The 144,179-nt window shown below is 43.3% G+C and overlaps 2 protein-coding genes and 3 pseudogenes across 3 annotated transcripts; 4 read left to right on the top strand and 1 right to left on the bottom strand.

The window, feature by feature from the left end:
- Positions 1-41,133: 41,133 nt before the first annotated feature.
- PGRMC1 (progesterone receptor membrane component 1) lies at positions 41,134-50,590 on the top strand. Its single transcript, XM_075538198.1, has 3 exons — positions 41,134-41,557; positions 46,369-46,524; positions 49,309-50,590. Exons 1-3 carry the CDS (start codon positions 41,230-41,232, stop codon positions 49,410-49,412), a joined length of 588 nt encoding a protein of 195 aa, XP_075394313.1. The 5' UTR covers positions 41,134-41,229; the 3' UTR covers positions 49,413-50,590.
- A 2,265-nt stretch (positions 50,591-52,855) lies between these two features.
- Positions 52,856-98,513, bottom strand: LOC142434193 (A-kinase anchor protein 17B-like). 2 transcript variants are annotated; one of them, XM_075538892.1, is made up of 7 exons: positions 98,198-98,512; positions 97,591-97,625; positions 67,471-68,239; positions 63,513-63,643; positions 61,292-61,511; positions 57,064-58,526; positions 52,856-56,145 (listed from the first exon to the last, which is right to left on the bottom strand). In XM_075538892.1, exons 3-7 carry the CDS (start codon positions 68,221-68,223, stop codon positions 56,091-56,093), a joined length of 2,622 nt encoding a protein of 873 aa, XP_075395007.1. In that variant the 5' UTR covers positions 68,224-68,239; positions 97,591-97,625; positions 98,198-98,512; the 3' UTR covers positions 52,856-56,090. The 2 variants fall into 2 exon arrangements, with proteins under 2 accessions (XP_075395007.1, XP_075395006.1); XM_075538891.1 differs by having other exon boundaries at positions 52,856-58,526; positions 98,198-98,513.
- On the top strand, positions 69,112-73,373 carry LOC142433709 (iron-sulfur cluster assembly 1 homolog, mitochondrial pseudogene; annotated as a pseudogene).
- A 717-nt stretch (positions 98,514-99,230) lies between the features above and the next one.
- On the top strand, positions 99,231-134,702 carry LOC142433708 (heterogeneous nuclear ribonucleoprotein A1 pseudogene; annotated as a pseudogene).
- Positions 134,703-139,737: 5,035 nt separating this feature from the next.
- Positions 139,738-140,676, top strand: LOC142433707 (developmental pluripotency-associated protein 4 pseudogene; annotated as a pseudogene).
- The last annotated feature ends 3,503 nt before the right edge of the window (positions 140,677-144,179 follow it).

Genomic DNA, 144,179 nt, shown 5'->3' with positions numbered 1-144,179 from the left:
AAAGACTTGAATTCTGGCTTAGGAAAGGTGTTGCCTGTATCTTTACTGTTACCAATCCAAATTTGTGGTAACCTATTAACTATGAATTGTCTTTGTTAATAGTTGTCTCCATGGCAGAGATTTTGGTTTGGGGTTTTTATTAATTTCTCTAATTGCTGCTGTCATTGTAGTTGTTGCTGGGTGCCAGCAAGTGGGTTCCAACTCAGAGTGACTTGACGTACAACAGAAAGAATCGCTGCCCCATCCTGTGCCAACCCATCACTGCAGCCACGGTGTCAATCTATCCCATTGAAGGCCTTCCTCATGTTTGCTGCCCCTCATGTTTGCTGCATGATGTCCTTCTCCAGGGACTGGGCTCTCGTGACAATATGTACAAAGTATGCAAGATGAAGTCTCACACACAAAAAAATTCTTACCGTTCTTGCCTCTCAGGAGCATTCTGGCTATACTGCTTCCCAGACAGATTTGTCGGTTCTTTCGGCGGTCCACAGTCCTTCCAAGATTCTACACCGGCACCATCACTCAAGTGCACAGATTCTTCCTTAGTCTTCTTTATTTGCTTTCCAACTTTCACATGCATAGGATGCAAATTGAAAATGTCATGGTTTGGGTCAGGTGCATCTTCATCTTCAGTGTAACCTCTCTGCTTTTTAACACTCCAAAGAGGTGCTGTGCAGAAGATTGACCCAATGCAGAGTATCATTTGATGTTTTGACAGCTACTCCCATGAGCATTGATAGTGTGTCCAAGCAAGATGAAATCCTTGATAACTTCACCCTTTTCCCCATTTATCATGGTATTTCCTATTGGTCCAGTTATAAGGATTCTGGTCTTCTTTGCATTAGCTGCAATCCCTGCTGAAGGCTGTAATCCTTGATCTTCATCAGCAAGTGCTTCAAGTCTTCCTCATTTTCAGCAAACATTGTTGTTCCATCTGCATATCACAGATTGTTAATAATTCTGACCTAGCAGAATGCTCAAATTATAGCACAATATCATTGATATCGCATGAAGTAAAATATTGATGGAAACCACCCACCAATGGTTGCAGCAGTACATCAAAACAAGGAGCTGCCAGAGTTTAAGGCCAGAGTCAGAAGAGGACATGAAATAAGGAATGTCATTGGTGATGTCAGATGGATCATGGCACAAAGCAGAGAAGACCAGAATTGGTTTGTGTTTCATTGACGATGCCAAGGCATTCCCTATGTGTATCATAACAAACTATACGTACATTGCAGAGAATGGGAATTCCAGAGCACCTCACTGCACTCATGAGGAACCTGGACATGGATCAAGAGGCAAATATGCAAACAGAACAAGAGAATGCTATATGGTTTAAAAACCAAAAAAGGTATGTGTCCGAATGAAATCATCTCCCTGTACTTACTCAATCTGTCATGTGGAGCAAATCCTCAGAGACGCTGGTCTATGTGAAGAAGAATGTGACATCATTATTGGAGGAAGGCTTATCAACAGCTTCCCTAATGTCATTGTTAGGCTCCATTGAGTCAGCACCAACCCATAATGGCCCTGTGCATAGTAGAATGAAACACTGCACAGTCCGGCACCATTCTCACCATTGTTCCTTTATACACCCCCGTAATTGTCAGTAGTGTCTGTGAAGGCTGTATGGCCATTGCAATGCGTTATTGAACCCAGCAAGGAAGGAGAGTATGGTGGGAGGAAGGTTGGTGTCAGAGTAGCTAAGGAAGGGTCCAGCATGAAGCATGGCAGAACCCCCCTCACAGCAATGGGGAAGCCAAAGGAGGTAAGATATGGCCTCCCATGCAAGTTACTGCAGGGTTTACCAAATGTATTTGAAGATGTCTAACTTTGGCCGAAGAGTTTGATATCCATATCAAAGGCTACAAGCCTCGGTTGTCAGATTTCTAGCAAGGAATTCACAAGTTAACTAGTAGAACATGCTGACTGGAAAGAACACAGACTCTTCCTTTTTCCCTGGCCCACAGACAGGAAGTGATCTATCTCTGTGCCTCTTCAAAAGGAAAGGAACACAGCAGAATGTGGAAAATACTGAACAAAGTCATTCCCATCCCATGCAAGTGAAATGTTGCAGAGGATAATTTTTAAAATGGTTTCAGTAGTACATCAACAGGGAGTTTCCAAAACTTCAAACTAATTTCAGAAAAGAACGTGGAACATGCTGGTGTCAGATGTATCTTGACTGAAAGCAAAGAAGGCAAGAAAGGTGTTTATTCATGTTTCTTTGACTATACAAAGGCATATGACTGTGTGGATCCTAACCGATATTTTGTAAAATGGAATTTACAGAACACTTATTTGTTCTTATGTGGAGCCTGTCCATAGGCCAAGACGTGCCTTCCAGAAATGTAGTAGTAATAATGCTATGGATGGCAGTGAAGACTGCGCTTTGTATGAAAATGACAGCAGTGATGGTGATGACGGTGATCTCAGTGAGGACAGCGTCTATGATGACCTCCCACCAGCTGAAGCTCTGCAGTGGAATACGGATGATGATGAAGAATCCAGTTTTGAAGGACTTTAACTCTTTACCTTTTAGCTTGGTTGCTGATTGAGCTCAGGGAATAGTACTCTTAAGGTATCATTGTTGATACCTTATTGTTTTTGTTGAACCTATTTTCCACTTACTGTGCTGGTTTACTAAAGTTAAATGACTTCTTGTCCTTTTATTTATGTTTTTTATTTAAAATAAATATTTAAATACAGTACCCCACTGATGTCTCAATTTTTAGTAATTTTATTTTCATTTGTTTTGATTATTGAAACTCGCCAATAGCTTCTGCATTTTCCACCCTAGGCTTATACTCGAGTCAATCAGTTTTTCTGGTTTCCCAGGTAATAATTAGGTTCCTCAGCTTATACTCAGGTCGGTTTATATTCGAGTATATACGGTATGTTTATCTCTCGGTATGTGAGTGACTATATACTGGCTATTGCATGCGTGTCAAACAAAATAAAAAATAGGGAAACTGTTCACATTCCAATTGAGTACATCTACCATGACTAAACAAGTGAATCAATCTCTCTCTCTCTCTCTCTCTCTCTCTCTCTCTCTCTCTCTCTCTCTCTCTCTCTCCACCCCTCCCTTGGTTTGTCAAAAGCAAATCTTTACAACTGAAGATTCAACTCAATAATATTAAAGATATTTTCATGCCAAAACTCACAGAGGGAAGTTTGATCCCTACCCCTACTAGAATTTTCAGGGTGCCACCATGTCATCTCCCAATATTTACTGGTTAGTTCTGTGTTAAAATTTAATGAGGCTTTTAGATAAAACTTCCTACTTGCTAGAAATACTACAAATAAGTCCAGGAGGTGGAATGGGAGTTATCGACCCTCATTTCTTAAAAAAATTAATCAGTGTCATAAAGGTAAAAAAAGAGGAGGGGAGAGAACTAGTCTAGATTAAAAGAGAATTAAGAGATGTAACAGCCAAATGCTGTGTAGTATCCTTGATTGGATGGACACTGATTTCAAAATATATAAAAATCCTAGGAGGAGAAGGCCACTTGGGAAATTTAAATAGGGTCCGAATTTAAACTATTAGATGTTTTAGGAACTGTCATAAGGATGCTGTCATTTACTGGAGAATGTTTTAATTTATATGTGTTTGAGAGTAATGTGCCATAGTGTTTCAAATATATGTTAAGTAGTTCTGTAAACTGTATTGAGTATGTATGTTTATGCATAGAGCATATTTACTGAGTATGTAGGCATTCACTGTACCGTATATTTTCCTATTTTATGTATATCTGGAAGTGCTTAATAAAAATATTTACTACTTTTATAATGGTTTTGAAATTGAATGGTAGTGTTTTATAAAATGTATTTCATTTTCTATTAAAGTTTTATAGAGTCAAACCTTTGAAAGTCTGAATTCAACTAGATGCCCTTGATTTTGCAAATCATAAAAGGTGTTGACCTTTGACAGGGTACTGTCTTACCACTTTTCTACCTGTTGTTTTAGCGAAATGCTGAATTTGAGTTTCTCTGACAAAGACTGTGTTGGAGTTTCTTATCCAAAGTTCAAAGGTTTTGCTGTAAGGGTTTTTTGTTGTTGTTGTTATATTTTGTTTTTTTTTTTTTAACAATTTATTGGGGCTGATACAATTCTTTACACAGTTCATACATATACATACATCAATTGTATAAAGCACATCTGTACAGTCTTTGCCCTAATCATTTTTTTCTCTTTTCTTCTTTTACATTTTATTAGGGACTCCAACAACTCTTACCACAATCCATACATATACGTACATCAATTGTATAAAGCACATCCATACATTCCCTGCCCCAATCATTCTCAAGGCATTTGCTCTCCACTTAAGCCCCTTGCATCAGGTCCTCTTTTCCCCCCCGCCCCTCCCTCCCCTTTCCCCCCTCCCTCATATGCCCTTGGTAATTCATACCTCGTTATTTTGTCATATATTGCCCTATTCAGGGTCTCCCTTCCCCCCTTCTCTGCTGTCCCTCTCCCAGGGAAGAGGTCACATGTGGATCCTTGTAATCAGTTCCCCCTTTCCAACCCACTCACCCTCCACTCTCTGAGCATCGTCCCTCACACCCTTGGTCCTGAAGGTATCATCCACCCTGGATTCCCTGTACCTCCAACCCTCATATGTACCAGTGTACAGCCTCTGTCCTATCCAGCCCTGCAAGGTAGAATTCGGATCATGGTAGTTGGGGGGAGGAAGTATCCAGGATCTGGGGGAAAGCTGTGTTCTTCATCAATACTACCTCACACCCTAGTTAACCCATCTCCTCTCCTAAGCCCCTCTATGAGGGGATCTCCATTGGCCGACACTTGGGCCTTGGGTCTCCACTCTGCACTTCCCCCTTCATTTAATATAATATATATATACACATACATATATACATATACACATATATACACATACATACACACACATAACTTTTTTTTTTTTTGCATGATGCCTTATATCTGGTCCCTTGGGCACCTCGTGATCGCACTGGCCGGTGTGCTTCTTCCATGTGGGCTTATTTGTTTCTGAGCGAGATGGCCGCTTGTTCACCTTCAAGCCTTTAAGACCCCAGACACTATCTCTTTTGATAGCCGGGCACCATCAGCTTTCTTCACCACATTTGCTTGTGCACCCATTTGTCTTCAGCGATCCTATCATGGAGGTGTGCAGTCAATGATATGATTTTTTGTTCTTTGATGCCTGGTAACTGATCCCTTTGGGACCACTCGATCACACAGGCTGGTGTGTTCTTCCATGTGGTCTTTGTTGTGTTGTTATATTTTGTTTCATTTTTGTTTTGTTTTCTTTATTTTTAAGCTAGAAAGACCTTATAGCACCATCTAGTGCTCTCTTGGGGGAAATTCCAAGTGGTGGTTCAGTGGCAGAATTCTCGCTTTCCATGCCCATATGCATAAGGTCTCTAGGTGAGGCAGCTAGTTTCTATTTCACTACTAGGTCAAAGGTTGGCAGTTCGAACCCACCCAAAGGCAGTTCAGAAGATCTGCTTGGCCATCTGCTTCTGAAAGGTCACAACCTCAAAAACTATGGAGCGGTTCTATTATGCACACAGGGTTTCCATGAGTCAAAAATGGATTTGATGGCAACTTACAATACTATGCATGAAGTTGGACAATGAGTAAGGAAGATGGAAGTAGAGGTGATGTATTTGAATTATGGTGGAGGCGAACACTGTTGGAAGTACTGTGAACTGCCCAAAGAGCAAACAAATCTGCCTTGAAAGTATAGCCAGAATGTTCTTTAGCATCAAGGATCTCGAAACTTTGTTTCATGTGCTTTAGACATGCTATCAGGTGAGACCGAACCCTGGAGAATAACATCGTGCTTGGTAAACTGGCGAGGCAGTGAAGAAGAAGACCCTCAAAGAGCTGGATGGACACAGAGGCTGCAACAATGGGCTCCAACATAACAGTAATCTGAGGATGGCGCAGGGTTGGGCAGCGTTTTATTCTGTTGTACAATGAGTCAGAACCAAGTAGATGGCACCTGACAGAAACAACAAAAATTGCAGCAAAGAGCCCTGGTGGCAATCTTGGGTAAGTGACAGACTGCTGACTACGAAGTCGGCAGTTGATCTGATCCTGTAAAACTGTACAGCCTCAGAAGCCCTCTAGAAGGTCACTGTGAGTCGGAATCAACTAAATGGCAGTGGGTTTGGGTTGGTAACAACAACAACATATAGAAAATTCAGGTTCGACTCCCAGCTGGGCCACCATCTGTGAGTGGAGACTTCTGTGTTGCTATGATCCTGAATCGGTTTCAGCAGAGCTGTCAGACTAAGATAGAGTAGGGGAAAAGGACTGGCAAGCTACATCCAAAAAATCAGTCAACGCAAATCCTATGTATCACAACAGCTCAGACTCCATTCTGCCTGATTCCCCTGCGTTGATTTCTATCCTCTCAGCAACGAACAGCAGCATGTCTCAGACCAGAATCATTTTATGTATGTGATTGTCTTTTTTATAATGACCAATTTTCAGAATATGAAATTCCTGGTTGGGAAGGGGAATATGTTGTCATTTCCCCTTTTCCCTTGTCTATCTGAGCTTGTATCTATAAGCATCAGTGTTCTGGGTTCCAAATAATAGAGACTTACTTTGTTTAGCTTATCATTTCACAGAATCAACAGGCAGGCAAATGAACTGGGCCAGGGAAATGGGCAGGAAGCAAGGTCCGCTGAGCAGTCCAGGTCATGTCACAGAGCCTGCCACGGTTGATATTATCACAAGCCTCTGCTGTGACTGGACTCCATTGATCTGACATTGGTTGCTGGGGACTCTGCCAGGCTCACTTTTTATAAATACATCCAAACCTGGCACATTTTATGTAAACAGCTGAAGATTCCATCTTCACGGAGAATCTAGGCCCTCTACTGTTGTCCTAACCATTCAGGACAGGTGCAGAGGCATTGTGTGGATCCCTTGATTTCTATGGCAGGAAGTGAGGCCTTGCCTTCCAGACGCCACCAAAGGGTACTGGTCGTATCAGTTGCCCTTGTCCATATTCCAGCACTGAGTCACCCCATGGGTGTCAGCATAGAACTGTTTTCCTCAAGGTTTTTTCTTTTCCTTTTTAATCATTTTATTGGGGGCTCATATAGCTCTTATCACAACCCATCCATCCATCCACTGTGTCAAGCACATTTGTACCTTTGTTGCCATCATCATTTTCTTTAAAAAAATCATTTTATTGGGAGCTCTTACAGATATTATAACACTCCATAATCTAATTAGATCAAGCAAAATTGTACAATTGCTGCAACCATCAGTTTCAAAATGTTTTCTTTCTTGTTGACCTCTGATATCAGCTCCCCTTTAGCCCCTCCCTCACCCACCCTATCCCCAGGAACCCTTATTATATTATTATTATTTGCCATATCTTACACCATCCAATATATCCGTTCACCTAAAAATCTAGTATTCATTCCCATCAAGTTGGGTAATACAATCATCATTGCTAACGGTATTGCACAATCATTTTCAATTGGGCTGCTGATTGAAAGGTCAGTGGTTTGAATCCACTAGCTGTCCCATTGGAGAATGATGAGGCAGTCTGCTTCCATAGAGATTTACAGCTTCAGAAATCCAATGGATCAGTAGTTCTATTCTGCACTATAGGGTCAGGCACTATGAGTGGGAACTGACTGGTTTGGTTAGGTTTGGGATCTTATAATATATAGAATATTTATTTAATATCTGTCTCCTAAAAGACAAGAACTTCATTTATTGATTTCATTCATTAACTCTCTATTTCATTCTATTAACATCCAAACTCTCATAAGATTCTCAAAGTTTTGGTATTGCATTTCTTCATACTTTGTGATAGTTAATACTATAGATCAACTTGGCTGAGCCTAAATTGCCAGCCAAAGACACATTGAAATATTATTGCAAACTTTTAAAAAAAATCTTATTTTTTGATCATTTCACTGGGGACTCATACAGTTCTTATCACAATCCATACAAACATTTGAGAATGATGAGGGCATTGAATGTACAAATGTGCTTTACACAATTGATGCATGTATGGATTGTGATAAGAGTTGTATGGGCCCCTAATAAAATGAGTTTTTAAAAAAAGGATGAAAGAAACTCAGAGGGGCTGGGCTATTATATAGGGTTGCTATGAGTCAGAATCGACTCAATGGCAGTTTCATTTTTATTTTTTACCAATTTACTGAGTGTAAATCTCATATTGTTTTTTGTTTGTGCTGCCTCACGGTGACAATCCATCTGCTGGTGAATACTTCTTGTGGGAATATTGTTAGAGGTTACCAGTCAATGCAAACTATGTAGAGTTGTACGTTTTATAAGATGCTAGTCTAAGTTAAGACAAGATGCATTATAAGTGTGGAGTGATAAAGTCAGAATAAGATGCAGAATATACAGTATAAGCATTTAATGCAGCGAGAATAGTATACCTAGAAGAAAATGCACCAATATATTAACATTCCCTTTTAAATCTTTATTTCCTTTAAATTTTCTTAAATTTTAATTTTCATGAATGGATGTATTTTATTCCTATGATAGTATTAAAGTTTAATATATAAAAAGCCATACATAAATCTATTGTGTCAAGCACATTTGTGCATATGTTACCCTCATCAGTTTCAAAACATTTTCTTTCACCTTGAGCCCTTGGTATCAACTCATTTTCCTCCCTCATGAACCATTCATAATTTATATATTTTTTCATGTCTTATACTGACCAATGTCTCCCTTCACCCACTTTTCTGTTGTCTGTCCCCCAGGGAGGGGGTTATATGTAGATCATTGTGATCAGTTCCCCTTTTCTCCCCCCTACATTCCCCTTCCCTTCCTGGTATCACTATTCTCACTATTGATTTTGATGGGTTTATCTGTCCTTTATTCCCTGTGTTTCCAGTATACATGTTCTGATCTAGTCAAATTCGTAAGGTAGAATTGGAGGTATGATAGTGGGGAGGAGGAAGCATTAAAGAGCTAGAGGAAAGTTGTATGTTTCATCAGTGCTATACTGCACCCTGGCTGACTCTTCTCTTCCTTGTGACCCTTCTGTAAGGGGATGTCCAGTTGTCTATAGATAGACTTTGAGTCTATACTCCACATTCCCCCTAATTCCCATCAATATGATTTTTTCTTCTGGGTCTTTGATGCCTGATCCTTAATCCCATTGACATCTCATTATTGCACAGGCCAGTGTGCTTCTTCCATATGGTCTTTGTTGCCTCCCTGCTAGATGGCCACTTGTTTAACTTCAAGCCTTTAAGACCCCAGATGCTATGTCTTGTAGTAGCCGGGCACCATGAGCTTTCTTCAGCACGTTAGATTACGCACCCATTTTGTCTTCAGCAACCGTGTCGGGAAGGTAAGCATCACAGAATGCCAGGTTATTAGAACACAGTGTTCTTGAGTTGAAGAAGTACTTGAGTCAAGGCCCAATGTCCATCTGCTACCTTAATACTTAACACATAAATATAGGTACATAGATCTATTTCCCTATCATTATATATAAATATGTTTACATATGTATATGCCTGCAGTTAGAGTTCTATAAATGTCCTTTGCCTCCCAGATTTTTCCTCTATTTCCTTTTACTGTGGCCTCTTGTCCCACTATCGTGTTCGGCCCTCATTCGGGTTTCAGTCATTCCTCTCGGCTACATTGCCCTTGATCAAGCAGGGATCCTGTACCCACCTCACCGTTGATTTTAAATCACTTGCTGTTGCCTTATCCCTGGGTTTGTTGACACCTCCCTTCTTTTCCCCACCTCCCCCTCACTCATGTCCCCCCCCCACAGAACCATAGGTCCCATTGTTTTCTTCTCCGAATTGTTTATCCCACCTGTCTTATCTAGCTAGACATGCAGAGACAATAATAAGCACAGAATCAAGACAGAGCAAAACAAAGCAACAAAAGAAAAAAAAAACAATGACAAAAAAAGAAAAGCCTGTAAATAGTTCCAGGTCTGTTTTTTGTTTTGTTTTGTTTTTTTTACCTTTGGAAGTGTTTTTTTGGTCCAGTCTGATGGGGTGCCAGCCCTGGCCCCAAAGTCTTCCCCGGGAACTTCCTTGCTGTGCTCCCTTTGCTGCTCTGTTGCATTCCCTTATTGTTTCACCCTGGTGTGATGGGGTCAGATCAGGCACAATTCCCGCACCGACTCCAGTGTTGTCCCCCATAGTGCAACTCCGTAAGGTTTTCAATGGCTGAATTATCAGAAGTAAATCATCAGGCCTATCTTCTGAGGTATCTCTGAGGAGACTTGAATCACCAACCTTTCAGTTAACAGACAAGTGTGTGAACGATTTGTATCACTCAAGGACTTCCACACAATGGGTTGTTGTCCAATGCCCTCCAGGTGGTCCAGCGCATGCACTAAGCACAACAGAACGGAACTCTGCCTGCATCACCCTCATACTTATTATGTTTGAACCCCTTTGTGCAGCCACCTGATCAACCCATCTTCCAAAGGGCCTTCCTCTTTTTCACTGACCCTCTCTACTTTGCCAAGTACAATGTCCTTTTCCATGCCCAAAGCAAGTGAGACAAAATCTCACCATCTGCAATTCTAAGGAGTGTTAAAAAGCCAAGGTTGTCTGTGTTCACTTGGGTAGACTAGAGAAACAAATCCAGGGAGATTCGTGTGTATAGGAAAGAGCTGTGTATCAAAGAGCAATTGTACATTAAGAAAACATCCCAGCCCAGTCCAGATCAAGTCCAACCGATATTAGCCCACATGTCCAATACTAGTCCATAAATTCCTCTTCAGATTCACGCAGCACATGCAATGATGCTGAACGCAGGAAGCGGTGGATCCAGTGGCGATAGAAACATCTTAAACCTGGTGCATGTCTCCATGTGGCTCCTCCAGCTCCAGGACTCTGGCTGCCAACAGTGTGGCTCCATGTGACTTGTCAACAGGAATGTGTAGCAGAGAGAATGCCTCCTACCTCCAGGGTGGAAGAGATGAAATTTCCAAAATCCTCATGAGAAGACCACACCCACACAGAGGCATCATTGGCTATGACTGGTTGACAGACTAGACTCCACACCTTCACTCGTAATACCCTCAAGGTGACACGAGATTATGTAACTACCACAGTGTCACTGGAAGAGAAAGGTGCACCTGATCCAAGCGATGGTATTTCCAATCACCTCATATGCTTATGGAAGCTGGACAATGAGAAAGGTACACCACAGCATGGATGCATTTGAATGAAGGTGTTGGCAAACAATATTGAATATGTCATGGACTGATAGAAGAATGAATAAAAATGAAGAAGTACAGCCAGAATGCTCCATAGAAATGAGGATGGTATAAGGCCCAGCAATTACTGGGCATAGACCCCCAAAAATAAGAAACAGATCAGGAACAGACATATGCTCCTCCATGTTCATTGCAGCACAGTTCACAATAGCAGGAAGTTGGAAACATCCTAACTTCCCATCAGTAGAAGATTGGATTAAAAAAAATTTAGTATATATGCACAATGAAATACGGCACATCCTTAAAAAAACAGCAAAGAAACCACAGAACACCTCATGACATGGAGGGATCTGAAAGACATTATGCTGAGTGACGTTAGTCAATCACCAAAGGACAACTACTGTGTGAGTCCCCTGTGGTCAGAACAAGCAGCAGGATTGGCATGTAGGGCTCATGCATGTAGGGCCTCCAGAATGCTAGCCAGTGGGGGTAAGGGGCTGACAGTCTGGCAGAGATACTAATTGTTCTTAAATTGGAGCCAGGATTTAGTATGAGCCCAAAACTCATTCCTGGATTTACCTTTTTAATCTGCTTTTTGGCTCCCTTTAGAGACTTCCTTGTTAACTTATGGTAGAGGGTCTTACCGCTCATCTCCCTGGAGCATGAAGATCTTCCATTAATGTTGTTATTGACTATCCTCTGGTAATGATTTTTAAAAACGCTGTTGATAGAGTGATATTGGACCAATGTAGGCTAACTAGGTAAGTATCTTGAAGGTCCTCATGTCAGCTAGCATCAAATTGTCAAGAGGGGGAGGGGATGTTGATTACTGAGTGGTTGCCAGGCAAAATTAGGATGAGATCCCCCTGGACAGGTAGCCACCGGATCAGAGGGATGAGGGATACTGATGGGAAAGGCCAGTCAGGAGAGAAAGTCAGGAAAGGGAGCAGACATGTCTGGGAGAAGGCAAGTGCATGGCTGTTGGTAGATTGGGTGGGGGGCGCCCTGTAAGTGGGAGGGGGATGACTAAAAATACTTTCAAAGATCCTAAGGGGGGGTGTGTATCCTTGGTAATATGCATCAAATAAACCACATTGACCCAAGTTTCTGGGCACATCCTGGGAACCCAGGCTAAGTGACACAGGATAATTGAGCATTGAATCCTGGCTCTGGAGGGCACACAACATGCTCCAAAGGCTGCACCTGAGATCTCCTACGATGAAGCTTCACTAGGTAAACCGGACTCTACCTTAAACACACCTGTAACCTGAAGACTTCAGACTAAAAATGCATGCTGTTTGAAGAAGCAGAAGGCAAGCTATACCAAGATTACTGAAGTGTGAGCAATCACTGACTTACTACATCAATGCCCTATATGTTGTATTAAGATACATATTATTCCAGCAAACCTGTGACTGACATTCTTAGTGGATATTATTGTAAAGTTATCCTAACAATTAACTCCCATTGTTTGTGTAAATACCGTCCAGCCACAAAGGGATTTACTCTGTACAAGGTATTTGGATATTGAGTTAGCCTACATTGGTCCAATATCCCTCTGCCAACAGTGGTTTTTTTTTTTAAAAATCATTACCAGAGGATAATCAATAGCAACATTAATGGAAGATCTTCATGTTCTAGGGAGATTAGCGATAAGACTCTCTACCATAAGTTAACAAGGAAGTCTCTAAAGGGAGCCAAAAAGCAGATTTAAAAAAATAAATCCAGGACTGAGTTTGGGGCTCACACTAAATCCTGGCTCCAATTTAAGAACAATTAGTTCTTATATCATGGCCCTGCTCAATACTCACCCTCAGGAAGGAAACAGAAGATATGGGTGCTATGGCAACATGTGGTGAAGAAATTAGATGGTTCCCGACTGTCAGATAAAATGGCATCTGGGGTCTTAAAGGTTTGTTTCCAAACAAGCAGCCATCTAAGTGAGATGTCAACTGAGTCCACATGGAAGAAGCACACCAACATCAGTGACTGAAAGATTGTGAATCATCATCTGAAGCTGAAGGAGGGAATAGTCTCAGAACCTAAATTGTGGGAATCTGGTTTGCAGAAGGCTATGGACGACAGTGGAAGCCCAAGATACATTTGTGAGATCTACTCAGGGAATCAGCCTCCAGTGATTTCCCTCACCCATAACAGAGCGATGGGAAGATACTGGTTACTAAAAAGAGTGCACTGGAGAGATGACTATAGGAGATCCAAATGATAAAGCTGACTAGAATGGTTAAAGCCTTGTCAGCTGATTCCCACCCAACCATGCACATTGAACTTGATAGGGTTTCTAACAGATTCTGTCTTTCTTGGTTTTGTGGTGGTTTAGAGAGTTGGTGTTTTCATAATGTTTGGTGGTTTAGAAAGTTGTTGTTTTCATAATGGGGTTTATCTCTGATGTATTTTGTCATGGTGGGCGTCACCCTGTTGAATTTTTGTTACATGCTTTTCTGTTTATCAGTATATAGAAACCAGGATTGATGAGCCTGTAGAATTGATGTGCTGATGATTGTACAATTCTCCTTGATATGATTGAATGACTCAACTATTGAATTGTGTGAGATGTAAATTGTGTGCCAATACAACAGCTAATAAATAAATTTTAAAAATCAAAGGTGGGCAAAAAGTGATTTTTTTAAAAGAGTCAAAAGGATTTGTCACATTTTACCTTTCTGCTGCTAGAGAGCTAGTGAAGGACAGCACCTACGTATTGTAGCTAGGAAAAAACAACAGTATCACTTGGCCACTGGTTCACAGTATCTATGGTATCCTGTGAGTCCGACCTAGGGCATTATGTTCCCATTAGAAGGCTAAAACATGGATTTAACGTTTTTAAAAGAATCATTGATGTTGACCTGATTTTCTGCTGAGCTCTTTGGATTTGCATCTACAATGTAACTTGAGCAACTTCTCCCTGGGCAGGGGTGGTAAAAAAATTTTTGTTCTGAATTCTAATAAAAGGATTTTTATTGTGGAAAAAAAAGATGTATAGTCTTGGAATCCTTCTACAGGAGCGCTGTGAGTCAGAATCACCTAGATGGCAGTGAGTTTTGTTTGGATCTCTTGCAACTTTGCACTTCTGGTCTACAGGCTTTTGTCTCCAAGAGAGGATTGCTTCCACCAGAGGGCACAATAATGATTCCACTGAACTGAAAGTGGAAACCGCCACCTGGCCACTGTGAGTTCCCTTTGCCACTGACTGACACAAAACAAGGGTGGGAGGAGAATTTCTTGCTTATTAACAGAAAGTAGGGTCACTGTTTACACAATGGGGGCAAAGAGGAGTATGTCTGGCCTCATGGGCTCCTTGGAAAGATGCCTGGGGCTGCTGTTATACAGTGGTGAAAGACACACACACACACACACACCACTACTGCATGGCCAGATATCAGACCCTCTCTTCAAGCAAACACCTCAACAACAAAAGAAAACAAAAAAATAGAGAGAAGAAAATTCAAACACTGAATTTCTAAATCTTGGGGAGTACAGAAATCTGAACCAGACACAATATGGCAATTCAGAAGAAGCAAACTCACAGAGGACACATCCCAAAAGACTGGATTCTTGGCTGCCTGACAAGAGGCTGCGGAACTATCCCTCCCGCAGTGCTCCAGAGAGTGGCATGGGAAGAAAGAAAAGGGGGGTGGTCTCTTTGTCCTTCACACCCATCTGGGCCTCAGGACAGAATCTAACACCACCAAGGACAGTGACCCTTCTCCAACCAGCATACATGGAGGACTGAGTCCATTTTGCAGGAGAGGGAGCTTGATTGAAGCCTCTCTGGGCGAAGGCAAATCTGATTAAACTTGGGGCGGTGGCTGGGGGAGTCACATAAGAGACTGAAGTTCATTAATCTCCCACAGTTCTGGGCCTTGAAAACGGATGGAGGTCATATATAGGATCCCCGTCAGATAGGGATGATTTAAACTGAACTCGGGTCCTGGCTGCTCGGCCCGTCACCCTCCCACAAAGATGCGCTTGTGCAGGCAGGCAGGGTTTCTTGGATGTTGCCTTTTGTCTTCCCTTCTGGACAGCTATTTTGGTCATTGGCCCACACCTCTTGGCAACCACAAAGACGGGGACCTTGACAGGAAATAGTAACAAAATTGTGTCTGTCCCCCATCCCTGGATGGCATAGGCTACTGCAACACAGCCCAACCACCTTCAAAATGACAACAGCTACATCTAGTGCGCATTCTGATACCGCCTACATGCAGCCTGAACCTCGGGCAGCTCTCTGGCAGTGGACTGTTGCAACTGTTGTTCAATGAGCTTCAGCAATGTGTTACTGGCATGTGAGATCAATGACAGTATTCTATAACTTGAGCATTCTTTTGGGCCACCTTTCTTTGGACTGGGCACAAAGGTGAGTCTCCTTTAGTTTGTTGGCCAAGTAGCTGTCTTCCAAATGTCCTGGTATAGACAAGTGAGCGCTTCCAGTGCCTCGTCAGCTTGTTGAAGCATTTCAATACGTATTTCATCACTTTCTGGAGCCTTGTTCTTGCCTAATGCTTTCAGTGAAGCGTGGATTTCTTTTTTCTGTTTCATTCGTTCTTGCTCATGTGCTCCATCTTGAAATGATTGAATATCAACTAGTTCTTTGTGGTACTGTGCCTTTATATTCTTTCCATCTTCTTTGGATACTTCCTGCACCATTCAATATTTTGCTCATAGAATATCCTATAATATTGTACCTTGAGGCTTTATTTTATTTTAGTTAGTTCTTTCAGTTTCAAATATGCTTTCTAACTCTAGGTCTTTGAATAGTTCACTATAATATTTGCTTTGATATCTTGAGCTACCCTTTAAAATGTTCTGTTCAGCAGTTCTTTGACTTCATCATTTCTTCCATTTGCCTTAGCTACTGCCATCCCCTTTGATCTTTTCTGTCTTTCCTGCCTTTTAATGACCTTTGGCTTTCTGCACATATGATGTCATCTCACGCTTCACCAGGTCTCCTGTCATAAGTGTTCAATGAGTCAAATATGTTCTTATTCTCAAAATTCAGGTTTTATTTAGGCTCTTATGGGCTTGCTTTCATTTTCTTCAGCTTCAGTCTGAACTTACATATGAGCAATTGATGGTCTGTTTCACAGTTGGCCCCTGGCCTGACTTTAGCTGCTGATATCGAACTTCTCCATCATTTGTTTTTCACAGATGTAGTGCATTTGATTTCTCTGTATTTCATCTGGAGAAGTTCAAATGCAAAGTCACCTGTTGTGTTGTTGGGGAAAGGAGTATCTTCAATGAGCAAGTTGTTGGTCTTGCAAAACTCTTTCAGCTTCATTTCTATCCCCGAGACTGAATTTTCCAGCAACCATTCCTTCCTCTTTGTTTCCAACGGTTGAATTCCAATCACCAATAATTATCAATGCATCTTTGGACATTTGATCCATTCCAGACTGAAGATGTTGGTAGACTTCTTCAGTTGCTTCATCACTAGTTTTAGTAGGTAGTACATAAATTTGAATAATACTTTGATTGACTGAATTTCCTTGTGTGTGGATAGATATCATCCTAGTACAGACTCTAACATTGTACTTCAAGATCTCTCTTGACCCTGTCATTCCCAGCATAGTCAACAATAGGAGTTTCTGATTTAAAATGGCCCAAGCCAGTCCATTTCAACTCACTAAGGTACAGACTATTGATCTTTATGTGCTCCATTTCACTTTTGACAGTTTCCAATTTTTCCAAAACTCCAATGATTAATTTATATTTGCACCTAAAGGTCCCATCGGCTTTTTACTCCTGAAGTTTTTAGTCCATCCATATCATTATTGTCAAGTGTACTTTGAGACAACTTTCGTCTCAGTCATATTTTGAGTGCCTTCCAACCCGAGGGCCTCGGCTGGGCAGTATCTCTGACAATTTCCTGCTGCTATTCATCAGCTCTTCAGTAGCTGACAGTGTTATGAGGCTCACCGTCAGGTTTCCAATAGCTAATTCCTCTGATGTGGACAGCCTGATCCTTCTTCGGAGCCTGCTCTTAAGCTGGAAGCTCTACTGAAACCTATTAATTTCAGGTGACCCTGCTTGTATTTGAAATACCAGTGACAATTTTCAGGACACCAGCCACCACAATATGACAAACTGAGAGACAAGTGGTGTATAAATACCCTATGACCCTGCAGACTCTCTACTTGTTATGCACCCTTATGAAATAAGAATAAAGCATGCCACGAACAATTGTATGCACACCCAGGCTTATCGTAATAATTTTCATAACAGAAAAAAGATAGAAATAACCAAAAACCCTATCTATGGAGGAATGGATAAACAGTTACATTCCTAAAATGGCATATTATTCACCTTTTAGAAACAATAAAAAGTCTGTCACACACTTTATGACATAGACAACATTGGAATACATTGTGCTCAGTGAATTCTGTCAATCTCGTAAAGGTAAATATCTCATGGCACCATTACCATCAAGGGCAAACCCAAGAAAAATTATTTTCACACTAAAAGAATCAAGGCTATGACAAGGCCATGGGGAATGGGGGGAGTAGGTGGGGCTAGGGAAAGAGAGAAGGTGGGAGAGAAAAAGAAAAGAAGCAAGAGCCACCTACTGGGGGTTGACTGGGACACTGTCGCTGCTCCAACGTGATCGGCGGTACAACACTTCAGAGCATTGTTTTCTTTACATGCCTAGTCTCCACGCATCTAAGGGAAGAGATAATAAAATAGCATTCATATGTAAACAGTGAGATTGAGCACAACCTTGAAAAACCTCTAGTTCCCTTACCCATTCGATGTAAACTTGGAGTGGTTTTAAATCTGAGTAGTTTTAAAAGGAGGAAAAGTAAACATTAAAACTCACTTCTCCTCCCCCCACTATCATGATCCCAATTCTACCTTACAAATCTGGCAAGACCAGAGGATGTGCCCTGGTACAAATAAGAACTGGAAACACAGGGGATCCAGGACAGATGATCCCTTCAGGACTAGTGGTGAAGGTGGAGGGAGGGTGGGGTAGAGAAGGGGAATCGATTACAAGGATCTATATATAACCTCCTTCCTGGGGAATGGACAACAGAAAAGTGGGTGATGGGAGATGCTGGACAGTGTAAAATATGACAAAATAATAATAAATGTAAAATTGTCAAGGGTTCATGAGGAAGAGGGAAGCAAGGAGGGAGGGGGAAATGAGGAGCTGATATTAAGGGTTCAAGTGGAAAGCGAATGTTTCTTGAGAGTTATGATGGCGACAAATGTACAAATATGCTTGACACAATGGATGGATGGATGGATTGTGATAAGAATTGTATGAGTCCTCAATAAAATGATTTTTAAATGTTAAAAAGAAAGAACCTCACCTCAATGCTTTTGCGGCACATGAGTTACTTTCAAGAAACTGAGAGTGGCAGGGCAGCAGGGGGAGATTCATATTAGAGAGTAAAAATAATCAATATAAAATGTTGCTACTCAAAAATTATCAAGGGTTCATGAGGGAGGGGCAGCAGAAAGGGAGGGGAAAATAAGAAGCTGATACCACGGGCTCAAGTAGAAAGCCAGTGTATTGAGAATGATGATGCCAACAAATGTACAAATGTGTATGGATTGTGATAAGATTTGTACGAGCCCCCAATAAAATGATTAAAACAAAAAAAACAACAAAAATGTTGCTACTCCTAAAAAATAAAAATCAACAAAAGAACATTTTGCAAGCCGTATGACAACCCAATGCAAAAGAGACCACTCAGATCTCAGACCCTTCGGAAATTACACCCTGGGTTCTTTTGCAGGGGAGTGGGGACTGACGACTGGAAGGAAGTTGCAAATATCAGACCCGACCTCGTGACCAATTAAGGATGTGAGAAACACAGTAGCTCCTCATAGTTGCTGCTTAGTATATTAGACAGATGCAGTATTTATTGATGAATCAATTAAGAGGGTTCCCCTCTTCTCCTAATAGTTTATCTAAGGCATGTTCTTCGTTCCTCAGGGCTGCTTTGACCACAATACCACAAGCCAACAGCTTAACCACACAGTTTACGAGGCTGGATGCCCAAATTCAGAGTGACAGTTATAGAGGAAGATTTTCCCTCCGTGTCAACTCTGGGAAAAGGTCCTGGCTTCCCGTCACCGTCTGCACAGATCCGCGTCCAAAGGACAGGCTCTACTCCTAGCTCTCCCTTTCCTGGATGTCCCTATTTTCTCTGTTTGGTTGGATTATTTCTTTTCTGTCTCCAAAGGAATCTCAGGAGACAGGCTAATCCTGTGGATTGCATCCTGGAGTTATTAGCCTAACTGCCTCTGATCCTGTCTCATGGACTTGAGAGAGATTAGGATTTTCAACACCTAAGAGAGCATGTCTGATCACAGAGGGAGGAGAATTATATAACACTGAGAAGCATGCCCTAGCTAACACATATTTGGAGCAGGGTTGAGGAACACAATTTTTTAAATTGCGTCTTTGTGTAATAATAATATCGCAAGGCAATATTGAGACCAAACACCACCCAGAGGTGAGTACAGTGACAGAAGTGATGGGTGGGGAGGAGAAGGGGGAACATCTCTGTCTGTGCATGGGTTTGTTGTGCTGGGTTACTTGGGTGTGTGCTGATTTTGCTGTCGTCACTGGAAAGCGTGGCTCTCTTTGTTTCATAGGACTGTGACAAGGGTGGCTTTAAAGAACAATGCATTATTTTGTTGCACACATGGTGACCCTACAGGACAGGGTAGATCTTCCCCTGTGGGTTTTCTGAGACTGCAACACTTCATGGGTGTAGAAAACCTTATCTTTCTCCCAAGATGCAGCTGGTGGTTTCGAACTGCTGGCTTTTTAGTTAGCAGCCCAATGCGTAACCACTATGCCACCAGGTTCAGGGTGTCATCAGGGCCACACTCTTTTTGTCTACTTCTTGTCTCTCCTGGTTTCTGGCACATCTGATCATCCCTTCCTTGGCTTCTGCAGGACTTTCAGATGCATCTTCACGTGGTGTAAGGAACCCTAGTTGTTCAGTGGGTTTAATTGTTAAGCACAAGGTCATGAGTTCAAACCCACCAACTGCTCTGTAGGAGAAAGATGAGCCTGTCTGCTTCCATGACAATGTACAGTCTAGGAACCCTTATGGAGCATCCTATAGGGTTTCTCGCTATAAATCACAATGGACTCACTGGTAGTGGACTTGAATTAGTTTTCACGTAGTATTTGTCTTTCCCTTGAATAGACTCTGTCTTCTTTTCTGTTCTCCTCTTTTATAAGATGACACGTAGACAGGATTAAGAACCACCCTGTTCTAGTGGGATCTCATTTTAATCTAACCAATAATATCTTAAAAACAAACAAGCCTACATACAAGCAAGCTCACGTTGATAGGAACAGGGGTTAGGACTCCATAATATCTTTAGGAGGAACACAATTCAATCTATCAGACTGGATCAAGGGGTACAGGGGAATGGGTTCAGAACCAAAGGAGCATGTGCTGTGGTGGATAGGGAAAATTAGCCTTCTCATCGATGAGAATGGTTTTGAAAGAGTGGTAAGGGCAAAAGCCCGATGGGTTGGGTGGAGGAGAGAATGGGAAGCAAAGATAAGTGTAAGCAATCCTTTTGAGAAGTTTGGTTTTATAAAGAAGCTGTAAAATGAGGCACTAGCTAGAAGGACGTTCTGGAATCAAGGGACAGAGTTTCAAAGACAAGAAATAATAGCGCGTGTTTACTTGCACAGAGGTGTGATGAAGGGGAGTCTCTACGGACTGCAAACAGTTCATGTGCTCAGCTACTACACTAGAGACTGGAAGTTCAAATCCACTCAAAGTCACCTCAGGAAAAAAAGACCTAATAATCTACTTCCAAAAAGTTGTTGTTGTTAGGTGCCATCCAGTCACTTCTGATCCACTGCAGCCCTCTGCACAGCAGGATGAGACTGGGTCTGGCCCTGCACCAGCCTCACGACTCTTGTGCTTGAACTCAGCGTTAGGCCACTGTGTCCGCCCCTCTCCTTAGAGCCATTTCCCCTGCTGCCCCTCTGCTTTACCAATTATGCTGTCTCTCTCTTGGACCTAATCTCTCTTCACAACATGACCAATGTACGTAAGACAAAGTCCCACCTCTCTGGCCAGACTTCTTTCAGCAGTCCATGGTACTTTCAGAATTCTTCCCCGGCACCACAATTCAGAGGCATGGATTCTTCTTCCATCTCCCTTATTCAATGTCTGACTTTCGCATGCATGTGATGCCATGGGAAACACCATGGCTTGAGTCCTCAAAAAACAGTCCTCCAAGTAGCATCCTGGCTATCAATGCTCTAAAGAGGTCTTATGGGGCAGATTGACCAATGCCAAATGTAGTCACTGAAGTGTCTATGGAGTGCTGGGGCCATGATGTCTGGATGAACCCCTGTAACTGTTATCCCGAGATAATCTTTCCACCTTAAACCAAAAGCGACCCTTGAAGTCTTCTTAAAACCAAACCACAGTTTAGCTTAACTAGTAAAGACTATGGCCTTGAACATCGTGCTCTTTTAAGATCTGTCAATAGAAGATCAAATAAACAACAGTGACGTGAACGCTTAGAGAGGAACTCTAGGGCAATGAATGTACAGATGTGCTTGACACAATTGATGTATGTATGGATTGTGATAAGAGTTGTATAAACCCCTAATAAAACATTAGAGAGAGAGAGAGAGAGAGAGAGAGAGAGAGAGAGAGAGAGAGAGAGAGAGAGAGAGAGAGAGAGAGAGAGAGAGAGAGAGAAACTCCAGGGGGCAGTAATTCGATGTGAATGGGCAAAGAATGACTCAGAAATGGAAGATGACAGTAGGCGTAGGATTCAACGTCATCAGTGCCACTGAATTGTACATGCTGAAACTGTTGGATGAGGAGCTGTCTTCCTGTGCGTTTTCTCAACAACAACAATATAACATTTAAAAAAGCAAAACTGCCTGGTGCAGCTGACTTTCATCATCAGGTCTCCCTGAGTCAGAATCCACCTAAGAACAAGTGCTCTTTCCTTTTCACTTCTGATCAAGTGGGAAGAGTGAGAGGAATCTACAGAAGATAAGGGGGGTATAGTAGGAGCCATGGTCTTGAGAATATGTGAGGCAATGTCCAAGGGGAGGGAGTGGCCTTTGCTAGGAGAAGGGACTCTCCCTGCACTGGACCGTCACAATCATTGCAATGACAGTAGGGTTGGGTTCAGGGGAGCTGGACTTGGCCTGCATCTCCCGCTCCAGACCTCCCACCATCTCTGAGTCCTCAAGAACTTAAATTTGGGCAGTGGGGAACAAAGATCTCTTTCCTCTCCTCCTGGGGCAAGTAAAGACTAGAACTCTCTCTCACAGTGCCCTGAGAATCTTGGTGGCAAGATTGAGGGAGGGGGAAAAACGAGTCAATTTAATTGAATGAGGCAACAAGTGCACAGGAAAGAGCACGCAGCTAATTCACTTCGGTTATCTCGCTGTACAGGAAAAACTAGAACCCCAGCAAATGAAATGTCCCTCGATGTGCCTGACTGGTGGAATAGTGAAGTCCCAGCTCCACACATGCAGGGCGATTTGCACGTCGGCATGAACGTGCCTGCGCATGTGTCCATGAGCTCACCACAAGCACAGTAGGGGACACTTGTCTTGCCTGTCACTCATTGGCTGGTCCCTCCATTTTCTGAAGGTCCCCTGTCCCTGGGCTGGACAGAGTGCTCACTGGGAACCCCTCCCACCCCTAACTTGCCAGCTCTCTTTTGGGTGACAGCGGAGATGAATGAGTTAACCAAGATAAAAGCAAATCTACTCTTGCCTTAGCAAGCCACTGTTTCCTAGGCAACCTAATGCTTGCTTTCTCCAGTTTCTAAAAGCCCCTATGGAGGGAGTGGTGAAAATATTAACCTTGGCCAACGCTCAAGCCCCTGTCCTCCCCCTTCTCCCTCCCCTTCTCACTGTGCTCCTGCAGGAGTTGACCTTGCCTCCAATCTCACAGAAGCCATCGGGTGCACACTCCGTGACCTTGCCGGCTCCCCTGCTCTCTCCTCCTCCACTCCAAGGAGCTGATAGAACCCCTCTGCCTGGTCTTTTGATTTTGCTGTTTATTTGTTGGTTCCATTGGGAGCTGAGATGTCAATAAAGAATCCAAAGCCACTGCAGTTTTGTTTTGTTTTTTTGCCTCCATTTTGCATCAGAGGGAAATGGATCTGAAGGGCTTTGGAAGCTGTACCCTTTCACTCATTTTTGTTTTTTTTATTTTGTTTTAACCTTGTTTGCTTATTTCTCTTGGTTTTTAAAGAAACCCCTCTGTGTCCTCCGCCTGTTCTTTGGATCTTAGCCTGCCCTCTCTCCTTTCATGCCTCAGGGTCAGATAATCGCACCTCGTCCCTAGCTTATCCACCCACTGGCCATGCTGCTGCTTTCAGAGAAACAAAAACCCAAACCGAGGAATCCAACCCCCTCCTTTGTGAGCTCCTCCCTTTTCAGCCAATCTTCTCAAAGCCCTTGTTTAATCAGTAGGTTTCCCTGATCTTTGCCTCTCCCTCCCTCCTTGCGGGGAAGGGGGGGAGGCGTCAAGGCCTCCAACATAAAGCATTCCCTACCGGACATGGGGTTTCCAGGGCAGTCAGTCTCACAGGGGCAGATATTTCTCCCACGGGGCAGCTGATGGGTTTGTGCTAGCATTCAGCTGCTTTCACCATCGTGCCACAGGTTTACTTGTCCTCGGTCCCCAGGTCGCTGGAAACAGGCTTCAGTGGTAGCACTCACCATTCGGAATCTCCCTCCGGTCCCTCTCTTCCCTTTGCCTCTGTCAGGCCACACTCCGGATCGTCCTCCTGTTGCCTGCTGTTCTCTTTCTTTTTCTCCATATCCTTCGTGGTTCGTCTGCCTAACCTGACAACGGACCTAACTTGGACCTCTGTTTTTCTCCTCAACTGGCCACCAGCCTATAGATTCAAACAAACAAATTCACTGCCATCAAGTCATCTCCTCGTAGCGACCCTGGAGGACAGAGTACAACTGGTCCTATGGGTTTCCGAGTCTGTAACTCTCTACAGGAGTAGAAAGTCTCATCTTTCTTCCACGGAGCAGCTGGTGGTTCGAAACTGCTGATCTTGCTGTAGGTAGCCCAACTCCTGACCCCTACCACCCCCAGGGTTCCAGGTAACCCATGGGTGTCAGGGAAGCTACAGGGAGGAGGAATGCAAGTGCACAAGGAGCCTGGGGCTGCCACAATGAATCTCTCCACTCTAAACGGAAAGGTGGGTGGTTTGAAACCCACCCCACCCCCACCAACTGCTCCGAAGAGAAACACCAGGCTATCAGCTCCTGGTAGTAAAGATCACAGCCAAAGACACCCTCTGGGGGCAGCTCAGCTCTGTCACCTGGGGTCAGTACAAATCAGAATCGACTCAGCCACGAAGACAGTGGGCACAAGGCGGTGAACGGGGTGCTGGGAATTCACCAAGAAATATGCTAGCTCTTTTTTTGTTTTCTCTTTTCTTTCTAGCCTTCGTTTTCCATTGTGGATCGCATCACGTGCACAAGAAATACTAATCTTTGACTGTCCGACTCTCAAGAAGAACAAAACTAGGTGCTAAGAAGTCCACTCGGCTTCATTGTGTCTCATGTGTATCAGAGCAGAACTCTGTATGAACATGGGGTTTTCAATGGCCCTGATTTTTCCTGAGGAGATTTCTAGGCCTTTCTGCTGAGATACCCTCTGTGAAGATGCAACCATATTAACGTCTCAACTCCCCAAGGCCTTTCCTCTCAACTCCAGGCCTAGCAACGACCTAGCCAGTAGGATGCTTGGCTTGGAGCATGTGGAGTGGGAAAGGGGCCTCCTGTAGGTGTGCCCTGGGAAGGAGGAAGCAGCTCTTCAGCTCCTGCCACTTGTTGCCAGGCAGCATTGTGAGGTCAGATCTTCTGAGCGTCAGAGCATCAGAACTACATAAAAATCTTTTTCTTGTTGTTGACCACAATATGTTTTTTAACTGTCAAATCATGTGAGGGGGACATAAATTTGGCTTCCAGTCAGCTGTAATCACCAGGGCCAACAATTTTCCGCTCCCTGACGCTCCCACCTTGTGCAGTGAGTCTTGTAGAGGCTTCTGAGCTATCATATCACTGCTGATCTGATTCAGCACCAGTGACGGCAACTACTGCCCACATCCTAATCCCCCCTGTCTTGACCTCTCCGGTCCAGATTGATCTCCTGAGCTCCGGGGCCAACTATCCAACTTAGATTCTTGATCTTAGATTCTTGATGCTGCTACTACAGCACAAGTAGATGCCTTTCACAAACAAAGAAAAATGTCTTTTCTCACAGTTTAGGAAGGTAAAAGTCTGAGTTCAAGGTTCTGACACTAGGTTTTAGGTCTCTGTTGGCTCTGAAAGAAAGTCCATGTCTCATTTATATATCTGTTCCTCACTTCTGTGGCAAGCCGTATTTGTGGGTCACAGCATCATCTGCACATCCTTGCTTCTATGATGAATCTGCTCTTTAAAAATATTTTTTTTGTTTATTGTAATTTGGGGGAAAGTTTATAGAGCAAATTGTTTTCCCATTCCACAGCTTCTACACATTGTTTGGTGACACTGATTACAGCCCCCACAATGGAATAGCAGTGGAATGGCTCCCTTCCTACCTCTTCCCTGTGTTTGCCCTTTTTCCCTTTGCCCTTGTTTCCTACCTTCTTAGCTTTAAACTTGGGCACAAGTTGCCCTTTTGTCTGCCTGCTCTTATATATCTCAAAAGACATTGCCTGAAAAATGCACCCTATCCTGACTTCACTTCAGCAACAGAATAAAGAAAACCCTATTCCCAGATGGGATTACATCCACCAGTACATTGTTGTTGTTGTTGTTGTTGTTGTTGTTGTTAAGGTGCCTTTGGGCCAATTCTAACTCATAGGGCCCTCTGGAAAACACAACCCATCCACAAAATCTTTCCTGCTGGAACCAATGTATGCAGTCACTATGGCAATCCATCTCCTTCAGTGTCTTCCTCTTTTGTGCTGACTTGACCAAGCATGAACTTGAACAAGCAGGAACTGAACCCTCTTAATAACATAGCCAAAGTACATGACAGAAAGTCTCTCCTCTTTCAAGAGCATTGTGGTGCACTTCTTTTAAACCAGATTTACCTGTTCTACTAACAGTCCATGGTACATTAATATTCTTCCCAAACACTATTTAAAGGCATCAGGTATTCACCAGTTTTTCTTAGTCATTGTCCAGTTTTCACATACATATAAAGCAATTGAAAATGCCACAGCTCAGGCCAGATGCACCTTAATCCTTAATGTGACGTTGTTGCCCTTTAGCACAGTAAAGAGGCCTTGTGCAGCAGATTTGCCCAATGGAGTATGTTGTGTGAGTTCCTGACTGGTGCTTTCAGGAACATTGATTGTGGATCCTAGCAAAATGCAAACTTGAATTTCAGTTTTCATTTATCCCGATATTGTTTATTTCTTCAGTTGTGAGGCTTTTGTTTTAGGTTGAGCCATAATCCATGATGAAGGTTGTAGTCTGTGACTGTCAACAGTAAGTACTTCAAACCCTCTTGGCTTTCGACAAGCAAGACGGTATCATCTGTGTATCTGTGGTATTTACACAGGAGCTTAGGCTGTCAGTCAGGTCACAGCCCTACTATGGTGCCTCCTTGTGGGTGTGGCCTTCTCCTAAAGAAGGCTCTGGGAACCTACCCCTCACTCTCCCCTCACCTTCCTGCTGGCTGACCTTGATTGCTACCAGAGCCACCGCCATTGGATCCACCAAATTTTGCACCCAACAGCCTCTGATCTTCCTCCATTCTGCATCATTGTATGTGACTGTGTAAGTCTGAAGGGGGATTTATGGTCCAGTATGGGACTTACGGCCTTGAGTTGGACTGGGCTGGGATGTTTCCTTGATATACAATTACTTCTTGATATAAAGTTTCTTTTTATACATATGAGTGTCAATGGATTTTCTTCTCTAGTCAACCCGACCTAACACAGTATCTCTGGTTGTTAGTAAGCCTTTCTCCCATCCTGTTGACACATTCTTCATAAAGTGCAACTCCCCAGATCATTTGCTCAATATACAGATTGAATAAGTAGGATGAAAGGAAAGATGACGGGCATCTCTCCTGATTTTAGAGCATGGTTTTAAACCCTTGTTCTATTCAAATGACTGCCTCTTGGTTTGTATACAGGTTCTACAAGAGCACAACGAAGTCTTATGGAATTCCCGTGCTTTACAATCGTATCCATAGTTGGTTAGGAGCCACAGAGTTGCATAGTCAATAAAACATAAGTAAATGTTTTTTTGATATTTGCTTTCAGCCAAGGTCCATCTGAGATCAGTAATGATATGTCCCGTTCCAAGCCCTCTTCCAAATCTGATTGAATTTCTTTCTAGCAGTTCCGTGCTAATATACTGCAGCAACCATTGTTGGATTATCTTCTCCACAAATTTACTTACACGTGACAATAATGACATCATTCTATAATTTGAGCATTCTCTTGATGACCTTTCTTTGGAATGGACACAAATAGGGATCTCTTCCAGTCGGTTGCCCAGGTAGCAAGCTGTCTTAGAAATGTCTTGTCATAGATAAGTGAGGTCCTCCGGCACTGTATACTTGGTGAAAATGTTTCCATTGGTATTCTGTCAATTCCTGGCACCTTGTTTTTGGCTAATTCCTCTTGTATAACTTGGACTTCTTCCTTCAATACGATTGGTTCTGGATCATATGCTACCTCTTGAAATGGTTAAATGTTCACCTAGTCTTGACAGTACAGTGATTGTATTCCTTCCACCTTCTTCTCATGCTTCCTGCATCATTCAATAGTCACCAAGAGAATACTTCAATATTGCAATTTTATGAGTGTTCTCCTATTCTTTTCATTATTATTAAATACTTTTATAGGGGGCTCTTACATCTCTCATCACAATCCATACATTCATCCAGTGTGTCAAGCACATTTGCACATATGCTACCATCATCATTTTCAAAGCATTCTCTTCCCACTTGAGTCCCTGATATCAGCTCCCCATTTCTTCCCCTACCTTCCCTCACCCACCAGCCCTCATGAACCCTTGATAAGTTATAGATATTTTTTCCATATCTTACATCATCCTCCTTCACCCTCCACCCAGTTTTCTGTTATTCGTCCCCTTGAGAGGGTGTTCTAGCTTGATCCTTGTGATCAATTCCTCCTTTCTACCCACATCCTCCCTAATCCCCCTGGTATCTCTACTCTCATTGTTGGCCCTGGGGGCGTTTATCTACTCTGGAGTCCCTGGGTTGTGATCTCTTGTCCACAGTCAACATTGCAATTTGAGGCTTTGTCTTTTCCTTCAATTCTTTCCATTTGAGACGTGCTTAGTGCATTCTTCCCTTTGGGTTTTCTAACTCTAGATCTTGGCACATTTCATAATAATACTCTATTTTGTTTTCTCAAGCTGCCCTTTGAAACCTTCAGTTCAACTCTTTTACATCATCACTTCCTTCATTCACTCTAGCTATTCTACATTCCAGAGCAAGTCTAGAATCTCTTCTCGTGTCCACTTTGCTCTTTTTTTCTTTCCTGTCTTTTAAATGCTTTTTGCTTTCTTTCTCTCTTATGTCCTTGATGTCATTCCACAACTTGTCTGGCCTTCATTAGTGTTCAAGATATGATATCTATTCTTGAGATGTTCTCTAAATTCAGGTGGAATATATTCAAGTTCTTACTTTGACCCTCTGGGCGTGTTCAAATTTGCTTTAGCTTCAACTTGAACTTGCATTTGAGCAATTGATGACCTATTCTGCAGTCAGCTCTCAGCCTTTTTCTGACTAATGATATTGCACTTCTCCATGGCCTCTTTCCACAGATGAAGTTGATTCAATTCCTGCATATTCCATTGATGAGGTCCACATATATTTTTAAAAGAACAAACAAAAAACTTCACTGCCATCAAGTCAATTCTGACTTTTAGTGGCCCTAGATCCATTAATGTTTTTGGAAAACATTATTAAAAGTCATTGGTCTTGTTAAAATCAATTCTTTGATTTCTGCTATAGTTTCCATCATCAAGACTACATTTTGGAGCTACTTACCTTTCTGCTTTGTTTCCAGCTTCTATGTTCCAATCGCCAGTAACTATCAGCGCGTATTTTTTACCCTTCCCTGTCACTTTGTCATACTGTAGGTGCTTACATGTTCTTGTGATGCTGGAATCTATACCACTGGCTTTTCAAATACCAGTGCGGTCGCCATGGTGAACAGGTTTCAAGGGCATTTCCAGACTAATACAGACTATGAAGGAAGGCTTAGAGATCTATTTCTGGAAGAAGGGGGAGAGGGGAGGCCAGTGAACCCTTTATGGAAAGCAGTCCAACATTGCCTCATAGAGTGCTGGAAGATGAGTCCCTCAGGTTGGAAGGTGCCCAACCTAGGCCGGGGAGAGAGCTACCTCCTCAAAAGAGAATTGATCTTAATGATTGGAATGAACTCAAAATTCCATGCACTCATTTGCTAATGTGTCTTGACTCAAAAATGAGAAGAAACGGCCGCAAACATGCGTACATAATTAGAAAATGGAATTGTGAACGTTGAAAATTGCAGAACAATAAAATGGAATTTAAAACAAGAAATGGAATGCTTGAAGATCAATCTCCTGGGATTTGGAGAGCTGCAATGGGCTCGTCCTAGTCTACAATGTTGAGAAAGGCCAATTGAAAAAGAAGGGAATTGCATTCATCATCTAACTGAAAAGTTCAAGATCAATCATGAAGTGCAATGCTGTCAGTGATAAGACAGTATCTATATGCCTACAAGGAAGACCAGTTAATGTGATTGTTATTCAAATAGGGTGCACTAACCACTCATTCCAAAGACAAAGAAAATGGATAAAATATGCAACCAAAATCCAGATTCTGTTTAGACCTCTATCAATGTCTTTTGCCTCCTAGTTCTTTCTTCTACTTCCTTTTACTTTCCTCCTGCCCCACTATCATGTTCGATCTCCATTTGGCTCTCAGTAATTCCTCTTGGCTACATTGCACTTGATCAAACCCCACCAGGCCTTCTATATCCTCCTTATCATCGATTTTAGATCTCTTGTTTCCTTGTCCCTCCCTGGGTTTGTTGGCTCCCCCCTCCCTTTCCCCCACCTCCTCCTCTCCTATGTCCTCCCAGAATTGTCAGTTCCATTGTTTTCTCCTTAGGATTGCAAATAATCCTACCTATTTTATGTAGATAGACTAGACAGTGGGGGGAGGCCTATAAATACATCCAAATGTGACTGCTGAGCCTTATGAATGTTTTCTGGTGTGCCCCTCAAGCCAGAAGTCTGTTTTCAGGATTCCTCGGAGACTTCCTTGCTTGGCTCCCCTTGCTGCTCTGTTGTACTCCCCTCATGTTTCACCCCGGTGTACGGGGGTCAGACATGGCCCTCCCTCAAAGCAAGAACACTTTGTTCTAGTAATCCAGCATTCTGTGATGCTCACCTTCCTGACATGATCGCTGAAGACAAAATGGGTGCATAAGCAAATGTGGTGATGAAATTTGATAGTGCCCAGCTATCAAAAGATATAGCATCTGGGGTCTTAAAGGTTTGAAGATAAATAAGCAGCCATCTAGCAGGGAAGCAACAAAGACCACATGGAAGAAGCACACCAGCTTGTGTGATCATGAGGTGTTGAGGAGAGCAGGTATCAGGCACCAGAAGACCCAAAACAATCATATCGATGCGAACAAGGGGGTTTGGAGTAAAGACCCATCTGTAGACAATTGGACATCCCCTCACAGAAGATTCACAAGGAATGGATGGGATGAGTCATCCAGGGTGCAGTCTAACACTGACAAAACATACAACATTCCTCTAATTCTTTAATGCTTCCTCCCCACTACTATCAAGACCCCAGTTCTACCTTACAAATCCAGATAGACCAGAGCATGTACACTGGTACAGATAAGAGCTCTCCACACATGGAATCCAGAACAGATAAACCCCTCAGGAACAGTAATGGGAGTGGGGATACCATAAGGGTAAGGGAAAGTGTGGGGAGAAGAGGGAGAAAGGGAACCAATCACAATGATTGATGTATAAATGCCACCAATCCCTCCCCCCAGGGGGACAAACAACAGAAATGTGGGTGAAGGGAGACAGAGGAAGATGTAAGATAAGAAAATAAAAATAATTTATAATTTATCAAGGGTTCATGAGGGGGGAGGGAGGGGAGAGAAAAAAGAGGAGCTGGGAAAAGAAAAAGAAGAGGAGCTGATACCAAGGGCTCAAGTAGAAAGAAAATGTTTTGAGAATGACAATGGCAACATATGTACAAATGTGTGATACATTGGATATATGGATTATCATAAGAGCTGCAAGAACCCCCAGTAAAGTGATTTTTTTTAAATGTGGACTCTGGTGGAGTAAAACTGAATATGACTCTTCAACCGAAGGCTCTGTAACTCCCACCCAATGATTGGATGGGAAGATGAAAATAGGGCAAATGTAACATTAAAAGAGGGGATTGGTTAGTTTTCTTTCCCAGCCCCGGCTATATGGATCTCTGAAGCAGCAGCAGAGAAAGGGAAACCCGAGGACTTTGGAAAAAGAGGTTCAAGATATCTGTCTGAAAGCCGCTGAGACCAGAGACCTCACAGGCTGTGGCACAGAGACACAGAGAAGCAGCACCGAGACTATGGAGTAACTTCTCCTAGACTGGCTGGAAACTAGGAGCCTGTGACACAGGGCAGCATGTGGGCTGACTTCCTGGTCCATGGAGACAAAGGCCAAGTGGCCATGTGTTGAGGATTGAGGGAGTCTTAGCTGCTGACTGAGGAGACCAAGAATTGTATCCTTATTCTTTGCTGACCCTGACTTGTGGTAACAAATTAACTTCTCTAACAGTGTGCATGAGTTCAGTGCGGCCATTGCAACAAAGTATCAAACCCAGAATAGATGTGGAGTGGCCGAGGAGACTAAGTAACAAAGGATGGAGCATGGTGGCTTGTCTGACTTTCGCTGGTGTCAAAGGAGAAGCCAGAGGAGGTTAGATATTCCCCCCTCCATGCACAGACCCCACACTGCCTAGGTTGAAATCCCAGCTCTTTCTTTTACTAATTGTATGCCTTTGAAGAAGCTACTTAACCTCTCTATCAAAAGAGGATGATGACAGAACCTAGCCGTGGTGAAGAATAAATAGGAGGGCACCTGGGTTTGCGCCTGGTGAGTGGGAGCGCCAGGGGCTGCGGTGGCAGCAGGACAGGTCGGGGTGGGGAGGAGAGGGGCTGGAAGTTTATATCTGGTCTCTGGGGCCCTGGGCTGACAGGATCAAGAAACTGTACAAAGTGCCTGACTTCCCCTCAAAACACCTGCCCCACTGGAAGACTAGAGGCCGGGAACTGCGCCAAGGTTTGCAGCCCTACATCCAGGGCATCCTGTGCCTTAGCTAGGCTGTTCCCAAGAAGCTCCTGGAATTCCTCAGAATACAGCACTCTCCCTTGGACCCCAAGGGCAACCACTGGGGCCCCCCAAAGCTGCGTGGATCCCTATGTGTGTGACCTACCCCCACCCCTGCCGTACAGCCTGTGCCCAGCATCGTGGTGATCCATGTGCTCCAGGCTCTCTACAGCTGCAGCCTCAGCCGTGACAGTGCCCAGGCAGAAGGCACCTGTCCGGACTTCTCTACCATGCATGCCCCAATTGACCCAGAGGCCTTTGGGTCACCTGTCAAGACAGTCACGTGCCTTAGTAGGATGAGTTCCATGTAGGAACTGGGGCTGGGCTCCTGCTTGGTTTGGGACCCAGGTCTTACCCACTCAGAGCTCACAACTCGGCCTGCACAGGGAGCAGGAAAGCTAACATCAGGTGCTCTTAAAGCCCAAAGGCCTAGGCAGGGCCCAAAGGCCACAGAGGCAAGGGAACGATGTCGAAGTAGGCTATAGCAAGGTAGAGAAGGGATTTCTTAACCTAGACCACAATTTAGAAAGCAAACACACACACCAAGTGTAGAGCAAGCTCCCAACTGATGGTGTGTGGGCCTCCTCTCCGAACAAGGTGGGCCAGGTGCCGATGGAAAAAGGTGCCACTGAAGACCTTAGACGTGCAGGGACGTGGCCTCAGGGCCTGAGGACCCAGCCCACAGGCAGGTTAATGAAAAACCCAGCTTGGCTTTTTATAAAAAGGGTAAAGATGGGGCAACACAGAAAGTGTCTAAGAATACTTGGTATATTTTTAAAGATACCAAAATATAAGATAAGGATCATACTTGTTATCATTTTAAAAAATCTGTTGTGTCCGTTCTGACAAAGAGCATCCCCACAGGAAAGGGTTCATCTGCCCTGTCGAGTTTCTAAGGCAGTAATTTTAATGGAAGGTGTCTGCCACTCCTTTCTCTCAAGGAGTGGCTGGGAGGTTTGAATGGCCGAAGTTTTGGTTAGCAGCCAAGTGCTTAACCATTGTTACCACCAGGGCACCTCGCTGGTATACAGCACTCAATAAATAAACACGGTATCCGTAGCTTCAGTAAGATCCGAGTGTGAAGAGCTTATTGGAAGTAGAGAGACAGTGGGATAGCTAAGGCTAAGATCAGACAATGGAAGGGTAGAGTCTTACATTGGGTTCACTGGGAGACAGATGCTGTGATGGAAGTTAGCCCAAAGGACGCTTATTGTGTAGGATTCCAGAGGTGAGGTGGGTGCTCTCTGGCGTCTAATGCAGAAGATTGGCGTATGGCCAGGACTTTGGAGAGTGGCACCTTCCAAGTAGCATGCTTGGCCATCTTTCAACTGGACACAGTTTTTTCTGATTCTGCCAAAGGGGCGATTTGGTCAGGAGGCAATGTGCATGCTGCTCTCGTTTTCTGAGAGAGGGATTAGATTTCTGGGGGAGAGATTAGATTTTGAGTAGGCCATTGATCCACAATTCTGCCCGTTCTGGTTTTCATTCCATTCCAATACACCCACATTTTATAAATCCGGGCCCATTCTAAATGTCAATTCATCAACCATGACTGAACCGGGAAGAACTTAATCAATCCCCCGGTTTGAACCAAACAGCCACTCTGGGGGAGAAAAAAAGACCCAGCAAGCTGGCAATCTGTTTCCATAGAGATGACAGCCTAAGAAACCCTGTGAGGCATTTCTCTTCTATCCTATCCGGTCGATATGAGTCAGCATCAGTTCATCAATAGCACATAGCAGTCCTGAGAAGGAGTGTGATTTGGGGCCAGGAAGCTCTCTCCAACCCAGTGGCCACTGAGCAAATGCGTCCTGAAGTGGGGAGGGAGGAATCTGCACCCACCATTGGGCAGCCATCACCATGGAGTAAACCTTTGTAAGGACTTTCGACTGGATTTTATTGACAATGGGAATGATTACAAAGTTTTCCCAGAACGCGACCTGCTGTTTCTCACCTGGATTGGAATCACCTGGGATGCCTGGTCACTTATTGGAGAGAGGGGAAGCTAAAACTCGCTGCCATCCAGCGGTTCCGCCTGAGAGCAATTCTATAGAACTGAGTAGAGCCGCCCCTGTGGCGAGAGGGTAGCAGCGCTCAATCGTGAGCAGCACAGCCTTCGAGCCAGAGAAGCCATATTCCTCTTTGAACATTGCCACTTCCTAGCCCAGCTGGCACAGCAGTTATGCATTGGGCTGCTACCCCACAAGTCAGCAGTTCCAAACCACCAAGAGGGGCTTTTTGCTCCCATAAGGAGTTGTTGTTGTTCTTCGATGTCACGGAGTCAGTTCTGACCCACAGGGACCCTTACACACAGGGCCAAGTACTGCATGGTCCTGAGCCATCTACACAATTGTCACTATGCCACCTGTTTTTTGTATGTAAGACAAACTCTGGTCATCCTTTCCTCCAAGAAACACTCTGGCTGTATTTCTTCCAAGACAGATTTGTGTCCTTTTAGCAGTTGTTCATAGTACTTTCGGTATTTTTCCCCAGCACCACAATTCAAATGCATCAGTTTTTCTTCGGTCTTCCTTATTCAATGTCCAACTTTCACATGCACGTGAAGCAGTGGAAAACACAACGCCTTCGCTCAGGTACACCTAGGGCTTCAAAGTAATACCTTTGCATTTCATTACTCTAAAGAGGCCTTGTGCATCAGATTTATCTAATGCAACTCATCTTTTGATATTTTGGCTGCGGCTTCCATGAACACCAATGGTGGATCCAAGCAAGACAAAAATCCTTGATAACTTCAACCTTTTCTCAATTTTTCATATTGGTCCACTTGTGAGAATTTTGCTGTTCCTTGCACTGAATTGTAATCCACACTGAAGGCTGCAGTCCTTGATCTTCATCAGCAAGCGCTTTCAGTCCTCCTCACTATAAACAAGCAAGTTGGTGTCATCTGCATATCGCAGGTTGTTAATAACCCTTCCTCCAATCCTGATGCCACATCCTTCTTCATATAATCTAGCTTCTGTGATAATTTGCTCAGCATACAGATTGAACAAGTATAATGAGAGGATACAACCCTTTCCTGATTTTAAACCATGCAGTAGTATTTTGGCAATATTTTAAAACCATGCAATTGTTCTGTTTGTACAACTGCCTCTTGATCCATGTGCATGATCCTAATATGTGCAATGCAGTACTCTGGAATTCCCATTCTTCTCAAGGCTATCCATAGTTTATTATGGGACACAGAGTCAATGGCCTTTGTATCGTAAATAAAACACAAATAAACATCTTTATTTTATTCTCTGCTTTGAGCCCAGCTCCACCTGACATCAGCAGTGATGTAAAGAGTTACAGTCTTGGAAACGCACAGGGGCAGTTTTACCTTCATTCCCTTCAACTCGATGGCAGTGAGTATGGTTTATTTGGGGGTACTTCCTAGCTGTGTAACAGCGGGCAAGTCCCTTAATGTCTCTGGACTTAAGTGTCCTGAGTTATGCAATGGGCATGATATAACTGGGATGTTGTGAAGAATAGTCGTCCTTGATCTAATCAGTATAAAGGGATTAGAGCATTGCCTTGCAGACAATAAGTGTTCAAGACATGTTGTTCTTGTTGGCCGGTGCCATTAGGTCAATTTGCCACTAAGAGTGAACCCATGTGGCAATGGCGAGCTGCCCCAGAAGGTTTTGCAAGCGTAGCCTGTACAAAAGCAGATTGCTGGGTCTTTCTCCAAGAGAGCCATTGGGTAAGTTCGAACTAGCAACATTTCAGTTAGCACCTGATCAGCTGACCATTTGGCCACCAGGGCGCCTGCAAACGGTATGAGCTATTGCTAAAAATGAAGGCACTCAGGTTTTACCTTAGCCCTACTGGATCAGAAACTTGGGGGGTGCTGGTCTGAAGAATAGACACTAATAAGTGCTGTGCCTTGTCCCACCCCATCCCCCACCCCCAGATTATCTGGATCTTCGTTAAAGTCAGGAACCATTGGTTTTCATAGAAAACTCACCCCCCTTCTTCATTCACCTGTTGAACCTTTTTTCTTTTTTAAGACTCGGGTCAACTATCACTTCCTGTAGGTCTTCCTCCTTTACTGACCTTCCCTGCCCCATGCACAGACCCCACCCACAGCATCTATACCTTCTTTACCGCCCCCCCCCAACCAGACTATGAGTTCCTTCCTTCAAGGCAGAGACTCTGCACCCTAACACCCCACACAGACGCTCAACACCCCGCCCCTCACCCTAAATCATCAAACTCACTGCTGGCCACTGAATTCCAACTCGTAGCAACTCTATAGGGTTTCCAAGGCTGGGTAATCTTTTCAGAAACAGATTGTCACGTTTTATCTCCTTTGGAGCGCCTGGTGGGTTCAAATTGTTGACCTCTCCGTTAATACCAGAACCCTTTAACCCTTGCACCACCAGAGCCTACTGGAAGCTCAGTAAAGATGGCTATGAGGCACAGCCCCCTTTGGGGGTGTTTTTAAAATCTCAGCGCTAAGCACTGTCTGCTCTGGGATGCCTTTCTCGGGGCTGGAAAATGTGGTCCTCAAGACATCTCTAGTCCTCAGGACATCTTCGTGAAATTTGTTCTTTTCACATGGAGGCCAGGTGGCATGGTGGTTAAGTGCTCAGCTGATAGCCAAAGATCCAAGGTTCAAATCCACCCATTGCTGAGAGAAGAGAGAGAGAGAGAGAGAGAGAGAGAGAGAGAGAGAGAGAGAGAGAGAGAGAGAGAGAAGGAAAGACAGAGAGAGAGGTGACAGTCTGCTTCCATAAAAATGGCAGCTTTCGCTCCTCCCCCCAGAAGAATTCACTTCAGAGGACAGCACTGAAGCTACAACTCAGGGAGAGGGACATGTCTCTTCAGAGCACACAGGAGCAAATCAAGGGGGAGTGGAGCACATCCAGTTGGGTCCAAGGGAGCACTCCTTTTCAATTTGGTATCACTCTGCCATCAAGGCGATGCTGACTCAGAGCGATCACGAGCCAGGGTTTCTAAAACTGTACATCTTAGCCAGGGAGCTCACAGCCTCTTGCCCTCCACCTTGCAGTTAGCAGCCCAACACTTAGCCCACTGGGGCTTCTTTAAAGGTTGTTTTTTTTATGAGCATGCATTATGGGTCTGTGTTCTTTGGAAAAATAATAATGAACCATTTTTCTCCTTGAATGGAAAAGTGACTTATGTCCACTGTTGAAAATGGGCAAATATATATATGCTGACCCTAATCACATTGTCACACGTTTCCTTTTGAGCTTCCTTTTATGCTTTTTGTTTGTGTGGGGTTTTTTTTGTTTTAACATAGCTGAGTTCAGACTGTATACAATTTTGTTTCCTGCTTTTCTCTCTAAAAATAAAATCCAAGTATATTCCCACACCATCATTACATCTTGATGGCTGTGCCATATGCCATTTTATGGTTTTATTACAATGAAAGTAGATTAATTTGTTTGCTATTTCTTAAAGCTGAACCGTTAGACAGTTTCCAGGTTTATGATATGAAAAAATGATTCTCGGACAAGTATCTAAGTATGAAATAATTGTATCTTCCTTTTCTTTTTTAATAACCGTTTTATTGGCACATAATTTACATATCATACAATTCAATCATTCAACCATATCAAGGCAAATTATACAATCATTACCATATATATTCTAGAAATTTCTCCCTTCCCCTTGGTTAAATCACCTTTAAAATGAGTTGTGCAGTCATAGTCAGTTACCCCCTCCCGCCTTCACTTCCCATTCCTGAAATCCCCTTTCCCTCCCTATCGCTAACCCCCCACCCCTGGGACCCCTAGAAACCCTTGTATCAGTTACTATCCCTATGCATCCACTCCTCCTGTGCTTCACAAACTGGGAAACTCAATAGAAACCATATAAAACATAATCAAAATAAGGTGGCAAGGATAAATAATAATATAAAGACCAAAATATAAATAAGATATCATTGTATGTTCTACGTGTTACCATGAGATGGATTTCTACATGAGAAATTGTGGGTCAAAGAGGAGATTACAGAAAGAGAGATCAGGGGGAGAAAATATTTAGGGATAGAAAACAAAACCATATGAACAAACCCACGATGCTCAAGGCCATTTCCACTCAGAGTAGGCAGTAGCCAGCTTCTTCTTTGCCCCGTAGGGACCACTGATAGGTTTGAGCCACTGACTTTTCAGTTAGCAAACCAATGCTTAATCCATTGCACCACCAGGGCTCCTTATGGGCACAGTCCAACCCTTAATCGACTTCATCACTGGGGCTCCTTATGGATAACAAAGCCCCAAACTCACTGCCATCATGTCCATTCCAACTCATAATGACCCTATCTAGAATTTTGGAGACTGTAACTCTGTAGAGCCTCATCTTTCTCACACCGAGCAACTGGTGGATTGGAACCACTGACCTTGTAGTTAGCAACCGCAGGGCCAAAACAAATCGTTGCATCAATTTCTAGTCCCTCCAACCAGACTCACATATGAGCATCTCATTGCCCTCTCGCCAACCTTTCTTTTCTTTCTTCTTACCTATTCTCTTGGAGTCAAGGTAGCAGAATGGGTTAAGCAATGGGGTGCTCACCATAAGGTGTGAGGTTCCAGCCCACCAGATGCATTCTCACAGACATGAGCTGTCAGAAACCCTAAGGAACAGTTCTATAGGATCATTGTGAGTCAGAATCAACCTGATGGCAGTGGTTTGGTTTTATTGTTGAGTATTCTAACAGGTGGACATGGTGTCTTGATATTTTTCTCTATTACTAGTGATATTGAACATTTTTCATAGGTTAATTATTCATCGCTAATCTCCACTGGTGAACCACTTGCTCCTGTTTTTGCCTATTTTTATTGATTAGAATCTTAAAATTTTTCTTATCAATTCAAAAGACTTCTTGAAGTAACTAGATGAATAGTTCCTTAGGAAAGGAGGTTGGGGGAAAATCAGAGCTGATAATAAGGGGTACAAGAATGAAGGACATTTCTTAAAATTAATGGTGGTGATGATTGTCCAACTTTAAAAATATATATTTAAAAGCCATCGAAGTGTATGCTACGTGAAGCATATGTCACTACATGTCATTAAAACGTTTTTAAAGACTTCTTAAAGGAAATGAATACTTTTGCCATATAACTTGCCAATGGAAATATTTCCCACAACTGTTATTTTCTCAAAGCGTCTCGGCAATATACATTTTTGAAAAGATCTTTACTACCAAGAAGCGTTCAGTTTGAGTCTCCCTCCTGTTTCCTTATTATTACATTAAAGACGTTTTACAAAAGATCCAAGAAGCCTAAATGTAGCTCTGTGAAGAGGGTGGGTGGAATGTGTGGGCCCTATTTAAGGATTGTTTTTGCTCATATGCACTTTCGAAAAGGGTTTACGAAGTTGCGGGGAGGGGCAGGCGTGGAGCATGGAAAGAGTTGGTATCAGAAACGTTTGGCCACGTCAGGTTTCTGAATTCCCGGGTAAGAAAAGTCTGTTTCTCTCTCTGTTGTCCGGCGTGTTTGGAAGGAGGGAGTCAGTTCTGTGCAGGCGAACAGAGTCCTTGATGGAAAAGTACGGCTCTGGGCAGCAGATGTGTGCATGGCTTGGTTTTAATTATTTTCCCCTCTCTCTACCCTTTCTTCCATTCCCCTCCCCCTTCCACAATAAAGAGCACAGCCAGAGTGGGACTCTGGAGGACACGGACTACTCTTCCTCCAGGAGGCCTGCTAGCCAGGGGACCAAAGGCCCGCCTTCCTCAGAGCCCCAGCTCAGCGTTCCCTTCACTGCCCAATGGGGCTCGCCAGACTTCAAAGAGCAGAGCGGTGCCCAACAAAGACACTTTGGCCTTCATTCCGGCCCGAAGACAAAGAACATGCGCAAGGAGAGACAGGGGCTGCTGCCTTGTGACTGAGCAGATCAGAGATTGCAAGAGGGTGTCGTTTTTCTGACGACTAGCCCAAAGTAAACCGGTGATCCTATCCTTTCCCCCAGAGACGGGGAGAGTTGTCAGACGAGCTTGGGCACTTTTCCTTGGCCCAAGCGTATCTGCCCCCACAGCATCGGGGCTGGGGGTGCGATTGAGGGACGTAGGAGAGCGAATGAGGGTCCCCCAAGCTGAACACTGGCGTCTCTAAGGTGGAGAAACAGCGCCTTGAGTCGGAGTTCGCCTAATGAGGCCTCATGGTCCCTGTGTGTGTGTGTGGGGGGGGGGGGTGGCCGGGGAAGGAAAGGAGAGGGGCTTGCGGGCGGGTGGGGAGGCGGAGTCTGAAGCCCCAGGGCTGGCGCGCAGCAGGTGGGGGAAGGGAGGCCGCTCCGCCTGAGCGCGCGGGTCAGGCTGCCAGGAGCCGCGGCGGGGGGGGAGGGGGGCAGGGGTACCGCGGGAGGGCGGAGCTCGTAGCTGCCGCGGGGACAGCGCAGGAATGGCCCTGGCTGAGGCAGGAGGAAGGCACGGGTGGGCTGTCATCCTCCGTGGAGAGACCGCCGCGGGCCCAGAGCGCGGCAACGTGGGGGGGGCCCGCGGAACCGCCCGGCGGGTGCGGGGGAAGGGGGAGGGGACTCGGGGCATGGACAAGGGCGTGGTCTGTTGGGCCCCGCCTCCTCCGCCGACTGGACGTCGTGCGCCCGAGCTCCAGGCGCCACTCGCTGGTGGAGAGGGAAGAGGAAGCGGCCAGTTCCGAAGCCCTGCCTCAGCCCGGCCCAACCTTTGCTCCGGAGATCATGGCTGCCGAGGAGGTGGCGGCGATGGGCGCCGAGCCGGGCGAGCTGGAGAGCGGCGGGCTGCTGCACGAGATCTTCACCTCGCCGCTCAACCTGCTGCTGCTCGGCCTCTGCATCTTCCTGCTCTACAAGATCGTGCGCGGGGACCAGCCGGCGGGCGGCAGCGACGGCGACGACGACGAGCCTCCCCCGCTGCCCCGCCTCAAGCGGCGCGACTTCACCCCTGCCGAGCTGCGGCGCTTCGACGGCGTCCAGGACCCACGTATCCTCATGGCCATCAATGGCAAGGTGTTCGATGTGACCAAAGGCCGCAAGTTCTACGGGCCTGGTAAGGCTGCCAGCCATGGGGAAACGGAGACAAAAGAAAAGGGTGGCACCTCGGGGCTGGGCTCCAGGGAGGGGAGCGGGGAGCAGGACCCCCCCCCCCACAGGACTTGGAGTGGGGAGCCGGACAGTCCTGGCGAGGCAGTTCTGGCGGTGCTCAGGGCGGGCTAGAAGCCTGGGCTGGGGGGCCAGATCCAGGACCCCCGCCGCTGAGACTGAGAACCGAACGGGGAAGCCAGCCAAGGCGCAGGAAGCTGGGGTGGGTGGGACCTGGAGATTGGGGTGGGGGGGACCGAGGGTATCAGGTTTAGGGGTTCCTGGTAAGGCTAGTGGCTTTGGACTCCAGGGAGCATGGGGAGGGGGTTGAGCGGGCGGAGGGAAGTCCAGGCTTGGGGAATCTGTGAAGGCCAAGGGTGCCAAGAGTAACCATGGTGGAAAGAGAGGGGGTGGGAGGAGAGGGAGGATGGGAGGAGGGAGGGGGTGGGATCAAGCAGCAGGTAGCAGCATTGTGCGTGGTGGGGCTCCATGTGTGCATGTGGTTTATCAGGTATGTGCGGGCGCGCGTGTGCAGTGTGACATGTGTCAGGTATGTGTGTGGCATGTGTTTGGGAGGTGTGCGTGTGCGCACCCGTAGGTGCGCGCGCGGTCTGTGTGGCGGATCGGAAAGCGAGGGAGTGGATAAGGGCGACTCCTTTGGGGGAGGGAGACAGGATGCATGTGGTGAACAATGGGGGTACGGATGACTCGATGCTAAGGCACTAACATTGTTTTCTCTGAAGCTGGAACAGAAGGACGAAGAGCTCCCCCCCACCCCATCCCACCCCAATTATTATTATTTTTTCATGGAGAGAGAAAAGAGAAGCCAGAGGATTCTGAGAAACTCAAAGGGGTCATCGGGCCTGGCAGGCTGCTGGGTTAGGGGATTTCCGATGTCCACCTGACAGGAAATGAGGGAGGGGTGGCTGGGCTGTTGCAGGGTTCCTGCCAAACCAAATCCAGCTCCTGCCTGCCATCGAGTCCAACTAGGGCCCACCCTGTAGGCCAGGGGAGAACTGTCCCCAGCCGGTTTCTGAGACTAAATCTTGAACAGAAGTAGTCTCATCCCTTTAAACTGCCGAGCCTGCAGTTCACAACCCAAAGAGTAGCTGACTACCCTACCTATCAAGGTACCTGCAAAGGTTCGTTAGAGATGAGGCTTTTCCAGCCTTGGTCGCGGAGCGGTTACACCTTGGGCTGCTAATTGCAAGGTCAGCTATTCGAAACCACCAGCCACTGTTAGGGGAGAAAGTTGTACCCTGGCCCCTTAGGCTCGCTGAGTCGGCATCAACTCGATGGCAGGGAGTTTGGGTTTGGGTTTGAGCTGCTGTCCGAATTCACCTGAAAAACTTTGAAGAAAAATATCGGTCCCTTAGTCTCTGTGGGCAGGGGGCCAAGAATCTGCATTTTTCCAAGCTCTCCCAGGAGAATTTGAGAAGTAGCCAAGTTCCCGGAAAGCCCTGGGTTATAGACTCTAGAGAAAGGGAGGAAGAGCGACTCCCTCCTCCAGGTGTGGACTCCTTTAAAACCACTGGGAGTAGGGCCACAGTGCAGTGGCTCTGCTCTCCTCCCACGGACCTGCACAGAGGAGTGAGAAGCCCCGCCTCGTCCCCTCCAATTCCTGCCACTCCTCACCTTTTCCTTGTGGACATTTTAGAATGCTTCTGCCCTGTGGCGTGGGACTGTCAAAATAATCAGAAAGCCACACCTATATTATTTTGTCTCTCTCAAGAGCGCACCTAGAGGCTTATGCAAATACCTGTGATGACTGAGCCAACACTGTAAAGCAGTCCCAACAGGGGTGGGGCACAATCTGGGGTTGCAGTTTGCAGAGTCACTGGGAGACCTGAGCACAAGGCAGCCTGAGATCTTCATGGGGGCTCTGCGACGTTTCCTTCTGATTTGACGCCACCCCTGCGGAGAATCTGCCTTTCCACCTTCCCCATGACTCTTCTGAGTCAGAATCTACAATTTAACAAGGTGATTCCTGTAGATCCCCAGGGATCCTGTTAAGACGCAGATTCTGATTCAGTGTCCTTTCTGGTTCTAGTCCTGGGGGAGTGACTGACCAGCTGTGCGGCCTTGAACAACGAATTGTCTTTTTGTGGCCTTGGCATTCCCTTTGAAAAACAATCAAAGTCTCCATTATACATAACCAGTGAGCCCATTGTGAAGTATACAAGAGGGCTTCAAAAAGTGTGTGGAAAATTCCATTATCGTTTTTTGTTCCATTTCTCCATGCACTTTTGGACACCGACTTGTATAACAGCATCATGGAAATGATAGTTCATGTTACAACCAACCAAACCAAACCCACCACCCCTGCATCGATTCCATCTTAACATGGCTCTACAGGGCCAAAGAACTGTCCCCTAGGGTTTCTGAGACTGTACACCTTTTCCGGAGCAGGATGCCTCCACTTTCTCCTAAGGATTTGAACCACCACCCATAAACCCCTGCGCCTCCAGGGCTCTTTTCCTAAAGAGCCCTGGCTCCTTATCAAAGAGTCCTAAAAGGTAACTATTTCAACTGCCTATTACTCTGTGGCAGGCCGTGTTGTCGGTGCTGCCTGTACCCCTCCAACGCACCACCATAGAGTCCGTTCAGACGCATAGGGACCCACAAGACCGGCTCCAACTGCCCCTGTGGGTCCCCAAGGCTGTAACTCTTCAGGCTGGCAGGACAGCAGTGAGCAAAGCGTGCAAGTCTCCCCTCACCAAGCTTTCATTCTAGAGAGTACACATTGTGGCGAAGGCTATTTTCTCCAAAGACGAAGCTGTCTACTCCCATAAAAAGTTACAGGCTTGGAAACTCGGAAACGCACGGGGGCAGTTTTACCCCACCCCGTAGGACTGCTGTGAGTTGGCACTGATGTGATGGTAGTGAGTTTGGAGGGTTTTTTTAGGGGGGTCATGAAAGTGGTAGCCCTTAATGACGGAAAACAAACCATTTTTCTTCAGAATCTTAAAGGAAGTCATAAAAGTCATCCATTGGGGAAGGAGTCCTGGTGCATGGTACTGGAACTTCATCCGTTCTCACAGGTGGTACAGTGCTAACCCACGAGCTTTTCATGTTTCAGGTCAGGGCTATGGCTTAAGGATCTCTCTCGGGAAAGACTACATTGTGTACAGTACAGCAGATTCTTATCGCTTTCTGGTGCCATAGTTGAGTCTGCCTAAGCCAGAGGAGACAGTCTGCATCCACACAGATGGCAGCCTTGGGGCTCCTCGGGAGCAGGCCGACTCTGTCCCCGATCACTCACTGTGAGTTAGAATCGGCTCCATAGCAACAGGCTGTAAACCTCCACGCAAAGGCCCTGCAGAATGAATGTGCGCACTGACACCCGGGGACGGTGCCAGATGCGGGGGCGCTTCAGAAGTTCATGGGAGGAACAAATTGGAAACTTTCCAGGAACTTTTGGAATTCCCTTCATATACAGTTGCATTCTAATATTCTATAGAATTATTTGGGGGATATTGATTGTTCTCTCCCCCCGCATGAACACTTTAGTGTGGTCTCACTCGTAGCTTCAAGCCCAACTGAAAAAGAGAGCGAGTATGCTGATCAGCTGTGCCATCTCTGCTTATTGACAGTGAAGGTTATGCAACATGGGGACAGCTTCTGAACCACTGATAATCTTATAAAGTGATTTTGCCTGTGCCTGTTAATGTTTAATTAAACCTTGAAGCCAACAATCTCTGTAAAATACCTTTGACTCAATTTTTTAAAAGTCAGTACACTTAGAAAAAAGTATCTTCATGGACGATCCATGATTATTCCTTAAAGAAGCCACACTGCTAGTAGCGCTCCAGCGCCTAGATGAGAACTAGGTTCAATAGTGTCTCATCCAATTCTGACCCCTAGACTCAGTGTGAGAGGAGGCCTGCTTGTGCGGTAGTTATTCAGTGGGCTGCTAACCACAAGGTCAACGGTTTGAAACCACCAGTCACTCCAAGGGAGAAAGAAAGAGGCTTTCTACTCTCATGAAGAGTTACAGTCTTGGAAACCCACAGGGAGAGTTCAACCCTGTCCTACAGGGTTACTGAGTTGGAATCGACCCAATTACAGTGAGTTGGAAGGTTGTTTGTGTTTTTGTTGGGTTTTTTTGAGATTGTTTTATCTTCATGTCTCATTCTGGACACCCCAGCCTCAGGAGACAATCAGTTAATGACTTTCTTATTAGCTACAGGCAGTCCCCTGATTGTCAACGGTTCCATGCCTAAATCTGTCTTTATGTCAAATATAGGGCCAGTGAAGCAAATGTTTGTCTTAGCATATGGTGTACTTTTCAATACATTTAAAAAGAAGACATTTAACAGATCCAGATGCACTAAAGCATCTTTAGCATAATATTAGAGTGATAGAATGTTTTGATCCATGTTGCAAAGTAGATCCTATTTGTGTTACACACCATTGTATCTACCTAAAATTTGGAAAATAATAGCCTTTATGGGGTTGGTTGGAGTGGGTTTGAGGTGGACAGATGTCTGTAACCCAAGCTACTAGGCTGTATTTGGAAATCACAACATGTTAAGCCTTTTGGTTTCCGTCGAGTGATTTAGAAGGTGAGTGACAGCGGGTCTTTCAATGTCCATTGTACAATGACAAAGGTTTCAATGTGCCTGCCGATTTCCAAACAGAACTCGCTCATCGTAGAGAAGAGAGACACTCTGTGTTGATGGGTAAGGACGCTGTTTTCCGGGTAAAGACCACTGGGCAAAAATCACTGTCTAACCAAAAAGCGATGTTTGGTTTTTTGTTTGATTCTGTTTTTTAAAGACGGGCCATACGGGGTCTTTGCTGGAAGAGATGCATCCAGGGGCCTGGCCACATTTTGCCTGGACAAGGAAGCCCTGAAGGACGAGTACGATGACCTGTCTGACCTCACTGCTGCCCAGCAGGAGACCCTGAGTGACTGGGACTCGCAGTTCACTTGTAAGCATTTTCCAAATGGTGCCGGGATCAAATTTCTGCCCATAATGGGGCTGCCTAGCAGTACAATTGTTATTGCTAAGCAGCCTGAAACCTGGGAACATTGCGATAGGCTCCTGAAGCTTAGGCTGATCAAGTTCTTGGCTTGAAGTCATCGCAGCAGTGCTGAGTCACGGGGCTGTGATTGCGTACCAATTTTGAGCTAGTTCTCCGTGGAAACGTGGGTCTCTGTTCTTGGCAGTTACGATGTTGGAGACCTGCAAAGGGTCCACACGAGTATTTTGGTGCTTGGTGTGTAGGGGCACAGACAAGAGGCCATTTTGACCACCGAAAGAGGGATTTTCATAGGTACTCTCTTGGAGACCTTGCTGTTGAAAAGCAGCCCGCATCTCTGGAAGAATGGGAGACTTGTGTTCTAGAAAACAACCTCTCTTTGAGTCTACTTCAGCCCAACTACAGGCCTCATCTACACATGAGGCCTAAAGTCTGCCCAGCAACAGTGATGTCTGCATTTGAAAAAGAAAGAAAAAGGAGACAATTGTATCGTTGCTTAGGCATGGGCTCTGAGGGCCTTGGTGGAGGAGTAAGAATGGGGAGATAAGTCCCACTTTGGAGCAGTCAGGAATTTGGCTTCTATCATGCCAAGGTTAGCACTGTAACAATATTTTATTGGCAAGAAGAATGACTCTTCCCCCGCTCTTAGGAGCCAATGTCCAAAGACAATGACCATTTCTTTGAAGCAGATCTCTCCTTTAAAATAGTGTTTTCAACTTGCTGATGACCAGGTATTATCGGTGCTTTAGCTACATCCAACCCCATCGTCTTTGAAAATACTGCTGACCTCAGAAAGTACTGGGTGAATCATTAGCCAGACATGGCTCCACCTTTAGAGTCTGGCTCTCTGGAGCAGCCTAAGTGTCACTTTAGAATAGAGGCAAGTCCTTGTCCTTTGAAAACATAATCCAGCTACCTAACATTATTGGTCTGTCTCTCTTGTGCGCTCTCTCTCTCTCTCTCTCTCTCTCTCTCTCTCTCTCTCTCTCTCTCTCTCTCTCTCTCTCTCTCTGCATCCTAAGGATGCCCTTGTAACAAAGCATTTCCTATGTGAAACCAGTAAGTTGGGATTTATAATTTGCACAGTTCTCTTTTTCGTGAGAAAAAGTCGTGTGTGTGTGTGTGGTTTTCATTTCTTAATAGCCCCAGACACTATTATGAACCTTAGCTCCGCTCAGAGCTGGTGTGGATTCCCTTAAAGGCAGGTTTCCCAGGCACTACTTGGCTTTTCCTCTTATTTGTCTTACACAGTCCCAAGAACGCTAGGGACCTTCATAATATGTTCAAATAGGGAAGTGCCAATTGTTCTCCATGTTTCTTTCACACAAAAGCAGCTCAGGTTACCTGGTTAAACAGGTTAGTTGCTCGTCTTAATTCTGGCCACGACTCAGAAAGAGGAGGCTGAGTCCTCGTGGCCCCTGGCATTGAGATGATTAACCCTGTGTTAACTTGACTGCCATAATGTGGTACTCAGCTACCTCCATCCCTTCTCCAGTCGACTGGGTTGTTTGAGGTGGGGAAAAGAATTGTGTGCTATCGCACACTTAAATCTGTTTGGTTTCCCCCCCACCCCCCGGTATTTCTCACCGTCTCTCACTCCTTCTACCACTTCTTTGAACTATGCATAAGATTTTTCCTCCATGTGGAGCAGACATTTCTGTCTCTTGCTATCCTCTTTACCCACTTGGGCTGTTATCACTGTTATCCTTCCTTCCCTTCACTGTCAAACTTCCAGCAAGTTGTCCCTCATCACGGTTTCGTTTCCTCTCTAAGTCTTCCCCCCTTCCCTGGACAATATATCTTCCAGCCCCACAATTCCACGGAATGTTCTTTCCCAGAGGCTCCCAGGCCTTGCTCTGTACTAGCACGGACTTCCCTTCTCTTGTCTTTGTGCCTTCTCCCAAGTGGAACCCTTTGAGGCTCCCCATTTCCGTGTGGGGTCTCCGGCTTGCTAAGCATCTCATTCCCTCTGGTTTGTGATGCTCCTGTCTGATAGAGGAACATTCCTTTTTCATTCCCAGGGGCCCTTCCCTCCCCTGGGCTCCTGTGATCCAGCCTCCAGGATACCTTGCTCTTGGTCGCGTACTTGGATTTTGCCCCTGTACACCCTGAGACCTTGATTGCTAAAGCCCTGTTTGACTGTGTCATTCCTTTGCTCAATGCCCTTTGCCCACCTAGAGGATAAGAAGTCCAAACTCCCCAGGCTTTCTTTTCAGGTACACTTCCCCATACTGCTTGGCCAATCTTAGCGCCTCCTACTAGCAAACGCCAGCTCTTTCTCCGGGGCTGGCTTGTGCTCACCTACATTCTTTTGTACATGGTGTTTCCCCTCCTGCAAATGGCGCCCTCCCCAAATCCTACAGCTTCTGCCGCGTTCAGCCTTGGTTACCTGTCTTCTTGCCATGGAGTGTTCCCAGGGGCTTCTAACAAAGGAACGATTACCCCTCTCAACCTTCACACACATCAGCATGATTCATTGGAACATGACCTCAGCCCTACTGTCCAACAGGGCTCCCCGCCTTATAATCCATCTTCCGAACAAGCTCGCCCTTGGAAGGCAAGGACTGTGTCATAAGAGCACCTTTGCCACCCTCCCCTCCCAGAGCCTACCACGTTGCTGTGCATGCACCAGGCCTCCGATAAATGCTTTCGAACCAAGTTCCTGGTCATTTTCTAGAAAGCACGAGAATGACTATTAGTATGTTGTGTTTTTGTTTTTCTCTCCGCCTCCAGTCAAGTACCATCACGTGGGCAAACTGCTGAAGGAGGGAGAGGAGCCAACTGTGTACTCAGATGAAGAAGAACCAAAAGATGAGAATGAGCGGAAAAATGATTAAGGCATTCTGTGGAAGCATATCTATTTTTGTATCTTGCAAAAATCATTTGTAACATTCCAGTCTGTCCTTAAAAGCATTGTGATTTCAATATTTAGAAAAGTCTTGAACTTGCTATAAACATTTTAAAATTGTAACATGCTAGTGGCACGGAGAAAATGAAATTCTGTCTTATAATGTGCATGAGATGCGTGTGCGTCACAAATCAGAAAGGGAAGTACAGTGCTGTCGTCAGAATGTTAATATTCTGGGCTTTGTTCTTCAGCTGTAGTTAGTGCACGCTGAGTCTAAACTTGGTGGGGAAGGGGTTGTGTGTATGGCAGGGCTTGTTTGTTTTTCAGACAGTTGAAGACTTTGCTATTCCCCCAAACGGATAAACATCTTAGCTATGCAAAGTGCTTCAACCACCAAGAACAAAGGACCAACTTTCAGTCAGGATGGTCTTTAAAGAACTTTCATTTCAATCGAGTGAACTGCATGATTTCTGTTTATCTACCTCTAAAGTAAATCTGCAGTATTCCGACGAATTTGGTGTGGAGTCAAGAGATCTAAATAGGATCTCAGAGCTGGACTCACTTGACCAAAATTTTTTTTAAAAATTGTTTCTAAGTGACTCGGTATGAAAAAGAGGTCTTGAGGAGACTAAAGTAAAGCCGGCAATGGGAAAGAACATTGAAAAATAAGCTGGCTTGCCTACAGACTTACATTTCTGAAGATGCTAGCACTGTCTGCCCAGCCCCCGTGTTCATGGTGAAGTAATCATTAATTTATACAATCGGAAGTGAGGAGGAGGGTGTACTGAGGAGCAGGTGCGTGCTCACCTGAGAACCTTCATACACATCCCCACAGAATGAGGAAGCAGTACGCATCACACTGGCCAAGTGGTTTTCAAAAGTATATTCCTGAGGTGTAACAGTCGTGTTGTTACAAAACTAGAGCCACTGCAAAAAGTCGTAGTCCAAGTGTCTTAAGTCTTTGATGTAGGTTTTTTGGTTAACACTAAACTTAGCTTAAGTAGACTGTACAGTTGTGTGAATTTGCAAAAGTATTATATGAACAACTAGTGAGGTTTCAAACTCTTGTAGTTCAGCAGTCATTGTATTTTCTTGTGAGTTGTGTTTTACCTCAAATCAGAAAATGAAATGAAGTGCTTTGGTCAGTTAATAAAATGGTTTTACCCCATCGAGTGTGATAGGCTGTTTTCTTCTTGTTTGTAAAGCACCAGATTCAATCATTTCACACTAGCTTAGGAGAGTTTTCACTTTGGAATGCGGATGGCTTTATTCCAGAAGAGACAAGGAGCACAAACATCGGAAACTTCACACCACAAACCACCAGCTTGTCATGAACTGCCCGCCACACCCAAGTACCGCTGAGTAGATTCTGATTCATAGCAACCCTATATAGGGTCTCCAAGACTGAGTGTAGGGACAGTCTCAGCTTTCTTCCAGAGAGTGACTGGTGGGTTTGAACTGTTAACCTTGTGGTTTGCAGCCCAACGCCTAACCCACATGCCACCACGGCTCCTGTTTAGAACTTATTCGATGATTTGTGACTTGCCAAATTGTGCCTCAAGTCAAAACCCTCTAAGCTGTAAATGGTGAATGACTATCTTGAGGCTTAAGGTAATGAATGGCTACGGTTTCATAACCTTGTTCAAATAAGCAAGGTTATTAAAGAGTTAATATACTAGCGGCATTGCTATGGAGTGCTAAGGCAAGATTTTGTTTTTGTGTCTGATCAGGAACACTCTGCCATTTGTTGGCTCATTGTGACCATACAGGACAGGGTAGAACTGCCCCTGGGGGTTTTTTAGATTGTAACGAGTTACAGGAGTAGAAAGCCCCAAGCCGCAGCTAACAGTTTCGAACTGCAACCTTGTGTGTCACAACTCAATGTGTAACCACTAACCAGGGGTCTCTCTATTAGCAAAGTTAATTCTGGCTGCAGCAAAAGGATATCGCATTTATGTGTAGTCGGTTGTATGAGCAGCCTGGTGCTCCGAATCTGCGTCTCTATCATTTTACTGTTGGTCCTGGCAGCATTTTCTTAGAGATGTGCTCTAAAGATCCCAGGGTACCATTCTTCATGCCATCAAAGTATATTGCACCTATCTGTTGAAATGTGCCGCTCTTCCCCACTAGGTTTCACTCAACAAATACTCAAGTGCCTATTTCGTGCCAAACAACCTCATAGACCTTCTGCTTTGGGGAAGGGGTAGAGAAGAGAGGTTGGGCCTGAAATCTCATTCAAGCATGAGATTAGCCTTTTACTGGCTTACCTCTTGCCAAGAGGAAATATTTAGATTCTAGAGCCTCATTACAGCTCCAATCCGAAGAGCTTGATACCCTCCATTCAGAGATGAAGCAACACTGCATTAAATACATGCAAAGTGATAGGACGCAAAGCCAGGCATTGGATCTAAACACGTCTCAAAACTGGCTAGCATATTCCTAAGCTATATTATGTAAAAGGACCATGTGAGAAGAGGGAGTGGCTGTAAAATTCACTCCAGCAAGTGGGGGTGTTCAAGTTATCTGTTTGCTCCCCACCTGCTTTCATTCAACCTGACCCAGAGATTCTGTCACCGGGCCTCACATCTGTAGTTCAGCAGCAGCATTTTGCGTACATGTGTTTGAATATGTCTCCATACTCGCAGCTGCTCTGCATAGTTTAACTTTCACTGAGTTAATGCCAATCACAGATCCAGAACAAACAGCCATACATTCCTAGCTGTTAAGAGCTCTTGGAACCCAAGAACCCTTTCAGCTCTCAAGTGGCCAGATTTTACTCTGAAGGTACATCTGCCTTTGTGATGTAATACTTAGAGGCAGTTTGCTGTACATTTCAAGTGAAAATGCAGCCTGACACTCTGTATCATCAAAGACTGATTCCTGAGGCCCCTAGATTCTTACACTAGACTCTTCATCCCATACCCAGACTTCTGGTATTTTTGGTGCTGCATGATTTTTAACATTTTCCCAGGTGCTGAAGGGATAAGACACAATTCAGTGGAGCCCATAAACTCAAAAACTCTCTGCCATTGAGTCAATCCTGGCTCCTAGCAACCCTAGAGGACAGGGTAAGAACTGACCTGTGAGTTTCTCCCAGGCAGCAGCTGGTGGTTTGATCTGCTTAGGTTTCAGAGCACAGCCCGCACACAGTGAGGCTCCTTAGTGCAGTCTACAGTTCCTACTTTTTAAATAGCGCTGCTTAAACATTTGCTGATGGGAAGACCACTATTTCAATTTATCCAAAATATAAACAACTTCAGTTCAGTGAGGAAGAGTTCATTTCTACAAACTGCAAAGAAATTTCCTATTAACACTAGACATCAGCACTGCCACAGAAAATGTTTGTTTACCTGTAGTCAATGAACGGAGATCCAAAGTTCACTATAACAATTTTATTTTTAATATATCTGAAAATTAAATATCTATCTTTTCTCTACCAATGCAAATGAGGATTAGCAACAGTAGTGCAAAGCAGCATACTACAGGTAGAAACATTTCACCCCAAAGTGGAATTATCCGCATTTATTGAAAAGTTAACATTTTCAACCATTTTTGAACAAATAAAAATACATTTATTTGGTTCTTATTTTCAAAAGTACCAGGTTCAGTGACTTACTACCTGAGAAATAGAACAAAAACACATGGACAGGTTTTTAGCTTTCTGAAGACACTGACAGCAATGCTTCTAAAGAGCAACATGAGAACACTTCAAAAAACCATCTGTAGAGTTCAGGCGCTTACTGCATTAAGACATAGAAAGAAACCCCAGAGAACCCAAAATAAGACAACGAAGAGAAATTCCATTTACACCACTGAAGGAACAGCACAAGGGAGAATGAAGACGGTCATAGAAAGTGGTTGCAAGATCCTCAGTGCGGTTCTGTTCCTTCTGGAGCCAGTCGACTGAAACGTCCAGGAAACCTTGTTCTCTTCCTTACTTGAGGCCTATGCCAAACGAGGTCTCCTCACATCTTGAATGCATTAGCCAAGAAACAGATAGCCACCCCCAGGGTTGTACCAAAGGAAACATCAAACTGGTATATTTACTTTCTTCTGGGTCCTCCCTAAGACAGTATCAAACAAACAAAACAAAATGTTCTACAGAAGTGACTTAGCACCAATTCTAGTATACCAAAAAAAGATGTTCATGCTAAATTCTGCATTTATTTATTTTTATACGAATGGTTACTGAGCAGCAAATTGTCTTCATGCCTATAAACTCTGCAAAGGAAAGAAAATCAAATTATAAGCAACATTGAGATTTATTTCGTCAAGGCCAGCCTAACTGCTTTCCATTACAAGCCCATAGTGTTCTTTGTGCCGGTGGCATGAAATATGAGAGAGAGTCGGGGGGGGGGGGGGCAGGCTATCACTGGAGGAGAATAATACCTAGTTATCAAAAGTTTTCTGACTGAATACAAGCTGTTAGTAGTGTAAAAGGCTACTCTGGAGAACAGTACTTTGAACATGAATAGTCATTGCTAGTCTTGAGAAAAGAAAAGGCACTCACGCCATGAGCGAGTGTTCAGATTTGATCAACCAAATCTGGTCTCCATGGCAGAGTCTCTGGCTTGAAAACCTAATGGAACACAAGAGAGCCACTCAGTGCTCACTACATTATGGACACAATCTCCTACGTTGCACACATTTCCAAACGTGTACAGGTATTGAAATGTGATCAAAAGAGATGAAACATGTGACTTTCAATAAATGAGATTTTGTAGCCTCTTCAGATTACAGGTCACACAGGAGGCTAGTTATGAGACTGACAGGCATGCTACCCGGCTCTATCAGCTGGGACTTTTCTACATAATATCAAATGAAGACTAAAATGAACCCCATCAGAGTAAATCGTACTTACTGCTACCTTCTGTGGGTTAAAGTCACCCCCTTTTTCTGTTTCAGTCTCTAATCTCGGTGATGTGTCTTCGATTGGCAGGTCAGATGATAGAGAGGTTTGTTAAAAGGTTGGGGTGGAGTAGGGGGTGGGGGAAGAAGTCATTTACTGACCCTGAGGTCCTAAGTCCTGTGTAAGGCAGAATGAATCAGCCAAACTTTCTAAAGAACATGTACTGCACTAATGTGTAAGTCTTTAAGAATCTATAAAATATCTCCATTTAAAAACATATGTAAGAAGTCCAAAACCAGTAGGTAGAAAGAGAAATTGCTTATGTGAAGAACTTACAAATCCTGCACGCATTACGTTTTTCCCCAGCTAGAAAACTATAAGCTTTGCACTTGACTCTTTCTAACCCCATGGCATTCTGGGGGATTAAAGAGGCACTTGTTAAAAAGTCAACTTGGGGGGTACTCAGTGACTCTTTACCAACTGATGTCACCCAACCCTGAGTGAAAGGATTACATAGCATGAAATGGAATACTATCAGGTCCTCCCTTCCCAAGTGCCCTTAATGGTGCTCCAGGATCTTTCCAACTTTCCTTTCGCAAACCCCACTGGTTAAGTCACTTCAATCTGGTCGCATTGCGAGGATGGACAGACATGGGGCTCTTCACCAGAAAAATCAACTCTGCTAGTGATATGCTTAGGCCTCAAAGAACATCTGATCTTCTTTGATAGAGTCTTCTTCCAAAAATTTGTCTCCCAAAGGACAACTCTTTGAGTAATGTAAGCATGCGAGGAGACTTCAACAAGTTTGTGGAAAATGTGTATTCTGTGTGCGAGGAAAAAAAAACTGCATGGCTGTCAACGTTTGGACACCAAAATAAACTTTTACTAGCTTGTCACAACATGCCTGAACAGGATCGACTTTGAGGCACTAAGAAGGAAAAGACATGGGTTCGAAAAGAGCCCCTGTCCAAGCAACATACAGTCTACGAATGCAAGAACAAAGCTCACATTTCTGGTGAAACAAGGAGGAAGGATGATGAGCTCGATGATGTTTTATGAGAGTTTACAGGGACAATGGCAATGGCCCCCCATGAACTCAGCAGTGTACCCATGGGTAACTCATTTCATGAAGGGAAGGAGATGGTGATGAAGAGGAAGCTTGTGGTGGCAGACCATCGCCCTCCATTGTCAAGGAAACAATTTATCTAGCCCATGCCCTCATTAAAGAGGGCCCACAACTAACAACAGAAACAATAGCCAACAGCATAGAAATCTCAGTTGGAGACCCCAATCGAATGGTTCAAAAAAAAATCTCAGTTGGCTCAGCTTACACACACTTAGGATTGAAAACTGGAAATCGAGCACACTTGCTGCTTGGTGAATGCCCAAACTGCAGATAATAGCAGAGTTTTCTATGGCAATTTTAAACAGGCGGGATCAAGGTGCTGTCGCATTTCTTTAAATAGCTGGAACAGGACATGAAACATGGGTCTGTCGGTATGATCCTGAACACAAAGCACAACCAAAGCAATGACTACCGATAGATAAAAGTGGTCCAGTCAAAGCCAAAATGGACCTGTTCATGTTAACAGTTTGGCGGGCTGTTCAAGGCAGTTTTCTTGTTGTTTCTGTGGGGGAAGGCCAAAGAGTAATAACACCTGCTTCTGATGAGCGTGTCTTGAGAAAGGCGGCCTCAGTTTGAGCAGAAAGTGCCCAGCGAAGTTTCATCTGTGAGCCTTCACCACCACCACCACCACCACCGTGCTCATTCCTGTCATCAAACAAGGGCCATTTTGCAAGAATTTCGATGGGAGATCATTAGGCATCCACCTTACTGTTCTGGTTGGGCTCTTCTTGATTTTTGTTTCCTAATCTTAAAAGAAAGAAAAAAATCTGTAAAGGGCACCCAAATTCTTTAATTAAAAAAAAAAAGATTGCATTGAGTTTAAATTAAATTCCCAGGATGCTCAGTTCTTTAGGGGTGGACTAAATAAATGTCCCAGTCGTGATGGTGCTCATGTTTAGAAACACAGCTTGTATTTTTATCTTTGCGCCCTATTTTTTCCCCCATGAACTTTTTGAAATCCCCTTGTATTACTAAAATAATTTCCTTCTGGTGGATCCTCATGAAACATTCTAGTGTTGTAAAGAAATTTATCATTATGTTCTAATTACCATCTCTCTTCTCTAAAATGTTTGTAGATCAACATGAGTTAGGAAAGTTGGTTGCTGCTCATGGTGTCTCTGACCAAATCAAAGAATCTAGAAAAAGTTCCTTACTTGTTTGGCTCAGTTGACAAAATGATGAGGTTATGGCAGCTAAGGAGACAGGCCTCAACCCCTCTCAGAGTTCCCTTGCTCCTTGGCTGGCACAAAATTAAAGTTGCACTTGAACTGCATAAATGTCTGTCCTTGGACCAAGAAGTTTGGCAAGCACATGGCTTTACCAACCTTGAGCATCTAGCTGTTTTGTATTTCCAATGTTTGCCAATACGCTAAGGTCATTTTGAGACAAGGCATGGCATTTAACCTTGCTCAAGCTTTTAAATGTGTCTCATTTGTGTTGTAGTGGCTAGCTAGATAGCTATATCTGTTTTTAAAATGGTCTTCTTGCAAATTGTTTACTGTGAAGAAGAGTGTTCTTAGTCCACGTGACCATCAAAACATTTGAAAATATAAAGAACCGGTGGCGTGGTTTCCTAAATAGCGCCCATAGCCACTGTCTTCCTGATTATTATGTCTATTATAATAATCATCAGAATGCAGCATGAAATCGTCAGAATTTTCATACCTTTGAAGCCTTCTTTCACTCTGGTTGTATTTTGACTCCCAAGGAGGCTCTCTTCTGGGGGAAAACTCTCTCAAATGGAAAGCATCCGCACTTTGTGATGATGTTGTTGGCACATGAGAAGGTCTGTAGTTCGGGTGCTGGTTGAATATGGTACCATTAAGCCTCCTCCTCTTTCTTGAAACATCCTCTAGTAAGTCAGTGGAACTGGCCTTATGATAGTAACCTTCATCAGACAAGTGTTTGGGGCCCAGCTTCTCCCTCTTTTTGCTGTAGCTTCTATCATTTCTAACGGCATCCTCTTCGCCCTCAAGTCGTGAGCACCTCGGTTCATACTGAGACCTCTTGCTTGGTTTCCTAAGCTTGTCTTGGGAGTGTTTTTTCTCACCATCCTGCTTATATTTTGAATGCAAGGTCTCCTGACCTGATCTAGTGTCTTGATCACAAGTTGTGGTTCCGTCAGAATCAAGGGGTTCTTTTTCTGGAGAGCTAGAACATGCAGCCGCAGAATTCTCGTGCTCCTCTCCGCTTGCACAGCTAAGGGTTTCGTGGAAACATTCGGAATCACTACTGATTTCCTCTAAGGCATCTTTCCATTCCAGATCGAGGTCTGCTGATGTTGGGGCCTCATAGGTCTCTTCGCAAAGATGGCTCTGTCTATCAGTCAGGGAAAGTTGATCATCCCACTCACTGGCTGAATCTTCGAGATGCTCTTTAAAGCCCTTGGAACATTCTTTGGCATAGTTCATGGTTTCTCCTGCTTGTGGTCTATGGTCAGGAACAGGAGTACAAATCCTTTTCCAATAATCATCTTCTGGGGCATCTTCCAGGTTTGGCATTGGGCTCAAACTGGTTATGAAATGGCTGCATTTGGTCAAATTGATCTGAAACCCACTTTCGTTGGGATGGACAGTCCTCTGCCACTGGTATGTGCTTGTTAAGTGATGGGGTTCTAGAAAGCCACGGACATATTTTGGAGCGTGATAATAGTTTAAGAGATAGTTGATAAATCCATCTGTTTCATAAACCTTCTCTCTTCTGCCACAGTCTCTCTCATGCAATTCAGAAGCATAGAATTTTGTAGGGCTCTGGCAATCATCTTTCTTGAAGGACTGATCTTGAATTTTGGACATCTGCAAAGGATTCTGGTCAGAGATTAAGCTGTGATCATATTCATCACTTAATAATTTTCTGGCTCTCTCTTTTCTAGCTAAATGCCTTGATTTTCTCTTCCTAAGGTGGTGGGAAGGTTTACGTAAGTGAGTCCCTGTTCTTTTCTTCATTTTGTGTTTTCGTTGAGTGTCTGACTTGGCAAGCTGATATTTGGACCTTTCCTCTTGATATGGAAGATACGGAGGGTTTAACTCGTCTCCCTCCAGAGTTGCCAATGTGTCCCCTGAAGCAAGATCTTTCTTGGCTTCAGGGCCTGCCACATCTGCCATCTCTGGGTTAAATGAGGTGGATCCCTTTAAAGAAAAAAAAAAGAAGAAAAGGTTAAAAAATCTTACATGAAAAACTAAACACACACACACAAAGAAAAACTAAACACATGAAGCTTTATTTCCAAGAAAAGTCAACTCTCTGACATTGTTCTCAAGAGATGTCTAACAACACCTGGGATTGATCTAAATTAGGAATAATATTGAGCTGAGGAAATGGGGGACACAAAATTAGATGTCTCCTTCTAATAGGGGCTGCTTTTACGATGCCTGCATCCATCCTAATGCTAGAAGGTCCCACACTTTTACGTGGTTCTCATAGCTCCCAACATCATGCTTTTTTGTTGTTGTTGTTTCTTCTCCATTTGTTCAAAAGTTCAGGAGAGCCAAATGTTCCAGGTATTGTTTGAGGAGTTGAGCATCTGAAGAGACATAAGCAATGATCTCTAACACTCCCAGAAAATGCTCCAACAAGCTGGAGAAAATGTGCCCTCTATTTGATGGGGTTGGCTAAGAGGCTCATCTGGCTTAAAAGTCTTTGAGGTTTTGACTCCAGCTTCTTACAGTGGGATGGAGATGAGGCATCTCAGAGTTCTAAACTCTTCACCCCTGCCTCCCCCATCTCTGTAAGAAGCATAGTAGTAAGTCAATCTGGGTAGGTGAAAGGTGCCGCCCATGGGCCTCACCCTGACAACTGACCCAAATCAGGGCAGAGTGTTTACCAATTACCTGGGATTAGAACTCACTGACTGGGAAATAAGTATAAGGTGTTCCCAGTGCCAAGAATTAGGCATCTGCACACATTGAAAGAGACAAATTCTTAGAGGGGTCACCCATGGCAGTCACCAAGGTTAACGATCAAAGATTTAGCTAAACCCATCCCAGTGAGTCATAGCGACCCTGAATACAGTTTCAGAGGCTGTAAATCTTTATGAGAGCAGATAGCTGGTGGGTTAGAACCATTGACCCTGTGGTTAGCAGTTCAATGCTTACTCAGTACAGTATCACCAGGGCTTCTTAAAAGAACCAGCTGGCCTTGGTCAAGTTGTAATTGTGCAATTTTTCTGATCCCGATCCCACTAAGTTTGGCCACACTGCTGAGTGATTAATGTGGCACACTTGTCCACATTAAGGACCAGACAGCTCATCTATATAAAAGTCCATAAACTCTAGGTAGGTTGTTGACTCAACATATGAGGGGGTTGCAAAAAGTTTATGGGGAGAAGTCCCCACCTTTGAATTCCAGTGTTTTCTCAAAGAACATGTGGAAGTCCCTCATGTTTTCTCAAAGAACATGTGGAAGTCCCTAATGACTATCCATGTACTGGGCAGGATCCTAATGGCATTCCCTCCATGTATGTGAACAAAGATTTTAACTGAACATATGGGGAGCCTTTCTGCCATGTGATCCGGGGCATCCACAGCATCTGGCTATGTTAAGGAGCACACTCAGTGGAAAGGATACCTTTCAAAAAGAAAACTCGCCAAGCCAAACAATCGCTCTGTAATGTGAGAAATTCCTCATGAAATAGTTTCCGACTAGACCAACATGAGCTATTACACAAAGGTATCTGCTCCCTGTTCTCCCTTCTTATCCACACCTGCTGCAGATGAGGGGACCAGGAAGGTGACAGCACTACAAACTGAACACTCGCACCAGCCATCTCTCCCCCACCCCTGGTATTTTCTGTGGCGCTGATGTAAAGCAGAGAAAAGAGCTAAAGAGCTCTGCACGCCCACATCCAGAAATCTAGAAACCCAGCGTGTGGGGGAGGGTGGCGGCAGCAAAGAGACACGTCTCCCTTTAGAGCAGTGGTTCTCAACCTTCCTAATGCCATGACCCTTTCATACAGTTCGTGTCGTGGTGACCCTCAACCATAAAATTATTGTCGTTGCTACTTCATAACTGTCATTTTGTTACTGTTAAAATGGGGTGACCCCTGCAAAAGGGTCCTTTGGCCCCCAAAGAGGTCACGACCCATAGGTTGAAAACGACTGCTTTAGAGAATTTGGACAGCCCTCTCAGAAGTCTAGAAGCCCAGGTGACATAGTGGTTACACGTTGGGCTGCTAACCACAATGCCAGTGGTTCAAAACCATCAGTGGCTCCAAGAGTAAAAAAAATGAGACTTTCTACTCACGTAAAGAGTTAACAATCTTGGAAGCCCACAGGGCAGTTATACCCTATTCTCTAGGGTCACTATGAGTCAGCATCGACTCGAAGGCAGTGAGTTTGGTTTGGTATGGTTTATAAAACCGCAATTGGAGTTATAAGATATTAGCTTATTTTAAAGGATTCTGTGAAGATAACAGGTGGGAATCAGATCACTATGAATCAGAATAGACTTTACTGCAGAGTAGTGGGTTGGGTTGGGTTTCTACGGCCCTGTTTTAAACAGGCGATTGATGAACTGAAAGGTCACCTCTGACACCTGGCAACCTCTTGTGTGTTGGAGAAGAACTAAACAGCATAGAGTTTTCCATGGCTGACTGTCTCAGAAGTCTTTCTGGCAAAGTCCCTCGGGTCACATTAATAGCTGATTGTATTAAGCCTGTGTACCATCTTTATACTCCTCAGATACAGTCCATGGGTGACTATAATAACTTATGTACCATCTGTACACTCCTCAGATACAGTCCATAGCTGACTATATTAACCACATGTACCATCCATACGCTCCTCTGATACAGTCCATAGCTGACCGTATTAACCCTGTGTACCAACCGTACGCTCCTCAGATACAGTTCATAGCTACCTCCCCAAACTCCAGAACCACTGGGAAACAGCCTTACTGCAATTCTCCTCAGGAGCATGCGTAACAAACGAAGGGCTTCCACACGCCTCTGAGCCAACAGGTACTTCCTTTCTATCCATTCCTCCAAAGAGTCAGGGTCTTGAGGCACCTCAGCTTTGACTTTGTCCTTGTGTCTCTTTCTCCGATGTCTGTCTCTTTCCTTCAAACCTCGCCTCCTGACCCTGGTCTTCCGCCTCCTCTCCTCATCTTTTCTTTTTCTGGAGAAAGATGATGGTGAAACCACTCAAATGATATCCATTAGGCACTTCACCTCTACCCCTTCCTGCCCCGCACCGCCCCGCACCGCCCCACCCCGCAGCCAGGAATTGACTCCTGTCAGCCCCTGCACCTGGCAGAGACCACTCATGATTTTGCTGTTGTTGTCTGTTTAAGGAAAAGGCAAAGCAATTTATCAGCAGACCCTTTGCATCTGTCAAGGGGAAAAGCACACGATCCGAGTTTGGCAAATAGAAGCAGATGTGTTGCTGCTGTTAGCTGCCACCAAGTCAGCCCCCGACTCTTGGCAACCCCACGTACGACAGCAGGAGACACTCTCAAGCCTCACGCCATCCCCATGATCAGATGTTGTTCAAACTGTCGTGCCCCATCCATCGGGTCCATGCTTCATACATAGGCCACAGACCGTTTCTTCCTAGTCTATCTTACTCTTTCACGCTTCACTGAAACCTGTTTCACCTTACAGCAACACACACACACACACACACACACACACGACTCCATGGACAGATAGGTGAAGTGCATTGGCTGGGCATTGAACCCTGGTCTCCCTCAGAAATAGGCATCAAAATGCAGCAGTGACAGAATTTAAAGGAAGGGGTTTCTAACCTCCCCTTTCTCAAACCACAATCAGGAACCAGTCTATCTAGCTATCAAAGTCCCCCCTTCTTTCCTTTTGTGATATCAAAACCTTTGGTGGGTAGCGTGCACACAGGGGAATAAAGAGACGTCAACATCCTCTGAAAAAGTGAGGGCGCGAGCTGGCTCTTGGCACATCTTACCTAGCATGGCATACTGCCATAAAATCATACTGGCCTAAAAGAATCAGGGTTGGTTGGTTGGTGTTCTTACTGCTGTTCTCTGAACACACTTAAGCAGCTGTGCTTAAGCCCCTAGGAGAACGTGGGGAGAGAAGAAGGGCAGATTAGGCGAGTTAGGACTTTAGCCCAAAGCTGGAGGCTGATCTCAACTGCATGTGCAGTCTAGCTAGAATTTGCGGAGTAAGAGAAACTGCCATGATTAGTCTAGTAAAATTTAGCAGGGGATAGAAAGCCCCATGTTCAGTCTAGAATATTTGGGGGGTAGGGAGGTTAGACCCTGCATGTTAAGCCTAGCATTTGAGGGGGGCAACAGAAACTGTATATTAGACTAGAATTGGAGGGGTAAGTTACCTTGACTGGTCTCAAAATCTAGGTTTCACAGACATGACTCAAGTAATTCCTGTCACTACCATCAGCCCCCCCACCCAAAACAAGGGGTCTAAGGTAGGGTTCTCTGGAATAACTCCAATATACATGGAAGACTAGGCAGATAGACACACACTGAGTGGAGCCAGGTGGTTAAATTGGTTTTCAGAACTCTAGACCATGTGTAGCTTATCTTCTGTCAAACCTTTGACAATCCAGTATAAAGTCTAAAAACAGGAAACAATGATAACTCTAGAAATAAAGATAGAGGCTGCTTGCAAACACAGAAAGAACTTGGAACCCAACCAAAACCCGTGTTTTCTTGTCCATGGGCTGGTTTGATCACTGACCATCGATGGAATGAAATTCTTTTTTTTAGAGCTAATTGGTTTTTGTTTTATTTTTCATGTGCCAGGGGCTAGGATCTCCACCATACAAGGTCTTCACTTTTTTATCATTTCTTCCCAGATATTTCCATCTAGTCCCACTATTCCTCATTATTTGTTCCACCAGCCAATAAGCTATTTTAAATTTTGTTATGTTTCTGAAATCTGCTGCTTTCAACTCTTTGGTCATTTTTGGTTTTATAACAACCCGGCTCAAACACGGTAGCTGTCAGTGGACCAATCTGGACCAGTTCTTGCCCCCCCCCCCTCGGTGTTCTCCATCAAGTGCAGCCATTCACTCAAAGGGATAAGCCAAACACTAAAAGGAAAAAGCGACGGGTGGCGGGGAGCCAAAAAACCCCAGAAACACAAAATAAACACTTTGCTCCATCAAAGTTGGTCTCTTTACCTTTCCGCTTCTTCCTCTTCGCGTTTCTTTTCTCTTTTCCTTTCTTCCTCCAGCTCTTGTAATTTTAGCCTCTCCTGGTTTCGTCTCCTTATAGATCCTTCGCTGAAGTGTTTGGTTGTATCAAACATAACCTGCTCCAAAACAAGTCAAAGCGTCACTAGAAAAGTTTGCCAGCCGGCCAGGAAAGATAAAATGAAGATGGCACATGTCAAATTCAAAATCAAATGAATTGAAAATCTGCTCTCTCCATCCCAGTACCCACACTTTTGCATTGCTCTTCAGTCTCCTAGTGAGCAGCACCTGTGGGCTCCATGATGTTCTCAGGCCGGATCCTTGAGGAACCCCTAGGCATACAGTCATAGGCCGCATCTCAGCACCCTCATGGGCCCAGGCTCTGACAGACCCAAGGAAATGACTCCTGGCTACTTCTAAAGAAGCATTAAAATATGTAGATGTATGCACACATACACTTGAACTGCATAGTGAAGTGTGTGTGTGTGTGTGTGTGTGTGTGTGTGTGTGTGTAAATACATCACCTGAGACAAAATTGGTCTAAGAGGGGGTGGGAAGAAGCAAGCTTAACCTAATGAGATACAGAAGCTCTGAGCATCATGATAATTAAACTACTACTCAAATATTGAAATAAAATAAAGGTCAGATGGAAAATGACACGTAGATTGGCCTTTTTAAAAAGCAGCAGCCGCTGCCATGGCCACCGCCACTATTTAAATAGGCACGGGAAAGATAAACAACAGATCCATCAGCATGGGTATTGTGGGGGGGGCAGAGGGAGGGGAGGGAGCACAGAAGGGTCGTCTCTTATCTTACTGGTAATGTTTTACTTTGTAAGCTGGGCAGTGGCATGTGGCTGATCATTATAGTGTTTATTAGAGCTTCTGACTGAACTGCTCATGATTTTAAAACGCATATTTCAACAAAATAACTTCTCCTATGGAGTCCCTGGGTGTTATAAATGGTTCATGCACTTCAGCTGCTCACCCAAAGGTTGGAGGTTCGAGTTTACCTCAAAGCGCCTCAGAAGAATGGCCTGGTAATCTCCTTTAAAAAATCAGTCATTGAAAAACCCCATGGAACACAGTTCTACACTGACACAGGCCATGAGTCAGAGTTGAGCATACACCAGGTAGAACTGGAAATCTCTCACACACAGTTAGCTACTTAGGCTAAAAGTATAGATGCGTGCTAAAGACTGATTTCCAGGGAAAACAAAGAGGGCCTCACTTTATCTTTCCCGCTGCTGCATAAAGATGTCCAGGTTGCAAATTACCAAAGCATTCAGAGATTGACAAAGCGTGTTACTGAGTAGAACTTCATCAGAGGGTTTGCTTGGTTTTACTCATTCCAGAAACACATCACCAGGCATTTCTGAGATGCTGAGATGACTCTATGTAGGCTCTAACCGCCCATCTTAGTAGCTAAGCTTATGCCACCCAGGGATACCAGGGCTGGTTAGACATGTTGGTTTTGAAAGTACACGATCGAAGTTGACTGAGATTATGTTTTAGTAATATTTTTGACAGATCTCCAGAAAATGTGGAATGAAGAGGGAGTAAATTGCATGTCTCTCCCCCTCTTGGCCAATTGTCAAGTAGAATTAGCAGAGGGGCTGAAAAGGATTCTTCAAAGTCCTCAAGATGCTTCGAGCAAAGATTTTACAAGTGGAATAACTAGGGCTTGCCCATTTTTTCCCTTCTCTCCGACTGGCTTAGGGCCCTTCAACGGGCATGGGGCACAGGCTGAGTCCCTAGTAATGCTGCCCACTTTCCAAAGGCAATAATCTGTGTTGGTTATCCTGGTCAGCTCAACCACATTTGGACAACACTTCCTTAGTGCTAGAAACTGTGGCTAATATGAACCTATTCCCTTCACTCAAGGGACTTATAATACAAGAGTGGAGTTCAGCCACATATACCAATAGCTTAAATATAGTAGACAATATGAAAAGTGCTCAAGCACACTGCCATTGAGTCCATTCAGACTCATAACGATTCTATAGGACACAGTAGAACAACCCCTGTGAGTTTCCAAGGCTATAGTCCTTGACAGGAGCAGAAAGCCTCTTCTTTCTCCTGGGGAGCAGCTAATCATTTTGAATTACTGATCTGTGGTTATCAGCCCAACTCGTAGCCTACTACACAACCAAGACTCTTCTGAAAAGTGCTAAAAGGATGAAAATAATAATAACTTATCATTTCTCAAGGGGTCATGGGGGTAGGGGAGGGAAAAAAGAACTGACACTAAGGACTCAATAGAAAATAAATGTTTAGAAAATGATGATGCCAACCTATGTACAAATATGCTTGATACAATTGATGTATGGATCATTTTAAGAGCTGTAAGATCCCCCAATAAAATGATCTTTTAATTAAAAAATAATAGTAAAATATTTTTCAGTGCTGAAGGGCCACCCACACAATTCACTGCCATGTGTGGATTCCAACTCATAGGGACCTCTAGGACAGAGCAGAAGTGTCTTATGTAGTGTCTGAGGCTATAAATCTGTATAAATGCAGACTGCCTCAACCTCCTCCCTCTGAGCAGCTGGTGGGTTCCAATCACTGTCCTTACTGTTAGCAATCCAATGCGTAATCACCGGAGACCCTTTGTTAATGGGTAACTAGGAACAGAGTACATTGGGAATACAGAGAACTGAAGGGGACACTTTTCATGAAGATGGTGGCCTTGGATAATGGACAGAATCTCAATGGCTGGAGATTGGAGTAGTAGTGTGACTCCAGAGATTCCTCTTGGATGAGGAAGCAGAAAGTGGAAAGAAAGACACAATAGAGAAAACCTGAGAAGCATTGGGAGACTAGTAATCTCACTTACCTGGAACCTCAGGGGTGGGAGGAGAAAGTTCAAAAGACAGGTTGGGAGAAGATTGCAGAAGGCCAAATTTACCACAAGGAGTCTAGAAGGAGCCTTGGTGGTATAGGGGTCACATATTGGGCTGCTACCCGGGAGGTGGGCAGTTTGAAATTGTTCCTGGGGAGAAAGATGAGGCTATCTACTCCCGCGAAAGATTTGCAACATCAGAAACCCACAAAGCAGTTCTACTTTGTCCTATCGGGCCACCTTGAGTAGGAATTGACTCAATGGCAGTGGTTTGGTTGTTTTGCAATGGTGAGCTCCTTAGCAGTACAATTTCCTCAACCCCAGGGCTTCTTCTTTTTTTTTGGTTGGTTTTTCGGGGGTGGGGGTGTTTCTTAGTTTTTAAAATCTCTCTTTAGAGCCAAGTCTTTCCCCTCTGCCAACTCCACACCCCAGGTATCAAAACCTGAAGCCCATGAGCCTAATGCCTTGTCAAGACAAGTTGCAAATAAAGAAACCAAAGAGAAGTCACAATACCCAAGAGCCACATCTCAGAAAGAGATAAAAGAGGAGTTCCGGATGGCTATTAAGACCTTACTTGTCATTGTGCAATAGTTCAAGCTCACTCACACAGTCACATTTTTCCTGGGTGTAGAGACAGAGTGAGGAAGAAAGAACAATTGCCACCGGGTTATCCCCTGAACTCTGGCCCTAAAGACAGACATATGAATGGTGATGCTAAGAGGCAAGAGAAGGGACACTGCGAGTCTCCCTCTCTCTCAGGAACTTGTTCAACAGAATCAGCACATGAGATGGTTCCATAGGGTCCTCCAAGAATCCTTTAGTGTCCTGAAGAAGTTGGGGCAGAAGTCCCAGATTTTAACAACTATCACTTGAAAGCCACAACTGGCAGTGTGGCCCGATAGCAGAAGAATAGAGTGTTCAAGACAGGATTCTTATTTTCTTCGTGAACATTTATTTATTTATTTATGAAAACCTAAAACTACATTAGCTAGTGGGGTGATGAGGGCAGTTGAAGGAAATTTATTCTAGAAGATTCCTTCTAGCTTTGACCCAGGATTACCCAAACAAGGGAAATATCAAAGAAACTCTGGTCACTGCTTACCTTAATGTTACATGCCAGAGCTTTCCCATCATCTCCTTTCAGCATCAGCTTCATTCCTCGGAGGGACTCCATGGCTTTTACAAAGTCCGTGGACTCTTGATATTGTATAAAGGCCTCGAAGGTCTGCAAGCCAAAGTTCGAATTCCCAAAGCTCCCACCCGTCATGACTTCTCTGTAGGGGTCGAGCATGGGGATATCCACATTTCTGATCTTCCCAAAGCTTTCAAAGACAGCACGCAGAATCTCTTTGCATGGCTTCTCCCCACTGGAACCTTTCGGTGCAAACCACTTGCAGGGCAAGCCTTCAAAATATATGGAATCTGGGCTCTTATCCTGATCCTGCTCGTCAGTCCCGTCACTCATTGAGGTCTGCTTGGCTTTGGGGAAATGCTCCCACTCGCCCTGGGAATCAGTAGCCATGACTTTTAAGTCTGTTTTCAAACCATTCAGCTTGATGATCTTCCCATGTAACTTGGCCTTCAGGATCTGAACCAGACTTCGGGTTTCCGCCTCACCCTCAAAGCGGATGAAATCCTTGGTACTCTTGGAGAGGCGAACTGTGGTGAACTGGTCAGGGCAAATCAGGCTCTTCAGCTGATCAAGAACTTCCCAGTTAGAGAAAGGCCTCACGGGTTCTGTACTCTCTGGGAGCAATACGTTAATCATCAGTTTTGCTATGGGTTTGAGGTAGAGGTGCTGAGCTGCACAGAGTTCTGTGGCCTCAGAGTTATCATACACCACGGTGACCGTCATGGTGGCCTCAGGACTCCTTAGAGAGCGAAAGAGGGGGGAAATTATATAAATGGCGCATGGCACAAGTTTGAATTGTGCAAGGGTGCTAGCATGGCTGGACTTGACAGAGAAAAAGAATACTGTAAGTGGAATTAGAATCCGGTCTTACATTTGTTTAATGCGTTTGAGAGTTTCCAGCTACAAGGTCTCTAGCTTCTCAAGTGTAAAACAGAGATTAAAGAGTTTCTGGCAGATTGAGTGAGTATATGTGTGATCCTGAGCAGGGCATCTGACGCTCAAGACATTCTTAGTAAACAGACATGATGACTATGATTATTTGTATTAACAATAGCACTTTATCTCCCTTGTTTCATTAAGCAGCCTATGCATATGCAGTTTCAAGTATGCTTTATGGTTGGGGAAAGTCAGAAAGAGTCAAGGAAATGAAATTACTTCTCCATATATTGAGACTCAGATTCCAAATCGTCAATCACATGTACAATTGTTCTCACAGGTAAAGTCCTGTCAAAACCTGTGGTACAGAAACAGGGTACACTCCATGTAGCAAATTTATTAACATGCACTCAATGGAGAGTTCTGACTCATGTATGTGATTTGGTATCTTTTTTCTAGTAGATGGAAATATCTTATCCTAGTCTGCCAGTCTGTTGACTTTAATTAAACAGAACTCTAGAGGAAACTTTCACTGAATGACAAAGTGCACTCCCTTTCTACTAGGGAGCTGGAAGGCGCCCAGGTAGTGTCATAGGTTACATGTTGGTCTGCTAACCACAATGTCAACAGTTAAAACCCGCCAGCCCACTTCAAGCCTTAGAAACTCCCAAAGGCAGTTCTACTCTGGAATGTAGGGTTGGTGCCATCAGAATTGATTCAATGGCAGTGGTTAAAATGGGAAAAACTCCAAAACGGTTTATAGGCATTTCATATTACTACACGCCCTTGAGCTGTTTCAAGGTGAATAAGATCACTAAAGCTGGAAATAAGGGAGTTTTCTCCCTATTTGCTTGCTTAAAATATCATTTCCCCATAAAGGAGTTGTCTTCCCCCTAAAACTGGATTTTGTTCAGAGTGTACTTGATGTCACCTAAGTTGTATGGCCAGTGATGGGAATTCTAACAGAAAATGTACTACTACATCTTGGGTAGCTTTTTAAGTACAGAATTCCTAAATAGCTATCGCCCTAAGAGGTTACCCTAGTCAACTTACCTTCAGAAGGCAAGGGTTGTATAGACTTTTTAAAAGGTCATCAAAAGCAATATCCAAGATATTAGGGTCCCAAAATCTTTATATGATAGCAACACTGAACTGGGATGAGATGAGAAAAAGAAAGTGTTCTTTCTCCAAAAACATTAAATAACTAGCAAAAGGAAAGGGGAGGGGGGTATTATTACTTTGTTGAACTTTGTCATATACATAAGAGCCAACAGTAAGCTTCTTTCAGAGAAATATAAAAGTTTATTCAATAAGGATATACTGAACCCTAGGGTGTAGTCACTGCCAGTTAAGGATTTATTTATACAATCTAATTTAAAGAGACATCTTTTAAAAAATTAAATCATTCCAAAGAGAGAGAGAGAGAGAGCTGACCACTTCAAAGTAATCAGGCCGTCAGGCTCTCTGTTTGTTCCAGTGATCCTGACTTTGTTTCAACGTTTTAAAATGCTTCTCTTGGGTTGATTTCAAAGCCTGGATGATATTCTTTACATGGCCTTGATTGAAGTCACTTTCTAGATCCTGTTATCATAGATATGCTATTTAGAAATCATCAAAAATAGCCTACAGTCTTGAAGCTTGGATAGCAGGGAAGACTATAAAGCACAAAGTGGTCGTCTTCATTTTCTGAATTTCTTATTGCCCTCTGCAGAAGGAAATCCAAAAGGGGATCTCATTTTGTTTAAAACGAGTGCGTACATCATGGGCATGAGTATAGAGCACTGAAAGATGACAACTTTGAAAGACAACATTCCTTCAACTGTTGGGGTAGAATAACTTCAAAACTGACCTGGATTCTCTCCCTCTCCCTGTAACCACACCACTTGTAAAGTGATTTTGTGATAGTCTTTTTTTTTTTTGAGATAGTCTTATCACAAGCTAAAGTCTATTTTCCCCTATCCTCTGAATCTGAGGTGGCCCTATTTAAAAACGTGATTGAGTCAATAGAATGTGGCCGAAGATTAGAGGGACGGTGCGAATGCTCCCTTGGAACCCTCCTACATTGTGGTAACAAGCTCGAGGGTGAGAGACCACGCAAAGAAGAGCATACTTGTCACAGATGAGACTTCCTAGGTTGGTCAGTCCGAGTCAACCCATCAACTGACCCCGACACATGAGCAAACTCAGCCAAGATACGCTGAAACCAGTCAGATCAACAGAATACATGTGTGCTGTTTAAGTCATTACGTTTAGGGGGTCATGTGTTGTACAGCAAAGGATAACTGATACAGATTACATTGCAGGAGTCATGACTGCAGTTGGAGTTAGGGGAAAAAGTTAACACCTTGTCAGTGATTTCCCTCTTTTTTGTTGTTTTAATATGAAACACTTCATCAGACTTTATTTTGATACTTAAATTCTATCCAGTTCACCTCGGTGCACCAAGTACGTACGATTCTAATATTTTTATTTGTGTTATGGCTGTTGTTGTTTGGTGCCACTGAGTTGATTTCCAACTCATAGCTACCATAACCACAGAGTAAAACTGCCCCACGTGGTTTTCTCAACTACATTCTTTTTCCTTTTCTCCACCCCATTTAGTTCGGAGCGAATCCAGACATCAAACCATTTTATAGTTCAATCACAAGCAGTATTGTACAATTGCTACCAATCAGTTTCAAAACATTTTCTTCCTTCTTGAACTTGATATCAACCCCCCCTTACCTACCCCCAACATCCTCCACTGTACTCTCCAGAAGCCTTTATTCTAGCTGTTGGCTCTATAAGTTCATCTATCCTGGGTTTCATATACTGAAAAACATAGGAAAAGACATGACGAAAATTCAAGAGGGCTACCCACAATGATGAAATGCAACAGAGATACACTCAACACACACAGAAAATATTAAAAACTAGACCAAGCCCAAAGTGTATTAGCAGGGAGATCAAGGGACAAGGTTTTAACTGTTCAGGTCAGATTCATCATATTCATCTACTATAGTCGTCTTTCCTGACCCAATGTATATTGCTCCATCTTTTGAAATATTTTCTGCTTTGTTCTCCATTGAGGGTTTTCTCTGTTTAATTCTGTCCTGGTTGTCAGGCCATTTGTGTGTATTCTGTTTTGAGTTAGCACGGTTTTTGGTGTTTTTTTTTTGGTCTGTGAAATCCAGGAGAGGTAAACCTATAGAGACATCCACTGGGTCAACAGGTTCAAAGGGACATGACAAAGGAGGTTGGCATAAAATGAGGAGCTAACAACAGTGAGTACAAGGACTAAAACAACATAACTCCTACGTATATCTAAATTTTAATTCATTTTATGATATAAACTGCATTCAGTAGGTTTTTTAAAAATAGATAATATTTATTCAAACCAATTTCTGGGAAATGTAAAACACCAGGCACCTTCATATTTTGCCAGAAATCATGCACCTACATTATTCACCTACTTTTTTTCTAGAATCATTTGGCAAAACAAACCCAAAATCATTTAAAAAAAAAAGGATTCATTCTCTTTGATCTAGACATTTGCTCTAGAAACTTATCCGTGGTAAATTTAAAAAGAAAAAAGAAGAAGGAAATACGAAGTTGCTTACAGCAGTGTCGTTCTTGACCACAATCTTATCAGAACTATGTATATACTCACAAATAAAGTTCAGAAATTGTGTTAGGATGTTTTGGCAAAACAGGTTTAAGAGTTTTCTTGTTTAGTCTAATGCCTACTGGAGCCATTTCTTCATCATCTGACATCATTTAAAATTTCAGGCCCTTGTTCCACAGTAGCTTAAATTCATAAACAATTACTCTTAAAAGCCATCCATTTAAAAATATTACCTGTATGCCTCATCCAGCTCACAAACAGCTGGCAGCTTACAGTGATTTCTACACACACAAACAAGACTTTATAATTTAGTCATATAATATCTCTACTTTCCTAAACTATAATAAAGTTTTCTGTCCGATTGGAAGGAATGAGTCAGTCATATTTTATAGTTTGTGAGGTATTATATTTGTGCTGTTTTAAAGAAATTATCTATCAATCACTTCCATCTCACACTGAAGCAAAAACAAGCAGTAAATTCTATGCCAGGGGTCATAACTCAGATGATGATGGCGACAGCAAGATGTTATCAGTGAGCGGCAAATACTAGGCAGAGGCTGGGGAACAGGAAAGAGCATGCTCAGTTTTAAAAGGGTGGCTGCTACTTAGTACCAGCTGCTATGAGGGAAGGAGGGCCTAGTGTGGCCAGATATACCTACGATTGAAAAGGAATCTGAAACAGAAACAGACTATTCCTTCAAAAGCAAGGGTGGTGAGCGTGTGGCTGGGGCCATGGAACCAGGCTGAGAAGTAGCTCTGGCCGGAGGCTCAGGGACCGTGAAGATGTTGGCTTCTTTAGTCTGTGAACAAGAGGAAACCACAGGTCACCTGGGTTGCCCTCGCCCTGACACCATCAGCAGTAGATAAGATTAAACAGCTTCTTAAAGAGAAGCCTGAAGGTGTAGTTTTGAAAGTTGGTGTTTGAACCAGGGCTCGCAATGGCCTTTCTTATACTTTAGAATCTCCAAAGACAAATGGAGATTCTGTTGCAGAAGTTGCTCAAGATGGTGGCACAGTGGTCATCGAAAAGAAAGCAGAGCCAACCCTGTTAGGAACAGAAATGGACCATGTAAAAGACAAATTGTCCAGTGATCGTGTGTTCAATTCCCCAAACATCAAAGGAACATGTGGCTGTGGAGAGAACCTTAGGGTCTGAAACCACAGGACTCCACTGCTGTGAGCTCCAGGGAGGCTCATGGAAACCTCGGGCTCCCACGGAAACCGTGCGACTGACACATGCGTGGATCCACAATATTGGGCTACCTTGCAAGGAAAATAAAAGCAATGCATTTGACAATGGGGGAGGGCAAGGATGGTGAGACGTCTGCACCCTTACATCATCAGCAACAAGCAACCATTAGGAATGAGCATCATGCAAGCTAGAGGGCCAATGAAAGCAAGGGAACCCCTCACTGCAATGGACATAATCGCCACAAGGTTACTAACAATCCTGAAGACAGAACAGAACCAGGCAGCATTTAGTTCTGTTAACCATATGGTGGCGTAGTCGTTATGCATTGGGCTGGGATCTACATGTGTGGCAGTTTGAAAACCCCAGCAGCTCCTCAGGATAAAAACTGAGTTTTCCACTCCCATAAACAGTGATAGTCTTGGAAACCCACAGGGGGTCACTATGAGTCAGCATTGACTTGATGTCAGTGAGTTGGGGTGTGAGACGGGGAGGGGGGTGTTGAATATATATTCAATCACCGTGAATTGGCACTAACTCCATAGCAACTAACAACAGTGTGAAATCTTTTTTTTCTTTTTGAAGAAACTGAAGGTTTTATTAAATGGTTTCTTTTTAAAAAATACTTTTATTGGGTGCTCTTACATCTCTTATCACACACAGTTCATACATCTCTCCAGTGTGTCAAGCACATTTACACATATGCCACTGTTATCATTTTCAAAGCATTCTCTTCCCACTTGAGCCCCTGATATCAGCTCCCCATTTCTTCTCCTTTCCTCCCCTGCCCACCCTCCCTCATGAACCCTTGATAAGTTATGGATTATTTTTTCCATATCTTATATTGTGTGAAATCTTATGAACATCAGCCTCCCTGAGGCTGAGGCTAGAACTTGGTGGTCCCCAGGTATCACTATCAACTATGCTGAAAGGGATCACATTAGAAGGCACTGGATAGACCTGGTGAAAAATGTGGAACAAAATTCAGAATCATCTTTTAAAAGACCAGATATACTGGTTTGAGACTACCTGCTGTAACCCCTGAGAGGATGGCTCTTAGTTACCCTTCAGGTATAGACCTAAACTCACTCCCATGGCTCAGTTTTCAGCTAAATAAAAGGGGAATCTTAACATTAGAGAGGTATGCACAACATTTGAGATTTTTTAAAGGCAGTATTTACCCAAAGGACAAAGTTCAGAAGGAAGACGAAAAGAAATAGGTAACACAACGAAGAAGCAGAACAAGTGATGGTCCACTGTGTGTGTGGGGGGGGGGGGAGGGCCGGGGGGAGACTTGCGATCAAAGATATGAAACAAAATGTGCATGAATTATTAAATGGAAAACTGAGCTGTTCTGTATACCTTCACCCAATTCACAATAGCAAGTTAAAAAAAATTTTAAAGATCAAGTGAAATCTGATCTTCAGATGTTGGTTATCAAATCAACCAATTGAAAAGCACGGTGAGGTCCAAACAAACAGATGTGCAGGCCCTGTTTGGCTTGTCATCCAACGACCTCTGCTCTAGAGGCTGTTTTTTCACTGGCGCTTCTCCAGTGTTACAACTCTGAACCTTAATGATGAAGCATTCAAGTTCTTTTCTGGCATTCCCAAGAGAAGTAATTGTTTTTAAAACTCAAAAAGAGTAGCCTCCCTCCTTTAAAACCCTCACAACTCCAAGTTTTGCTTCCAAATAACAGCAGCAGCAACAACAAACGGAGACTTTTGTTGTTCTCACCTCTTCCTGAGTTGGTCACAGACTTTAGAGCGTATAGTTAATTGCTTATGCATATTCCATTTAGAGCTTACAGTTAATTGCTTATGAATATTCCATTTCAAAAATACTATTTTGGGAAAGTATTTTTGAAAAAAATGAAAGAGCAATAGGTACAGAGAGACCACTATGTGTGAGTGGTGACCTGGAAAAGAAGTGGGGAGAGGGGAGGAGAGGCCATTGTTTGGGAAGCAGAGTGCCTGTTTATGGGGACATTGACAATGATTATGGGTGCTGATTACATCACACACTAAAGGTAACGGCCATAACCAAACTATACACCTGAAAAAGGTCAAACCACCACATGCTCTCGAATATATATTTACAATAATCTTTTTTTTTTAATGAAAGGCATAATGGGTACCAAGTGGAAGGTTCTTTTTACACTCAAATGTCTTTCCCTGAAAACTACAGCACTGTCACTGGCAACCTCTCCCCGATCACTGAAAAGAAACTAGCAGACTCCCTGGCACCTGGATACACAATTTTTAATTCTTTGTAGTGTTTCCTCCTAAAGTTTTTCTGCAAGGAAAACACTAACAACAAATAAAAAGAAGAAGGGGGAGGAGGGAGGGAGTCAGGAGAGGACATAGACAAAAAACAGACTGCGGAATCATAAAGTGCAAAATAATCCGATTTCGCAAAAGTAATGCACACACCTGTCGCAATATAAGACGTGACTTCCAAAGGTCTGTAGAAAATGGAAGTAAAAAGTAATGGAATTTCCCCAAAAAATTCTTGAAGCTCCCCATATAAAGTTTGGAAAAATGTACATCAAATTATTAACATCATTGCCCCTGGGGAGCAGACCAGCAGTGTTTTCAGGAGAGCAATGGGGGGAACGAAGAATGACAAAGAAACCCACGGTGATGATAGTAAACTCTTACACGGAATGAAATGGCACCATCTGACTCAAACTTGCCCAGAGAAAGAGTCCAAAGAAATTGCTCTACTAGCAACTCCCTGCCCACCACCAAAGACTCTTCTCTATCTGCCATCATTGCAAAGAAATACAGGGTTCAGACCCAGAACCACAGTTTATGACAGTCACCTTGGATGTTATAGGAGGCCTTGGAATAAGAAAGGAGACTTTGGTAATTTCGGTGCTAGCTACACCAGAGGCTGCAGGGCTGTAAAAACAACAAAACACTCTTTACTGATCTGTAATTGATATACAAGAAATTCTTCGGGAGAAATAGAAGGCTACTTGCTCCCATAAAGGCTGATGGCCTTGGAAACGCTATATAGGGTCTCTCTGAGTCAGAAATCAACTTGATGGCAGTAGGTTAAACTCCACATATTTAAATCATACCCTTCCCACAACCAAGATGCTAAACATATCCATCAGCTCCAAATGTGCCATTTTGTAATCCCTCCCTGCCCCCTTTCCTGCCACCTCTACCCCCTAATCCAACAACCCCTGATCTGGTTGCAGAACTTTTAAATTTTAACCAATCTATTTCATAACATAGCAAAAACTGGCAGATACTTCTGGAAAATACTGATAGTTACACTCAACACTCAAATGTAATGGGTGCTTTTTCTCAGCAAAAGACTTACTCACATGGTGGCATGGTGAGTTACTCACAGGACTGTTCATACAGTGCCAGCAGTTTGAATCCATCAGCCACTCTCAGAGAGAAAGAGGAGACTGTGCTAATGCAAAGACGTATGGTCTTGGGAAGGCAAAGATGTAGTTTTACTCTGTCATATTAGGTCCATATAAGGCAGAATGAAGTCGATGACAATGGGTTTGGTTGGTTTAGTTCCACTCTTACTACAAGATCCTTGTTTTTAAACAACACCAAATAACATACCTAAAATTATACACCCAAACAGGTAGAATCATTGAGATCAAGTTGCTAGACTATAAATTAAAATTAATCCTTGAGAATCACTTCACCTCCCCCCACTAAGATGGCTATTATATTTTTTAAAAATGGGAAGATAACAAATGTTAGTGAAGATGTGGAGGGATTGGAGCCCTCAACCATTGTTGCTGGGAATGGCAAGTAGTGCTGCTGCTATGGCAAAGCTTGACAGTACCTCAAACAGTTAAACCAAACATTACCATCTGACTCAGCCCTTTCTTGTCTAGACTCAATAGAGTTGGAAGCAGGAATGTAAGCAAACCTGTACACCGATGGCCATGGCAGCATTACTCACTATAGCCAGAAGGTAGGCAGAGCCAGCAAACAAGTGATATGCAATCTGAAGGAGGGAATTTTATCAGAGCTGAAATTGTGAGCACTTGGTTTGCAGGCGGCTATGGAAGATGGTGGGAACCCCAACTCCTTGTGCAATGCCCACACTTGGATGAAGCCTCCGGTGGATCCCCTCTGACCATAGTGGAGGCATGTGCATAGCCTTGTTATCACACAGAGAGCATTGTAACGTCAATCATGGCAGACACAGTTAGGTTAAAATGTAGTACCTTATCCCGGGATCTTCTTTCTGGCCCATTTAAAAGCTGTTTCAGAGAACAAAAGAAGTGAAAGGAAATCACTTGGACTAAGCCTCCAGTGAAGCCCCATCTGACCATAGACCAGGAATGTGAATGGCCTGAGAGAGTCCATTGGAAAGTAGATTAACACAGATGCAGTTAGGTCAAACATGTATCCTTTAGCATTTGATCTCTTTTTTGACCCAATTTAACTTAGTTCTAGTTTTTAATATGTTCTACGTCCTTTTCCATTGAAGTTTTTCTCTGTTGTGTTATTGTTAGTTTTTTATTTGTGTTTGGGGATATATTTTTCTGTATATGAAATCCAGGAGAGGTAAACCTACAGAGACAGGAAATGGATTAATGGTTGCTTGGGGGTTTGACAGAGGTGGTTGGAGGGAAGTAGGGAGGTAATAGCACCAAGTATGAGAAAGAAGAGAATGTTCTAAAATTGATTGTGATAATCATTGTACAACTCTTCTTGATATGAGTGAACATTGGATTGTATGCCTGTGGATTATGTGCCAATAAAACTGTTTGGAAAATAAATCCAAAAAACACCAACCCTGGAAAGCCTTATGGGGCATGTCTGTTCTAATACACATGGGCTTGCAGTGAGTTGGAGTTGGTTCCACTGGCAACTAGTTCAGAGCCACCATGAATCTAATTCTTTTTTAAAAATTTAGATTGAACCTGAAATAGGACAATCTTGAAATTGAATATATTTTGCTTTTGAATTCTTAAAAACAAAACAAGAGCAAAGTGTAGACATACAATATAGCCGCATTCAACCGCATGGTTGAGACCCTGAAAACATTGTGCTGAGTGCAATAAGTCAGACACAAAAGGACAAATATTGCATGATTCCGTTACTACAACAAATCTAGATTAGTCCTCAAAAAGGGCAGAGATCAAAGTTCATTAGTGGTTAAGAGGGGCGGACAGGATCCCTGGTGTCACAGTGGCAGTGGTTAAAGTGCTTGGTTGCTGACTGAAAAATTGGAAGGCCAAACTCATGAGCTATTCCAGAGGAGAAAGATGAGCCACGTTACTCCTGAAAAGATGTACATTCCTGGAAACCCTCTGGGTAGGTCAAACCAAGCAGCTCCTCTAACAGAGCTGCCTAAGTCAGAATCTATTGGCCATAACAGTGGGTGGGTGGAGAGGAGGGGGCAATGGGGAGTTCTTGTTGAAGGGACACTGAGTTTCTGTGGGGGCAGCAATGAAAAAATATGTGGAAACAAATAGTGGTGCTGGTTGAATAGCATGGGGGATGTAATTAATATCATTGAATTACATTTTTCAAGTGGTGAAAAGGATTTTGAATCTGTTAAAATTTGTTGTTTTATCCCCATAACTGTTTTTCACTTTTAGAAATTTTTCTGTGAATTAGATGGAGGTTTACAGAACAGATCATCAGTTTTATATTCAACTCATATATGTTGTGTCAACTCACCACTGCAGTCCCCTCAAGGCCCCACCACTTACAGTACTCCACGTCTTCCCTGTGTTTCCAGTTTTCATTCTACCTCCTTCATTCCTAACCCTCTGGACTTGGTCCTTGGGAAAATGCTATCCTTTTGTCCTTAAGTAGTTTAATATTCTAATATGGGCTGAGTCCTATTGCAGACCTCAGGGCAAGGGTAATAATAGTCTCAGGGATCCCACCAGTGTCTGACCAGGAAGCCTTGTCTCTTGTAACTTTGAATGTTTGAACAATCAAATTTTCCCCTTGTAAGTTCCATTTTTAATAAGCCTGTGCTTCAAAAACAGTTCATGGAAAACGGAGTTTAAAAAAATGAAAGGCAATATCCAACAAAGAGATGGGCAAAAATGATGTAAACAGGGCAAGCCTTTGAGGGATCTGATAAATTGCTGAATATAAAAATGCTGATCAGTTTTGTAAACTTTCACCTAACCCCCCCCCCACAATTTTTTTAAGATAATGGAATTTTTAAGGCCCCTTGTACATATAAATTTATTCAACAAGGGTTTTCCAAAAGTCTATTCTAAGCCAGAGGTACCTCCCTCGGTGGTACAGTGTAGTTGAGCACTTGCCTGCTAACCCAAAGGTCAGTAGTTTGATCTCCCAGCTGCTCCTCTGAAGAAAGATGTGGTAGTCTTGGAAATTGAGTGCAATAGTTCTAATCTATCCAACAGAGTTGATCCAACTTAGAATAGATTCGATGACAATAGGTTTTCTTTGTGGTTTAGGATAAATCAAATCCTGAAGGCAAGGAACATTGTGACTATGGCCTCCAAAAATTACTAAAGAGTTAAAAATTGATAAGGAATTTTAACTATTCCCATGCTCTATTCTGTTCCACCACCACATCTCCAAAACACACACACACACACACACACACACACATCTTTCTTCTGGCCTTGTGATAAAATGTAACCCGCTACTGATATGGTTTCTTCTTTACACTTATGCAGAGGTAAATGAGAGCACCTTTAAACTTAAAAAAATTTTCTTCAACAATATTTGCACAGTGTGCATTCCAGCAATATCTTGTATACATAGCTTTCCAAAAGCATTTCACTCAACATGCTCCCAATTCCAGAACATTTCTAATAGATTCTCAAAGAACATGATGGCTTTCTCTAATCTCTCGCTGTCCCGTTTTTGGGCCTCTTAACTCATAACAAAGCTGACTGAATAGCAGCAGGATAACAAAGAAAAAGAACGAGCCCCGATGGTCTCACTGGCAAACTAAGTCAAACTCCATGCTGTCTGAATCTCGGGAGGAAAAAACCTCTCCAAACTCGCTACCTTTGAGTCAATTCTGACAAATAGCAACCCTATAGGACAACATAGAATTGCCCCTGTGGGTTTCTAAGGCTGTCAATCTTTATGGGCGTAGAAAGCCTCGTCTTTCTCCATTGGAAGAGCTGGTGGTTTCTAACTGCTGACCTTTAGCAGCTGAACAAGTAACCACTATGCAACCGGGGCTCTTCTTTCTCATCTGAAGTCACCCTAATATCTTCTCTCACTTCAAAAGAAGATACCGGAGATATTCCTCTGATACAGCTATGCTTACCTAGTGTCCTATCATTTATCCACTGCAATGGCTAAGCAGAGCCCACATGATTCGTGATGAATAGGGTTTATGAGGGAAATGAACAATTTGTGATGCTGGCGATAAATGCTTGGGGTTGAGTTGTTGATCAGGATATGTGACAAAGTTCTTTCAAGTCTGCTGATAAATGCCCAGGAGCAGACCACTCTGCTCTAAGCCTCAACCCGAGGGCATTCTCACTTACGCACAACTCAACAAGCCGAACTCCTTGGATTAAGGGCCAGAAGCACACTATTCCACTAAGCCTAAGCCGAAGGCACTCAGCTCCACTTCCTGGGTAAGCATGTCCAACTTTCCCAATTACGTGCCCACTCTGCAAGCCAGCCTCCCACACACAAGCACTCAGCTTTACTTGTTCTCTGGACTGGGAAGCCCATCACTCCGCCCTATGCTCTGGATCCTGGTTCTGCTGCTGCTCCTCTGATGTAACTGTGATTTGGAGGTGGGGGTGGTTGGCATGGAATCTCAGGTTGCGCAGGGATCTCAGGTCCAGAGGACATGCTCCACTCCTGGGTCTTGCTGGTAATGAGAGCCCTCCTGCTGCTGCTCATGGGGCTTATTTTATACCCAGCAGGATACCACGCCAGAAAGACCTGTTCACAATCACTGACAGGTGAATCCTATCAGTACACCCACCACCACCACCACCACCACCACCACCACCACCCCACTCCACCCACCATCTTACCAGACACACGCAGGGAAAGGTGGTTTGACAGGAGTTAGAGACTTTGGTTAAACCATTTATGGCCTTTGCAACAGCTCAGGGTTTTCTATCAGAAATACAACTGTAAACGCAGAAATACAACTTTAAAAGTTGATGAACTTCATGCATCAAAAAACAAAACATAATATCATTGTGAATGAGGAGGAGTGTGCAGTGGGGACCCAAAGCCCATCTGTCGGCAAGTGGACATCCCCTTACAGAAGGGTTGCGGGGAGGAGACAAGCCAGTCATGGTGCAGTGTAGCCACAATGAAACACCCAACTCTCCTCTAGTTCTTTAATGCTCCCCATCCCCATCTACTATGATACCAATTCTGCCTTACAAATCCAGCTAGACCAGAGGATGTACAAAAGTACGGGTGAGAGCTAGAAACACAGGGAATCCAGGACAGATGAACCCTTCAGGACCAGTGGTGAGAGTGGCAATACTGGGAGGGTGGAGGGAAGGTGGAGTAGAAAGGGGGAGCCAATTACAAGGATCTACATATAATCCCCTCCCTGTGGGATGGACAACAGAAGAGTGGGTACAGGAAGACGTTGGACTGTGTAAGACATGACTAAAAAATAATAATTTATAAATTATCAAGGGTTCATGGGAGGGGTGGGGAGGGAAGGGAAAATGAAAATCTGATACCAAGGGCTTGAGTAGAAAGCAAATGTTTTGAGAATGATGAGGGCAACAAATGTACAAATGTGCTTGACACAATGGATGGATGGATGGATGGATGGATGGATGGATGGATGGATGGATGGATGGATGGATGGTGATAAGAGTTGTATGAGCTCCCAATAAAAGATTTTTTTTAATTTTAAAAAGGTGAGCTGTCCTGCCCCTCCCCCGAAAAGAATTTGTTCCAAAGGACGACATTGACTCTGCAGCTCCGGGAGATGAACATATCTGATCAGAGCACACGGAGAAGATGAAGGGGCAGGAGGAGAGAGTGGAACACAGCCTGGCCCACCAGGCCGTGAGGATGATGTTCCTGAGTAGAGCAGCCAGTCCACAGAGAGAACAACATGGCTGGCCCCACTATGAGAAATGATGCCCCTCAGTGACTAAGGGCGATACAGGGGACTGCACCAGAGACACAGTGTGGGAATTGGACCTGACCTGATCCCACCACACCGAGGCAAATCACTGGGGGAGTGCAACGGAACAGCAAGGGAATGGAGTGGCAAGGTCCCCAGGGAATGCTGAAAGTGGACTTTGGGGCCAGGGCGTGGTGCCCCAACAGACTGGACTGGAAAACGCTCCTAAGGGCTAGCAAACAATCCCTGAACTAACTACAAGCTTTTCTCTTGTAAAAAAAAAAAAAAAAAAGGTGAGCTGGTAAATTTTGAACAAGAAAAAAAAGTTAATGACCTGCTCCACCCGGAAAGATCACCTTTCAGCAACACAGGAGACAGGCCTATGGAGTGAACAGCAACACCTGAGAGGAATTTGCTCCTCAGAACAGCCAACCAACCAGACCAATAGGGCAGCATTGGCCCCAAAGGAAAGCTCAGAAGGCAGAAAGGGCTGGAAAGATGGGCGAATGGAACCCAGGAATCCAGAAAGGAAGTGGGAAGAATGCTGTTATTTTGAGGGGATTGCAACTAATGCCCTGAAACATAATGTGTATAAATTGTTGAATGGGAAGTGAACTTACCCTATAAACTATCTCCGAAACTAGGATGCAATGTTCATAAAAAGAGTTTATGATTTGAGTCATCATAAATATTTGCTGTTGGAGCCAGACCATTCGGAGGAGACATACTTTTTCACAGTGGCAAAAGAAAGGCAATCTCCAGTTTCAAAGTACTTCTTTGTTGTCTTTCTTTCTCCCCCTACCCCCAGGCCCGCCACCCTTAGGCTTTTGAATGTGAACGTTTAGTGGTGTTCAAAGCTTTTTAAGACATATAAAATGATGCCAACCTACTTATGGAAGTCAACAATTTATTTGCGTCAGATCAACCTAGCCAATTTTCAAGGTCCTGGCTGATGCAAAAAGGCAGGCAAGCGCTACCAAATGAAAATAGCCCGGCTCTGCAGTCAAGATGCCACGGATGAACATTCATGGGTTCTGACACATCATTAACCCGAACGATGTTTTTAAAAATGAGACTGACCATCTGCTCTGACGTTGGAGAATTTCAAAATCACATCATTAAAATGAGCGGCACTCAGTGTTGCCATAGTAGCAATACAGTCAAGCAAAGAACTCCAAAATGACTGCACCCCCCAATTAAGATGGTCTGAAAGGGCTTATCGCAAATGAGTTGAAATCGACTTGATGGCAGTGAGTTTGTTGGGTTTTTTCGTTGTTTGTTGGGAGAGAGCTTTGGGGGAATGGGGTCTTTCTGACTAGAAAGGGGCTTTGGGGGACCGATAATCATTTAACAATAATAAATCTGTGCAAAGAAATAATAGAGTTCCTTATGCAACCGATTCATGCAACAGCAATTAACAACAGCAGTGTGGCGGGAGAGAAATGAAATGGAAATCTTCTGCTATCACCACTCCAAGAACATCTCTATGATAGAGTCTTGTCGGGGAGAGGATTGATCTTGACAGGAAGAAAACAGAATTCATGTTAGGTTATCTCATTGAAAGAGCCTTGGTGGTGTCATGGATTCTATGTTGGTATGCTGATCACGAGGTCAGCAGTTTGAAACCACCACAACAAGGGGAAAAGAGGAGGCAGAATTTAATAAACAGTGAGTCTCCGCAACCCACAGGATCAGTTCTACCCTGTCCTATAGGATGGCTATGAATCAACATTGATTCAATGGCAGGGAATTTGAGGGGTTTGTTTTTTGATTTATTTTGTTTGGGGCATGCTGGTGTGTACCAGAGCTATTCCATAATTTCATTTTTCAAAATACATGGAGCACTCAGCTGACCCAGCTGATCAGTCTTTTGGTTTTGTAAGTCTCTTCGGTAGTACCAGGGACATTTTTAGTGTAAAACACCTCTTCTCAAACACTGCTGACACCAAGTCATGCAGGAAGGCCGCTCTAGACTTTGGTATCCTTTATTCCAAAGCTACTAGATTTATTGCTTCCTCTTCATCACATTTAGAGTTTTAAAAAATGCTATCATAGGGGTTAAAGGACCAGATGGCAGGGTATCGTCCTTACTTTGACCTCATGCACTGAATAATCCAAGTGTTGGTGAGGCAGGTATGTGACAGTATTGCCAGGGTTTTACTGCTCAGCTTTCTCTTCCTGGTATAAAACCAACCAGCAGGATTCCTGCCCACAGGTCGCCACCTACAGGGGGAAAGTAACCATCGCATGGGGCTCTGCGTGGCACCATCCTAAACAATTTGAGAGCAGCAGCATTTCTCAAACTTTTTCAAATCACAAGGCAAACTTATTTGAATATAAGCCAGCAGAAAGGATCAAGCCCAATACCTTATGCCAAAAATTAAATCAATGGAGGAAAGATTGGAGAAACCACAATGTATGTAAACTCTTCAAGATGGGCAACTCAAAACACACACACAAATTCAACTGCCATCAAGTCATTTCCAACTCATAGCTACCCTATATGGGCCACTATGCATGAATTGGAAGTGACTTGATGGGAGTTGAAGTTTAAAAAAAAAATTTTTAATCATTTTATTAGGGGCTCGTACAACTCATCAGAATCCATACATGCATCCACTGTGTCAAACATATTTGTACATTTGTTCTTTTTTTAGTGAGATGACATATTGATTTAACTTTTCAGGTGAACAATTTGATGATATTTAATGACCCATATTGGTAATATACACCAAGGAAAAAACTTCAAAAAGTGCTGTACAAAGATTTTTACAGTCAAAATGATTTTTAAAAAGACTTTCACAATCACCTTCTTTCTGATAGTAGGACTATAAAGAAGGAGAAGGAGGTATACACTTTTGGGAAGAGGAGTACTCTTGTATCAGAGTAGAGCTGGGCTTTATAGGGTGTTCAATGTGTTTGAAAGTAGATCCCCAGGCCTTTCTTCGAGGGAGCTCACCTCCATTATTACTAAAACATTATTAATAACAGTATGTGAGTGATGGTATTGCAAGTATAAAGTCCACAAGCCGTGCTTACTGAAACATTTAAATGTACACTTTTCTTCTTTTTATTATCACTTAAAAAATATTTCAGCTGCTTTTGGTATTGTGCCTCTTTCTCTGCAGCAGAATGTCCCTGATTAGGTAAGATGATGATTGCCAAAATCGTTGTACAGTTTTGTGAAAAATTATTTCCTCGCTGTATATTAATATGGGTCACTAGATATCATCAAATTCTTCACCTAAAAGGTTAAGTCAATACGGTATCCCACAAACACTACTACTTGATTTAATTGCAGCTAAGCTTCTGTTGAGTCTTCATCATTTTCTGCTCTGCTACTTTATTAGTGCACAATGCAGCTTAAAGTGTCTTAAATTTACATTTAAGTTTTATGTGGGCTAAAGCTGCTATCAATCCTTATGTTAATATCCAACTTCCTATACAGTGTCCCCAGCTGACTGTGCCATTGGCACCTCAACGTAGCACATATGCAAATGTATGCCCAAATTTATCCATCTCAAATCTGATAAGACACACCCAAGTCACCACTATGATCCATCATCCTTTTTCACAGAAACATTTTAAACATTATTTTTAACTTCCTTTAATAAAGGTACGTAGGTAGAATCTATTTTTTCCAACTTCAATTGAACCAACTGGGCTATATGCTTTTAAGGTCTTTTAACATTCCGATGGATTCGATTTGTCTTATTTTGAACCCTTAAAATGTGTTCAATTGCCTGGAAATCCTAACAAGTTGTGCTTCTGAATGACTGGATTATGAGTCAATTTCCATTACACCTTCTTTTCTTTCATGTAAATCTGTTACGGGGAATTTAAGTCAGTATCTTGCCTTAAGCCAAAATGGGAAATTCAACTGACTTCGACAACAACAATAAAAAGTTGCTCCCCACTAACATGATCCCAATTCTGCCTTGCAAATCTGGCTAGATCAGAGGATGTACACTGATACAGATAGGAACTGGAAACACAGGGAATCCAAGACAGACGAATCCCTCAGGACCAGTGGTGAGAGTGGTGATATCGGGAGGGTGGAGGGGGAACAGATTACAAGGATCTACATATAACCTCCTCCCTGGGGGATGGACAACAGAGAAGTGGGTGAAGGGAGACGTCGGACAGTGCAAGATATGACAAAATAATAATAATTGATAAATTATCAAGGGTTCATGAGAGAGAAGAGAGTGGGGAGGGAGGGGGAAAATGAGGAGCTGATACCAAGGGCTCAAGTAGAAAGAAAATGTTTTGAGAATGATGATGGCAACAAATGTGCCTGACACAATGGATGGATATGGATTGTGATAAGAGTTGTATGAACCCCCAATAAAATGAGGGGAAAAAGTTGCTCCTTAACACCAGTGTTTCCCATCTCCCTATGTGAAACCATTCTCGACCGGAGTGACATGCTCAGGCTCAAACCTTTGGCATTACTCCTCCCTTCCCCTCAGATTCTGTCCTGCAGGCAGCCATCTTGACTCCACTCCTACCACACCCTTCCACATCAAAACACATCTTCATTGCTAGCACCCAAGGCCAAGCCAGCATTATCCCTCACCTGGATTACTTCACCAGTCTCTGCTTCCACACTTGTCCCCCAGAGACTCGGCTCCACACAGTCAGCAAAGGGATTCTGCTTTTACCTTACGCCAGGGTCCTCTCACGTCTCTGTCCAAAACCCTCCAGTGGCTTCTGTCAGGCTTTGAAGAAAATCCAGCTTGTTAACCCTGAAAATATAGCCCTCTCCCACCCCTTTCATCACATTACACAGCCCTTCCCATTGGTCCTTACCCGTATCAGGTTCATTCCTGCCTTGGGGCCTTCGTATTTGTGCCTCCCTTCCCAGCCCTCCTCAGATTTCCTCATGTCTGGCTCCTCATGTTTTAGATTCCTCAAAGAAGTATTCCCTGAAGCCTCTCTGAGTAGCACAGATCCCGCCCTGACTTTTCCAGTTTAATGAGGGGGCTTCCAAAAGTTCATGGAAAGATAGAATTAAAGAGATCAATGGAAGTTTTCCATGAACACTGACATTCTCATATGCATCCGTTAGCCTGTTTATTATCTTCCTTCACCTCAGATCGTCTAAATTATATGAGGGCAAGGATGGCATCGATCTGGTTCAACATTTGCTTTTCAGTGCCCAGAAGAGTGCCTGGCACAAAGCAAAAACGTAATAATGGTAAAGCGGGGGACTTGCCCATTCACTCCACTCAAAAGGTGCTGCTTCCACATCTCAGAACTCAATGATAGCACCTAAAGACCCATGTGAAGAGATGATGCAGATTCAATTGTTTTTTTCAGACTCCTAAGGCTCCATCTGGTTTTATATGAAGAGGAATTTGGCAGCAGGATCAGAGTAAAGCTTATAAACAACCTTCAATATGCAGAGGACACAGTCTTGCTTGCCGAAAGTGAGAAGGACTTGAAACGCTTGCTGATGAAGATCAAGGACTGCAGCCTTCTGTATGGAGTACCACTCGGTGTAAAGAAGACCAACATCCTCACAACTGGACCAATAGCTAACATCATGATACATGGAGAAAAGGATGAGGTTGTCAAGGATTTTGTCTTTTGGCTCCACAATCAATGTTCATGGAGGCAGCATCAAGCGGTCAATGATGAGTTGATGCATAAGGTCTCCCTGGAATATTGCAAAGGGAAGATGTCACTTTGAGGACTGGGGTGTGACTGACCCAAGTCATGGTGCTTCCCACTGCCTCATATGCATGGATAAGTTGGACACTGAAGAAAGACAGAGCAAGAATCGACGCATTTGACTTGTGGTGCTGGAGAAGAATATGGAAAATACCACGGACAGCTAAAAGGACAAACCAATCTGTCTTGGAAGAAGTATGGATAGTGTTCCTCTAGACTAGAGGCAAGGAGGATGAGACTTTTTCTTACACATTTTGGACATTTTGTCAAGCGAGACCAGTCCCTGGAGAAGGATATCATGCTTGGTAAAATTAGATGGGCAGCAATAAAAGAAGAAGGCCCTCAAGGAGATGGATGGACACAGTGGCTGCAGCCATGGGCTCACAGACAGGGACAAGTGTGAGGACGGTGCAGGACTGGGCAGTCTTTCGTTGTGTTGTGCAGAGGGTCGCTTTTGGTCAGAGCCAATTCAATGTCACCTAACAATAGCAACGGCACTACATCCACACGATATAAAGTGTTTTCAGGAACTTCTAGGGTTAGCATTTCAACATGCTGTTTTTTGAGTGAGGATGGCAAGATTTCATTTCAAGTACTTTGGACATGTGATAGCAGGAGACACCAGTCTCTGGAAAAGGACCTCATGCTTGGTAAAGGAGAAGGGCTTCAAAAAGGAGAACACACTGGACCACATGGATTGACATCGAGCCTGCAACAATGGGCTCAAACCAAATGATTGTGAGAATGCTGCAGAGCTAGGCAGTGTTTTTTTTCTGTTGGACAGAGGGCTGATATGAGTCAGAACTGACCTAAGGGCGCTGAACAATTTTTCTAACTAGGCAGTTCTAAGTTGGATTTGCCCTGAATATTTTTAATCATTTTGGCCCAGATTTTCTACTCACCAAGTAGTTGGCAGGAAAAAAAAATCTGAGTCCAAGTGAAAGACGAAGGATGCCAAGGAATAGAGAGGCCCACCAGAATGTCTTTTTGAGATCCTGCATAAAAATCTCCAGAACTCCTGTCCAGAGGGAGTTACCACCTCTGCATAATGCAATCACCTTTTTTTTTCTTTGATATATCATTTTTAATCATAAAAGTGTGTTATTAAGTATTGTGTGTCATCTTTATCCTCTTTTATATTTTAATAGTATTTTCTGTTTTAAGTATATATTTCCACCTTTATTTTCTCTCTCTCTTTTTTTACATTTTATTAGGGGCTCATACAACTCTTATCACAATCTGCAATCACCCTTTTCACATACTTGCATCCTAAGATTCTTCCTAAAATATTCCCTAGACTTTCTGGAGCCATCAACACGGGATGAACCTCTGAAAGTATCACAGAGATAAGCTTTCAACGTTAAATCTTCATCCCAAAATATCCTCTGAAGACATCTTTAATCCAGACATCTTTAATCCAGCTCACTTAGTAAAGACTACCTACTTTGAACTTTGTGCTCCAATTGATCACAGCAACCTGACAGATTAGGTAGGAAAACTTAGGGGGCAATGAGCATGTTACTAGGGAAAGAACCTACCCTCCCAGGTATATTCTCCAAAAATGAGAGAAATTAACTTTTGTAAAGATTATTTGCAATCCTCAGAAACGGTTCAGGTACATGGCCAACAATTCCTAAGTTACATGGTACAACCAGTAGGTAACACTGAAGTAGAATCTTCCCAGGTAGGAGCTCATTGTAGGAACCAGGGGCTGATCACATCAAGTATGTCCCAGATATGAGTTGGGGGGTCCTGGAAAAGACTCTGGGGATATGAAACACTCAGCCACCAGCTCAAGGAGTCTGCCCTGGGAGGCCCTGCCTTCTGCAAGCAGTACACAGATTAGAGTCTTCTGGTGTTTCAAAAGAAGCTGGGAATCTTGATTTTTAATGAGATTTTTGTTGGTCCCAAATTCACTTGCCTTTTTAAATACTGTGCAAGTTGAAATGCACCCCTCTAGGGCTCAATTTGACCCAAGTTCCCTCCTTCTGCACACTGGACCCAGAAATCTATTTGTTCCCTTGTGTCTGTGGTCCCCAAAGGTGCAGGCCATTCAAAAATCAGTAGTTAAATATGCTATATTTATTACTGCATCAAGTCATATAAGTGTCTTTCAAGGCACTCCAAAATATAATGGTGCCCTACCTCACCAGTCTTGTTTGCAATTGTATCCCTGGGTCCTCCCCTAATTCTAGCTGAGTCAGTCTTCTTTGAGTTCCTTCATGGAAGTTCCTCAGCCAAATATCGTCTCTCGTCATCTAAATTCTACCTACCCAGTAAGGAAGGCAACCTGGTGGTGTAGTGGGTTATGTATTAGGTAGCAGTTGCTCTGCAGGAGAAAGGTGAAGCAGTCTATCTACCCCTTTGAAAGTTTACAATCTTAGAAACCGAAAGGGAGAATTCTACTCTGCTTTCGTGTCTCAATGAGTTGGAATCTACTCAGTGACAGCGAGTTTCGGTATCCTTCAAGGTCTCACTGACACTATACCTCTTGTATGAACCATTGTCTGGGGGAGTAAAGCCAAAGTGCTTTGGAGCTCAAGATCTGGTTCAACAATAGCAATACAATGGAAACCACAGACCGGTAAATGCTCATAGTGAAAGACTGCATAACGGAACGTTGATACGTACACACAATGGAATGCTGGCGTCACTACAAAATAATGATGACATTGTCAAACACCTCACAGCATGGATGCACCTTGAGAACATGATGCTGAGCGATTAGTCAATGACAAAATGATAAATACTGTGTGAGATCACTGTTCTAAAGTAAAAAGCAAACCAAAATACAAGGAGATCAAACAATACAAAAGACCCCCAAAAGCTGAAGAAAATCTAAGAATTCTATGGAACATTATCAAAAGGAACAACTAAAGTTTGATCAGCACCCCAGAAAAACTAAAAGTTATCAAAGAAAACAGCTGAAGAAGTATGAAAATAAAACTTCCCTAACATTATGACAGAACAGAAAACAACTCTCCAAGAAGCCCAGAGAACCCTGAATGGAAATGATCCCCAAAGAAAATCACCACAACAGCTTAAGATCAAAGGGGACAAAGCATCTTGAATGCAACACAGGAAAACAGACTAGTCCCCTACCTCCTAAGACCACCCAATTAAAATAAGCGCAGACTGCTATGGAAATGCAGCAAACAAAGAGGCCATGGATTCATATATTCAAAATCTTGCAAGGAAAAAAACACCTGGGAACCAAAAATTCTTTATCCAGAAAAAGGTATCCTTCAAATGTAAGATAAAAATAAGCATACATCTTCAGACAAGGGAAAACTGAAGGAATTTATAAAAACAAGACCAGTGTTACCAAAAATATTCAAAGGGGTTCTTTGGACAGAGACTAAACAACAACGGACAGAAACCTAAAATCATCATGCAAGATATTATTGTCAATAAACCACCATAGGCATATTATACACAAAGTGAAACAAAACCATATAAAGATAAGGAGCCACAAATAACATTAAGCAATGAATACAACAAAAATTAAAAGAGGAAGCAGAGAGCAAATAATAAACAGTAAAACAGAAAATATATGGAGTCATTTACAAAAGACAACAAACTGTCTTAAACTTGGAAAGAAAACAATGAAAAATGAATGAACCCCAAAGAAAATGTTAAAAACCTCAACAAAATAAAGGAGGAAAGCCATAAAATCTCGTTAAGGAGGAAGGAATAAGAAAGCAAAGAAAAATTGACAAGAAAATTCATAAATAAAAGTAAAGCAACATAAAATTTATGAAAAACAAAGAACTGAATACCACCATAAGAATAACAATATGACACCAATAAAGCCATCCCTATCACAGACAAAATGGAATAGATAGTGATAAAGTTCACCAGTAAAGAGAGAGTCATAGAATGGGTAAGAAAACACGAGGCATTAATATACTGCTAAAAGCTAACGGTCGTCTAAATAAAGCAGGAGTAGCAATATTAATTTCTGATAAAATAAACATCAATTTAAAGTCATCATGAAAGACAAATGAGGCCATCATATGATGTTGATACCCACAATTAAACAAGATATAAACATAATAAACATCTATGCACCCAAAAGTCCTCAAAATACATTAATCAGTCTTATAGAATTGAAGAGATTATAGTACAACAATATTAAGCGAATTTAATACATCACTTTCAAGCAAAGACAGATCAAATAGAAAGACTATCAACAAAGATACAGAAGGACTAAACACAATTAACTTGATCTCTTAGACATATACAGAATATTTCTCCCAACAATAGCATAATATATTTTTTCTAGTGCCTATAAAATGTTCTCCAGAATAGATCATATGTTAGGCCATAAAGCAAGCATAAATAAATTTTAAAACACTGAGATATTAGGAATAATTTTTTCAGGCACAATGCTATACGATTAGCATCAACCATAGGATGATCAACAGCCTCCCCCCCCCCCCCGGAAAAAAATTAAACTCTGGAAATTAAACAGTTTTACTTAAAAAAAACAACCAATGGGCGAATGAAGAAATAACTAGCACAATTTTAAAATTCCTTGAAACAAATGAGAAGGAAAATACAACACATCTCTGGTACACAGCAAAAGCAAACCCTCAGATACTAGAAAATGAATGATAAAAATTAAAGCAGAAATACATGAGTCAGAGTAGAGAAAAACAGTAGGGAAAAAAACAAGACAAAAAATGGCTCTTTGAAAGAAAAAGATAATACCAAACTCATTTTATGAAGCAAGTATAACCCTGATACCTAAGCAAGGCAAGTATATCACCAGAATTGAAAATGATAGAATATAGATGCCAAGATAGAAAATTATAGAATAGAGATGCCAAGATTTTCAACAAAATTATAGGCAACAGAATTCAACAAACAGAAGAAAAATACATAATGATCAAGTGGGGTTCCTACTAGGTATGTAAGGATGGTTCAACATTAGAAAATCAATCAATGTAATCCACCATAAAACAAAACAACCATATGATGATATGAATTTATGCATAAAAGGCATTCTTAATAAAAAACACTCAATAAAAGAGGACTAGAAGGGAAAATCCTCAGCATAATATGGAACATATATGCAAAACCAGCCAGCATTTTATTCAATGGAAAGAAACTGAAAATTTCCCTCTCTGAATGGGAAACAAACAGGGTTGCCCTTTATCATCATTCTTATTTAATATAGTCCTGGAAATCGTAGCCAAAGCCATAAGACATCAAAAAGATATTAAAAGCATCCAAATTGGCAAAGAAGTAGTCATGCTCTCTCTGTTTGCAGACAACAGGAGAAAACTCGAAAGATTCTATTTTTTTTAATTACTGGAACTAAAAAATTTGGCAACATACTAGGCTACAAGACGAACATAAAAAATATTGAATTCTTGTGCATTAAGGAAGTGGATCCCCAAAAGGGAGCTAAAAGAATAATACCATTTATAATAACTACCCAAAAGATAAAATACTTAGGAACTCTAACCGGAGAATCAAAAAACTTACACAAAAAACTATAAAATGCTTCTACAAAAAAACAAAAGAGATTTATATAGATGAAAGAATGTCCTATGCTCACTTAATATATTGAAAATGTCACTATTACCAAAGCACTCTATAAATTAAATGAAATTCAAATCCAAATCCCAGCACAATTTTTAAAGAAATGGAAAAATTAATCACCAACTCCATGTGGAAAGAAAAGAAACTCAGGACAAACAAAACACTACTAAACAACAACAAAGTAGAAGGGCGCTCACTCTGATTTCAAAAACAATTGCACAGTAATCAAAGCAGTTTGATATAATATAGGCAGAACAACAGATAGGCAGACCAATGGTTAGAACAGAGAACCCAGAAATACAACCAAGCACGTAGAGACAATTTATTTTTGATAAAGGACTACAATACATTACATGGGATAGAGATAATCTTTTCAATAACTGGTGCCAGAGAAATTGGATCTCAAACCTTCAAAAGAATAAAAAAGGGCTGGGGGGGGGCAATAAAATGGTTCAAAGGAAAAAATAAAAAATAAAACAGGACTCATCCTCACACCGTGTACAAAACTAATTCAAGATGGATTAAAGACCTAAATATAAACCCCCAAACTATAACAATCATTAGTGAAAAAAATAGGGATAAGCTTACGGGCCCTAATATGAGACAGAAGTAGACTAAAAACCATAATGAAAAATGCTGACACTACAGAAGACAAAATAGAGGACTGGTACCCTCTAAGAACATGACATGTATGTACATCAGAAGGCTTCATCAAAAGAGTAAAAAGAGAACCCACAGATAGGGAAAAATATTTGACAATGAAAGACAGGACTTTCTACTCCTATAAATAGTTACTGTCTCAGAAACTCACAGGGGCAGTTCACTTTGTCCTATAGAGTTGCTATGAGACAGCATCCACACAATGGCAGGGATTACATCAGATAAGGATATAATTTGTTATTATATAGAAAATGGCAACACTTTAATAAGAAAAACAAATAATTCGATCAAAATGGGTATAAGGTATGAATAGATAAAATACTAATGATGACACCCAGGCAGCCAACAATTAAATGAAGAAATGCTTGCAAGCAGATTAAAACAATGATGAAATACCACCTCACACTTAACAAAAAATTTAACCATCCCCAAAATAATAAAAACTGGACAGGTTGTGGCGAGACTGGGAAAATCATACATTGCTGGTAGAACTGCAGAATTGTACAGCCAGTATGGAAAATGGTCTGATGCTTCCTTAAACAAATGCAAACAGAAATACCAGGATCCAGCCTTTGCTCTACTTGGTATATACTCTAAATAAATAAACATCAAAACATGTACAGATAATTGTACAACCTATGTTTATCACAGTAATGTCTGTTGGAGCAAAAGAGTGGAAACAATTAAAAACCCCATCTGGACAAAATTGGATGACATTATGCTCAGCAAAGTTAGTCAATCTCATACAGATAAATATTCTAAGGTACCATTATTACAAAGGGGGGGGGGTGGCAAGGAAAATGGTTTGCCAACGACAGGAAAAATCTTCAAAGATTCTGATAAGGTGGGAGAGGCAAGAAGGGAAGGAGGAGGGAGAGTGGGAGCAGCAAACAAAGAAGAACACATACAAGGGAGCTGATTTTCTGGAGCACTGCCACGGTTCCTATGAGCTGGGCTCTGCAACCACATATAGTGTGTTTTTCTTTGTGTGTGTTATATTCCACAAAGAAAAGGGAAAAAAAGGATACATTTACCTGTTTTTAAAAGGAGGGTCATGGCCTTAAAAACCCTCCTGATTTGCTGCCCATCAGATGTAAACACTGGTCTGAGTGGTTATACAAAGAGGAAAAGTACAATTGAACCAACTTCAGTTCTTTCATGACACACGAGCTAGTTTCAAACTAAAAAAAAAAAACCAAAACAAAGGTTTTCTTATCAAAAGAAAAAAGACTGCTGGTTGGGGGTTGGGGCAGGGAAGGAAAGTGACGCAGTAAGTTAGAGGGTAGACAGGTGTTAACTTGGGTGACCGAGAAGTTGGAATACACAAAAGGGAGGAGAGCAATCAAAAGGGGGTGTCGGAGCAAGTGTTGGAGGGGGTTATAAGTAACTTAATTTGTTGCATACAAAATTAATTATCTGAAATGTCAACTCCCACCTAATTCACCACACACAAAAAAGAGGTTTTTAAAGACATAGAAACTCAGAAACCAAAAGGAGCAGTTCTTTGTGCTATAGGGTCACTCTGAATCAGAATGGACTCTATGACAATCCATTTCTGGAGTTTTATTCATAGTAAGTGTTGAACTGGTAACTGCAATGTCAGTGGTTCAAAGCCACCAGTGGGAGCAGGAGAAAGATGAAGCTATCTGCTCCCCACAGATTTATGTCTCAGAAATCTTAGGTTCACTATGAGACAGGATCATCCCAATGGCAATGGGTTGTTCATAATTGTGTAATTACAACTGTACCCCAAATGCCTAAAACAAGGTCTGATATAAATACAGACCTAGTGAAAGTCAATTGCTATTAGAAAAGGGGGCAGGGGGAAGATCTGGTGTCAAGTAGACATGGGTTCAAATGCTACCTCAGTCATCTTCAAATCCTACCTCGGCCGGTTGGTTATCAGTTGTTTCTGAGGCTGTACATCTATAAAGGAGCAGAAAGTCTCATCTTTCTCCCTTGGAGTAGCTGGTGGATCAATCCTGCTGTCCATTTGGACAGCAGCCCAAAGTGAAACCCACTGTACCACCAGGCGCCGGATGGTGACACAATTTTCACCAACCTTCCCCTTCTTCTCTAAGTGCTCCAGTCATGACAGTATCTCTTCCGAGCCCCCACTGAATTCCACTGCGTCTGTGTTTGCTCTGCCTGTGCCCAGGGTGATCAGTCTGCTCCAATCCCACTTAACAGTACAGTTTCTTCAGGTAGTAGGAGCATGTTGGATATAACAGGGAACCCGTGGACCAGAAAGGGCACTATACCCAGAGTATCACAACAAATAACAGCTTGGCTCTGAAACGCCAAACTCTCTCCACACAGACCAGAGTGCATGCCAAGCAAGTGAAATGTACCTGGTCTCTGCAGCAGAGAGAAGTCTCCAAGTGTAGAACATGTCTGTATGTCTGTTGGTCACACACACACACACACACACACACACACACACACACACACACACACACACCATCACCACTGCCACCACACCATTACTTCCACTTCCTCAATCCTCTGCACCTCACCTTGCCGTCTGATGTTGAAGATGACAAATGAAGCCACTCTAAGGCTCCTGTTTTCTCATGTGTACGTGATGGGTAACCTGGGGAAATGGGCGGCGCTTCTGGTGTGATCTCTGGCTGGGATTAAAGGGAAGCCTGTGATTCCTCAGAGGAGTTTCGATGGAATCTGCAAACCCTGTCTACTCCAATATTACTCTGCCTCCAGGTCCCCACCCAACCCCTGATGTACATGGCTTCTGGGGTCCCCTGGGCACCAACCAACAAGGCTTTTCTAATTGTCACCCACCAGGTGCCTAAACAAGAACCTTAGGTAAAAAATACCTTCATGGAGGTTACTCCATGTGGAGGGACGCTCCTCAAAAATCATTTATATACAAACAAAAATGAATTCAGGACATAGAAAAATAATGACTGGAAAGCAACCACACAAACGAGAAAGAAAAAAAAAACCACCCAGAACTTGAAATGTCTCAACTATAGCATCCCAAAGAGGAGTTTCCGTGGCGATGAAGGCTGATCCCGCCTCAGGGTGCTGTGCACGAGGCTTTTAGGCTGGGAACCATAGGGCAAAATGGCTGGGAACTTTGATACCTGGTTCTCTGTATAAAAAAAGAGGGAAAACAAAACGGCCCTAGGGTTCGGAAATCTTCCCCTTCAGAGACTCCGCACTCTGACACAAGTTACCCCTCAGAGTTTGCTTTCCAAACTTCACCGGGAGAGGTCGAGGTGAGCCCAGGTGATGACATCTAAACAAACTCCAAAAGCAGGCGACCAAATGTAAAGAAGGCGCACTTCTGAGGACCAGGACTACAGGATTCTCGATCCCCATCATGCGGGGACTGCACTTTCCCTCACACTCTGAAGAGACTGTCCCACTGGCATCTGTCCCTCGTCAGGGGCTCCCCCCCCACCCCCCCACCGGATCGGAGCCCGCCCCGCCCCCTCGGCCCCGCGAGTCCCCTGCTTACCCACTCAGGTTCGAAATGGTCCTCCTCCGGCCGTGCTGAAAAAGAGATCAGATGAGGCGAGGAGAGTCTCTTGACAAGTCCCCCATGCCAAGGACAGGGTCACCAAGAGGCCAGGGCAGCAGGGGCGTGCTAATTGGACGCACGCAGCCACAGCCTGCGTGCCCAGGACCCTTGGCCATCGGGTCAAGCGGGCGAGAGCACCTCAGTTCCCACTCGCGGCCTCTGACAGCCGGCACCCCCCTCAGGATGTGCTTCCAGTGACCTCTGCCCTGGCGGCATCTAGAGGGGAGCCCTCAAGCGGGCGAGAGCGCGCCCCCTAGTGTGGCGTCAGGCCTAAAGGAGGCGTGTGGGTTCCCAGGAGAAGGGAGAGGACCAGGGAAGGTTGAAGGCGCATCTCTCGCAGCCTGACTCGGCTGGGCAGACCGGCGACCCGGCGGCCGGCGGATCACCCCCGCCTCACCCCCAGCCCCACCCCCCGCTGCCATCCAGGGGATGGCGTGCCCCCCACGAGGCCCGCACTGCTTCCGTAGGCCGGGGCGGCAGCCCGCTGGCCAAGACGCAGCAGGACGGGGCTACCTCCTCAGCGGGCAGAGCAGAGGGCATTTACCGGGAGCCGAAGGCGCCGTGGCGTCCCCCCTCGGGGTTCCCTCCGTTCAGGCGGTGGGGATGCCGCCGCCTCCCTCCAGTCGCCGCAGTCGCTCCTGTCAAGGCTCCCGGTCGCTCCTTGCGACTCCTACCCGCGAAGCCAGCTGTTGAACGGCTCGCAGCGAGCGCACCCCGGCGCAGAGGCGTCCCCGCCGCATCCGAGTCGCGCGGCGACGCAGGCGCGCGCCCGAGTGCCCACGCCCCGTGCACCCCCTGGCCCGCTGCGGCCCTGGCGAGCTCGCCGCCGCGGCCTCCCCGCGGCCGCTCAAGCTCGGGCTCCAAGCAGTTGTGCTCCCCACGGTGGGCTCGCGCCCCGCCACCGCCTCCCCGAGGCTCCGCCCCCCTCGCTGCCATCCTTCAACCGGCGCGCAGGACCAATGGCAACAATGAACTAGTCCCGCCCCCTGGATTCCCCAGGGCCAATCGTCTTCTCCCAAGAAGCTCGTCAAGTAACCCCGCCCTTCGCGCGCTCTAGAGCCCAAGCCAAAGTTTTGCTGGTTGCGGGTGCGCGGGGAGGGGCGGGGGGGGGGTTGCTCTGGGTGATTCCGAGGCTGGGGCCCCTAGACGGTGTCAGGAAGATGTAGACGTAGAGGCGGCACCTTACCTGATGTGCCTACTTGCATCAGGCCTCATTCCTTTGGATGCTGTTGTGTGTCATCAAGTTGCTTCCAGGGAACCCTATGTGGCAGTGGATCTGATGGATAGATTCCAACTGCCAACCTTTCTGTGAGCAAGTGATGGCTTAACCTTACGGCGACCACCAGGGCCCCTGTGTATTGGATAAATAGGGTGTCAAAAAAGGTAGGAGAGAGGTATGTTCGTTCCTCTCATCCCTAAGGCCAGACTGATAAGACAGGGCCACCTCTCCTCAGCCGAAACAAAGACACTGCACGGGCAGCCACAGCCTCAAAAGCCATCGCTAGGCTATCCCGGGACTGGTTATTCTAGTTGCAAGTACAGGGTCCCTGCCAGAGGAGGCTGGACAATTGCCAGCGATGAAGACTCACAGGCTTGGAAGACAACGGACTGAGTCGCCGCCTCCTCCTCCTCGCTTGAAGGTGAAATACGTGCCCTGGTACCTTCTGCCTCCTTGGGGCCAGGAAAAGGTAGCTTTGTCACTCTTCCCCACAATGGCCAGACATCTCGAAGCTAACTCCTCTGGCCCCAGGCTGTTCATCCGCTCTCCATGCCTCCAACACCACGAGCTCCCGGCTCTTCGCTCAGTTTATAGCAATTCCCTTTGAAAGTGGAAGGCAGGGCCTGAGTGGCTCTCTCCTCACCACAGGGGCTCAGACCCCAGTGTAATGTCCCTTCGTCTGTATGCTAGGCTCTTCTGACTCATACTGGATTTACTGTCACCTTACCCCTGGAATGTTTCTCCCTCACTGCTGGGAACACAAGCAAGGTTTGCTATTTGGAGTTCCTTGGTAGCACTAGTAGTAAAAAGCTGAGCTCCTAACCAAGAAGTTGGCAGCTTGAATCCATTCGCAGGCACTTTGAAGAAAGGCCTGACGATCAGCTTTCAAGAGATCACACCGTCTTCAAAACCCTAAACAGCCTAGTTCTATTGTGCAACAATGGGGTCGTCTGGGCAACTGGTTTGGTTTTCGTTGTTCAGGTGTGCTTTCCTCTATGGTTAGCTGGCAAATTTCTTGCATGTGATCATTTCGCTTCACTTTGTACTGTCAAGATCTCTTTGCCTACTCATTCTGTGTTTACTATTTCTCCATCGCTGCTTATCACCCCACCTTTGATCAGACCCTCATCTGCCATCGCACCACAATTGCCAAAGTCTTCAAACTGGGGACCGTGCCTCTACACTTACATCCTCCCAACTGGGCTCCCTCCTCCCCTTCTCCTCATCAATTTCCACCCAAACACCGAATGATCTTTACACCCAAATATAATAAAATCAGCACATCCCAACGTAAAGATCTACCCCAGCTGCAATCCCTCTCTCCCCACCCCCACGGTGCTCAAGGTCAAAGCCCCCTTGGTGATCTGGCCTCCTACCCAGCCTCATTTCTAGCTGTTCCACCTCCTCTACAGAGCAGGTAACCTGACCTGCCTGTTGTTTCTTAAATGGGCATCATCGCAGACACTTCCAAGCCTTTTATGAAACACCGGGAGCAATCTTCTCCCAGCCCTCCTGGCCTATACTACACGGATGTACCTTATGCATTTATTGAACAAGTACGGCATGAGACCTACCACGCATCAAGCACCAAAACCGAAAACCCACTACCATCAAGTCACTCCCAACTCATAGCGAACCTAGGTAGGATTTCCGAGGCCGTAAATCTTTATGGGAGCCAGGTAGTCTCATTAAGCACCGGGGATAGAAAAGTGTGTCAGATTGGAACGTTGCACCAAGCTGCTTCCATTCACAGACGTCAAGGCAGCTCCATGAGGTCATTGGTTTGCATTTCAGATTCCTGCAACTAACTGGTGGTACATGAGAAACTGAGACACACACACACACACACACACACACACACCTTTACTGAGTGTCATTGCATAAGATTTAACCCAATTCCATTCAGGCTGGCAGTTTGAGGGCTAGAGGCTATGACCCCTTTCCTTGGGGTGCTATTGTTAAGCATCTGGGAGTCCATTTAAATTCATAGGGCAGAGTAGAATGACCCTGTAGACTTTCACAGCTGTAACCTTTATGGAAGCAGCTTGTCCAGCCCTAGGACTGCAAAGCCCCAGAGTGGGTTCTGCTGCTCCCAGCTGAGCACTTGACCCCATCGCCTCCACAGCAATAACAAAGGTGAAAAAGGGCCATTTTGTTATTTCTTTAAAGGGTATTCAATCTACATCAGAAGCAAATGACAATGGAATCTTCTGAAAGGAACCCTGTCATAAGTCCTGGACTACCTGTTGCTGCATTAGTTCTGACATTGAAAAGGAAGTACATGAACCGGAGTGTATGTTATAAAAATGGATCGACTCGAATCATACGATCACAGAACATCAGTGTGAAAAGGATCTTTTAATTTCATTTAGACAGACCCCACCCTAGCTGCTTAACTACTGTGTGGGCAGTTTTTCAGGTTCTTTACAACGTTCTTAGCTCCCTGGCCTCTGAAAGCAGACTGTGTTCTTATTCTTAAACTATATGGCTTTCCAGAGCCAAGTTTGCACTCTCTGGAGTGATTGGAGGAGTGACCAGAATGCTTCTTTGCCCATTTCCCCCCTCTAAAGTTAGGTATCTCCTTAGGATCACCTATTTCCAAATGCAAATCCTACTTGAAAGAGCCACATGCTAATACAGGTCAGTTATTAACACCTAGGCTACAGAAAGCAGTCTGGGTGAATGGAGACGGTTTTTTTATGTACCTGTGCCATGCTGTCAGTTTCAAAGTGTGTTCACTTGCTTTGCCCACTGCCCCCCTCCTAGTAACCCCAAGTTGTTCTTGTTAGATGCCGTGGAGTCCTGACTCTTGGCCACTTCATACAACAGAACTAAGTAACGTCCAGCCTTGCACTGGGAGGAGGTGCCGAGAAGACGATTCTCTTAGCTGATCTTTAGTAGATGTCAGACCTTTCTTCCTAGTCTGCCTTAGTCTGGAAGCCTTCTTGAAAGCTACTCAGCATCAGGACAGGTACAAAAGCCTACACGGAGAGAGGGGCAGTGACTGCACATGAGGAGCATGAACTGGGAAGCAAACCTAAATCCCCCTCAGGTAAAGACAAGAAATGTAGCACTAAAACACCACAGCCCTTCACAATAACTGGAATCAATTTCTCGACTTCCATTTTCAGGGGAGGGTGCTAAGACTCCTAGGTTAAATCATTCCTTAGATACTTTGAATTCGAACTCTACCATGAACTAGAGCAAGTGACCAATGCCACTCTAGACCTCAATTTCCCCATCAATAAAATCAGAGGAGATGTTTGTTCTCCATGGCTCCTTTCAAATCTGTCTAGAATTTCTTCTTGCCTACTGGCTGAGACAACAGTACCTCGGGGTTGTGCCTTCTAAAGATGCCAGGAAACAATTCTGGCACTTGAGGTACTTTCTGGAAAAGACAAACTGGTGGATTGCCAAAGCAGGCAGCAAATGAACAGTAAATATTCACTGCTGTGGAGTCCCTTCTGACTCACAGTGACCCTATAGGACAGAGTAGAACTGCTTCTGTGGGTGTTCGAGACTGTAAATCATAACAGGATTAGAGAGCCTCTGGGCCCAGATGTTTGAACTGCAGAGCTGGTAGTTAGCAACCCAATACATATCCACCTCGGCTCCTTCAATGAACACTCATTGCCTCCGACTCAGTTCTGACTCATAGCGACTGGAGAAGGATGAGAATTGCTTCTGTGGGTTTCCAAGATTGTAATTTTTAAAGCTATAATTAACATATAAAACAATTCAACAAGTCATTCATCTCAAGAAGCGTTGTGAAATCATCACCACAATCAACCGTGGAGTGAGAAACGGTAACTCTTTACGGGAGTAGAAAGCCTCATCTTTCCTACATGGAGTCGCTGGTGGTTGCAAACTGCTGATCCTGTGGTGAGCAGTGCTATGTGTAACCCAGTATGTCACCAGGGAAACAAGGAGAAAAACATGAGAAAGGAAAGTCAACAAGGCCTGAAGTCCAAACTCACCTACTCCTAGGTCTATACCACAACTGCCTCGATTCAAATTTTGAACTAAGAATTCCAGCCTGTTTGCTTTACTGACTAAAGAGTCTTCTAAATAAATTGGAATTGAAGTCAGCTTTGACAGATGGCTGAATCTTAGATAAGAATTATCACAATGAAATCTGTAAAGAGAGAGATTGTGTTTCCCTTCTAGGGCATATTGCAAAGATTGCAGATAAGTCCCAAGGTCGTCATTTGGAAGGAAAACCAATAGGCTTGTGCTGACCATTTATGTTATTGATGTTCCACACCCACACACACTGGTTTACTGAACGTACCAGAGGAGTGCTGACAGACAACTGATCTAATAACTACGCATTTTCTTAATCTTACTAAGAAACTGCCGGCTTTATGCCTAATATAAAAGATATCAGGCAAGACGTGGTGATCTGCAAACTGGTTGCACGAGAAACTGAAAGCTAATTCCTAAGATGATAAGCCTATTGAATAGCCTGTTCTTTTTGGAATGATTAAAAACATATTTGATTACAGTGGGGTCCGTTTGGCTTACACACATCAAATCAGTTTTTCAATAAATGGCCAGAAAGTCAGAATCAGTAACAGTAACCTAAGTCACCAAGTTTTGACAAGGATTAACTAATTGATTACAAAAGGCTCCGGGATCTTGTCTACCACTTGCCCTAAGAATCAAGAGACCTAGATTTTTGTCCAATTTCTGCCTTCAGTAGCTGTATGGCCTTTACCTTCTCTGGAGCTCAGTTTTTCCATTTACAAAATGAGAGAGAATTGGGTTTGTTCATCTTTATTTTAGTTCGTTAATAATATTTGATGGTTAATCAGATTGTATTGGCAGTTCAAAGCCACCAGCCAATCCATGCGAGAAAAGCCTGACAACCTGCTCCTGGGGAAGGTGACCCAATTCGTTTAGGTTCCCTTTCAGTATCCGTGGTTACGTTCCTCACAGTGTGTGAACAGGCTCATTACTTCAGTTCTGATGGCTCTGTTTCATCTCCTTTCCCTGCCCCTTGCTTGCATCCACATCTTTGTTTTAAAGTAATTGTTGTCTATTTGGTCTCATACTTTTAAAATGATTTTTAAATGATTTTCACAGAGAGGTGATACTCATTTTTAAAGCCAATCTGCTATTGAGCTACAAGGTTAGTTTTGGTTCCAGGTGAGAAGGATATTTTATGGGAAGTCTTTTAGTCCCAACTAGTCCAATAGACCTGCTTGGGGGGAAAATTAAGAGGTTCCACGTTTTTCTCCATTCTATCAGGATTCATCTACTGAGGTCCTGACTGGAATGAGTAGTAGGGGTAGCTAGATACCATCTAGTGCTTCTGATCTCAGGATAGATGAGGCTGTGATTAATGGAGATTGATTTCTTCTGTGACTCATTGGTTTTCTTTTTCTCTTTTGCTCCAGGGGGTCTAGATAACCTTTTCAAATTAAAGGCATCCTAGTGGCTCAAGATTCACTGTTTTTGAGTAGATGCTGACTCATAGTGACCCTACAGGTCAGAGTAGAACTTCCCCTGTGGATTCTGAGGCTATAACCATTTTCTAGAATAGAAAGCCTTGCCGTTCATCTGTAGAGCAACTAGTGGTTGTGAACTGCTGACCTTGTGGTTAGCAGACCAACACGTCACCCCCAGGACTTAAGGAGTAATTACACGTTGGACTGCTAACTGTAAAATCAGCAGTTTGAAACCACCAGTCACTTCTCAGGAGAAAGGCGGGCCTTTCTACTCCCGTAAAGAGTTACATTCTCTAATAACTGATGCAATGATTTATCAGGCACAGGGGATTATGGGGGAAAGAGGGTGAGGAGGGTGAGATGAATTAGAGAGCAATCAATGAATGCATTAGAACTAATTATGATGATGTATATGCAACTCTTTTTTTCAAACATTTTATTAGGGGCTCATACAACTCTTATCACAATCCATACATATACATACATCAATTGTATAAAGCGCATCCGTACATTCTTTGCCCGAATCATTTTCAAAGCATTTGCTCTCCACTTAAGCCCTTTGCATCAGGTCCTCTTTTTTTCCCCTCCCTCCCGCTCCCCCCTCCCTCATGTGCCCTTGGTAATTTATACATCGTTATTTTGTCATATCTTGCCCTATCCAGAGTCTCCCTCCCCCCCCTTCTCTGCCGTCCATCTCCCAGGGAGGAGGACACATGTGGATCCTTGTAATCAGTTCCCCCTTTCCAACCCACTCACCCTCCACTCTCCCAGCATCGCCCCTCACACCCTTGGTCCTGAAGGTATCGTCCACCCCGGATTCCCTGTGCCTCCAGCTCCCATATACACCAGTGTACAACCTCTGCCCTATCCAGTCCTGCAAGGTAGAATTCGGATCATGGTAGTTGGGGGGAGGAAGCACCCAGGATCTGGGGGAAAGCTGTGTTCTTCATCGGTACTACATTGCACCCTGACTGACCCATCTCCTCTCCTAAACCCCTCTATGAGGGGATCTCCAGTGGCCGACACTTGGGCCTTGGGTCTCCACTCTGCACTTCCCCCTTCATTCACTATGGTATATATATATACTTTTTTTTTTTGCATGATGCCTTATCCCTGATCCCTTTGGCCCCTCGTGATTGCACCGGCTGGTGTGCTTCTTCCATGTGGGCTTTATTGCTTCTGAGCTAGCTGGCCGCTTGTTCACCTTCAAGCCTTTAAGACCCCAGACACTATCTCTTTCGATAGTCGGGCACCATCAGCTTTCTTTGCCACATTTGCTTATGCATCTGTTTGTCTTCGGCGATCGTATCATGGAGGTGTGCAGCCAATGATATGATTTTTGGTTCTTTGATGCCTGATAACTGATCCCTTCGGGACCACGCGGTCACACAGGCTGGTGTGTTCTTCCATGTGGGTTTTGTTGCTTCTGAGCTAGATGGTCGCTTGTTTATCTTCAAGCCTTTAGGACCCCAGACACTATCTCTTTTGATAGCCACGTACCATCAGCTTTCTTCACCACATTTACTTTTTCACCCATATGCAACTCTTTTAAAAATTGATTTAATCAATGGCAGGAGGGCATAGAATGCCTGGTGGGTTCGATCAAGTGCAATGAAGCTGAGAGGAAGTACAGATAGGCGAAAGAAGATAGAACATGATAGTGGGACAGAAGGAAAGTAAAAGGAAATAGAGGAAAGAACTAGGAGGCAAAAGACATTCATAGAAGTGTAAACATAGGCATGTACATAGGTAAATATATTAATATATAATTATGGATATATAGGTCTATGTACATATATTTATAACTTAAGTATTAAGGTAGCAGACACACATTGGGCCTCTACTCAAGTATGTCCTCAATGCAAGAACACTTTGTTCTAATAACCTGGCATTCTGTGATGCTTACTTTCCTGACATGATCGCTGAAGTCAAATTGGGTGGATGAGCAAATGTGGTGCCTGGCTATTACAAGATATAGTAGTGCCTGGGGTCTTAACGGCTTGACATTAAAGAAGTGGCCATCTAGCAGGAAAGCAACAAAACCCACATGGAAGAAGCACACCAACCCCTGTGATCACAAAGGGTTGACAGGATCAGGGATCAGGCATCAGAAGACCCAAAACAACCATTTTGATGGGAATGAGGTCGGAGTGAACACTCAACGCCTATCTGTAGATAATTGGACATCCCCTAACAGAAGGGTTACAAGGAAGGGAAGAACCAGCCAGGGTGCAGTACAGCAACAACAAAACACACAACTTTCCTCTAATTCTTTAATGCTTCCTCCCCACCCCAGACCAAAGCATGTACACTGATACACATAAGAGCTCTCAACACTTGGAATCCAGAACAGATAAACCTCTCAGGACCAATAATGAGAGTAGTGATACCGTCAGAGTGGGGATAAAGTGGTGGGGGGAGGAGGAGGAGAAAGGGGGAACCAATCACAATGATCAACATATAACATCTCCCCCAAAGGGGGATGAACAACAGAAACATAGGTGAAGGGAGACAGTGGATGGTGTAAAATATGAAAATTAAAATAATTAATAAATTATCAAGGGTTTACCATTATGGGAGAGTGGGGGAGGAAGGGGAAAAAAGAGGAGTTGATACCAAGGACTCAAGGAGAAAGAAAATGTTTGGAAATGATGATGGCAACATATATACAAATGTGCTTGATATAATTGATTTTTGGATGGTGATAAGAGCTGTAAGAGACCTCGATAAAATAATTTATTAAAATAAAAATAAAAATTGATTTCACTATGGAAGTATATGTTATGTGAATATTATATCAAGAAAACTATTATTTAAAAAAGAAAGAAACCAAACTTGACCTATGGTTACCATGGGTGAAGGAGAAAGAGTTTTTGCTTAGGGGTCATTGAGTTTATGTTAATAGTGGTAGAACAATTTGGACAGGGTTATCAATAATGGTTGTATAACACAAAGAGCATAATCAATGGCACTCAATTATACATATAGCAGTTGTTGAATTTTATTCTGTATATTTTGGCCAAAATTGGAAAAACAAACTACATGAATAACAATGGTTACAAGGAAGAAGACAATGTACTAAAATTGATTGTCGTAAAGATTGTACAATTCTTTTTGATATGATTGAACTATTGAATTATATGAGATGTGGATTAAATGCCAATAAAACTGTTTTAAAAATAGTTACAGTCTCTGAATCCCACACAGGCTGTCTACCCTGCCCTATTGGGTCATTCAGAGTCAGCATCTACACAATGGTAGTGAGTTTGGTTTTGAGTTCATTGGCGCAATGTTTAAGCACTCACCAGCCACTCCATGGGAGAAAAGACCTGTCAATCAGCTCCTGTGAGGATTATAACCCAGACAGTCCAATGGCTAGAAGAATGAGATGATGTCAAGGTACCACTACCAACTGCTCTGAGTAGGGTCACAATATAACATTGTGGGCAGAAAGGGAAGGGAAAAAATGGTGGAAAAATTCAAAATAATAGAAAAAAACAGATTTATTGGTCTGATAGAGACTGTGACACTCTGAAGATGGTGGCTCCTTAGATACCCCTCAAGCCTGAAGCTGAACCCACCCCCAGGGATGAGCTTTCAGCCACACAATGTACTGGCCTGTAAGGTGAATAGTAACACTCAGAGGGGAACAAGCTCCTTAGTACCATCAACCATATGAGACCCAAAGGACAGCATTTGCTCAAAATCAAAGCTCAGAAGACAGGAAGGGGCAGGAATGGAAGAGAGGATGGAAACAAGAAACCCAAGGAGAAAGTGGGGAAAGTGCTGGTGCATTGAAGGGATTGCAACAAAAATGTGAAACCAAATATGAAACAAAATGTCTTTGTATGGGAAACAAACTTGCTCTGTAAACATTCATCCAAACTGTAATTTAAAACAACAACAACAACTCTGTGGAGTAATTCTACTCTGTCACGTGGCGCCATCATGAGTTGGAATGGACTCCCTTGTACCGAACCATAGAAGCAATCTTTTACATTAGCATTTGGGCCTAACGCTTTCATGCTCTAGGACTCACTACCATCATAGCACTATTTTTAGTAGCCTAAAAGAGCAACAACCTCCTTTTAGTTTTCCTAAATTTATATTCCTGGAAACATTTCCAGAGTGTTCTGCTGTTCCCCAGAAAGAGAGAGCCACTTGAAGCATACCAACTTCAACAAAAGCATCCCAATTTGACTAGAGCAACTTGCAATACAGATAGAAGAATGAAGGTAAGAATGTGGAATCTAGATTTTCCCAATCAGGAACAAGTCAATGGAAGCTATTTCTCAGTCATTGCAGACCCAGGCTTCCCATCGTTTTCTCCATGTTTTTCTTTTCAAGGATTTTTATTATGCTGCCTCTTCTTTGAAACAAATCGGGATGGACCTGGACACCATTATGCTGAGTGAAGTTAGTCAATCACCAAAGGACAAATAGTGTGAGTCCTTCTTCTGTAAGGATAAAAACTAAGACAATGGCAGGCTTCTGCTGTCAAGTCAGGTCACCTTCTAATCCGATCTGCCCACGCCACAAAATAGAGACCTTGCCTAGGGCTCCCCCTCTTTATTTACATCTTACAAACCACCTACAAAAACTGAAAACCACTTACAAAAACTGACCTAAGCTGGGGTCCGTTTTTCACGCTGTGGGGAGACAAAGAGGACAATTCAGTCAGTGCCATACAACATGTGCTGAGGTCACCCCAAAGCAACAGACACTCCCACTAGAGTGATAAGCAAACCTTACTGGAAATTCAAATCAAGATGAGGGGCAGGCAAACGTGTGGAGCAACCTCCCATTGGGAAAAAAACACCAGCACTTATATAGACCCCAAGGGGAGAATATGCCTGGCACTATATTCCTACTTAGACATTGTTTCATGGTTTCTATCCATCCCCTGGTGACCCAGGCCCTGTGCTATAGACTACTGGGACTTTAGACTCTACTTTTAAGGCACACAACAGCCTTCATAGGCTACACCATACGGCTTCAATGTGGAAACCCCACTAAGTGACCCGAGTAGATTTAAGTAACTGACATACTCTCTTGGACTTAAGGCTGAAATGCTATCTCAAGGTTATATGATTGGTGGTCAATGGACTGTGATTCAGAGCCCCTGCTTTAAGGGTGCCCAATGAGTTGTGGCCCAGGAATACCATGTATGTACTGTTTTAGTGACCTCTGTGCTTTATGTATTTATGTATTGTGGGCTGAAGCTGGCCTATGCTTGTATAATTTCCTATTCTCGATAGTGTTTTAAGTTCTATACCATTGGCTAAATTAATGACAGTATTAATAGAAATACCTTATGCTCCATGAATTTGTTCATAGATAACAAAACATTTGTTATTTCAACCACTTGTGCCTATACAATTCAGTGGCATTAATTACATTTATCATGTTGTTCAACGATCACCGCTATCTCTTTTTGAAATTTTCTATCACCCTTAACAGAAGTTCAGTGTCCCCATGCATGCCACTATCATCCTCCCTCTCCCCTCTGGTAACCAAAAATAAACTTTCTTCTCTTTGCACTTGCCTATTCTGCATGTTTCATTTAAGTGGGATTCTACTCTATTTGTCCTTTTGTGTCTGACTTATTTCACTCATTATAATGATTTGAAAGTTCATTCATGTTATAGCATCTAATGCAATTTCATTTCTCGTTCTGGCTGAAAATAAAAACATCCCACTGTGTGCATGTACCACATTGTGTTTACCCATTCATCTGTTGATGGGCATGTTCTTTCCACCTTTTGGCTGTTGTGAATAGTGCTGGGATGACATCAATGTACCAGTGTCTGTTTATGCTCCTGCTTTCAAGCCTCTTGGATATACAGGTAGGTGGGAAATTTCTGAGTCCTACAGTGATAAGACTTTATTTATTTTTTGCTTTAACTTTTTTTAGTGACTGCCAAACTGTTTACCATGGTCGCAATGCCAATTTACCATGGATCAGAGTTCCGTTTTATCCACATCTTCTCCAACACTTGTTGGTTTCCATTTTTCTGATCATGTTGTTGGGTGCCACCAAGGCGATGCCAACGCATATTGGTCCCAGTGCCAGCAGAACTGCCCCCATAGAAATTTTTTGGCTGTGATCTTTGTGAGAGCAGGCCGGCACAGAGGCATTGGGTGAGTTTGAACTGCCCAACTTTGTAGTAGCAACCAAGAGCTTAACTAATAGACACCAATCCCTCATCTGAGGCTCTCCTCCACAGGGATGTGCCCTTCTCCCCTACTCAATCTCTGATACCCCCAATCTAAGGCCCCACGCCTTCGACCAGGGATGGATAATGTACCATGCCTCAATCTAATGGCTTTAGGGCTGAATGGTTCAGGAAGGGGAGGAGGAAAGGCAGGGTATGTACATTCTTAATGTATCGTATGTATAAGCCGATTTTTCAGCACATGTTTTATGCTGAAAAAGCCCCCCTCAGCTTATAATTGAGTGAGGGTTCCACTTACCTGTTCTCCAGTACAGTGCGGGTGTTCTCCAGTCTCTCCCGCTCACCTGTGGGCGCCTGCAGCCTCTGTGGGTGGTCCGATGACTGCTGATATCACCTCTCTTCTTTTCTCCTGCACGCTGGCAGCTTCTGTGTTGTATGTTCTGTACAGGGGAAGAACCCGCCCGCTTCAGTGTGCTGAGACCTGGGTCGCAACGCATCCTTGTCAGATGAACTCTTCTCCAGAGCTGTGACCAATGACGTAGCCTTTACAGTCTTACCCATGCTTGGTCACACCCCCTTGCTCCACCCAAGCATTACTGAATATAAGTACCAGTATATCTCTGGTCTTGGATATGCAGTGCATTTGTTTATAGTACTTAGTCTGCTATATTTTATTTATTTTCTTATTAACCCCTATCTGGAAACAGTGTTAACTATGCTTGCACAGGGCAGCCGTGTTAGGGCCAGCCTGTGTCAGGGCTCATCATATGCACACTGCGTTGTGCATGCCCCGTGTTACTGCACATGTTGTGTTAGCTCTTCCCATACATATGCGGTAAGGTTGTGCATGCAGTAACGCAGCGCAGGCAGTAACACAGTGTATACACTATGCAGCGTGTATACTATGAGCCCTAACACACGCTGCTCTATGCAAGCAGTCATGGCATCACATTACAGAATGTCATCATCCTGAGTTAGGCCTCAAACTAGACAAGCTGCGTTGTGTCCATGCGGTAAGGCAGCGTATGTAGTGATGCAGCGCATGCAGGAACAGCGTGTATAGTTAGTTATTGATGATACCATATTGTTTTTGTTGACTTGTTTTTCCACTTACAGAGCTAGTTTGCTGTTTTTCTCTGAAATAAATATTCAAAAATATTTAACCTACTGATGGCTCAATTAGTTTAATTTTATTGGTGTCTATTTTTATTTTGAAACTGTTAGTAGCTGTTGCATTTCCTACCCTAGGCTTACACTCGAGTCAATAAGTTTCCCAGTTTTTTGTGGTACAGTTAGGTGCCTCAGCTTATATTCAGGTTGACTGACACGCGAGTATATATAGTAGATCTAGATATCACTAAACTCCCCTCTATAAAGCTTGTATCAGTTTACAGTGATCTCTCAAGGAGCCTTGGTAGCGTAACCTCAAGGCCAGCCGCTCAAATCCACTAGCTGCTTAGAGAGAGAAAGATGAGGCTGTGCTCTCTGTAAGCCATGAAAGTCTCAGAAACCCACAGGGGGGCAGTTCTGCTCTGTCCTATAGGGTCACCGTGAGTCAGAATCAGCTCGATGGCACTGGTGGGTGTGATCACTTGCTCTCCCTTATAAGGTGCTGGTTGGTTTTTCTCAGTACTCTCTCTAGGTCTCCCTTGATGAAACATCAGGTGGTCCAAATCTTTTCTAAAACATCAGCTGGGGTTCTCTGGGCTTGGGATATCTAAATAGAAAAAAGCATTTTTCTCTTCAAATGCAAATCTTCATGTCCACTCTGACTGACATTTGTAGAAACATATCCTTAGGCAATAAATTGTAGAGAACTGTAAAAGAGGAGAAAGGAGACATTTATTTACCAAAAGGGAGCAGCGTGGTTTCCAACAGTTTGTGACAAGGATGAACATTTAAATTGTAGACCTACAGGAATGCTTTCCCAAAGGCTTTCTTTGCTCATTGCTCAATTCTAAAATGATACATAATCTAGCTTAAAAATAGCCATTCCTTCTTTTAGCTCAAGGGTAGAAATATGTACAAATATGCGATTTTTCTCTACCTGGAGCTCTAGTTATTCTGGTATTATATCTCTGTTCTTTAGGGCAATACTTATCATTAACATTTTAAGGCACTTTACGAAACTTTGTTAACTCACATCATCGCTTTATTTTTTCTTCTTCCTCTCTTCTTTTAGCTTGGAAACATTTTCTTGGCTTTTTTTTTAATACAGTGGTCTCAGAAAATATTTGTCCTTTCATGATTGACTAATGTGACTCATAATGTCCTCCAGGTTCATCCACATTATGAGTTGCTTCATCGATTCATCATTGATTTTTGAACACTGAGCCGTATTCCGTGATGTGTATATACCCAATTTCATTTAGCCCCTCTTGGTTGAGAAGCATTTAGGTTGTTGCCATTTTGGTGCTGTTGTGAAGAGGGTTGGGAGTAACCATGGGTGTGTGGATTCGTGTTGTGGCTCTTACTTTTCCAGGGCATAGACTACGTCAACAGATTGCTGCATCAGAACCCATTTCCAAGATACATTGTTCGGTGAAAAAAAATTATCTATCTACCCATACACACAGTTGTCTGGTGCTGTTGAATTGATTACAATGCATTGTAATCCCATGTGATACAGTAGAAAGGATCCATTGGGTGTACTTGGCTATAATCTTTAGGGGAATGCTTATGAGATCTTTCTACCATAGAGCTGCTGGGTGGGTTTGAACTGAAAACCTTTTGGTTAGCAGCCCAGTGCTTAGCCACTGCACAACCAGGAATATATAGGGGGGGTGTAGTGATACCAGGAGAATATGGGGCAGGTGGGGGAACAAAGGGGAAACTGATCACAGTGATCAACATATAACACCTCCCCGCCCCCCAGCCTGGAGGATGAACAACAGAAAAGGGGGTGAAGGGAGACATCCGACGATGTAAGATATGAAAAATAATAATAATTTATAATTTATCAAGGGCTCATGAGGGAGGGAGGGGAGAGGATGGAGAGGGAAAAATGAGGAGCTGATACCAAGGGCTCAAGTAGAAAGAAAATATTTTGAAAATGATGATGGCAACATATGTACAAAGTGCTTGACACAGTGGATGGATGGATGGATGAATGGATGGATGGATGGATGGATTGTGATAAGAGCTGTAAGAGGCCTCAATAAAATGATTTTTTTAAGTTCATGAAAAAACTGAATTAAAAGAGATTTTTGTTGTTTGTTTGGGTATGTTTTCCTTTATATGAAACCCAGGAAAGGTAAAGGGGGGGGCTTATGGCATAGTGTTTACCCATTAGGCTGCTAACCTGAAGATCAGTAGTTCAAAACCAGCAGCCACACCGAAGGAGAAAGATGGGGCTTTCTAATCCTAAAGAGTTATAATCTCAGAAACTCATAGGGCCGTTCTACCCTGTCCTATACAGTCATTATGAGTCAGCATTGAGTTTAGTTTTTGCTTTGTTTGCTTTGGGGATTGAGAAGTAAATTGATCGAGAAAATAAGTGAATTAATAGTTTCTTAGGATTATGGCCGAGGAGGTTGAGGGGTAATGGGGAACTAAAAATAGTGAGTACAGGAAACAAGAAAATGGTCTAAAATTGATTGTGGGGATAAGTGCACAATGCTTTAGTATGCCTAAAGCCTTGAATTACATGATAGGAAAATTGCATGTCAACAGAACGGTTGGAATTTTAAAAAGAGACCAAACAAACAGATAATGGATTGTTCCATGAAGTTTTTGAAGCTCTCTCGAGTGTGCGTATATGTGTGTACAGAGGAGCCCTCGTGATGCAATTAAGTGCTCAGCTTACCCACCAAAAAGTCAGGGGTTGGAATCCACTCCTGCAGACAAAGACAGGGCAGGCTGCTCCCATAAAGATGACCAGGCTTGGAAGCTCTGCGGGGATGTTCTGTTTGGTTCTGTGGGGTCACTATGATCTGCAATCAAAGACTTGACTCACTGGCAACAGAGACACATAAACATTTGCGTGTGCACAGAATATCTCGGAACCCATACACGAGAAGTTGAAGTAGGGGCGTTTCTAGGGAGGTAACTGGTTACAAAGGGGGAAAGACAAGTCAATTTCTTCAAAGTGGTGAGATTGTTACCACTGGAAAATTCTTACCAGAAAAATCTAGAAACTATGTTTCAGTGGGTAATAAAATAAAAATAGAAACGCAAAGGGGCTTCAACAAACTTACGGAACAATGCCATTATCTTTTTTTTCTGTGGTTTTGTTTTCATTGCAATTTTAGAGCACTGAAGAGCAAGGATGTTCCATGGAGGACTGAGGCGCTCCTGGCCCAAGCCAGGGTATTCCGCATGGCATCATATGCATGTGAGAGTTGACACTGACTGAGGAAGACAGAAGAAGAGTCGATGCGTTTGACTGGCGGTGCTGAAGAAGAATTCCAAAGTGCCATGGCTTGCTAGAAGGACCAACAGATCTGTCTTGGAAGAAGTATGGACAGAGTGTTCCTTCAGAGGCGAGGAGGAGGGGACTTTGTCTTACATCGTTTGGACATGTTGTCACGTGAGACCAGTCCCAGGAGACGGACCTCATGTTTGGTACAGTAGAGGGGCACCAAAAAGAGAAAAGCCCTCAAGGAGGTGGACTGACACGGTGGCTGCAACAAAGGGCTCTAGCAGAGGAACAATTGTGAGGATGACGCGAGCCCACTCAGTGTTCTGTTCTCTTAGGAATAGGATCTCTAGGCGTCGGAACCAACTCTTTGGAACCTAACAACACGACAAAATATTTTTAGTTGTGTACCCATTGCCATAGAGTCTATTGTGACTCACGGTGACTCTGTAGGACAGAGTAGTCCGACCTGTGGGGCTTCCATAAACTGAACGGAAACAGACTGCCGCATCTCTCTCCCATGCAGTGTTTGCTAAGGGACCTTTAGGTTAGCAGCTGAGCGCTCCACGCTTGTTCTGCTGCTGTTCACATGGTTTTCAATGGCAAATCCTTCAGAATTGGGGTATGCACACCTTCTTCCCAGTCTTCACGAGGGATGACAACTCGACATAAAGAAGACAAATGCGCTCACCACTGTCCCAATAGACAATGTCAGGATAAATAGAGAAGATTCTTTGTCAAGAATTTCCTTTTACTTGGATCCACAGTGAAAAAAATGAAACAATATATGCACTGAAATCTGCTACACAGACCTATTTAAAGTATTAAGGAGCAAAGATGACACTTGGAGATCTAAGATGACTCAAGTCATGATATTTTCTTTATCTTTTTTGGACTCATCACTTCCTTGTGACCCTTCTGTGAGGGGATGTCCCCTTGTCTACAGATGGGTTTGGAGTCTCTGGTCTGACCACCCTCGTACTCAACTCTGACCACCCTCGTACTCAACAATATGTTTTTGTTTGTTTTTTTGTTGTTGTTTTGTTTGTGGTTCTTCTGATGCCTGTTACCTGATCCTGTCGACACCTCATGACCACACAGGCTGGTGTGCTTCTTCTATGAGGACTAGTTGCTTCTCTGCCAGATGTCTGCTTGTTTAAATTCAAGCCTTTAAGACCCCAGATACTATATCTTTTGATAGCTAGGCATCATCAGCTTTCTTCATCACATTTGCTTGTGCACCCATTTTGTATTCAGCAATCGTGCCAGGAGGGTGAGCGTCACAGAATGTCAGGTTGTTAGAACAAAGTGTTCTTGCATTGAGGGAGCACTTGAAGAGAGATCCAAAGGCCATCCACTACCTCAATGTATTGCCTGCCATATAAATGCATGTACATAGGCCAATACCTCTATTTTTATGAATAAATATATTTACATATGTACATACGGATGTTTATACCTCTATGCATAGCTTTGTTTTCTAGATCTTTCCTGTTTCCTTTTACCTTCCTCCTGTCCCATCATCATGCTTGCCCTTCTTCCGCCTCTTAGTAATTCCTCTCAGATAGATTGTTGTTGCTCCAACACCCCCAGGAGCTCTACATCATCCTGGTTGTTGATTTTAATTCCCTAGTATATAACATTTTTAAAAAGCTACCAAGTGTAAGCCAACCCAAAAATCAGCCGAGGCACCTAATTTTACCACAAACTGCATTAAAAATGTGTTGAAGCCATGGGAGCAAATGAATGGGGAGGAAGAGAGAGTGCAGCACATTCTGGCCCACCAAGCCTGGAGGACGACATCCCCATTTCGAACAGCCAATAGACAGAGTGGACCATATGGCTGATCCCATTATGAGACATAACATCCCTTGCTGACCCATGGCCCTACTGGGGACAACACTGGAGACTCAGTGTTGGGATTGGCCCGGACTGACCCCACGATACCAAGGCAAAACACTAAAGGTGTGAGGCAGAGCAGCGGGGGGAGCAGAGCAGGGAGCTCCTGAGGGCGTGCAAAGGGTAGACTTTGGGGTCAGAGCATGGCGCCCCATTGGACTTGACTGAAGGACACACCTAGAGTTCAAAAATCAGACCTTGATCTATTCAGAGGTTTTTATTTATTTTTCTTTTTTTTAATTAATTTTTTCTTTTATGGGTCAATGGTTTTCTTTTATTGTTGTCATCGTTGTGTTAGCTTTTGTTGCTTTGTCTTGCTGTGCCTTGTTTTTTGGTGCATATTACTCTCTCTGCAGATCTCTCTAGATAAGATAGGATGGATGAACAGTCTCGGGGCAGGGGGCAGGGGGAACAACGGGACCGATGGTTCCGGGGGGACATGGGAGAGGGAGAGGCAGGGGAAAGGAGGTGGTGTTGGCCAACCCAGGGACAAGGGAGCAACAAGTGATCCAAAATTAGTGGCAAGGAGCATATGAGAGGCCTGGTAGGGATTCGGCAAGGGCAATGTCACCAAAAGTAATTGCTGAAACCCAAAAGAAGGCTAAGCATGATAGTGGGACAAGAGGAAAGTAAAAGGAAATAGAGGAAAGAACTAGGAGACAAAGGGTATTTATAGATGTCCAGGCATATACATATGTAAATATATTTATATAGGATGGTGGGGAAATACATCTATGTGCATATATTTATAGGTTCAGTATTAAGGCAGCAGACAGACATTGGACCTCCACTTAAGTACTTACTCAATGCAAGGACACTTTGTTCTATTAAATTGGCATTCCATGATGCACACCTTACCGATACAATCGCTGAAGACAAATGTGTGCCTAAGCACACGTGGTGAAGAAAGCTGATGATGCCTGGCTATCAAAAGATATAGCTTCTGGGGTCTTAAAAGCTTACAAGTAAACAAGCAGGCATCTAGCTCAGAAGCATCAAAGTACACATGGAAGAAGCACACCAGCCTGTATGACCACGAGTTGTCGAAGGGACCAGGTATCAGACATCAAATAAAAATCATATCATTGTAAATGAGGGTGAGTGCAGAGTGGAGACCCAAATCCCATCTGTAGGCAACTGGACATTCCCTTACAGAAGGGTGGCAGAGAGGAAATGAGTCAGTCAGAGTGCAGGGTAGCATACATCTTTCCTCTCATTCATAAATGCTTCCTCCCTCCACTATCATGATCCCAATTCTACCTTACAACTCTGGCTAGACCAGAGGATGTTCATTGGTACAGATAGGAACTAGAAACACAGGGAATCCAGGGTGGTTGATCCCTTCAGGACCAGTGCTGAGAGTGGTGATACCTGGAGGGTGGAGGGAAGGTGGGGTAGAAAGGGGAACCGATTACATGGATCTACATATAACCTCCTCCCTGGGGGATAGACAATAGTAAAGCAGGTGAAGTTAGACGTCGGACAGTGTAAGATATGACAAAATAATAATAATTTATAAATTATCAAGGGTTCATGAGGGAGGGGGGAGTGGTGGGGGAAGGGGGAAATGAGCTGATATCAAGGGCTCATGTGGAAAGCAAATGTTTTGAGAATGGGGAGGGCAACAAATGTACAAGTGTGGTTGACACAATGGATGTATGTGTGGATTGTGATAAGAATTGTATGAGCCCCCAATAAAATGATTTTTTAATATGCTGAAGCATCGGTGGTATAGTGGTTAGCAAACTGCCTTTAAAAAATATGCTGAAAAACTCGGCTTATACAGAACTATATATGTTACTTAATTATGAAAATGTCTGATATGTGAATTTTAAATCAAGAAAAATACTAAAAAAAAAAAAACCCAAAACCAAAGTTGACCAATGGTTACCATGGGTGAAGGAGGCAGAGTTTTTGCTTGGGACGCATTGGGTTTATGTTAATGATGGCAGAATAATTTGGAAAACAATGTCAATAATGGTTGAAAAGCACAAAAGTGATAATCAGTGGCATTGGATTATACATATAGAAGTTGTTGAATGGAGAATATTCTGTTGTGTGTGTGTATTTTACAACTCTTATAACAATCCATGCATCAGTTATATCGAGCACATTTGTACATGTTACCATCAACATTTTCTACATATTTTCTTTCTACTTGTACCTTTCGTATCAAGTCCTTTTTTCACTCTTCCCACCTCCCACCATTGTAAACCGTTGATAAATTATTATTATTTTCATATCTTACACTGTCTGCTGTCTCCCTTACCCGCGTTTCTCTTGTTCATCACCTTTGGTGGGGTGGGGAGTGGGGTTTATACATCGACACTTGTGATTGATTGTGTATATTTTTGCCACAATTAGAAAAAAATACACTGATAACAATGAGTGCAAGGAAGAATAAAATGTTCTAAAATTGATTGTGGTAATGATTGTCCAACTTTTCTCGATATGATTGAACAATTGGATTATACGATATGCGGATGAAGTGCCAATAAAACTGTTTAAAAATAAAATAAAGTACCATGGCCTGCCAAACGAACAAACAAATCTGTCTTGGAAAGAGTACAGCCAGAATATTCTGTAGCAACAAGGATAGGGTGACTTCATCTCATTTATTTTGGACACGTTATCAGAAGAGATCAGTCCCTAGAGAAGGGCGTCCATCCATCATGCCTGGTAAAGTAAGGGGTTAGCGACAAAGAGCATGACCCTGAACAAGCTGGACTGACACAGACGCTTCAGCCATGGGCTCAAACAGAAGCACAACTGTGAGGAGGGTGTGGGACCAGGCAACATTTCATTCTGTTGTCCTTGGGGCACTACGAGTCAAAACCGGCTTACAGCACCCACCGACAACAACACAGCCATTGCGTCCCCAGGGCCGCTTTCCACTTGCATGGTGCTTTAACATTTGTAAAGCCTTTTCACATATCTGGTTTTGTATTATATACACAAAAAGTCAAGGAGAACGTATTCTTCTACCTTTCTCCTCAAGTCCTACAACCTGGGTTCCAACTGCAACCTACATTTTCAGCCTGCCCTCGCTAGCCACACCTTGAGTGCTACAGCCACGCCTTAAAGAAGGAAGACTGATCTAAGCTTTCCCTTCCTCGTGGCCAGCAGGGCCTCTAGCTCTGCTCTCGCTTTGCTCCCTGCTAATTAATGTAACTAGGCATTGTGTTCCATAATTACAGGGTTCGTCAGTGAAATCAATAGTTACCTCCCTGGAGCCCTGCAGCGTCTCTGAGCCAGCAAAAGTCCCAAGATTATTAACAGGTCCCTTAGCTCTCACTCATTTTCATGCGTGCAAGTAAATGAGCCAATTCTCAAGTCATGTGCGCCCTCCCTATGATTCGTAGAGAAAATGGGGAAGAAAAAGGCGACAATCAAACGTGTGTTTCCATGGCTTTATCAAGGTATCATTTGCAGCCCACAGTATCTACCATTGCAAGTGTACGGTCCCTCGATTGGGGTAAATGTGTCCAGAGTTGTGCAACCTCAAATGTCCTAGATCCTATGAAGTTTCCGATGTGACCCGGTGTCTCTATTCTGACCTCCATTCCCTCCTGCCCCGGCCCTTAGTTGTCAATGCCAAATTGTGTTGTTTCCTTTGCATCATCGCATGTCCGAGTGGGGAAGGTCCTTAGGAATAAACTAGAGATGGGGAAATGGAGCTCCTGATGGGGCTCAGGATTTGCCCAAAGTCAAATAACAGGTTAAAAGCAGAATAAAGACTGAAACCAGGACTCTCATTCGAAGTCCAGAACCCTTCCTACGACAGCACAGTGCTGCTAAATGTCCCGGAGACCAAGCAATCAACCAGCTTTCCCAACAAAATGTGGCCAGTCGAGGAGGGAGCAGGGCCTTGGGTGGAGGGTGGGTCTGGACAATAGGTAGGAAATGTTAGCTCTTTTCTACACGTTCCTTCTGGGAGGATGTCTTTCTTAGTATTTTCAAGGAGCCATTCTTGGTTCATGTAGTTGAGAGAAGGGCCTTCTGGTGATTAGGAAATAGTAGCTATCATAATTACTACCACTTGGATTCGTTTTTCTATTTTCTCCAGCGTGTGTTAGCAGGAGGCGAAGGGGGTATGAATCAGGAACAGATGAAGCCACACGTAGACACTACTTCCTGCTTTTGCCAAAAATTGCACTAAAATTAGCCTCTAATCCCCAGGGAATGAAGCCAGGGAAAAGCAATTTAGCTTCTCATCTTGTTTTCCTAGCAATCAGCCTGTAACGATTAAGCAACTGGTGATAACGAGAGAAGCGCACTTTCTATTTTTTGTGCGAAAAGAAGGGAAAATGTTCTCTGTCACCAACCATGGCAGCACCTGGGCCACTACAATAGCATTGTTGGATGGACCAGGCCAACAAATTTGAGGTGCTGAAGATGGCATTCTGAATTTCATGAGACAACTTGATGCTTTTTGGGGGGGTGGGAAATCACACCTCGCCTTAAAAAAAATCTTTTGCCCCCCACCCCCACCCGGGTAATTCCTGTTCTGTGAGTGCACCCTAAGAAAAAGCAGAGATTGATGTACAAAGGTTCAGTTCTTACGAGTGAGACCTCGGAAATAATTAGAAGTATTGGAGGTGCTTAGATAAAACATGATGTTTTCAGAAAAGATCATTTTATGCACTTATTAAAATAACCTTCTAAAGACGTGTGCACAACAGTTCACAATAGCAAGATGATAGCCACTTACAAGCCCACTGGTGGAGGGATGGGTCAATAAACTGCGGTCCAGACACAATCGCGTATGACCCAGTACTGATTTACGGTGGGTTTTGGCGGCGCTTGGGACTGCGGTGGGAGCTGCGAGGAGGGTCCAGGCTCCCCGGGATGTCTGTGGCTTGTACCTGACTGGCTGCGGGAAAAGAGGAGGTGAATCAGAGACTGTCCTGGACAGAGAATGGCCAGCTGATTGGCTGTAGGATCAGAACAAGGGCCGGGCCAACGAGTGTCCAGTACCAGCACATGCTACACGGAAATCGTATTTATTTGGCTACCATTGCCCAAGCCAGCTCAACCAGCACTCCACACCACTCCGCGGCGAGTATGGAGACGGGGGTTGGGGTGGAAGAGTGGGGGGAGAGTGTTGGGCTTTACCAAGCTCGCTGCTTAAAACAGGGACGAAACCTCTGTGATGTTAGTGACAATCCGAAGAAAGGCCCTAGGCTACTGTTCTCGGTGCGCATATTTGATAACTTAGCTCCTCAGTGTTGACCTGCTGGCGCCATGGGTTAAGCCTGGGCTGTTAACCAAAGAGTGAGAGGTTGATACCCCCCAGCTGCTCCAAGGGAGAAAGATTAGGCTGCCCCCTCCTGGGCCAATGACAGCCTTGGAAAGCCTGCGGGGCAGTTTCTAGTCTGAGCTTTAGGGTCACTATGGGTCAGAGTCATCCACAATGGGTGGCTTCTGTGCTGACACGGGCGATGCCCACCTTCAAGCCTGCTGTTTTAATGTCAGTCTGGAAGAAGAAGAAGAAATGAAGAAGATAAAAACTGCGTAGGTAACTGGGCGATCCTCAGGGAGTGGGGAGACTACTGACTCAGACCTTGCCAAGTGACCCCATGGCTGGGTGTCCCCTCCTGCCGGTCATGGTCCCTGGAATTGCTCTTCAGGATGCTTTGACATGAAGTATGGCCACTAAAGCCTAATGTGGAGGTGTAGGAAGTTTCAGTGTAATAAGTGTCCCACCCAGAAAAAATTTAAATAAAAGAATACTACCCATTACTAAGAAATAATTATGACCGTCAAACACTTCACGACATGGATGGATTTGGAAAGTATTTTGCAGAGTGAAGTTAGTCAACCACATAAAGATAATATTCTATCAGACCACAAATATAAAAGCATTAAAAAATTAAGAACTAAGGTGTTCATACCAAAATAGCCATACTTTGCTGGTTCCGGGGTTCAGGCGAGGAGGGGAAGGGAGCAGGGGGAAGCAAAATTTTAAATGAAAGTTAAAAGTCACTTCCATGCCATCGGCTGTGACTCCATGCCTTGCAGACTTTTACCCACATAAAAAAATTCATCAATAAAAATAAAATCCACATGTGACCTCCTCCCTGGGAGATGGACGGCAGAGAAGGGGGGGGAAGTGAGACTCCGATGGGGCAAGATATGACAAAATAACAATCTATAAATTATCAAGGGCTCATGAGGGAGGGGGAAGCGGGGAGGGAGGGAAAAAAAAGAGGACCTGGTGCAAAGGGCTTAAGTGGAGAGCAAATGCTTTGAAAATGATTCGGGCAAAGACTGTACGGATGTGCTTTATACAATTGATGTATGAATATGTATGGATTGTGATACGAATTGTATGAGGCCCTAATAAAATGTAAAAAAAAGAAAAGAAAATGATTAAGGCAAAGAATGTACAGATGTGTTTTATACAATTGATGTATGTATACGTATGGATTGTGATAAAAGTTGTATGAGCCCCTAATAAAATGTTTTAAATAAACAAACAAACAAACAAATAAATAAATAAATAAATAAAATCACCTTTAAAATGTTTAAATAGGTTTATTGGGACATAATTCACATGATAAAAAATTCACTCATTTGAAATGTAAAACTCATTGTTTTAAAGCATATTTACAGAGTTGTAGAACCATCATCATAATATAATTTTAGAATATTTTGTATCCACTAGCAGTCACTCCTCAACCCCTCAACATCCCCCGCTCTCGGTCACAAGTAATCTTTAATCTACTTTTTTCTCTATAGGTTTTCCTGTTCTAGACATTTCTTAGAAATTGAATCATAAATAATTTTAATAGTATGGGAAAATGTTCATTCTATGATGTAAAATGAAAAATATATACTGTGTGATCCTAACGTGTGTGTGTAGACAAAAAAGAGCAGACAAGATTATATAAGTAGAACAGAATGAAGTATCTAATACATATTCAAATATAAAGAAATTTAAAATGATAAATGTTACATACAATGCAATAAATTCATTAAATGACACTAATGCTATTGATTGCCTAGTGGTTCTCAACCTGATAGTCGCAACCCCTTTGGGGTCAGACGACCCCTTTACAGGGGTCGCCCTATTCATAACAGTAGCAAAATTCCAGTGATGAAGTAGCAACGACAATAATGTTATGGTTGGAGGGGTCATAACAACATGAGGAACTGTATTAAAGGGTTGTGACATTAGGAAGTTTGAGAACCAGTGGTCTAGAGAACAACAAAAGTTTTACGTCCTACCTCAAACTGTATGCAAAAAATAAATGTCAGATAAATTAAAGATCTAAATGTAAAGTGCTAGTATATATTTCTTAGATAAAATCTAAAGAGACTATTTGTATACTTTGCACTTAGGAGAGATTTTCTTTAAGAAAATCATACCACCTAGAAGCCATAAAAAAGTATTCACAAATTTGATGACACACAAAAAAACTGTAAACTTCTATATAGTCAAAGGCCTAATGTCAGATAATAAACTGGGAGGAAAATCTATCACATGGTTAATATAGCTAACAAAATAGCTAAGGATTGACAAGAAAAATACAAATGACCCAGAAGAAGATTGGACAAAGGAAAGACAATACACAGACAACATAGGAGGCTTTCATAATTACAAGTGACAAAAACACTCATGTCCATCAAGTCGATGCCAACTCATAGAGACACTGTGGGACAGAGCAGAACGGCCTCTGTGAGTTTCTGAGACTGTAACTCTTCACGATGTGCAAAGCCCTGTCTTTCTCCCTTAAAGTGGCTGGATGTTTCACACAGCTGAACTTATGATTAGCAACCAGAAGAGTAACCATTGTGCCCCCAGGGCGGGACAAGTGATAAAGGAAATAGAAATCTGCACAATGAGGAAGAGTTTCCCCCCATCAGACTGGCAAATCTGAAAGCAAAACAAATAATATCTCGCACTAAGAAGCATGTGGGATCAAAGGCATTCTCGGGCACAGGAATGTGCTTTTGTACAACCTTTCAGAAAACAGTTAACTGCACGCACAGAGCCATAGGGTTGATTTGGATTCAGTGCTCAGGGGTTTCAAGACTAGAAATCTTTATGGCAATCAGATAGTTTCATCTTTCTCCCATGGAGTGGCCGGTGGGTTTGAACTGCCCTCTTTCTGTTAGCTGTCCAACACTTAGCTGAGAGCACCACCTGGGCAGCTTATGTTCACTGTTTTAAAATATCACCACCCCACTTAGGGTGATCAGTTATTAGGCATCAAAGCACAAAACATCATATCATTGACTGCACACCTCCATGATAGGATTGCTGAAGACAAATGGGTGCATAAGCAAATGTGGTGAAGAAAGCTGATGGTGCCCGGCTATCAAAAGAGATAGTGTCTGGGGTCTTAAAGGCTTGAAGGTGAACAAGCGGCCATCTAGCTCAAAAGCAAAAAAGCCCACATGGAAGAAGCACACCGGCCAGTGTGATCACGAGGTGCCAAGGGACCAGGTATAAGGCATCATGCAAAAAAAAAAGATATGTGTGTGTATGTATGTGTATATGTATATATATGTATATGTATATATATACATATACCATATTAAATGAAGGGGGAAGTGCAGAGTGGAGACCCAAGGCCCAAGTGTCGGCCAATGGAGATTCCCTCACAGAGGGGTTTAGGAGAGGAGATGGGTTAATTAGGGTGCGAGGTAGTACTGATGAAGAACACAGCTTTCCCCCAGATCCTGGATGCTTCCTCCCCCCAACTACCATGATCCGATTTCTACCTTGCAGGGCTGGATAGGGCAGAGGCTGTACACTGGTACATATGAGGGCTGGAGACACAGGAAATCTAGGGTGGATGATACCTTCAAGACCAAGGGTGTGAGGGGCGATGCTGGGAGAGTGGAGGGTGAGTGGGTTGGAAAGGGGGAACTGATTACAAGGATCCACATGCGACCCCTTCCCTGGGAGAGGGACAGCAGAGAAGGGGGGGAGGGGAGATTCCAGATAGGGCAAGATATGACAAAATAACGATGTATAAATTACCAAGGGTACATGAGGGAGGGGGGAGAGGGGAGGGAGGGGAAAAAAAAGAGGACCTGATGCAAAGGGCTTAAGTGGAGAGCAAATGCCTTGAGAATGATTGGGGCAGGGAATGTATGGATGTGCTTTATACAATTGATGTATGTATATGTATCGATTGTGATAAGAGTTCTATATGTCCCTAATAAAATGTAAAAAAAGAAAAGAGGAGGAAAAAATGATTAGGGAAAAGAATGTACAGATGTGCTTTGTACAATTAATGTATGTATATGTATGGACTGTGATAAGAGTTGTATGAGCCCCTAATAAATTGTTTTAAAAAAAAGGAAATAGATGAAAGAGCTAGGAGGCAAAGGGCATTTATAGAGATCTAAATTCAGGCATGTACATATGCAAATATATTGATATATGATGATGGGGAAATAAATCTGTGGCATATATTTATAGGTTTAGTATTAAGGTAGCAGATGGACAATGGGCCTCCCCTCAAGTACTCCCTCAATGCCAGAACACTTTGTTCTATTAAACTGGCATTCCATGATGCTCACCTTCCCAACATGATCACTGAAGACAAACGAGTGCATAAGTAAATGCGGTGAAGAAAGCTGAGGCTTCCCAGCTCTTAAAATATATAGCGTTTGGGGTCTTAAAGGCTTGAAGATAAACAAGCAGCCATCTAGCTGAGAAGCATCAAAGCCCACATGGAAAAAGCCCACCATCCTGTGTGATTACCATGTGTCGATAGGATCAGGTATCAAAGAACAACAAATGATATCATTGTGAATGAGGTGGAGTGAGGAGTGGAGACCCAAAGCCCATCTGTAGGCAACTGGACATCCCCTGACAGAAGGATCACGGGGAGGAGATGAGCCAGTCAGGGTACAGTATAGCACCAATGAAACATACAACTTTCCTCTAGTTCTTTATTGTCCCCCCCCCCACCCCGCACTATCATGATCCCAGTTCTACCTTACAAACCTGGCTAGACCAGATGATGTATACTGGTACAGATCAGAGCTAGAAGCATAGGGAACCCAGGACTGATAAACCCCTCAGGATCAATAATGAGATTAGAGATACCAGCAGGGTGAGGGGAAGATTGGGAAGAAAGGAAAAGCGATTACAATGATCTACATATATCTCCCTCCCAGGGGGATGGACAACAGAAAAGTCGGTGAAGGGAGACATCGGACAGCGTCAGACATGACATAATAATAATAATTTATAAATTATCAAGGGTTTGAGAGGGAGAGAGAGTGGGGGGTAATGGGTTGATACCAAGGGCTCAAGTAGAAAGCAAATGTTTCGAGAATGATGATGGCAACAAATGTACAAGTGTGCTTGACACAATGGATGAATGTATGGAGTTGTGATAAGAGGTGTATGTGACGAGCCCCCAACAAAATGATTAAAAAGAAAGAAAAAGAAGCTGAGATCCTGAATTTTTTTTCAAATGAATTAATTCAGGCAACATAGAACAGAGATAAAAATATCTCCCATTCTTTAGGTCATTCCTAATCAAGCAAATGGAAGAAGAAAATGTTCTAAAATCGATTGTGGTAAAGATTGTACAACTCATCTTGATATGACTGAACTATTGAATTATATGATATATGGATGAAATGCCCATAAAACTGTTTTTCAAAAATGAAAGTGTATGACACTCGAGGCAGGGAGATTTATTTATCTCTATGAGGAAATATTACTCCTGGCTTTACTATCTATGGTTGCATAGCGGTTACGTTGGGCTGCTTGCTAACCACAAGATTATCAGTTCAAAACCCCCAGGTGCTCCATGTGAGAAAGATGAGGCTTTCTACTCCCGTAAAGAATCAGTCTCAGAATCCCACAGGGAGCATTTCTGGCCTCTTCTATGGGGTCGCTATGAGACAAAAAATGACTTGTTGGCAGTTAGTGAGTCAGATTTGAACAGCCAGGTATTAACAACCCTAGTTATACTTACAGCCAATCCTCATTGTACTATTTCACACAGATAAGGTGAAAGTCTTCAGCTAGTGCTTTGCTAAATTGCACACGCTCGGCCATATAAGGCACTCTCTGACCTATCATTCTAGTAACCCTGTGAAAGAAGATATTGAAACTAGTCTGATAAGTTTTCTTCCCAGTGAAATCTTAATAGAGCCCCAGAACATAAGCCATCCTTTTAAATAGCCCTTTACTGACTTGTCATTAATTTCTCTCTTGAAACTCACAATCATATTTGCTTCTCCTACTCTTCAAATTGATGAAAGTTAAAATATTCCCAAGAGTGGTTAGGAGGTCTCATTTCCAAGTTCTCCCAGTACTCTGAGTGATATATTTGTCCAGACCAGGAACTTACACCTGGTTGAAGAAATGAGAGCCTCTTTCAACAATCAGTGTACCCATCCTGGGCTTTTAACGCCTTTGCCAATGTTTAGTCTAGACCAAGGGTTCCCAAACTTTTGAGAGTGAAGAGTAAATGCTGTTGCTCACAACAATTTAAAGATTATTTGAGAGCCCAAAATATATTTTTGCAAACCAACGAAATCACCATTATTTGAATAATATCCTTTTGAAATGCTCAATTTTAAGTCAGAGCCAAGCCAACACTTGTGGACCTCTGGTCTAGACTCTTGCTGTCAAAGTGTGGTTCAAGGACTAACAGCCTCAGCCTTATCGTGGAGCTTGTTATGAATACAATGTGTTGGACTTCACTCAAACCTACTGATTTAGAATGTCCATTTTAACAAAAGTCCAAATGCAAAGGCATGTCAAAGTGTGAGAAACCTAGAGCTGCAGGATGAAAATTTCTCCCTAACCCAAGATACAGACCCAAAGTGGGAGCTGAAGAGTGCTGCACTATCTTCATCATCTATTGGGATCGCATGGTCAATATTCTCTCTTTTTGATGGCGTTGCTATAATTTTGTAAACCTCTTCATGTTGTTCTTAGCATTGCTTGAAGACTTCAGGTCTATATCTGGTGTCTAGCATGCAGCACACGGTTTATGGCAGCTTCCTGCGATTATCATTGACTCTTGGGGCTCCTTTCCAAGTTTAATCTGATAAGAAGTGAAGGTGAAGGACCTTTCTCAATCAAGAATAAACAAGGCACAGCAATTCTCTGCTCAGAGAGTCCAAGCAACAGACTGCCACGATGGAGCTGCCAACTCTCCCTCTCAGCACAGACCCTCAAACAAGCTTACATTAGCAAGAGGGTGCATACTACTGGCCCCTGGAGAATGTTACTACTTATTCCAGAAAAGTAGACTATTTTATCTTTGGCTCTCAGTAATTTCTATATGCATATTATGTATAGCGCTGTATAATCATAAGACCGCGCACCGCTTTAAAGTGCCCCACTATGAAACATGAAACTACTGATGGCTGTCATCATTCTCAATAGGTTGTACACATGTAAAAGTTGAATTGGCAAAATTTGTGTGACAGGTACTGACAATAATGATGGGGATGGCAAAAGGGAGAGACTGCTGCCGTTGCTTATGCACAACTCAACTCCTGGGATTTGGTTCCTTGGTTTGGAGGTGTAAGGTTATGCTTTCACGGAATGTTTCAGTGACTTAGCCTAATAATATGTTTAGTGTTGTTGTTCTACTCTTAGTTCTTTGTATAGTGCCTGTGTTAGACAGGGTTCTCTAGAGAAACAAAACCAGAACACTAATAATTATATATATACACATATATACAACCTAAGAAGTAAACAGTTAATTAAATTATAAAGCAGTAAAAATAGCTCAGTGCAACTCACTCCCATGTGACAGTTGTGAGACACTGGCAGTCCTTCAAGTCTTGAGGGCCGCCGGGTAGTCCTCTGTAGAGCAATTCAGGCTATCCGGGCACGGGCAGCAAACAGTCAGTCAGATGACAGGGTCCGACAGTCCCCAGCTCAAGAGATGTAAATTCCAGTGGTGTGGTGAAGCAGGTTGTGAAGGAACCTCAAATTATAGCAACATTGTCCATGGGTTAGGTGTCCCACAGGTAGTGTAGCTTGCAAATTGAGGCACAGAACAAGCAAGGCAGTAGCACACTGACCTGATGATCAAAGAGCAAGAGACAAGAAAGGCTCGCCAAGCCATTTATCTCTCTGCCCTTCAATTAATCCCACATGTGTTTATCAGCCAGGTCAGCACAATAAACTAACTACCTTAGTGCCTGAGTTCTTTAAAAAAATATTAAAGTAGCCATCCAAGACATGACAATTGGTCTCTATTGACCTGGAGTAACAGAGGAGAATCAGAAATAGAAGAAAGAAATGGAATGTGAAGGTAAGTGTTCGCATGCACAACTGCCTCTTTTGCTATGAGCCTAGTTTTCTGGTGTTCAGCTACCATTACTGAACATTTTGATCCAAAGGAGAAAAACATAGAACAGTGTTTCACATTGTCATGGGCTGTAAAGATTTTGGAGCCATTGAGGCTGGATGAACCCCTAAAACTATTACTCTGAAATAATCTTTAAACCATAAGCCAGAACTATCCCCAGAAGTCTTGTTATAATCAAATAATACCGTATATACTTGTATATAAGCTGAGTTTTTCAGCACAAAAAATGTGCTGGAAAACTGGGGTTTGGCTTATACACGGGTCAGTGGTACCCCAGTGAGGTGTAACATCTCGCAGGTGATTGCCGTTCCTCCACTGTTCATTCAAAGCCCCACTGACACTGCTGGGCTTTGAATGTTTGTTTACTCACATCAAACCAATCATAGCCGTCCTATGATGCGGACACCTCCAATTCGCAGAAGCACACGTAGTGATTCACTTACACCGGCAGCTGAACTGGTAATGATGTGTCTGTGGCTGCGCTCCGTCTCTCCCCTCTGGTGTCTGTGTTAATTCACATCCTGCATTTCCCACCGTAGACTTATACTCGAGTCAATCAGTTTTTCTGGTTTCCCAAGTAATAATTAGGTACCTCGGCTTATACTCGGGTCGGCTTATATTCGGGTATGTACAGTAGTTTAGCTTAATCATAAAGGACTGCTTTGAGCATGATGCTCTTTTATGATCTATCTACATGGAATCAATCAGACAACCACAGCTGGGAAGATTAGATAGGAACCTTGGATGGCGGTGACTTTATGTTAACAAAGGAGGGTCAACTCAGAAAGAGAGAGTGACAGTGGTTGCACAACTCAAATAATGTCACTTAATTACTCATGTAGAAATGGCTGACTACGTGTGTGTTCTACAGTATACATGCTCAACAACAAAAGAGTCGAATAAATTATTTCAGAAAATAAAGTGCCCCACACCATACACTTTATTTATAGGATTCCCACACTGGTTTTGCCTATACTATTCCAGTGTCTACTACTCCCTATACCCTACGTGCAAAGGTACTTGTAGAAGCAGGAAAGCTTAGTATCCATCAGGAGATGCTAATGTCCATGCTACCCATGTTAGCAGCCCCATATGTGACCATTATGCCACGAGGGCTCCATATCAATTTATTAGAGTTCTTTTGATCTTCTCCCAGCATTTCTAACCGTCAAAATTTCTCTTACAAACCGAATGACCCCACAAAGAAACATTGATACATGTTTGAAGGTCAGAGGAGGAAGAGAGGTTATTCCATCAAGCAAAATGGCCAGTTATACAGAATTTGGATAATTTCTAAACTTAGAGAATTTCTAAATTCAGGGAATTTCCCAGGTAGCTCTCTACTATTGATTTCTAATTAATTCCTTTATGGTGTCAGTGAAGAAACCTGGTACGCAAAGGGCTGCCGATCAAAAGGTCTAAAGCTGGACCCCACTAGCTGCTCCCTGGGGAAAGCTGGGGTGGTCTGCTACCTTAAGGCTTTGGAAATCCTATGAGACAGTTAAACTTTGTCCTTCAGTATTGCTAAGAGTCAAAGTTGACTTCATGTAGTGGGTTTGTTTTTGTTGATTTGTTTGGGTTTTAGGGTTTGTTTGTTTTTTAGTTTTTATTATGGCCAGTGGACATCCTCTATATTATCACAATATTATAAATGTAATGACCTTTCCTTGATGGCCCAGCATATGGTCTATAGTGATGAATGCTCCTCGTGCACTTGAGTAGAATATTAGGTGGCGTGTCAATTAGGAGAAGTTGGTTGATCACTTTTTAAGTTGCACAGTTCCGGACAGAAGAGTGTTAAAGTCTCCCAATGTAAGTAGGGGTTTTTCTATTCCTCCTTTTAATTCTGTCTGGGCTGAGTCACATATTTTGTAGTTCTGTTGTGTGCAAGAAATCAAATAACACATAAAGCAATAAACAACAGCTATCAGGAAGGATAGTGAGGATTTTTAAGGCACAATGGGCCACGGTTCTACTCTGCAGGAGAAAGATGAGGTTGTCTGCTCCTGAAAAGATTTATAGTTTCAGAAAGCCTGTGGAATAGCTCTACTCTGTCTGGAAGCATCAGAACTGACTCAGTGGCAGTGTGCTTCATTTTGGCTTTGGGTTATTAAGAGGAAACATGTTTCGAATTGTGGTATCCCCTTACAAATTAATCCCTTTATTATAATGAAATGTCCCTCTGTACTCCTGGTCATACTTTTTGTCTTGAAGCCTACTTTGTCTGGTGTTAATATAGTCAATTTCTAATGATTAAAACGAACCCCTGTCCAGTCCCTGTGCCATCCTCACACTTGTCATAATGTTTGAGATGATGCTTGCAGACGCCTATTGCCCAGGGCCTGCTTCCTTCTTATGACTCCTCTTCTTTGCCAAGCATCACATCCTTCTCCAGGGACTGGTCTCCTGAAAATATATGCAAAGTACATGAGATGAAGTCTCCCAATCCTCCCTTCTAAGACTCATGCTGTCTATACTTCCTCCGGAAGCACACAGTATTTTCAGTATTCTTTACCAACACTTAATTCAAATGTATCACTCATCACACCCCGTCATCCCGTTCATTCAGCCACCCTGTAGGGCAGGGTAGAACTAACTGCCCTTGCGAGTTTCCAGGACTGCAACTCTGGATGAGAGTAGAAACGCTGACTGTAAGATCCAGCCTCCCATCCGGATGGGTCCTAAGGAATGACTGAGTAATTGAAGGGAAGACATTAAGAGACAGACATAAGTTTTGGGGTGCTCGCCTCTGCCATGGCTTCAGAAGCCAGGTCCGAACAAAGACAGAGACTGTATTCTCAACACCAGTTTATATACTCTCAGAGCATGCACGCCCCTCTAATTACAGGTCACCACATACATAACAAAGTGGGCTGTACCCTAACCCTAAAGGTCCCTGAGTTCATTGGAGGAGTACCTAACAGCAGTGCTGGGGCAGGTAAGGGGGAGTGACTGCCCCCTGAGCTGGGAGAGCATTTGCAACATGTCTGCTCTTATAGATAACGCTTCCGGCTAGATCGCGACCAGTCATGCGCTTTTAAGAAGTGACTTTAAGGTAGCACTTTTAGGGGAGGATATTGTCGGGATTAATCTTGGTTATGATAATGTGATTGGGACTCATATCTGACCCGCAAGTGTCCTCCCTCCACCCAGAATCCTGGCCTGTGGGCTTCTTAAGATATGAGACTAAAGAATTCATCCACATACACTTGCTTCCCAGTCCTCTGTTTCCCACAGCTGACCTTGCAATTAGCAGCGCAACGAGTAACCACTACACCACATATGAGAGGGGCTATTGAAAATACAAGGGCTTAAGTCAGTGGCGCCTTGTCCTCAAAGTATCATCTCTGCTCTTTAACACATGTAAGAGGTCTTGAGCAGCTATTTTTGTAGTGTCTTTTTTTGGTCCATAAAAAAACTTTAATGCTGAGCACAATGTTTGGCACATTAAAAATAGGTACATTTTATAACTATTAATGAATTTGAAATAGGCTATCGATCAGATCATACATGTACACATATTTGAAATGTTTGTAAAAAGCTTTTACGTTTTATTGATATATAATTCACCTATCATAATCCAATAATTCAATCATATTAAAAAGAATTGTTCTTTTCTGCCTGTGGACACCACAGAAGCAACATTATTAGGGCTCTCCTCACCCCGCTGCTATCGTGTCTAAGTCAGAGTCTCCTGAAGGACCCGAACAGCTGCGGAAAGTCTTCATCAGAGGCTGGAGCTTTGAAACCTCAGATGAGTGTCCGCGGAGCCATTGTGAGCAAGGGGGGCCCTCATGGACTGGGTGGTCAGGAGAGAGCCAAACACCCAGCGCTCCAGAGACTCTGGCTTTGTCACGCACTGTGCTGTGGGGGAGAGGGACGCAGCCATGAGGGCAAGGCCACACAAGGTGAGTGGAAGACTTGTTGAACCAAAGAGGGCGGTCTCTGGAGAAGGCTCGCAAAGACCAGGTGCCCATGTAACTGTGAAAAAGACCTTTGTGGGTGCCATCAAGGAAGACACTGACGACCCCCACCGAAGAGACTATTTTGAGCAATCAGGGGAAATCGAAGTAACCGAAACCATGACTGATGGAGGCAGTGGCAAGAAGAGGGGCTTTGCTTTTGTGACTTTTGATGACCATGACTCCATAGATAGGATTGTCATTCAGAAAGACCATTCTGTGAATGGCCACAACTGTGAAGGAAGGACAGCCCCGTCAAAGCCAGAGATGGCAACTGCCTCTTCCAGCCAGATTTCCAATTCTGGCAATTTCAGTCGTGACTGAGGAGATGGATTTGGTTGGGATGACAACTTTGTTCAGGGTGGAAACCTCAGTGGACATGGTGGCTTTGGTGGCAGCCATGGTGGGTATGGTGGGTATGGAGGCAGTGGGGATGGTTATAATGGCTTTTGGTGATGATGGGAATCATTTTGGAGGTGGAGGGAGTTACAGTGATTTTGCCAATTTCAACAATCCATCTTCATATGTTGGACCAACAAAGGGAGGAAACTTTGGAGGCAAAAGCTCTGGCCCTTATGATGGTGGAGGTCAATACTTTGCCAAATCACAAAACCAAAGCCGCTGTGGCAGTTCAAGCAGCACCACACCCTCTGGCAGTGGCAGAAAATTTTAGTGACTACAAAATTAGCAGGAAAAGAGAGCCAGAGAAGTGACGGGGAACCTGTGGTTTACAACAGATTTGTGAACTCAGCCAAGCACAGTGGTGGCAGGGCCTAGCTGCTACAAAGAAGGCATGTTTTAGACAATACTCATGTGTATGGGCCAAAGAACATGAGGACTGTATCGTTGACAAATTGCATAACAAGTTATTTTAGTTTCTGTTCTGTGGAAAGTGTAGTTTTTTGTTTTAGTTTTGTCTTTTTTGCGCCCATGCTGTTGATTGCTAAATTAAATCTTATCATGATGTTGAATAAATATCTTTTTAAAAAGTTGTGCAGTCAGCAACACAATCAATGTTAGGCCATTTTCTGCTTTCTCACTCATAATGCCATCCCCTCCTCCTTTGGATTTGGATTTTATTATTTGTAATCCTTGACTTACACAGGCTGATGTGCTTCTTCTGTGTGAACTTAGCTGATGTCTCACTTAGATGACTGCTTGTCATCTTTTAAAACAAGCCTTAAAAATCCTCACTATCCTTCCTGATAGCTGTTGTTTATTGCTTTATGTGTTATTTGATTTCTTGACTGCTGCTTCCATGGGCATTAATTTCAGAGCAAATAAACTGAAATCCTTGACAAATTTGATCATATCGGACACGGATTACATTTTAGTAATCCATACTGAAAGCTGTTGTTCTTAAATTTTCACCAGGAAGTGCTTAAGGTTCTCTTCATTTCAGCAAGCATGGCTGTTTTATCTGAGTATCACAGGTTGTTAATTAGCCTTCTCCAATACTTATTTTGTGTTCTTCTTCATACAGTCCAATTTCTTAAGATTATTTGCTCAACATACAGATTGGATAATTATGGTGAAATAATCGACACACTTTTCCTGATTTTAAAGCATGCAATATCCCCCTTGTTCTGCTCAAATGATGGTCTCTTGGTCTATAGACAGGTTATATATGAGTACCATTATATTCTTAAATTCTCATTATTCTCAATGTTATCCACAGTTTGTTATGATCCACTCAGTCAATTGTGTTTGCACAATCAATGAAATATAAGTAAATATCTTTTTGGTATTCTCTGCTTTCAAACAAGATCTATCTGATCTGAAAAATTATATCCCTCATTCCACGTGTTCTTCTGAATCCAGCTTGAGTTTCTGGAAGTTCACCTATACTGAAATATTCTGTTTGGAGAGAAGCAAAGGAAAGCCACCACAAAACTGTGGAAAGAGTGACCACTTGAGAACCATGAGATATTTAGTGCCTAGATACTCCCTTTCCATGAGCATGACAGGTATTAATATAATAGGCAAGAATCTGTACTTGTAAAACACAATACAAGAAATTTCCCCTAGCATCAGTCCCCATGCTCAGTGCAAACAGAGCGCAATCAATTAAGAAATCGATCTGTCCAAAGCAACAACTCCTGGATTGCAGCTCACAGCTGGACTGTACTCACATACACTCATAACAACAGTATCTTAAGTTATATGTCACTGAATAAGCTTTTAATGTTATCAATGCAATAACCTTATACCCCGGGGAATGATAGACAATGTTTCTCTTGTTTGTTTCTTTGGTTTCACATAGTTCTGCCTTTTGTCTGTTTGTTTTTGTTTTCTGATTGTTGTTGATGTTTGTGTTAGTCTGGATAGACGAGAAACAAATTCATAGCCATTCATGTGTGTATATGAAAGAGCTTTATATGCAAGAGCAATTAAATATTGAGAAAGCATCCCAGCCCAGTCCAAATCAAGTCCATTAGTCCGCTATTAGCCCATATGTCTGATACCAATCTATGACATCCTCTTCAGACGCACAAAACACATGCAATGACACCAAATGCTGGAGGATCACAGGAGAGTGGGTGGGAAGTCTTGTGGATTCAGTGGTGGTATAAGTATCCCAGCGCTGGCAGGGGTCTCCAGGTGGCTTCTCCAGCTCAGGGCACTAGCAGGATACTAGCGTAGCTCCATGTGTCTTCTCAGATAGAATGTCCTCCAGATAGTCTGAGAGTCTCCTGCCTCCAGCAAGCTATTTATCTCCATAGTGCGTCCAAATGAGGTCATCAAGCTGCGACCTGATTGACAGGCCAAACTTCCAACCTTCACTCTTGATCCTCAAATTGATACCAGAGTTTGTAACTACCACAATGTTTTTGTGAGTTTTGTTTTTGTTATAATATGATAGCCAGAGTAAACCGGAGTCACTCATGACCTGTAGACAAGCAGATGGATTCTGGGTTCCCACTTAATTATAGCCCCAATCCAAGAACAGTTAGTCCTTATAACTTAGCCCTGCTTGCTTTTTGCCTTCATGCAGAGATCCATGAAGATAAGGGTCCTATCAATTAGAACAGTGTCTGGGGTCTTAAAGGTTCATTTTCAAACAAGTATCCAGCTAAGTGGGCCATCAACTAAGTCCACATAGAAGAAGCACATCTGCCTGTTTGATCTAAAGATGATGATAATAAAATCAAACATGAAGTGGAAAGTATCAGAGGTTAAATTATGAACAGCCAATTTGTAGAAGTCTATGGAGGGCAGTGGGAACGCAAAATTCATCTGCAGACTATCTAGTCAGATTAAGCCTCTGGCAAATCCAGAACTCAAAAACCTTTACTATCAGACGGAGATTTTGTAAACTTGATTGTGGTGGATCAAACCATGGTTTAATATCCTTGATCAGCTGACCTCCCTCTTGACCCAACCTGAATTTGCTCTAAACTCAAATATTTCTCACTCGTTCCATGACAAAAATGTTTTTTTCTGGCTTTTTAAATATTGATGATGGTCATTTCTTTCTTACTCTTTATTTTTTAATCATTTTATTAGGGACTCATGCAACTCTTATCACAATTCATACTTACCTCAATTGTGTAAAGCACATTTGTATATTCATTGCCTTTATCATTCTCATAATATTTGCTCTCCATTTAAGCCCCTGGCATCAGGTCCTCATTTTCCCCCTCCCTCCCCGCTCCTCTCTCCCTCATGTACCTTGATAATTTATAAATTATTTTGTCATATCTTGCCCTGTCCGATGTCTCCCTTCATCCACTTTTCTGTTGTCCATCCCCCAGGGAGGAGGTCTCATGTAGATCCTTGTAATCGGTTCCGCCTTTTCAACCCACCCTCTCTCTACCCTCCTGGTATGGCCACTCACACCACTGGTCCTGAAGGAATCATCCACCCTGGATCCCCTGTGTTTCCAGTTTCTATCTGTACCAGTGTACATCCTCTGGTCTAGCCAGACTTGCAAGGTAGAATTGGGACCATGATAGTGGGAGGGGCGGAGGGGGAAGCATTTAGGAACTAGAGGAAAGTTGTATGTTTCATCATTGCTACATCGCCCACTGACTGGCTTATCTCCTCCCTGAGACCCTTCTGTAAGGGGATGTCCAGTGGCCTACAAACGGGCTTTGGGTCTCCACTCTGCACTCCCCTCCTAATTCACTATGATAAGATTTTTTGTTCTGACAATGCCTGATACCTGATACCTTCAACACCCTCATGATTACACAGGCTGGTGTACTTCTTCCATGTGGGCTTTGTTGCTTCTGAGCTAGATGGTCACTTGTGTACCTTCAAGCCTTAAAGACCCCAGAAGCTATATCTTTTGATAGCCGGGCACCATCAGCTTTCTTCGCTACATTTGCTTTTGCACCCATTCATCTTCAGTGATCGTATCATAGAGGTGAGCACACAATGATATGATGTTTTGTGCTTTGATGCCTAATAACTGATCACTTTGGCACCTCGTGATCGCACAGACTGGTGTGCTTCATCCATGTGGGCTTTGTTGCTTCTGAACTAGATGGTGACTTGCTTACCTTCAAGCCTTTAAGACCCCAGACGCTATCTCTTTTGATAGCCGGGCACCATCAGCTTTCTTCACCACATTTGCTTATTCACCCACTTTTTTAAGGAAGGTGAGCATCATAGAATGCCAATTTAAAAGAGGAAAGTATTTTTGCATTGAGGGAGTACTTGAATAGATATTTTTGTCTTTATATTATTATTTTCCTCCTGCTGTTTTTTTTTTTGTTGTTTTTTGTTTGTTTCCCATTTGTGAAACACTGGAGTGGATGCATAGAAATAATAACTCATTGGTTTACTGGGGTCATGGGAGTGATGGGGAGGAGATATGGGGAACAAACAATGTGAGGGAGCATTAGAACTGATTGTGATGATATATATGCAACTCTTTTAAAAATCAATTTAACTGTATGGAAATATATGATATGTGAATATTATATCAAGAAACGTTAAAAAAAAAGAGACAGAGAAACAAAACGTGACGAATTGTTACCATGGGCAAAGGAGGAAGAGTTTTTGCTAAGGGGGCATTAAGTTTATGCTAATGGTGGTGGAATAATTTTGAAAAGGGCATTAATATAATTGTATAACATGAAGTGTATAATTAATGTCACTGAATTATATATGCACAGTTTGTTGAATTTAAGAATATATTTTGCTTTGTATATTTTGTACACAACTGAAAAATAATAATTACATGACTATCAATGAGTACAAGGAAGAAAAAATTATTCTAGAATTGATTGTGGTAATGCTTTTACAATTCTCAATATGACTGAATATCTTCTCAATATGATTGACTTATTGAATTGTATGAAGTACCAATAAAATGTTTTTAAAATAATTTTTGTCAGTTCCATGTGGATGTAATGCTGCTGCCAGTTTTTAATTATCTTTAGCAAAATTACACTTGCATGTGATATTAATGATATCATTTGATAATATCCACATTCTGTTGGGCCACCTTTCTTTGACATGGCCATATTTATGGCTATCTTCCAGTTGGCTAAGTAGCAGTCTCCCAATTTTCCTGGCATAGACGAGTGAGCGCTTCCAGTGCTTCCTCAGCTTGCTGCAACATTCCCATTGGTGCTCCATCAATTCCTGGAGCTTTGTTTTCCACCTAATGCCTCCAGTGCAGCAATATAATATCGGATTTTGAAACCAGCCATCTTGAGTCTGGGGCCATTTCAGCCTCAACTTTCTGGCTATGAAGAATGCACAAGGCAAGGAGTGGGATCCACAGAGAAGCCGGCGGAGAGTGCGTCACCCTCAGGTTTGAATTGGTGTCAGATCAACTACTGTGGGCCACTAACGAGCCAAGCACGTTGTCAGCTGTACAAAACAGTGCATCTCAAAGGACTAAACAAAAAAGAACTGAAAAAGAAAAGGCTTCCTGCCCAAAAGAGAATTCACAAAACGATGACAGTTTGAAACCTTGGAAGAAGGTTCGGATTCCTCCATTACCATGCAAACTACCACCTGTTCACCTGGTTCATCAAAGGCCAGAAATTAGATGCATATAAGCAATGGCGTGAACTTGCTTACCCCAATCAAACGAATTGTCCTGCCACAGCAAAGGAAGCCAAGATCCAGACACGGCTGAAAAAAAAAAACAAAACACAAAGGTGGGCAAAGGGAAAACATCTCTAGATGGTTCTCATAAAAAGATGTGTTCTGAGGGTACTGACCCTCCTGAAGTGACTTCTTTCCCTGAAGAAGGGGCACCTACCTTTACATATGTTCTCCCACGGGATATTAATACAGTTATGGGGACAAGCCGTGCCCATGAGGCCGTGTTGGTCTCCTGGTCACGAATTGCAGGCAGAGCTGGGAAGGCGGAGGTAGAGGTAGAGGAAGCACCACAAGGGACTTATGGAGCCACATGGTGTGTGGTACTCGGGAGAAGTCTCGCTGCACACACAGATGGTTGGCTTCCGTTGCCGTTTCATGCTAGACGTGTTTGGGGCCCCGAAAAACCAGGGAAAGGGAGTGTTCTCTTCTTGATACCTGCCTGCCATTTCCCGCCTCCTCATCTGGAAGACATTATGTTGTGCTCCAAACATGTCCAGAGAAACAAGGTGTTAATGGGATGTCTCCAAAAGGATTTGAATAGCTGGGAAAGGGGCACTTCCAAGATTGCAATTGATAATTGACATAATATCCCTCTGAGCTTCAGTCCACAACCTCCCGTGTTCCTGCTCGCAGTGGGCGCAGGCTGGCGGTGCGGGCGTCACCCTTTGCAATGTGGACTTCTGAAGTCAACCCTCTCGGCCCGAGTTTTGCTTGCTGCTTCCTGAGTTGAGATACAGAAGACAGTAGCGTTTAAAATTGGTCCCAAATTACCATTCACCCCAGTTAATAAAATAAAATTTAAAAGTCCACCACTCCCAACATTTTCTTACCCTACTAAAGTTTAAATGGCTTACGCCCAGCTTAAGTGGGGAGTTCCTCAGCTGAGCATCATGCAGGAAATGCCTGAAGCATCGAAGACAAGGTCACTAGGTTTTCTTAGGTGTTGAGTGTTCTTTGCCCAGAACACTGACTTTAGGAGCTGTTCCTCTTTAATGGTAAGCTTAGTGACTTCAACCTGATGAATATTGAAGCCAAAGGAAAAGCATTCATTCTCAAAAATACACAGTATTCTTATATAGAAAGCGTTTTTCAAAAATAATCCGTAATTCATCTCTCCTGTCAGGATGTTCCCTAGTGTGATCACTTGCATTTCATATATCTCAGCTCTTGAAATAGTTGAAGGTAACTTCAAAACCGTAAACACAATGTACTGAAGGTAAATTGTGAAGTACTTCGTCCACTTTATGTTGGGGACCAAATATGTGAATCATAGAATTTGCTGATGTTCTTAACTCATAAGGATTAAAACAAAAATAAATGTTTTTCCCTTCAAAAAAAAGTTTTATTTTATCCCTTTCTTCCCAGTATGCTCTGTAGACCCTATATGCATATTTACCTACCTCTCCCCCAGCAACTAGTACAATAAAACATTGAATGAATTTGGGGGAAGGCAGCCAATCCTGTTAGACCCTTATTCCAGGGAAATGATTGCCTACCTCTGCCTCACATTGACTAAAAGGGTCCTTTCAAGGAATGTTTCCAGAACCAGGAAGACTTGCTCCAAAGTGACTTGCTGGGCGTCTTTTTATTTATTTATTTATTTATTTTTTAAAAAATATATATATATTTATTTTATTTATTTATTATTTTAACAATTTATTGGGGCTGATACAATTCTTTTCACAGTTCATACATATACATACATCAATTGTATAAAGCACATCTGTACAGTCTTTGCCCTAATCATTTTTTCTCTTTTCTTCTTTTACATTTTATTAGGGACTCAAACAACTCTTACCACAATCCATACATATACATACATCAATTGTATAAAGCACATCCATACATTCCCTGCCCCAATCATTCTCAAGGCATTTGCTCTCCACTTAAGCCCCTTGCATCAGGTCCTCTTTCCCCCCCCCCTCCCTCCCCTTTCCCCTCTCCCTCATATGCCCTTGGTAATTTATACCTCGTTATTTTGTCATATCTTGCCCTATCCGGGGTCTCCCTTCCCCCCTTCTCTGCTGTCCCTCTTTAAATGGCACGTTCTTTGCCCCAAAGTTTCCCTAACCCATGGCCAAAAACACCCTGATGAAGTCCAGGCTAATCTCAATGAGATCTTCAGAGAAACAGGATGTTTCTATATAGGCACAGCTGCCCGTCCAGCCTTAGCTGTAAAACCCATATGTAGGTCCTGTTATGTGTTTTGGTACTACTCTGACTGGCCACCAATGCCCACTTGAAACATACAACATGAACCAATTTAATATCTACTGATCTATGGCCTAGTTGACATGCTACACTGCACAGAAGGCTGGCTTAGGCTACAATAAAAAAGAGTCGTTCAATAGAGCTACACCACCTACCCTCAATCACCAGGTGACTATTCCAATGTGACCATTCCCTTACCTTTCACACCAACTGTGTTAGTCCAGGTAAACTAGAGAAACAAATCCAGGGAGACTCATATGTGTATAACAGAGAACTTAATATCAAATAGAAATTATATATTAAGAAAACATCCCAGCCCAGTCCAGATCAAATCCATAAGTCTGTTATCAGCCCATATTTCCCATACCAATCTATAAACTCCTCTTCAGACTCAGGCAAGACATACAATGATGCCGAATGCAGGAAGATCATAGGCCAGTGGGTTGGAAGTCTTGTGGATCCAGTGGTAGTGAAGCATCTCAGCACTGGCATGGGTCTCCATGTGGCTCTTCCAGCTCCAGGGCTCTCCATCAGGGATCTCCATGTGGCTTGTCAGCAGGAAGATGAAGCAGAGAGTGTGTATGTATCTGATGTACAGTCAGCTATTTGTCTCCACTGTACCCCCAAATTAGGTCATCAAGCTGCGACATGATTGACAGGGTAGACTCCACCCCTTTCACAAGTTGACAGGAGATTATGTAACTGTCACACTAACTCTCTCCCAACTGTCACACTAACTCTCTCCCAACTCTCTCCCAACTCTCTCCATAGCATAATGAGCATTGAACATCAACCCCTTTGTAATCTACTTCCTTTCTTTAGCTGGACCACCTACAGCCCCAGCTATCTCCTTTTTTTTGGGGGGGGGGGGAGTCAGGGATATAGGCCTTTCACTTCTGCAAACACTGTAATCTTACCATGTCTAACTGGAGACCCCAGTTTGTGCAGCAGTTCAGGAGAGCACTCATCTAGAATACCATGTGGGAAACTACCAGGCCACTGCTCACCACAAGCTAGCGGAACAGCCAGATAGAATACATAAAGCATATACATTTTTACATTTTCACGATAACTTGAAAGTAGTTTATTTTAAATTTTATTGGCACACAATCCACATATCACACAATCCGATAATTCAATCGCACCAAGAAGAGTTGTACAATCATCATCACCAAAATCATTTTTAGAACATTTTCTTCATTCTTGAACTCTTTGTTATTAGCTCCCCATATACCCCTAGCCTCCCCAAAAATGAATCCAGTTACTCTCTCTGTAGATTTACCTATCCTGAATTTCATATACTAAAATATAATAATAATACGAAAACAACAAACAAAAACTAACGATATTAACAAAATAAAATAGGGGAAAAAACCTCAATCCAAAAGAAAGCAGAAAATATTAAAAACTAGAACAAATTGAAAAGGCCGTCAAAGGCTTTAAATTTTAACTTAATTACATCAGCCATAATCCACTTTCCAATACACTCTGCTTGGTAGCAGTCTCTGGTCAGAGGGGACTCACCTGAAGCTTAATCCATGTGTGAACCAAAGATGTGACATTTTAACCTACCTGTATCTACTGTAATCGTCTCTACAATGCTCTGTCTGATGGCAAGGCTATTCACATCTCTCACCGAAGGTCTCAGGAGATTCGCCAGTGGCTTAATCTATATGTGGACCCTGCAAATGAAGATTTGGAGTTTCTATTGTCATCCATCGCTTTCTGCAAACCAGACTAAGTCATATTCTATAGAGGAAACTTCTAGTTGTCATATGCCCTTACCAATAAGCTGACTAGGCTACATAACTCATAGCTGCCAAATTTGCTTACCACACTCATCTTCTAGTCTCCTTTTACAGCAATTGCCAAT

Source organism: Tenrec ecaudatus, chromosome X (genome assembly GCF_050624435.1).
Source record: "Tenrec ecaudatus isolate mTenEca1 chromosome X, mTenEca1.hap1, whole genome shotgun sequence".
Taxonomy (NCBI): domain Eukaryota; kingdom Metazoa; phylum Chordata; class Mammalia; order Afrosoricida; family Tenrecidae; genus Tenrec; species Tenrec ecaudatus.
Note: the sequence above shows the minus strand (reverse complement) of the source record. Positions and strands in the feature narration are given on the sequence as shown.

Coding starts and splice junctions, on each gene's coding strand:
- PGRMC1 (XM_075538198.1), top strand. CDS start 41,230: ATGGCTGCCGAGGAGGTGGCGGCGATGGGCGCCGAGCCGGGCGAGCTG. Junction 41,558..46,368: donor CCGCAAGTTCTACGGGCCTG/GTAAGGCTGCCA, acceptor TGTTTTTTAAAG/ACGGGCCATACGGGGTCTTT. Junction 46,525..49,308: donor CTGGGACTCGCAGTTCACTT/GTAAGCATTTTC, acceptor CTCCGCCTCCAG/TCAAGTACCATCACGTGGGC.
- LOC142434193 (XM_075538891.1), bottom strand. CDS start 68,223: ATGACGGTCACCGTGGTGTATGATAACTCTGAGGCCACAGAACTCTGT. Junction 61,512..63,512: donor GAAGAGGAAGAAGCGGAAAG/GTAAAGAGACCA, acceptor ATCTTTCTCCAG/AAAAAGAAAAGATGAGGAGA. Junction 58,527..61,291: donor TGCTCCTGAGGAGAATTGCA/GTAAGGCTGTTT, acceptor TTTTCTTTAAAG/GGATCCACCTCATTTAACCC.